Here is a 142,693-nt window from a genome sequence, read left to right on the forward strand (position 1 = left end):
CTGGGTGGCTTCTCACTGAAAGTCAAGCTTGGCTGTGAGGGATACTTTTGTAGAAAGGTGATGTAATCCTGCATGTGACAGAGTTGTTCCAACTCAGATTTCTTCTGTTGTAGATCAACAGTCTCCTGCTTCAACTTTTCTTGAATCTCTGTAAGTCGACTCACCTCCTTTTTTTGCTTAGATCTGATCTGCTGCTTTACAGTTTTTTCTGATTGCTTAAGCACATTTTTTGTAACTATTGGCTAATTTTGCAAAACTCTTCACACAAATAAGAAAACCTGTCACCCAATTATCAAAACATTGTAGTTCTCTTGCAAAAGCAAACACAGCTAGATTAACTCTTCACACCTTCGTAAAAATGGTGTTTCCGTATCAAACAGTACACACAAGCCATCATCTACTAAGCACACAATGCGCCAACTGCACACTGATGGTATGAATACAAACACATCTGGCCTTTTGCTTTCTTCTGTGCACAAGGTAGGCTTATGTCAGTTTGAGCTCATACTTCTGTCATAGATCCATAAGCATAGAGGGATCCAACTTCAAGTACTGGTGTTTATTCAAACACATCAAACAAACACAAGTGTTTATTTTCCAAGTATAGGATTATTTGCAATCGCCATAATGACTATATGGGTTACTTGGTCTGCAGTGAACATGCTTCCTCTGCCCCAGCATCTGGTCATCTAGCAATTCTGTAAAGTAACAATTTCAGTATTTTTACATCAATGGTATTGGTGTGTTTCTCATTGGCATATGGCAGTGCTACAAATCTTTGTGCAAAGTGACTGTACTAACCGATTCTCATTTCAAGATGTCCTTATGGTGCTTGCTACAGTGTAGCGGCTCAGTTTAGGCTGGACCCGTTGGCCAGCTACCCTCAGGGTCATTCCACGGTTGATTACATGGTCCACTATTGTAGCTCTGATGTCATCAGTAATTCTATTTCTTACTCTTCCTACCCTTCCTCTCCCCCCTCCTCATTTTCCTCTCCCCCCTCCTCATTTTCCTCTCCCCCTCCTCATCTTCCTCTTGCTCCTCCTTGTCCTTGTCGTCCTCTTCATCCTACTTCTTCACCTCCACGTCCTCTTCCTCGGCCTCCTCTTCTTCTCACTCTTTCTGCTCCCTCCATTGTACTCCGCACACACAGCTTACCTGTAGTATAGTGCTTAGGCAGATTGCAAAAGTGAACGAATTATCTAAAAAAGTTTTCACATGTGAAAGTGTGCCAGACAGTTGGCAAGTTAGTGTTAATGATAGCCATACATGTGTATACTTTTGCTAGGAGTGTGTTGGAAATTTGGTAATTGAGTGTTGTGCAGTGAATTGTGCCTACAGTTTTGCAAACTCAGTGAGTGGTTTTGCTATAAGTCTGAATAGTTTTTAGAGATTGTGCTACAGGAATCACAGTTAGTGTTCAAGCATTCAGAAAAAACTGTAAATCAGACCTTATTTTTTTCTAGGAGGCAGATAAGCTCTGTGAAGATTATCTCACTGTCCCTTACAGCTTTATCTGCAGATTGACTGATGGCCTTCATTTTCTGCTGAAGAACCCACATGTGTTTATCTTGGTCCTTAATTCTCTGCTGGATTTTCTCCTGACACACCTCGAGCTCTCTCTGCTTCTCACTCATTTCTTTTGCAGCTGAAACTGTGTCGTGGCCTTTATGTTCATCCATGGAGCACAGATAAAAGATACACTGCTGATCAGTGCGACAGAAAATCTTCATAGCTTCATTGTGATGAGAGCAGATATTGTCCTGAAGCTTCTGGGAGGGGTCCACCAGCTTGTGTTTCCTAAAGGCGGGGGATTCATAGTGAGGCTGGAGGTGCTGCTCACAGTAAGAGACCAGACACTGCAGACAGGACTTGACAGCTTTCAGCTTTCTCTCAGTGCAGACATCACAGCTCACATCTTCAGGTCCAGCATAGCGGTGAGTAGCAGGAGCAGTTTGTCCAGTCTTCTTCAGGTCCTCCACTAATTCTGCCAACATGGTGTTTTTCCCCAGAGCAGGCCTCGGTGCAAATGTCTGTCTGCACTGAGGACAGCTGTGGATGTTCTTCCGATCCTCTTCATCCCAGTGGATTTGAATACAGTTCATACAGTAGTTGTGTCCACAGGGAATAGTTACCGGATCCTTCAGGAGATCCAAACAGATCGAAAAGCAGAGTTTGTCCTGGTTTATCTGGGCTCCTCGCTGCGTCATTTCACCTCTGAGAATGCGATTGTGAAATAGTTTCACTTTCATCTTACCAGAAAAACAGGGCTGAGCTGCAGTTATTTCATTTCAGCTTCTAACACGCACTGACTGGCATGTCAGAGCACAGCATGCCGGTTACAACTCATCTTTAAACTTGCAGATCTGTGATCAGGGCAGGAACAGAAAACACCTGAAATGAATGGGACTGACTTTTCTATATAACAGGAATGAGGGGGGAGGGGCTAATTCCTTCCTCATCAAACAAAGGTCAAAGTTTGTCAAGAGTGTGTGTTTGAGAGTAAGAGCACAATAAGCTTAGCAACTTAGCTTATCTGTGACTGAACTGCACCAATTTCATTGTATCATGAGTTAAAGAGGATTAAAGATTAGTCTTATGACTGAACAGATGCCACTTCCAAACTTATAGAACTAGCAGTTATTGTGTGGGTGAGGTACACTTGTACCTCACAATTCATTATTTTCACTTAAAATTTGCTATCCGCGATTTTGTTCACCAACACAATTCATTCATTCATTTATGCATCCATTCATTTTCAAAATATTAACATTTTACTTCATCTTTTAAATGTTATATCTTTCTTCAAAGTGGCCTTTAAAAGTATAAGTTATATTATTATATTATCTGAAAGCAAACACTGAGCTAGAACTAGATGGCTCTGCAGTCCCATTGTCAATCACGTCCTTTATTTCAGCATTAAGATACTTTCCTTCTCTCTGGACGAACCTGATAAAACATCTAATTGTCGAGGAATCCTCCACGTCTGTGTCATGTTGGATGTTTATTCATTTAATGTACATATTTAATGCCTTTAACTACTTAAATCACCTTCAAAGTTAATCAGGCCTTACCGATGCACATTTGCTCTCCTGCTGTTTTAATTCACAGCTTTTACCTCTCGAAACACTTTAATGAACATCAACAGGAACACAAACAGAAAAAAAAGATTATATGCATTCAAATAGTACAAATTTTATTTATGTTAAAGAAAACCAAATCCCTAGTCAGGTTTCCCACAGCAACAATAACTGTGCACTGTATATTATTTACATCAGCAGTATTTTCACAAACAAATAACTTTAAAACCTAAAGTTACATTAAATTGAGCAAACCTAATTTACTCAGTCTTAATGTTTTAGTACAGGTGTACCCCATGTTTTTGCAAAATGAGAACCCAATGTGGAAGAAAAGGCTGAAAAGAACAAAAAGAATAAGTATTTCCAGCACTCAGATGATGTGAATTACTAAAAAGATAAAAAGGCCCAAAAGTTATAAGCTAACTAGGAAAAACACCAGTGCAAATCAATCAATAAGAGCCAGGCAGACAATAATAATAGAGGGAAATTGTCCCGAGTATACAAATCAGAAATCCACAGGCAAGGTTTATGAAATATGAAATAATTAGAACGGAGAAAAGAAACACAAATCAGCAAAGCAAAAGCAGAAAAAGAAACACTGGAGAGAAGGGTAAGCATGAACACAAACAAATATTAGTTTACAAATGAGGAAACAAAACCCTGATTCACAGATATTAAGTAAACCCCAACACCCTAACAGATACAGTACCAATCATTGGTTGGGCAAGTTTAATTATAATAATAATACATAAAACAAGCTTCTGCAAATTTGTTCTAAACAAGTAAATTTCCTAACAGAACATCAATGGTGGTAGAGAGATAGTTTAAAGGGAAATTTCTAATCATCTTGATCACTCATAAAGGTTCATTTGTGGTTTAATTTTCCTCTTAGTGGACTTTTGATTTATCCCAAACGTAGCATATTTGGTAGTAGGGATACTTTTCTGCACAGTATGGCATAAAAAGCTCCACATGTTGTTCTTTAGTAATGGGGTCATTTTTATACTCCTGGTATAAAACATGGAAAATAACTGAAAAAGAAAATTAAATAGTGTTCCCCACTATGACTGTATTTAACCTTTGACTGGTTCTGCAGCTATATATGTGGACAATAGCTGTGATAAATTATGTCAACACTAAGACATGTTCAAATAACATTTGAATGGCAACCAGCTGCTGACAGTATTATGGTGTAAAGCTTTTATTCTATCCTAGTAAAATCTACAATAAGAAACGACTGATTACAGTAGGTGCATCGTAAAATAACACTACACAGAGTGACACAGTTACTCTTTCTCCTGCCCATCTATTTGAGTTCACACAATTTCAGAGAATTACCACAACCATAAACACTGAGTCCAGCATAGAGCGGCTGACTGAATGTGGTCTGGACTCTGTGGAGGAGAGTCATGGTGTTAGAGATCCAGTAGAAAGACAGAACACCTGCACTGTGATCCAGGTACACTCCAATTCTAGCAGACCGAGGACCCGAGATGGTGTTGCTCATGCTGTTGTGAATAAATTCAACAGAATTTTCTAAAGCCCAAGATCTGTCATTGCATCCAAATTCACTTTCATCTCCTGTTCTGCTAATGTCCTTGTATGTGACTGCAACTGTAGCACTAGCTGGTCCCATCTCCACCTCCCAGTAGCAACGTCCAGTCAGGCTCTCTCTGCTCAGAACCTGCTGTCTTTGAGTGAATCTGTCTGGATGATCAGGATACAGCTGTTTTTTTATCGTCAATCTAGCTACTCTGTTGCCTTCAGATAATATCAGCTGTGGGTGTGCAGTGTTTAGATCCAGTGTGATTTGACGTGAATACTGCAAGAAGTCAGCTCTGGTCTTGGGTTCTGGCTCCGGTAGGAGTAAAAAATCCGCACTGGTCACTTTAAGTGAGATCTTGGTCCACTCAAGTTTAATAGTATTCTCGAGTTTCTTTCTGACCTCTGATACAGCTGCTGTTACTTCATCAAAGTAACACGGTGAGTGAATATTGATACTGGGCGAGTTTGTGGATTCACTTAGAGACGACAGAAGAGGGTAACTGTGTAGGAAGTGGATGTGATCTTGTGTGCATGACAGCTGTTCCAGCTCTGTCCCTTTCCTCTTCAGTTCAGCGAGCTCCTGCTGCAGCTTCTCCTGTAGCTCCCCGACTCTGTTCAACTCATTTTTCTGCTTAGATCTGATCTGCTGCTTCAGATTGGAGCTTCTTTTTTTGATGAGTGAAACAAGATCCTCGAAGACCTTCTCATTGTCTCTCACAGCTTTATCAGCAGACTGATTGATCGCCTCCACCTCCTGCTGAAGCACCTTCACGTCTTTCTCCTTTCTTTAATTCTCTGCTGGATGTTTGCTGACTCACCTCGAGCTCTCTCTGTTTCTCTTTCCTTTCTGTTGAAGCTGGGACTGTGTCGTGGCCTTTATGTTCAACCTTGGAGCACAGACAACAGATACACTGCTGATCAGTGCGGCAGAAAATCTTCATAGCTTCACTGTGATGAGAGCAGACATGGTCATCAAGCTTCTGGGAGGGGTCCACCAGCTTGTGTTTTTCAAAGGCAGGGGATTCATAGTGAGGCTGGAGGTGCTGCTCACAGTAAGAGACCCGACACTGCACACAGGACTTGACAGCTTTCAGCTTTGTGTCAGTGCAGAAATCACAGCTCACATCTTCAAGTTCAGAAGAAGCGCTGACTGAAGTCTTCTTCAGGTCCTCCACTGACTCTCCCAACATGGTGTTTTTCCCTAGAGCAGATCTCGGTGCAAAGGTCTGTCTCCACTGAGGACAGCTGTGGGTTTCCTTCTGATCCTCTTTATCCCAGTGGATTTGAATACAGTTCATACAGTAGCTGTGTCCACAGGGAATATTCACCGGATCCTTCGGGAGATCCAAACAGATCGAACAGCTGAGTTTGTCCTGGTTTCAGTGGGTTCCTCCCTGCGCCATTTCACCGGTCAGAGACTATGATTGTGAAATAGTTTCACTTTTGTCATACAAAGAAACAAAACTGACTCTCATTCCTTCTGTTCACATGCACTGAATGGGGTTTACGTGCACACCATGCTGGTCACACCCATCTGTAAACTTGTAGATCTAAGTATAGGAACAGGAAACATGTGGACCGAGTGGGAGTGTTTGTTTGGAAAGCAGGAAGCTTATTTCTCTGTGTTACAAAGATCAGTGTCCGTCTGAACTGAAACATCTGATCTGAGTGAAAGTGTGTGAAAGAAACAGATTAAAGACTCATGGACCATAACTTATTGCTTATTCAAGATTAACCTTCAATCTTGTTATTATTCGCACTTAAAAGCGATCATGTATGAATCTCTTCTTATTTCTCAAATCGGTTCATATATTTTATCCAAAAATCTTTGTACAATATTCCAAAATAACAAAGCTAAAGGATTTTTAATTAAGCTCTACGTTAAAATGTTTTAAAGCAGGAATAAAAAGTGACTTTCCCGTTTTACTTGTGTAAAATTTTAAAGACAAATATATGAATACAAATGTAAATAACCACCAAAAGATTTCATGAAGGTGAAACTGAGGACATTTCCCTCCTTAAATAATATCCTTTTCAAAAAATGATTGCATTGAATAAATGCATGTAACTATAGAGGTAATGAGTAATGGTAAGTATGTATGTGTATGTATGAAATGCCCAGCATGGGTGCTTGTAAAGGTTTGTGCAATATGTTGTAAAAAGAGGCATGTAACAAAAACATGTTGGCAACAGCCTCCCAGAGAGAGTGTGTGTGACAGATGATATACTCCCGTCACTCCCACCTTACAGGTGCAGCTGGATACTTTAACAATCTAACCCAAAACACAAAGGTGACAATAGCAGTGCTACAAGGCCATCACACTCCCACCAATAAAAATATGGCTTAGCTAGCCATCTACAAAAGCTGGTTTAAACTTTTGAACTTCCTTCATCTCAGCCCCATTTCTTCCTATAGAGGCATATGGAAGCAGAAAGAAGTTAACATTTTACCAAAAATTGAAAAGAATAGTACCGAGACACAGCCCTCGATAGTGCATCAGCCAAAACATTGTGTGCACCTTTATATGTTGAACATCGAGATCATATGACTGAAGAAGGAGGCACCATCTCATAAAACGTTGGTTGGGATTCTGAAGAGAATGAGGGAATGTGAGGGGAGTGTGACCTGTGTAAACTACAACCTGCACCTACAGCTTGATGCATGCTCAATCACCCCAGTAAGAAAATCCCAAAAAGTTGATTCTGTTCATCTGGACATAGCTTTGTCAGTGGCAGAAGTGCACCTACATACACTTCAAAATGTTGTAGAGTCCATATTAAACGCGATGCTCAGACTGGACAGACCTGCCCTTGCAAAAGAGAGAGAATACAATAACCTCAGTTTTATCTGAATTTAGCAGCAAGAATATACAGGTCATCAAGATCTTTATGACATTCCTGCAGTTTGACTAAGCTGGGGATCCTTGTTTAGCAGTGAAAATGTATATTATCCCTTCAAATGATACTGCCTAAGGAAAGCATATGATGTAAACAGAACCTGTTCTGGCACTAAATCCTGTGGAACTGCATATTTAACAGTGTGTGAAGAAGACGCTGTTAAGCACACACGCAGGCTATATCCCAATTCAGGGTCTGCAGCCTTAACGGTCCACAAGGGCAGCGTACTCAAAGACCGCTAAGGCCGGAAGTGCGAGGCTTGTGAAATGGGACGGTCTAGCCTCCGTCGCGCTGCCCAGGTTGCCTAGCAACCATGATACTAACAGCTGGAAACGTTTCATACAGCTTTGTTTGACAGAAATGAAGGAGAACATAATTTGTTCATTTGTTTGTTTGTTTCTACATGCGCTTTGATCATTCTCTGTAAGATTAAGCTCAGCTAATGAACGGCGTATATTTTAAAGTAAAGGCTTTAAAACCAAGTTAGTACAAACGTCACTAATGTCACATAACTTTGCCGACATGTGGCCAACAGTAATGTTTAATGTTCTTCGTTATTAAACATTTGCACATAAATAAGTGACATAATATTCAGTACATACTTAAAGTTTTCTCGGGCGCCCCTCATCCGCCGTTTTTTTTTCGGAAAAATTGTCCACACCCACCGCCGCGCTATGCATTCTGGGATATGTTGGGCCACGACGAAGTCTACACCGCCACGTCCTTAAAATTCAGGGAAAAGGAGGACGCATTTGAGGGCCGCATTTCGAGCAGCCTTCGAATTGGGACAGCCTTCGTTGTGTTGCTGTGATGTAATCGGCCTTAAAATGCGGCCTTTAAGGCTGCAGACCCTGAATTGGGATACAGCTACACACCATCCATTTCCAGGAACAAATAAGAGTCTATTAGATAGGAGTCAAACCATCTTATACTGACAGCATGGTCTAATCGCTGAGGTCTAGCAGGACGAGCACAGAGAGCACTATGATGAGCTCTGAAACTTTTCAAATAAGCCATTCATCTGAAGATGATCTGTTAGCTGTTTGACAACTACTCTTTCAAGAATCTTTGAGATGAGACGAAGGTTGGAGATGTATCGATAATTAGGTAAGAGCTGTGTCAACTGCTGGCTTCTCAAGTCATGGTTTAATTACGGCCTTTTAAAGGCCTGTGGCCTTTAAAAGAGATTATTGCTTCTCAAACATGGTGGTAGGATTTCTTTGAGCACTTTAGAAGGGATGGGTTCTAACAGACGTGTTGACTGTCTGCGGGAAGTAATGGTTGAAGTTCACTCAGAAAGCTCAGTCAGAGAGACACTAAATAAATATCAGTGGTATTGAAGGTTGCTGTATGTAATGATAGATTTGTGAGATGATTATTATTTGATTTGTGAATAAATTCATTAAGTCATTACTAGTTAAGGTTAAAGGAAGACTCAGCTCAACAGAGCTTGGACTAAGAAGATTGCTTATACATTATCTCTCTTGTAAGAAAGCACTTCTGCCAGGAAGACACCTTCATTAGAACAAAGTTGAAGTACTGGCAGGAATCTGTTTTTGACCAGTTTGGGAGGGTGAGAGACTGCAGAAAAGAGGAGCATAGAGAAAACAAGAGGTAGGCAATACTCAAATTAAAATTTAAATAAAGACACATTTCAGATTGCTAAATGTGCCCTTGGCTTTTATTAACAACCACATGATAAAACACCATCATACATCAAAGACCATACTGCTGCTTTTACTTAACAGCAGTCCTGATCGACTATTCCATTCATTCAGGAATAAAAAGACATCATCTGTGGACAGTAACACTAGCATGAAAAAGATACAGTAACAGTCAGAACAGGAACTATCATCAGTCTTGGCTCCTCAATATTCTAAACCTGATTAGAGGACTGGAAAAAAAAAACCTTTTCTTTGGGTTGATTGTAAACAAAATGAAACAAACATACACATACACACACATACCCACTCACACTAAGATAATTCTCCTGTTTGAACCTAAAGAACATGTAAGTTAACTTGGAATAATTTGTAAAAACAGAAAGGAACGTACAAACTAGTAAAAGTTAATCAAATGAAGATAAACCGACAAACCCTTGCTCTATTTCTGAAGTAAGCTCTGAAGATTGTTGGAGGAGGAAAGTGTGGGTTTTTTTTTTTTAATGTAAGGCACCGAACAAAACAAGGATCCAACTTGGAAAGAGGTATTTAAAAGATTTCAAGCATGAAGTACCTTAATTTAGTGATTACTCTAAGTACACCTGGTTTGATGCTGCAGAGGAGAAAAGATCACCATTCACATCTCACTGTTAAATTAAGACACACTTTATAACATCTGACCACCCTGCATTGCCTAGCATAGTAACGTCCCACTATTATGTAGAATAAAATATTAAAAAGATGATGTCTTGACTTGTTTAACTTTAGCCCACTAGCTTAATGTGAAGGTAAATCTTTGGAGGTCAACGAATGGAAATCAAACTAACCGATGCTTTAGTCTGACTTAATGCAGTACAGATTAAATATTATTCTTATACTTTTAACGAAAACACTAATATGTCAAGTGTGCTGTAGACACAAGGCTAAAACTCAAAATCAAAATTATTATATTAGTGTTACAGTACAGAAAGACTTAGCAGGGATAAACTGACTAAAAATAAAACTCTTTTAAAATCCTGAGTTAAATAACATTGTCAGTCACACAGATGCTGCGTGACCTCAGACCTCATAATGACGGTCGTTTTCGGTGAGCTTCTTGCGCTTTAGTATTTCAACAAAGTTTGTGCATAGAGGTGCATCTGGAGGCGGGGAGTCTAGGTCACAGACAGGAGCGAAAAACAATTTAGAAGAGTTTCATTTAAGAAACTTCAGGAGAGCTATTTTCTTTTATTCCCTTCTGGCATGCTCAGAATACCTTATAAGGAAAATGTTCTTAAACTGCAATAGAATAACTAAGTGCTCTTTGCACTCCCAAATATTTACAGCTCCCCCTACTGCAGTTTTGCTCCGTCTCAGACTCAGACCCGCCCCTTCAGATGTTTTCGGCCTCTCTCCGGGGAATCTCCCTGATGCTCTCTTGAGGTCCACCATGTGCCCGTGGGCGCCGTCGAAAGCTCTGCCCAGATGCAATAAGGTCAGCGTAGCCTTGGGCGTGAGAGAAGGCGTATGCAGATCGCCGGGAACGCCGGCCTCGCTGGAAGGGCGCTGGCTTTTTCTTATCGTCATCTTCCTTCAGCTCCATCTCGTATTTCTTTCTGTTTCTCTGGACCTAAAGGACGATTGGAAATAAGCCGGTAATATATGAAGCAGAAGGGTCCATGGAAATAAAGTAGAAAGTCATAATGGAAAGAAGAAATCAATTTTACTTCAAAAGATGGTCAGAATACAGCCTTAAAAGCAACTTGTAATTACAAAAGAGCGCTTGCATATTCTGCAATACAGCCGGCACCCTAATGATGCTGTGTAATTGTAATGTAAGAATGGTGGGTTAGGATAATCTATGCTACAGCCCTGCCATCAATGTTAGGAAATAAAGTTGTGGCCAGAATTAGTAAGTGATAATCATACATTTAAAGCAATGCATGAAAGAAACAAAAAAACAAAAAACAAAGCTATGTTGTTTTATGTTTATTAATATATTTATGTATGTCAAGCATCTTATTGCCCATCACCCAGGACTCCCCCACCTTCCCTGAGAGGGTTCAGGCTGATGGGTCAGAAAATGACCAGCAGGCTTGTTGCTGCACTGGCAGAGGTCTCACCTTGTCTCCTACAGAGGGCCAGATGGTTTTAGAGAGAAACTGGATGCAGATGACAGGCAGAAGGCTGATGCCCACAGTTAGGATGATGGTTAACCACAGGTACGGCTGGCGTAAAGCATTTGATGCTACCCCTATAAACACAACATATAAATACACACACACATGTTAACAGAGAAATGAAGAATGAGGGGTTTATGTGGGGACCTTCAATACTTGGACATGATTCTCATTGGGTAAAATTATTAGTAGAAGGCTATTGCATTCATGCTAATGAAAATAAAAAGCCTTTTGTCAAAGCCTGACTTACTGACAACTTGTAGAGGATTTAGCAGTTAAAGAGACTTAACTTTTCTTGACAAACAGCTGTAAGGAGTGTCTACACTGAAAGCTACAAATGAATGATGAAGTTGCCTTAATGCAATTATTGTTTAATATATCAACAAGTAATTTGTCAGTGATATTGCAGCTTCAGCTGGCCAGAGATCCCCTAGGAGCGATTTAATCTGAAGCAGGCTTTAAATTGGAGGCCAACCAACACAGGAATTTTAGAATACGTCATCAACCCTTATTGGCTTTTTGAATAACAGTCAGACAAACCGCTTAAATTAGTGAAGCTGTGGTCAACTAACCTGTGAAGGTGAAAACTGAGGGGAAGATGACATGGATCCCAGCACTGTGGATGTCAAACATGACCCCAAAGTAGATGGCTATGCTGCCCAGAACTGCAAAGCAGTTGACAAAAGTCCAGTAGGAGGTATCTAAGGAGATCTGACAAGACAGGAAGGAGAAAAGACAGACAGGATATTTTACATAAAAGCCATTACAAATATCAATATTCTTGAGTAGCTCCATATTTTGACAACATCAATACTTCAAATAAGTCACAAAATCCGAATTATAATTCCTAAAAGCAAAAACTGAAAATTTATGCACTGCACATGCTCAGAAATTTGTAACCAACCTGCAGATTCACGATAAAAATCAAGGACGAGGCAGCAACGACAGCAAAGGACTGATAGTCTGAGGGGGCTTCTCCGTCTTGCCCCATGGTTTGCAGGAAGGCTCCATAAGGTATGAAGAAGATGATGAGTGAGACGAAGATGCCGTGGAACAAGCTGATGAAAAAGTTTTTGTAGTTAAACAACGTCCCCTGCTGACCGGGAATGTAGAGTTTGGGGAATTTTAAACTCAGTCTGTCGTTGACATCCTACAACAGAGAAAGAAAGAGAAGGTTTCAAGAAATTTTAAGATTAAGAAAAAAATATCTACTGAAGAATGACTCAACTAAACTCTGTCTTTGTGCCATGAAATTATGAGAAAATTATGAAGAAAAAAAAAAAGCTACCGGTATTCATAATTAGTTTTTACATTCATGCAGGATACAATAGCCCTCTTTTCTTTGGTCTACAACAAATTCAGCTTTTACCTGGTCAAGAAGTCCAACAAGTAGAACAGGCAAGCTGCTGTAAGCCAGATTGTAGAGTGTGATAAACCAGTCTTCAAAGGTGATCTGCGGGAAGGAAAAAACAATCATTTATCGTCTCTGTTGCTGTTCAGTATTATCTGTCACTGAGTGTGTACTTTAGAAGTAAAGCACCACAAATCTGCACTTCTCACTGCACAACCTAATCCAAAGCAATCATGCTACTTAGTGGGATGAGGAATTGAAGATGTAGGAGAGACGTCTGCAGTATCATAATCTTGTTCTTGCCTCTTGTGCGACTGGAGCATTCAGATGTATGCACCGTTAAAAGTATTCTTTTAGGTGTTGCTCAGTAAAAACCTTTGAAGGTTAACATTACGACCCCTTAGGCAAAAGGACCAAGGTACAAATTTAGACATTAAACCGAGAAGTTGATGTTGACTAATGGAAATTAGGTTGTGTGTGTGAAAGGCGTTTTCTGTGGATGTCTTCCAGCAGGAGAACATTTACTCTCTGCCATGTTTGAACATGGATTAAAAATTCTACAGAAATGAGCTTCAGTGTTTTGTGTGGGAGCTACTCACTACGTTTGCAATTTTCACAGGGTTAAAGTACATGTTATAATGGGCAAACTCCATGAAAAGTTAGTCTAATGATGGCTATGATACTACAAACATTCCCTTCTTTTCAGAATAAAATCAAAAGGGATGACTTTCACAGTGCTGCTGACCTGTGAGGAGTATCCGTTGAAAAAGGAGTACCAGAAGTGGACCAGAGTGAAGGCAAAGTTCTTGAAGAAGAAGAAACGCAGGAACTTGCACATTCGGATGTAAGACCAACGCCCGTGCACCAGCAGGAGGCGCTGCAGGTAACGGAACTGAGCAAAGGCGTAGTCGCTGGACATGACGGCCTGCATCCCCTCCTGACCGCTGATACCGACACCGATGTCTGCAGCTGGAGGGAGAGCGGACGGGGAGAAATCTTAGAGCAGATTCGTAGAATCTTACACACTTGGCGTGAGCACAGTTAGCTTGTGTCCTTACTTTTGATCATATTGACGTCGTTGGCTCCGTCTCCGATGGACAGTGTCACAGCCTTCTTGTACTTCTTCACCAAACTCACCACATTAGCCTTTTGTTTCGGTGTTACACGGCAGCAGATGACCGCCTCGCATTCACAAGCCATATCCACAAAGTCAATCTACCGGTAGAGAGAAACATTTCACTGGATTTAATATCATGAAGACAAAAATTCTTCGTACTCACAATAATCAAAGTTTTTTGTTAAACCTGTCTCATCTCTTTCTCCCAATCATCCATCGGCTGTCCGTCCTGAGGGTTGCTTGGAGGTTGACGCCTCTTTAGACGCAGACGACGCAGACGACGGCGTTTCTTCTTCTTTTCATACAGAATTTCATTCTGAAAAGAATAAAGAGAGTAGATTAGTATGTAAACCATGCAGGGAAACCGTATTAAAGGCAATATATTACATTTATCTTTAGACTATAACATTGGCTAGGCTTTTTAGTACTACCAATTCATCTTTTATAGTAGCTTTAATTTAGTTTTGGTTTTTGAAGAAAGCTCACCAGCCATCCTCCAGTGATGATGAGAGCATTTTTGTTTGATCCGGGAAAGAAAGGCTCGGCCGTTTTCTTTTTGCCTCGACGGTAAGCTTGAGGGTCATCCCTTCTGCTGGCCTGACGTCTGGTTAGCTTCTCACTGTAGACACACAATACAGGTGATAACAGTGCTCAATTGCAACACAGTTGGGCCATAAATAGTATAAAAGATGGTTGGAACACTTTAAATATGAATGGAAACAGAATGCAATGGTTTCATTTCACTGTTTTCTGATGTTTTGATGGCGATGTGTCCAATCATCAAGTTATTTTCTTTTTAACATGTAACTTGATGATGGAACACATCATCATCATCAAGTTACATGTTAAAAAGAAAATTTTACATCTGTGATGGGGACCAGGTGGTGGTCCCCATCTTTAAGAAGGGGGACCGGAGGGTGTGTTCCAACTACAGGGGGATCACACTCCTCAGCCTCCCTGGGAAAGTCTATGCCAGGGTGCTGGAAAGGAGAGTTCGTCCGCTAGTCGAACCTCACCTCACCTATGGCCACGAGCTGTGGGTAGTGACCGAAAGAACGAGATCGCGGATACAAGCGGCAGAAATGAGCTTCCTCCGAAGGGTGGCTGGCCTCTCCCTTAGAGATAGGGTGAGAAGTTCGGCCATCCGGGAGGGGCTCAGAGTAGAGCAGCTGCTGCTCCACATCGAAAGGAGCCAGCTGAGGTGGTTCGGGCATCTGACAAGGATGCCCCCTGGGCGCCTCCTGGGTGAGGTGTTCCAGGCATGTCCCACCGGGAGGAGGCCCCGGGGCAGACCCAGGACACGCTGGAGAGATTATATCTCTTGGCTGGCCTGGGAACGCCTTGGTGTTCCCCCGGATAAGCTGGAGGAGGTGGCTGGGGAGAGGGAGGTCTGGGCATCTTTGCTTAGGCTGCTGCCTCCGCGACCCAGCCTCGGATAAAGCGGATGAAGATGGATGGATGGATGGATGGAAATTAATCTAACCTAAAATAAAATTAAAAAAAAAAAAAAAAAAAAGAAGAGGCCCCTCTTCTGTGGAACCAGCTCCCAGTTTGGATTCGGGAGACAGACACTATCTCTACTTTTAAGATTAGACTTAAAACTTTACTTTTGCTAAAGCATACAGTTAGGGCTGGACCAGGTGACCCTGAATCCTCCCTTAGTTATGCTGCAATAGGTGTAGGCCGAGGATTCCCATGATGCATTGAGTCTTTCCTTTTCAATCACCTTTCTCACTCACTGTGTTAATAGACCTCTCTGCTGAATCACATTTGTTATTAATATCTGTCTCTCTTCCACAGCATGTCTTTATCCTGTCTTCCTTCTCTCACCCCAACCGCTTGCAGCAGATGGCTCCGCCCCTCCCTGAGCCTGGTTCTGCCAGAGGTTTCTTCCTGTTAAAAGGGAGTTTTTCCTCCCCACTGTCGCCAAAGTGCTTGCTCATAGGGGGTCATGTGATTGTCGGGTTTTTCTCTCCATGTATTATTGTGGGGTCTACCTTACAATATAAAGCACCTTCAGGCTACGATGTTGTGATTTGGCGCTATATAAATAAAACTGAATTTAATTGAGTCTGCAGGGACAGTCCGCCTTGGGATGTCGTTTGCAATGTTCTTGTCAACCTACTTGACATCATCTCCGTAGTGGATCTCCATGTCGTCTGTCAGAAGTGAACAGGAATATCCGATGTTCTCTGCCGTTTCTGGGGATAAATTATGAAGATTAAAACACGAGTTCAGATTCAATTCATCCAAATTGTTACTTTAACCAGCTCAGGCATGTCGCTGTTATTCATGTGATACAGGTGTTTTATTTCTTGTGCACTTTGGGGTGATGGTACCTTTCTTATCTCCAGTCAGGACCCAGATCTTGATGTCTGCTTTAGCCAGCTTGGCAATGGTTTCTGGAACTCCATCCTGTAGTTTATCCTCAATAGCCGTTGCTCCAATTAGCTAAATGCAAGAGAACTCGTTACTAGCTGTAACGGGAGCTTCTTGCTTTAAAATCCGATAGATTTTTAGCAGAAGAGATTTTTTAATTAAAACATTCAAATGAAGTCTACATGTATATAGAAACTAAAGCGTAGTCATTTCCCACTCACCATCAGGTTGTTCTCGATCTGCTCATACACAGCATCCAGGGCAGCTTCGCGGTCATTCATGGTCACCTGGGCCTCTTTGTGTCTCCTGGACCAGGCTTCGAACTCTTCAGCGCTGATGTCTTTGTAACACAAGCACAGTGTCCGCAAGGTCTCGTTGGCAAAGACCTGATAACATGAAAATGTTGACTTTGTTTACTCCTGAGAGAAAAAGACAGCATCTGGCATGCTGCAAATGAGATTAAACAATAGCTCACATCAAGAGCAGTCTGGGTGGTTTCCTTATGTTTGGAGCTGGGGGAGAGACGCTCGTAAATGACAGTGTCTGCTCCTTTACAGTAGAGACGAATACGGCCATCGGGAAACTTCACTAAAAAGACAGTACATAGAAAGATCAGCGGTAATTAGACAGAAGTCTCAGTGAGGTAAAAAGTCAAAAGTAGCAGGTCCAATCTGTCCAGTCTAAATAGCTTTGATAATATTGCTCTTATTTGTTTTAGTTATTTCTATAAAAAGACCGTAGTCATAGTGACGTTTGGAAACCTTTTTTGAAATTTGTAATTTTTGCCAGTTTGCAAAAAACAAAAACAAACAAACCCTGTTTTATTTTCTATTTCACTTTAAATTAAAAATAAGAATTTAGAGAAATAAAACTATGAATGAAACTATTGACTGAGACCATAAAGTCATCGGGAACCTGTTTGTTGAAATCAAAGATATAAGTAGGGTCATTTCCTTTAGATTTCTAAATGACCGCACTTCTTTTTGCATCCAGAGGTGCTGCCGCCTGCTGACAACTAGAAAGAAGGTGAGTCACAGGTTTCACTTTTTAGGCCCTGAAGCAATATGCCCATTTATATACAATCTATATTCCTTACACTATAAAAGGATGGCATGTGGTGCAGTAGCGACGGTTTTAGCAAGATCTGGATCCACGTCCAGGTAATGCAGCATCCACACATATTGAAATTACAGAATATGTTTAGGATTAACTACGTATGCATTTATATTAAAGATTGTCCAAAACAAGTAAAACTGTTCAAATACTTTTGAGTTCTGTGCCAGTTGTGCATTTTGAGTAGAAACATAATAAAATCCTTCCATGATTTAGTGAAGACTTGATTTATTCAGTTTTTAGGTGGCATTTCATCAGTTTTTCATTCATTGCGCATCCTTCAGTAACTTGGTACTTTGTTTTGTTTCTGTTTCAAAGTTTGATGGGTTTTTTTCCCTTGCAGCTTCATGTGTATGCAGATAACTGTACATCTAAAGAAGTATTTAAGGACATTATGTCAGGCTGTGTGCTCGTACAGATGATAGACATGCGCTTGCGGTCAGAGTTGAAGTCGAGAAGCGCCAACATTTCGTAGGTCATCTCCTGATCCATCTCCCTGATGGTCATGGTGTCCTGCGTACGAGACAGAAACACGTAACCAAAGTTCCTGGCAGCCGTGACCAGGGCGCCCTCATCAGGAGACGCTGCCTGGTATACGAGATCATCTGAGAGGACAGTACAAAAGCAGATGTCAGTACCTGCAGTCTTCTTTTTAAATAGGACCTATATTATGTGACTGTAGGATTACCGTCTTTGTGCTCCACCATGACGGTGTGGCAGAGGGAGAGCAGTTTGAAGAACTCCATGGCATCTTTATCCTTCTTGGATCGGACATGGGCAACCAGGGAATGATCTATGAACTGGAACTTCTTATCAGCATAGCGGTTCCAGCTCCAGTCCACCAGCTGACATAAAATAGAAAAAGGTTTTATGACTTTCCATTTTCCTGGGTTTATAGGGTTTTTTGGGGACCATTTTTACAGATTGCTGAAGATCGAACTGACATTTAATTTGTTTCTACTCATGAAAGTTCTTTCAACTCATTATTTAGATTTTACCTTTCCTCGTTCCAGTGACACACCCTCAGCAGTAGTTGGATCACCTGTGGGGAAAAAAACCAAAGACAACCCCCCACAAAACAAACTTTTAATGCCAAAATTACAAATCCACAGTACAGCAACTGTCAAAAAACAAAAAACACACTGAAAGACAGGAATGAGAGGTTTTAAATAGAGTTGATACAGGACCCAACAATTTACTTAACATATTTTCCTAGATTCATGTATTTGTTTCATTTTCTGCTTTAATTTGCATTTGATTCGATCTTTTAACTCCCTCAAAGCTGTGCCACAGGCCACTGATCAGGAAACTGCTGCTTTTCTTTTGTTACCATTAATCAAAAACATGTATTTGGCACAAACTTCATTGCCGGTAGTTATGTGCCATTATTACCTGTGTAGCTTAAAGTTTGGGTAACTTTAAGCTAAAAACCAACACCGGAACATCACAGGTGGCTTTTCTTTGGGGGGGGGGGGGGGTATGTAAAACTCCCATTCCTGAATCTTATTTTTTCCTTGTGTGAAACAAAAACTCCTCAGTACCATAATTGCGTCCAGCGATGGTGCACTTCTTGAACTGCATGATATTCTGCGTCAGAGTTCCTGTCTTGTCGGAGAAGATGTACTGGATCTGACCCAGCTCCTCATTCAGGGTGGTGGTCCGAGCCTGCAGACAGTTAAAGGAGTTTATGCAGCAGAGCTGTAGTGATCAACTGAGGGTGGAAAATCTGCCATTTTCACAAAATAATCTCCAATTAAAAAGGTCTGGTTTACCACAAAACAGCATATATTCTTCATTTATGTCATATGATTTTGGTTTGGTACAAAAAAAACGAAACACTCCCACAAATACTCTTCGCCTGTTTAAACGTCATTATATTCTTGAATACCGGAAATGGCCATTTAATTGAGGGGCAACACTCACAGGCCTTCAACAACATACAGCATAAAAGTGCGGTGAAAAAAATCAGTTAAAAAAGATAATTGAAAAACAAACATGCAAGTGTTAATGTACCTTAGCTGGGGTGTCTTTTTCTGCAAAATACATCTGCAGGTCCCAGTTGATGAACTTACTCTGGCCCAAGCGAATCACCTCCACGCTGTAGACAAAGCACAAAAACTTTTATTTGGTGTACTGTTGAACACACACAAATCTGAAAGTGAGCACAAAACGCATTAATATAATTGTTTTCACTTAATTTTGTCTGGCTTTATGTACCTGACATAGAGCGAAATGGGCACCATGGTGTTGAGAACGATGATGTATCCCCAGAAGCTAAGGAAGCCTCTGTAGCCGGGGGTCTGATCTTTGCCATCGAACAGATACCAGGCCTTGGTGCCGATAGCCTCATACCAGTATGTGTGACCAATAGCCAAACCCGCGGACACCAGGATGAGCAGTGCAAAGATCTATGGTGAGGAGTAACAGAGAGACACCAAATAGCTGTTGAGAAGACTTCATATACTACTTGTATGGCTTGACTTACTTATTGCAAATGTATTGTTTAAGTGTCAGTGCAAGAAATTTGGGGGGGGGGGAGACCTCAAAACATATTCAGAAAAAGCAAACATCATCAATAGCATATTTGCATCACTTAAACAGAAGCCTTCAGGAAGATTGGGCTTACACATTCAGTCATACAGGCCAACATTTACCTCAGTCTGTGGCGAGGAGGTGCATCAGATAATAGATATGAAAATAAATATACACTGTGTGTTAAAATGGTGATTGAAGCTTACTGTGTAAACCATGTAGTTCATCAGTTCATCAATTTTGGTCCTCTTGAACCTCGTCTTGCCACCATTTTTCATGATTTTGGTATCACCTCCTACAACAAGAAGTCAGTAAAATACGTTCATTATTTTAACCTTTACAATCAAATTAACCAAACTTTTGAAATACCAATGTTTTAAGAAGAGGAACTGCCAAACTACAACACAAGAAAGTACAATCTGGTATTGAGTTAGAAACAAAAACCAATAACACACACATTTATATTTAATTATTTATATACTTTTTAAACAAACAACAACAACAACAACAACAAACACACACCTGCAAAGATGACCAGCCCATGACACCAGTCAGTGTTTCTTATCTTGCAACCTCGGAGCAGCATGTTGTCCAGTTCCAAAGGGTAGCGCTCCCTGTCCCACAGCATCATCCCCGTAAACTTGTCAAGACGGTTGTTTGGCTCCTCGCACTCGATCAGGGCTACGGGACAGAAAAAAAGGCGTTGGTTCAGAGAAATAAAATAAGAAATAGCTTGTTTCTGTAAGCATGATTCAAACTGAATGAGTGTGTTGTGGTGATCCAGTTCTTACCATTGAAGTCAGCGAGCTGATGATCCTCCTGAAGTCTTTCATCAGTCACTCGAAGTCCCATCCTAAACTTGAGGTTGGTTTCGCTGCAACGGGAAAACAATATATACACAAAGACCTGAGAACTGATTCCAACCCCGTCTGGGAGAATGATTAAAAACAAAGAAAAATCCCCAGATCATTTCTTTGTTTTTGCAAAAAATAAATAAATGATTATGATCTTGTTTGTATCACTTTCTATTTCATTTCATTTCTATTCCCATTCACTGTAAACACGTTCTATTGGAGGATCTAACTGCACCACATATACAAGTATCTGTTTGATTTAAAGGTGTTCCCTCTTAAAAGCAGAACGCGTTCACACACCAGAGCAAAGACTGTTTGGTTCTTAGAAAAGGCTTTTCAAATTTGCTCTTCTCTTCTCAGTTAGTAATTTGTTGACTGAACACTTGGGAAAAAGACTGATTAAATAGAAATTCCTCAAACACAGTACTCTACTCCAACAGTCCATTGCATCGTTTGTACAGTTTAACCTAATATATGGTGATAGCACAGTACATGGCGTTTTCCCCCTCTTTCTTACCCGTCGAGTTCAGCTGTTTCAACATAACACAGGCTGTTTGGGTTGGAGCTGGACAACAGCAGGAGGTCAGCCTACAGAGTGAAAAATATATATATAAAATATCTGAAAATATAAACATTTGAGTTTTCAAATTTATAAAGCACTCAAAGGATTCAAGGCACACATCTGCGATTTCTTAAGACTTTCGCTTTTGCTCAAAACTAAATGATCAATCAGCTAATATTTTAAGTTCTGGATTATGCAATGCTGTATCATTTTATTCAGCTCATTTCTTTATACCTAGCAGATGTGGATACATTTTAATCCAAATACATTTGATGAGTGGAGTGCCTCCAGGATCGATCAGGAGTCCCTTTTAAGTAAAGTATAAAGAAAATGACTATACACTGAAGATTATATTTTTGTAAACGTATGTAGATGACACATTAGTTTATGTAACAGTGAACCTCATAATGGCCTCAGCATGTCCCTCTAAAGTCCATTTCCCATGTTTGAGTTTTCTTCTGTACCTTTTCTCTACAGTTAAATATATATAAAAATGGATGCAGCTGTTTGATGTTACCCATTAGTTTGTGAAATCTCAAGTTAAAACTGAGCACTGAATTTACTACATCATGAAAGTCACTGAAACCACACACACATCCTGGATAATGCTTTCTGATTCTAACGAAGACTATTATTTTAAAGATTACATCAATTTAGTGAGGTTATTGGTCTTCACGTAATAATATTTCATCTTAAAGTCCCATAGCGCTAAAAAAGTTGAAATTCAGTTCACATCGTAATAGGGATTTTTGAAGGAAATAAATTAAGTGTGTGCTCATTATGTGAGCTTGTTATGGCTGATTTAAATTAAAACTAATGCAACCTTGTAGGAAAAACCCCCACTTTGGGTGAATTATCATACCGGAATAAAGTCATTTTTCTTGAGACGAACCACATCTCCAACCTGGATTTCCCTCCACTTGGCCTCTTGAAACCTGAAGCAAAGAGAAAAGCAAAAAAAAAAAAAAAAGAAAGGGAAATGGGTTTTGTTTTGTTTTTTTAAATTGATTAAAAAAAAAAAAATTTTGATAAGCAGCTTTCTTCCAACCTGCCATTTAGTAGAACCTCAGACTTCCTGTTGTTGATCTCGTTGTCCATCCTGTGGCGTGCCTGAAGGAAAAAGACATAAGAACATGAAGAATAAAACAATCAAAAACTATGCAGAGTAGCTGTAGGAGCATCCAGTCAACTTGAACCTTTTCCTCGTTCTTCTACAAAGGAAACTGAAAATATATCGCTAGGTTTTTTTTGAACTGATTAAAACAATGCTGCATGTTGTTTTGCCAAGATGAACAATGAGAGTAAGCAAGTTTGCACCTGAGGGCCAAGTCGAGAAGACAATGACAGAAGAATTAACCTCGCATGTCTTCCAAAGACCAAATCTTACCAGATCGTCCACCAGATCTTTGATAGCGGTGATTCCAAGCACGATGACCAGGGGAATCAGAGTAGTATACCAGGGCAGAGTAGAAATCTCTGGAATAATCTAAACAAACAAGACATTTGGTGGCACTCACTGATCCCCATTCTTTGCAAAACTGTCAGTCATAAAACAGATAATGCATAGAAGTAATATTTATACCTGTAGGATGAGCAGAGCCAGGAAGTAGACATTGGCTACTCTCCTAAACTGCTCATACAGATTCAGGGGCAGAAAGGTCAAGAAATTGTACTTGTACGTCTTAATGGCATTTCCCTGCAGAGAAAAGAAACAAACAATTTGCTTACTTCTCTATTCCAAAAAAACGAGTCATTTTAAACGCAAGAGCTTATTTTGGCAGCTTATTTAAAAACAACTTGATTTCAATTCTACTACAAAAGTAAATTCAGACTAGGCTTGAAGACTACATGTTTATGATAAAGCAAGAGTTATAAAATTCTCGATTCTGGTTAGAAAGACAAAGATGCTCTGCAGAAAGTAGGGTTGAGAAATTGTAAACTTATCATGCTGTCAGTACTGAGCTGATGCTGTGTTTCATTTACAGATAACCATCTAAACTCTGCTTATTACACCTGGTTTCCACTGAGCAAGACACTGAAGCTCTGCCACTGTGGGAGAGCTCAGAGTTTGATTTCACAGAGGGCAGACTCTCTTCTTACTGGTGCTGAATGATAAGAGCTGGCTCAGGGCAGATTCCCCCAGCTGGTGTCCAATGGGGTGATGGACATTGTTCTATCTGAGGCTATGCTTCCATTCTGTATCTGTGTTATGTTGAACCTTCACATAAATATCAAAGCAAACAGAAGCAGTTAGCCAAAGATTCTAGTCTGGAACAGCGGATTGCTTTTTAGACTAAGACCTGCAGGTGAAGCAGGTTTTTTTTGTTTTTGTTTTAATAAAAATTCATTTTCTGTTGCAAAATGTCATGGGAGAAAATGGGAAAGGTTTCCAAACTTGTCTTATTCAAGCTAGTGATCTCAGTCATCATCAATATGAGAAAAAAGAAGTATTTCCTCAGGAATATGTCCAGTTCTTTGAGAAACTACATACTATTAACCACTTTTATAGCAATTAACAGTAAGAAACGCACTGACGTTTTGGCATCTTGCTAGTCTGAAGCATTCAGGTTTTTATTCACGCCATAACACAATCTTGTCTCGCAGCCACAGGACTTGGGCATTATAAGTCAACCATAAACTCCTCTTCATGCCGAAGTATTATAGAGCTACATAAGAACCAATCCATTTAAGATTTTACCATGCCCACACACATCAATGAACTCTAGAAGCTACTAAATCATGGTGCATACTTGTGTTTTGCTTTTTTTTGTTTTTGTTTTTTAATTTACAGGACTGCACCTGTTTTTATTAAGACGTCAAGCTTTTGGCATCTGTTTACTACATGCATTAAATGTGAACTTTTTCAGAATATACTTGTACTTCTTTAGATTAACACACAAAAAAATATGGCGTCATCAACAGGTTATTATGCAGTGGTATTGATGTAATTTATTTATAATGTAATTTATGACACTTTAGCACCACCGGGCAACGCTATGTGGCTTCAATTATATAGTAGAGAAGGCAGCATATCCATTTTGGGCAGCTAATACCAAAACAATCTAGAGATCCACAGAACTACAGAAGAGCTACGAGTATTTTTAAACATCTCCTGGCATCAGGATCTACCGTATCTGACTGTGTTTGCTGGTGAAAGAAAGGCCGCCCCAGCAGGGTGATCAGGTTTCAACCTTGACAAAGGCCAGTGACACGAAGCATAAAAATCTCTTCCGTGTTAACCGGCTGTCAGAAGGATAAACCACACAGCCAGCAACAACTACTTTAAATGGTTTTCCACATGAAGGGAGACAAATTTAACAAATGAACTGTGTGATGAACAAAAGCTGTACATAAATCAAAGAACAAGATTTTCTCATTTGACTCCAGTGTAGCACGCCCAACCCTCATCGAGTTACATCCACCTCATCCCATTATTCATCTACAGTTCCATTCATAACTGAACAGCGTACAAAATAAAAACGTCATATTTTATAAAACACCCTCTCAGTGGGATGCCTGATGGAAAATACACACCTGCCCTGGTATTTGTTTAGGGTGTGCCATGTTCAGCTCTATATGCTGAAGGTTTGGTTTACACCACAACCAACAGTCAATCTGCAGATAAGTACATTAAATGGCCTGCTGACGTAATGTCTAAACTTACAGAGTATTTGCTCTTCTTTATACACAGAAAGACTTTTTTCTTAAACTCTGGCAGCTGGTGATAGGGTCGGTCATTGGCTTTCACTTTCCAGGTGACGTCTGCGAAACAAGAAGAAAAAAAGAAAAAAAAGACAGTGTTTTAAAAATATACCTAATGTTGATGAAGTAAACTATAGAATAAATAACATGTCTGTTACTTATATACTCTAGAAAGTTAGGCTAAAACACAGACTGTATGTGAAAGATGGATGTAATCAACATAACTTCACCCACCAGTTAAATTAAAAACAAGAAGAAAAAACCCCCCAAAAAACAGAACAACTCAATTTTCCAAAGTAAAAATCAAACAAACAAGAAACTAGAAATGTCTTGATGCATGCTCAATCATCCAGGTAAGTAAATCCAAAAAGATTGATTCTGTTCATCTGGACGTAGCGTTTTGTGGGAGAAACGTTTCGTCACTCATCAAAGAGACTTCTTCAGTCTCAGCTGACTGCAGGTTTCCCCTTATAAAGAGTACATGTGCACAATATCTGAAACCAGCCAACTGAATGAACAATGGGCTGGGAGGTCAGTTCCTTGATCATAAATATGCAAACTGTCATAACCATTGATCAACAACCACTGATCAATGGCCACTAGTACCATTCACAGAGAGTTCGGGGATGGCTGCAATCACAGCATTATAAGATGGTGACAGATGTACCCTTAGGCCCCCTCCTCGATTCAGAGATGGTCTTTCCCTTTTCACGTAAATGGCCTCCTTGACTCTGCGCTCAAACCAGCGTTCCTCCCTGTCCAGGATGTGCACATCCTCATCATTGAAAGAGTGTCCACTGGCCTGTAGGTGTGAATAGACTGCAGAGTCCTGGCCTGACGAGGTGGCTTTTCTGTGTTGTGTCATCCGCTTCACCAGAGGTTGTTTGGTTTCCCCGATGTATAAATCCTGGCAATCCTCCTGGCACTTCACAGCGTACACTACGTTACTCTGTTTGTGTTGGGGACCCGATCCTTGGGGTGGACCAATTTTTGGCGCAGTGTGTTTTGGGGTTTAAAAGCTACAGAGACCCGGTGTTTAGAAAAAATGCGTCTCAACTGCTCCAATGCTCCTGACACATATGGGATCATTACAGGTTTTCACTTAGGCAGCGGTTGTCCTTCTCTCCTGGATTGGTTGGAGCTTTCTTTAGGCACCTTCCCAGCTTTGACAAAAGTCCAGCTGGGATAACCACATTTAGGGCCTTCTTGATGTGATGTTCTTCTGCTTCCCTGGCCGCTGTCTCTCTGTCAGTGGGGATGGTGTTCGCTCTGTGTTGTAGCGTCCTGATGACACTCAGTTTATGCTCCAGTGGATGATGAGAGTCAACCCCTTAAATACTGATCTGTGTGTGTAGGCTTACAGTAAACATCAGCTTATCAATGGTCATAACAATTTGCATATTAATAATCAAGGAACTGACCTTACAGCCCACTATTCATTCAGTGGTGCTAGTTTCCGTCATTGTGCAAATGTACTGTTTATAAGGTTGGGGAAAACTGCAGTCAGCTGAGGCTGAAGAAGTCACTTGGATGAATAACGAAAGGTTTCTCCCACTAAAAACGCTACGTCCAGATGAACAGAATCAACCTTCTCAGAAGAAACTAGAAAGTCCCCAAAAGTGGGTCACAGTATGATGTGATGCTAGGACATTTAACCACACATCAACCAGTATTATTTGCCTTATAGTGACATTAGTTATGCACATGTTAATAACACTTAAAAATCCACTGAGAATTTAAGGAGGCTCAAACATATTTGTCATTCACCTCAAATTAATCTCATGTCCATTAAAATCTGATCAATACTTTGGGAGAAATAGAAATTGTTATGAAACAGGAAAACTGCTGTAAAATGACACATTCATCCCCTGAAGGAAAAAAAAAAAAAGATCATTGCACGTCTTGAATAACTCACCAGTGGGTCTTGTCTCCACTTGGGGTTGCGGTGCTCTTTCTGGTGCCTCTTCTTCCCCTTCAGAGCTTTCCTCTTCCAATTCGTCATCCGTCTCATCGTCACTGTATGGCATGACCTCATCATCAGGCCCCAGGGAGCTCCGGGTGTCGACACGTCGTCGACTCATCTTGGCGGGTCAGTTATCTCTGAGAAAGGAAAAAATATGAAGAGATCAGTAGGTTCAATAATAATTTTACAGATTGTTTCACAGTGGAGTCTTCAGACCGTTTCTGAGAAGTTCTGCAACTTTTTAAAAACAATCAATCCAACAGCTACGTTGTGCAACGACTGCAATGATGCACCAGGTGCCTTTTTTTCCAGACCTGCTTACAAAAAAAAAAAAAAAAAAAATTAATGAATACATAAATGAATAGATGGAGTCAGCAGATCAGTTTAATCCAGACAAAACTAATATATGAATGATCTGTAGTGTGATTTCCTGAATAAAGGTTTATACTAAGGATGCATCAGACACTAGATATGACTTAGATCATAATACCAATGCTAAAAGCTAACCTGCTCAGGATGTGGGGCCTCTTACATATGTTAGTATCAAGATTGTCTTAAAGAAAATGTAAACTCACAATCTCCAGAAACTTAAACTGACAGTTTTCCTTAGGGCTCGTTCCACATAAGCCCTCAGATTCAGCATATTTTATTTGTACAATAATTATACAATTTGTTCTGGCCTCAGTTTTCAGACCCACACGTTGCATCCATCATTTATATACAGCTCATGAAGTCGTGATTTGCATTTTTCTTTTTAATTCCAAGTCTGTTTCATAAATGAGGAAGATGATGCAAACACTATAATGCATCATACAAAGTAGTACAGTTGAAATCAATGGGGCCTTCAGATTTCCATAATGTACACAGTAAACTGTAAATAAATGCATTGACTATAATGAAAACAATCTAAATAAATATAAAACATTAATATTTCAATAAATAAAAGGAAAAAAAATTGGTCAGGTTGACAAGGATTAATGGTTCCACAGGCCTCAGTTTCTCAGACGAAGAAGTGAAAGTAAGAACACTGCAGGGGGAAAAAGAAGGGGGAAAAAGCTGTGACAGCAGTCACAAGTCTAACAGGTTTACAGATGCCACACACTGACTTAAGAATATGAAAAGAGCAGGAATGCAGCTGAAGCAGGAAATGCAGATCTGCCTCCAGCTGACTGATCAACTCTAAAAGTTTTCACGGCCGGAAAACTGACCACCCACGTGTAGTATCATTATAGCCATTAATACTCAGTAATCAGTCACAAGAAGGGAGCTGTACTTCTGTTTTTCTCCCTACTTTGACTGACAAATGCCATGAGCAAAACGATGCAGTGTGATGACGTGGGATCCGTGTCGAAGTGATCGTGTCCATGTGAGGAATGCAATCACTCCCTCCTTGTCATCACCACCTCTCATTAAGGATGAGCTTTTTATAGCCTATTTGCGACGACTGGAATAGCAGGACAAACCTCCAACAGCAGTTTTCAGAGTTTAAAGCAAAGTCTTGTGTTTGAAAAGTTTATCTGAAGGGGAGGTGTGGTTCTGTGACATTTAATAAAACAAACCTTGTTGGTCTTACCGCTGCACTGAATGGCATGACACAGATAATAACCTATGTGCTTCTGTGCGGTTCAGTTACTCAGTGGAACACAGATTATTTATCGACTGCTAATAATAGTTCCTCACAAAAGAAACGTTTCTGTCTTCTTGTTTCCGTCGTGTTCCCTAAAAACTACCGTGTCCACCTGTTTTTGGAAATTACAGAGGTCTTAAAGCACATCTTCAGAAATGAACCAAGCCGAGTGCAATTTACAGGATGGAAATATACAGGATTTGGTTTTCTCTGTTGATATTGTATTTTAACTGTTGTACAGTGCTTTGAGACTTATGTCTGAAAAGAGTTGTATAAATAAACTTTACTTTCTAACAAAACATTTTTCCAGTTTACTTAAACCTGGCATAGTTTTCATTTTTTCCCTAATGTGACTATTTCTTTTGCCAACTTTGCACTCTCCACGACAAAGAAGAGAATCGGGGAAACATCCAGTCTCACAAAACAGCACGAGGCACAAGATCCACTTCAAAATATAGTTTGCCCTGATGAGGTAGCAACCTGAAATCCTCGCCAATAGTTAAAATGTGCAATTTTAGACCAGAAACATATTTACAGCCTGGTACAAAATGTTGTTGATCTCTGTAGCGACTTAGTGACAACTGTACACTGGTGACAAAACAAAAAAAACAAAAAAACAAAAAACCCACTCATCCATTTATTATTAAAGTTTAAAGTTATGTATTTTAAGGGGAATAGCTGCCACCTGTCTTCATGCTACACCAGTCTCTGACCTCAACTGTGTTTTGTGTCTTTTGGAACATTTGTAATAGAGTTATATGATAATAATAACTTTATTTGTGTAATTAATCCCATTTACCTTTGGGTGACTGAAATTCTAATATTGGATGGTATGTTAATTAGCACTTATTAGCAAGTAACTAATCAACCAAGAAATTAACCAAGCTTTATAGCTTATTTTCTTTGTCAGCTAATACTAGAAAGCACAAATTCAGGGTTTAAATATCCAAAAGATGAAAATTTATTTTCATAATATCAATGTGTGTCCATCTTTTGTAGACAGATTAAAGGTGGATGTAGCTACAATGATGTCATCCACTGGTTTCTGAAGCCTCGAGATGAGCGTTTCCATTGTTACAATCTTGTGTGGGGGGAAAAACTGGATGTGACAAAGAAAGGCGGGTCTCAATGTGGAACTGTACGCTCATGGGCTCACAACTTGTAATTGATAAGTTGTTACCCAATAAGCTTGTGCTTTCATGCCACAAATAAATTTTTAAACACTGGGGTTTCTTTGTTAGGTTTTTTTTTTTTTTTTAAATTGAGTGGACATATGTCTAACACCTTGTTTCAGTATATATGCGGCAATAGAGGCAATATGCATGACGCCATAGTTCATTTTAAATAAACTAGAGGGTTATAACTATAACATACATGACTGTTTTTTAAAAAAAATAAAATAAAATTGTTTGGTCTTACCTCAGCTTTGATAGATAATGTAATGAATTGGCCATTTTATGGGAAATCTCCCTCTGACATCTGACTGACTAACAGTTCCTGATTAAAAGGCGCCAAGCTCAGATTGGCACGCTCAATCAGCTTAATGTTTAATGTTGTTAAAGAGTCTTTTAGCACAGCTGATAAGGTTGATTAATTTGGTTTCCAAAAACCAAACATAAGCACTGAACAATGTCAGGAGACACAGAAATGTACCAAACAGAGCTTAGCAGGCCACTCGAGGCAATTATAGTGCAGTCAGCATCCTGTTCTTCGTCTTCATATTAATGAACACTTTTTCCACTTTGAATTTAAACATCGGTCTATCTGTATGCAAGCGCTCTTCCCAAAAAGAGGTTTACGTCAAATTAAAACTGCACAATGAATAAATCAGTGGCAGCTAAATTTCAAGCAACTCATTCAGATTCAAAGCTTTGGTCACACTTGGAGCTTTTGCTAATATTGTTTTTTTACAAAACAGGTGTACTTAATGACACGTCAACACGTCTGCCATGTAACAGGCCCATCTGACAGCTGACATTGCCGGCTTGGACCAGCTTTTCTTGTGTTCCTATTATGAATGTGAGCCACACAAAGAAATTCCTTTCCACTTGTTGGGCAAGAAAATCGAGTTTTAAAGCCTTCTTAAGTCATAAAGGAAAAATATTTTAGTCATTGAGTCTTCAGTCTACACAACCATGGTTTCAAAGGTTTCTAAACCAGACGACATGTTACGTCTCAGTGCATTTATCACCTTTATCGCCACAATCAGTGTTCATGTAACAGCGTTTTTGCAGGAAATGTTCCATAGCTTGTAACTGATTGCCCAATTCTATGTTCTGCCAGCTTACATTTACTATTTATTACCAGCTCGGTGTCAACATTTAATTAAATATTAATCATGCTTTCCTTGCCAGAGCCTCTGTAAAGGCTATTTATTTATTAATTGGTAAGCACAGAAGTCTTCTCACAGACCAGGAACACAGCTCGGCACGCTTTGTGCATACATGTTTAAGCCCCGCCCTCCTCACAGCCTGTAGTGTGTTCCCATGCGTCGTGTTCGTCAACAGTATTTCACAACTTTAATTAACAGTTGCAGCAAAATTTCCACCAATGACTTGTTGGCACACATGAATTTCATGTCTGACCCACAAAAAACAGGGATGAACATATTTAACACACAACGAACACACAATATACTGTACATGCAAGATGGTTAATAGCTATGTATTCACTGCCGCTGAATAAAGCCGTTTTGCTTAAAAGGTTTTATGTCCCATCAAAGATAAAGCAGAGCCATAGAAAGGGAAAGAAAAAAAAATGGGGCAGTAAGAGTATGTCTTCAGACTCTTGCTGTGATTATACTGATAATAATACACTCAACAAAAACAGCAGGAAACTGCTCAAACAGACTGAACAAACAAGGTAATATTCAGATCGCTCCTAAAAGTTTTCATTCAGCTAGAGATTTATATAAGAAGTTCATTTCTATTCAAGCTCTCCATTTACAGTGGGTGTTTTGGCTGAATGGGCCTTGTTTGAACATACAAGTCCAAACACGAAAACATGGGAACACAGAGATTTGATGACGGGAGGGGCGGGAGAGGAAGAGGGGGATCGAGTGTGTAGAGTAAAAACTTGCTGCTCTGACCTCACTTGGCATTTCCACCATCTCTCAGCAAAAACGCCACCTTTAAAAAAGTCAAATTATTCTAAACAACAGTCCGTCTAACCAGAAAAACTTTCATCACCCAGTCAAACAACACCACGCCAAAGGAACACACAATGCCAAATAATGCTCTGCGTCACTCCTGCATTCACGGATATATCCTTTAAGACACCTGTCATCACTGCAGGTATGCATGCCATCAAAACAACTTCTTCCAAGCGAGTTGGCTTCATAAATGCACAAGTCTAAAAGTTCTGTTAAGTTACAGTTTTGCAGCTGCTTTAATAAAAAGGCAATTACTGGGAAATTTGTCAGGATATCCAGACCAAGACTTCCTGATGTGTCCATGCGAAGTACAAAGACAGCTGATGGTTACAAGAATGCACTCCAGTAAATGCAGCCGTCTCCAACAACTCCGTGTATGTTTGTAAGAAATAAACAGGGTCTTTATTTCAGTGTGACCAGCTGTAAAGACACGCTAAAGAGCAACACACCATGTCCACCTAAGCAATCCACTTAACATAAAAACAGCTCTGGACCAACGGAGTGGAGCTTTAGCCTTGCTTAAAGTCAGATGCATCAGTGTCAACATGCCCACAATATTAACTCACTCTTCATGTTTAAAGTGAAAAATCCACAGTGTTGTTTCAGAAAAAGCAAAAAAATACAACCAAAGAAGGCTCAATGATCCGTGGACTAATATTCAGTCAATTAACAAGGGGAGAACATGATATAGAACTCATTCAAACAAATGCAAAATAGATGTGTCTAAGAAAATATATATCTGGTACGGGAACTATACTTTTGCTGAAAAGAAGTGTCTGCAGCGCATAGTGAGGACAGCAGAAAGGATCACTGGAGGCCTCTCCCACCCGTCTCCCAACTCTACAACAAACACATCATCCGACGTGCGAACAGTGTAGTGAAGGACACTTTCCACCCCTCAGATGCACCTTTCTCCCTCCTTCCATCTGGCAGACGGTTTTGCAACATCAAAACCATAATGACCAGACACTGCAAGAGCTTCCCCCCCCCCCCCCCAAGCAGTCAGAGCCCTCAACTCACTACCACCAAACAACTGATATACACAAACACCTTACAATACTCACCAAAAGACTCAAAAACAATAAAAACTTGCACAAATTCACTACAAACTGGACCTGAGAACAACATGCTTATTTGCACACTCAGTGTGAAGTAGTCAGACTCGAACGTCAAAGAAGGTGGTAGGGAAGCAGACTATGCAGACATTTTAGGTTTCCAAGGTGAGCAATTTATTTACAGTGAACTTAATTTAATGTAACTTAACAAAACTTCCCCCAAATCAATTCAATTAACAAAACTCAACATAACATGGATCTGGTGACACAGCTCACCTCCCCCTCTCTCCTGCATCTGGTAGAGACTGGCTTTAAATAGGGCCATCAATTTCCCTCCAATTGCCCAGCCAGTACCACTCACTCAACTGAGGGATCTAAAACTCTACACAGATTATCTAAAAACACAAAACCTCTACACACTTCTAATATGCACATTTACACAACAAAATGGCAGTATTAACGAAAGGAAAAACATTCAACAAATCACTTTAAACCTTAACACAAACAAAATGAAGTATCTCTATGGACAAAGAAACCCCTCCACTTGGTTTGACCTGCTGGTGTCATATGTGACATCATCAGGACTTTAAAATGAGGAAATGCCAGGCGGGCGTTTCCCACACCTGACCCTTATGACGACTGAAAAGACAAACAAAGTAAGTATGAACAAATGACTTAATCTGTAACATAATAAAGTATGAAGAAACATAACTTAGTATTTGTCTTAATTTGCAGAATGTTTGATTTGCCGGCAACAAAACGCTTACACAAACAAACCCGGGATAGTGAATGAAGCAATGTTACTTGACAAATAGCAAATCATAGCAAATACATAGAAACAGAATAACGTGTACAATGTGCAAAAAAAAAAAAAAAAAAAAAAAAAAAAGGTAAACACATGTGGGACAAATGGAGAGAATTACAACTGCTCCTCCACTTTGTCACACTCAGTCACACGGTTACTGAACACATCTACATAATATTATATTTGCACATTTTGGACCTTACACATGCCTTCGTCCTGTCTTGTCTACAATATCCTGACCATAACTTGAACCTGCTATTCAATACCTACTGCACAATCCACTTTGTATTGTCTCTGTCCCATCTTTGTTTATTGTACAGTTAGTATTGTATAGTTATTATTATAGTATTGTATACTTAGTAATAGTACTTTTTAATCTTTATTATAAAGACAATAACGATAACAAATAATCATTATTATTTATTTGTAATTCCTAGTTTTCTATCTCTTGGAGATAGATCTTTTATATTCTTATAAATACACCATGTAGGGCTTGGGGTGAAACAGCATTTCAGTACAGTGGAACCCCGACTTACGAATACCCCATTTAACGAAAAATTCAAGTTACAAAGGCACTTAACGGCAATCTTTCTGCCCGTGTTACGGCAAAATGCCCGTGTAACAAAATCTGCTGGCTCTGATTGGCTGAGTCCAGAAGGCCCACAATGCCTTCCGAATCATGTGACAACCCCCTTGGCTTTCGTACTTGTGCTTCGCTGTTCCATTTGAACAACGTATTGTTGTTGCAGTTAGCAATTAGCCTATAGCCTATTGTTCACTCAAAAGGAGCGATGGGTGCTTCTACTTATGAAAATTTTTCACTTACGAAAGACCCTCGGGAACGAATTACTTTCGTAAGTCAGGGTTCCACTGTACGTTGTATACTGTGTATATTGTTGTACTGACAAAGTTCTTGAATGTTGAATCTTGAAAGAAGCATTGAATCATATGAAAATTATGTGGTTTTACAAAGCTGCAAATGAGCCGTTTATCAGGAAGTTTCCACTCCTTTTTAGTTTCCCCTCCTTATTAGCCAGTCATGATTTTTGCATCAAAATTACTATAAATATGCCATTACTGCACTGAACTGGATGATGCTGAGAAATTTCCCAAGCATATGAGAAAAATGCTTGTGTTTGGCCACGATGAGTCTGATGTTTAGCATTGCATCATGAGCTCCAGCTTCACACGGCTCTAAATGAGTCATTTGAGACCCTTCCTTTTCAACTTTTAAATGTTTATGGTGGTAATGAGACACACTCTTACCGTAGTTCAGGAAATAGTTTCCCTTATCATTATTTTTTATTTTACCAACATGTCTCATATCTGTTGATTTTAAAGGCTGGCAGGGCTTTTGTCTCACACCACAGACTGCACTTTATAATCCAGTTAACATGACACAGTTGAAATGTAGAAACCTGCCCTGTCAGAAACAGTATCAATGAATACTACTCTTTGGGTTTGAAAAAAATGAAAGAAAAAAAGGTTTGAGTTGAAATATAATGGTAACAACTTTTTTTTTAATGCTTAATTTTCTTGTCTCAACAACCACCATGCTGCAGAGGGGATTGTGCTTTTTGATGACCCTTTCCTTGTGTCATGACTCTGAGATGGCTGTTCAAATCTTATGTTTACAATGAACAGCCAGTAACAGGGGAAGAAAAAAAACAAAACAAAAGGGCACTTTGGGCTGTGCCAAAGACATGAAATAAAGATTATTTTGAACTGTGAATCATACAAAACTATTCTAGAACAGTGCAGTCGTTAAAATAAAGAGCTAGGTCCCCTTTAACTTCTGGAACTAGACCAGTGAAGTTAAATGTCTTTTCCTGCGGCTGATATCTTCAATCTGTTGTCAATATTAAATGTTAATATATTTTCAAGTTCTTTAGGAGGTATAAATAAATATATCAGACACTACTGTGAAATAACGAAGAAGCGGAACCTCATCAACTTGACCTAAAAAGCTGGTTTTATCACCTGGGAAGTCAACTGAGGATGAAAGCAGCCTCATTAACAAACAAATTCATCAGTTTTCTTTCCCGAGAGCTCAGCGGTTCCTGCACAGGTCTCCCTGATAACAGATAACGACCAAAGTGAGGCTTAGAGGCAGCCACGCTCTTCAGGATCGCTCTTCAGAAAACAGGTTTTGCTATCTGGTACAGGATATCCCTATGGCAACCAGGGGGAGCAGGAAGGGGGGGGGGGGGATTCACAGAGTGGGACAGAATAGAGCATACCTAACTGACGACACTGAAACCTGAGGAGGGAGGAGGTACAGCGCTCCGTGAGACTGCTCAGGTGAGCCTTCAGACAAGTCAAACAAGAAGCACAAGACTGCGGATCTGTAGATAATGACCCTTAAATATCAAATTTGCATTTGGCCTAATATTTAGTCTATGTCTTCTCTAAGATCTGCGCAGAAAGCCATCCAAAAAAAGTCAATTAAAAGATACAGAAATAAAAATGTAATCATAAAATAAATGACTTTGGGTGCCAGTTTGCAAGTAAACTCAAAGTTAGTCCCTTATTGATATAATGCCGTACCAGCTGTAAATATAATATTTACAGTTTGCAGCATTGCGGGAAGACCTCACTGGAAATAGTTATGCAGTGTGTGAAGTTTGAAGGCTGAAAGGCAGCTTTTGTTTTTAGTAAACAGTGTCTTCACATCAGGGTACATGAACAGGATCGAAGTGCACTTTTGTATGTGTGAAAAATGTGTTAAAGTCATGTGACTGCATGTTTGTTTAGGTGAAAAACAAGTTTGAAGAGCAAAACAAAAACAAAAAAAACAAACCACACACAGGCATGTATGAAAATATGAGCTCACCAGATGGTTGCCTGAGTTAAACTCTGCTAGCGTAGCACACCACATCCACTGTATTGTGGGTAATGTAGGCCTCAGGTTTCAGAAATGAAAAATACAAACCAGAGACGACTACTTCTCTAAATGTCCATCATTAATCTGAGAATATTGTGAAATATAAACACAACAGCAGGAACTCAAACAGCAGTCATCCACTACCAGCTCCAGTATTTGTGTTTCAGTTATTAGAAAAGAAAATAATCTGATAAGAAATTTCACTTGGCCCATTTCTACTTGGTTCATATCCAGAAGAACACAATTACAATAAGACTGAGGTTTATTCATGTTTTCTCAGTTATTTCCAAAGCCTAAAAGAGAACAGCATCGTTTTGGACTTTACAGCAGGAAAGATGGCTTCCATTATGAAGATTAGTGCTGTTAAAGGTGTCTGACATTTAAAAGTATGAAAAAAATCGTAAATAGCATTAAGTCACTGATCATTCCAGTTTTCAAGAAAAACGCATTTTTCTTACTGCTGTGCTTAAAACTCAAAACCATCTCTACATTTAGAGAAGTTTTTTAAAATCATGAAATATTTAAAATACTGCTGCTGACCTACAGAAAGCTCACACGAAATATACTGTACTGGTCTTAACAAGGTTGCAAATAGAGCTTCAACATGCAACAAGAAGAAATGGGAGTGAGACAAAACATTTCTTTGAGCATGCAATTTATTGAAAACAACGCTTAAACTGAAACAGGTTGTTTTATAGCTGATCAAAAGTTTAGGACCACACCTCCAAAAAACCTGTAACCACCCCCAAAACAGAAATCAAAGTAGCTCCACCATTATTGATGATCACTTCATTGCAGGATGCTTCATGCAAGCACTTCCATGAGGTGAGTGGGAACATTTCTCAAATTGGTGAAGAGCATCTCCTGTCTGGAACTGTTGTCCATTTTTGTAAACTTCCCTTGCCATCCATCCCCAAAGCTTCTCAATTGGATTTAGATCAGGAAAACACACAGGATGATCCAAAAGATTGATGTTATTCTCCTGGATATATTCCCTTGTTCTGTGTACTGTCTCGTTGTCCTGTTGAAAACCCCAGTCGTTACCACACAGATGAGGGCCATCAGTCATGAGGAATGCTCTCTGCAACATCTGGACATAGCCAGCAGCCGTTTGACGCCCCTGCATTGTTCCACTGAAGGAAAAAGCATCCCAGACCATTATAGTACCCACGCACTGTACATGTCAGTTGGGATCTGCTTGTCATGGTAGTGATGTTAGAAACCATCAGGACCATCAGGGTTACATTTTTTCCTCTCTGAGAATAAAACTTTCTTCCATCTTTCATTGTCCCATGTTTGGTGCACTCTTGCAAAGTCTAAATGATCGGTTCTGTGGCGTTCAAGGAGACGAGGCCTTTGTAGACGTTTTTTGTTTTTGAAGCCCTTCAGTCTCCGATGCCGTCTGATGGTTATGGGGCTGCAGTCTGCACCAGTAACTGCCTTAATTTGGGTCGAGGATCATCCAGTGTCTTGATGGACAGCCAGTTGGGTCCTCCGGCTCAGTGCTGGTAAAATTTTGGAGTCTTCCACTTAACTTTTTTTGTTCCATAACCCTCAGGATCATTTAAGAAGTCCCAAATGACTTTCTTATTGCGTCCCACCTCAGCAGGGATTGTGCGCTGCGTGAGACCCTGCTTATGCAGTTCAACAATAACACCACATTCAAAAAGGGAAAGTTTTTTTGCATTTGCCATCAGTACGTCATGACAGTGTGACTACCTGACAGAAAATGACAATGAATCCACATTTTTGCACAGATTTGGCCTTTTAAAGGGATGTGGTCCTAAACTATTGATGAGCTGTAAAACAGACTGTTTCATGTTAAGCGTTGTTTTCAATAAATTGCATGCTCAAAAAATGTTTTGTCTCACTACCATTTCTTCTTGTTGCATGTTGAAGCTCTGCTTGGAACCTTGTTAAGATCCAACCAAGCAAAATATGATTTTTTTTGCCATTTTTCAAGTGTTCTAAAACTTTTGATCAGGACTATACATAAGGAGAATACACTCAAATGCTGAAAAACTGCTCATTAAATGAAAAACATATTTAAGAAGAGAAGCATTTTTTGTTCTAAACAATTAGCAATAACTGTCAAACTAACAGGTTTGACTTTCAAATTTAGATGTTGAGAAGAAACATTTTGTATGTGAATTTGGGCATTTTGAAAAGGTTTGTTCTTAGTTTTTGTTTGTTTATATTTTTAAATAAACATAATTGGTTGTAAGAAAATGAGATTTTACAAGTCTGTGGTACTGCTGAGCCCTAATCCACAAAACCAAATCCCTTGTTCCTTGAATTAAAACCTAAACCTGAAGTTAACGCTTATGGAAGTCATTTCTGATTTTCCTGCTAACAGAGTCAAAAAGGGGGAAGAAAACAAAACCGATTTGGTTGACCTCATTTAAAAAACTGAAAGATATTTGTGTCTGTGGAACTTTGAGGACAGAATAGATGCGATTGGTCGCATTAACACAGAGTCGGGTTTCTGCAGCACCTGAGGGGAATCCGTGTGAGCTGATGTCTGTAATACCCAAAAAAAAAAAAAAAAAAAAAAAAAAAAAAAACCCCAACCTGAACAATGACTGCCTGTTCTCTGCAGAGTCGGTGTTAAATTCCAGTACAAAGCTAAACTATTCACCATATTCCTGCTTCCTTAACATCTTCTTTAATACTCAGTTCTTTTCAGTCAGCAGAGTCCATCTCTGTATTTTAATGTAAAACAACTGAGACTGGGAAAAAAAAAAAATCATAAAAAGGTTGTTTTTCAAAAATCAGTTTGATTCATTTGAGGAACATTTGTAAACTGTAATGTGTGGTCGCCTCAGCTCAACGGGAGAATATTATTCCTGCTTTTGTGTCATGACGTTTAGATGACTGTAGATTGTATTGTGATGACACAGACGAGTGTTTAAACAGGCTGTTGAGAATTTTTAGTGAATTGTTACTCACTCATTTTTAAAACAGTTGTTTATCCGTTTGTCTTATTGTATCTCTGTATTCAGAATCAGAATCAGAATCAGAATCAGAAAGGGGTTTATTGCCAAATGTTGAGCAGGTTTACAACATTAGGAAATTGCTGCGGTGCTTCAGTGCAAACATAGTGTCATAAATAGCACTTAAATAGACATGAAAAAATAAAAGTAGGGATAAGAATTCAAAGTGCTACGTAGAAAGATATGTGCATGAGCTATACATGAGATATATACATGAGAATAAGAATTAAGAGTGCTACGTTGAAAGATATATACATGAGTGCAGGTGGTGATCAGTGCCAATCATGGAATGATGCAGTGAACACAGCGTAGGGTCATGTGTTAGTGGCGGGTACAGTCATATGGTTATTGTTCATGTGTCCAACAGCAGAGGGGAAGAAACTGTTCTTATGGCGAGAGGTTCTGGTGCGAATGGACCGGAGCCTCCTGCCTGAGGGGAGCAGGTCAAACAGACTGTGTCCAGGGTGAGAAGGGTCAGCTGAAATCCGAGCTGCACGCCGCAATGTCCTGGAGGTGTACAGGTCCTGCAGAGATGGGAGTCTGCAGCCAATCACCTTCTCAGCAGAGCGCACAACACGCTGCAGTCTCTGTTTGTCCCTGATAGTAGCTCCAGCGTACCACACGGTGATGGAGGAGGTGAGGATGGACTCGATGATTGCAGTGTAGAACTGCATCATCGTCCGTGTTGGCAGGTTGAATTTCTTCAGCTGCCTCAGGAAGTACATCCTCTGCTGGGCTTTCTTGATGACGGAGGTGATGGTGGGCTCCCACTTCAGGTCCTGGGTGATGGTGGTACCCAGGAAGCGGAATGAGTCCACAGAGGTGATGGGGGTGTCAGTCAGGATGATGGGGGGGAGTGGGGCTGTGTGCTTCCTGAAGTCCACAATAATCTCCACTGTCTTCTGGGCATTCAGCACCAGGTTGTTGTGGCTGCACCAGGACACCAGACGTTCAACCTCCCTCCTGTAGGCAGACTCGTCCCCGTCCGAGATGAGTCCAATAACGGTGGTGTCATCTGCAAACTTGATTAGCTTGACAGACTGGTGGGTGGAGGTGCAGCAGTTGGTGTACAGGGAGAAGAGCAGAGGAGAAAGAACACAGCCCTGAGGGGAGCCGGTGCTGATGGTCCGGGAGTCCGAGACATTCTTTCCCAGCCTCACATGCTGCTTCCTGTCCGTCAGGAAGTCAGTGATCCACCGGCAGATGGGATCAGGCACATTCATCTGGGAAAGCTTGCCTCGGAGATGGTCTGGAAGGATGGTGTTGAAGGCAGAGCTGAAGTCCACAAACAGGATCCTGGCGTAGGTTCCTGGGGAGTCCAGATGCTGCAGGATGAAGTGTAGGGCCATGTTGATGGCGTCGTCTACAGACCTGTTGGCTCAGCAGTATTGGCTATAATGACACTTATTATCTAATTAAGTAAAAAGCATTTAATAAATAAACGTATGTTTACATTATGAAATATATATTTTAACTCATTTACAGATACGTGCTTCCATATGTGTGTATGCTATAGCCAAATTTAACAGGTAAATGATTAAAGAAAGACTAATCTATAAAAGTTTGTTTGGTTTTTAAACAGTTGTTTAAAACAAGCGGCTGATTCAGCCGACGTGACGGGCTGAGGAAGGTGGTTCCAAAGTTTAGGCGCTATGACCTCAAAGCATCATCATCATCACGTTTGGATTTAAATTAAGAACACTTTAAAGACCTTAATCCTTTAATTAGAATAAGATCTGAGGAGTTCTCATATTTAAGCCACACAGGTTTATGCCATCACTGTTTCATATAGGAATTTGGTTGCTCAACAGTTTGTCCTCCATCACACTTTCTTTTTCACAATGCTCTTAATGTTTACATGAGTGGCTGAGTAAATATGCACATTAAATAAATAAAATAGATTAAAAAAAAAATAGAGGTTTAAAAAAGGGTAAAAAGGTAGCAAAGATTATGAAAATTCTGTACTTTGAGAAATGTTTCATGTTTTGCCAACATGCTGGCAAAGTCCTCACCATCTGTACTCTTGAAAGTTGTCGTCTCTCTACACTTTTTTTTTTTGTTCCCACTCACATTAATGACCCGAGTATATTTTTTCGCCTCCAAGAAACTGATACGTTTTCTATGTTGCCCCATGTCTACTTCTTTTCAATAAAACAACCAGCGTCTTAGTGTCCCCATTTGAGATGTCGTTTTCGTACAACTTCTCTATTAAAGATAAAAGATGTAAGATGATTTGAAAAACATGTTTCTGTTTGCATTTAGATAGCTTGCAAAAGTCTTTTGGGGAAAGTGAATTCTCTGTCTATATAAAATAGAAGAACTGCGTGGCCCTGGGGCAAACCACTGTACCGCTAGGACTTTAACGTTTCTGTGGATTAAGATGAAGCTCTAAGACCGTGGCAGGAATCACAATAACTGGCTTTCCCCCCCTTTTTAAAATAACAAACACGCATAGACTTCATATCCTATGCAGTCAAATTCTATTTGACTCCTAGTTTGCATCTGTTTGCCTTTCCTCACATGTGAGCAGTGACTGAAACCTCAAGATGGCTCAAGGTTTGATTAAGAAAGATTCTGAACAGAAGTGGTTTTTGTTGGAGTGACCTATAGGGAGGCCTCAAGGCCAACAAAGACACCCACACTCAGTTTACATTCTTAAATCGGGGGCTCTTGGTAAGTAATTTTAAGGATTTTAAAGAGTCTGGGGCAGAGGGCCACAAAGGAAAAATAAAACCATCAAACCAATAATTTATTAAAAAGCTTCCACAAAGCTGCTTTAGCAAAACAGGTGAACTGGCAGAGACGTTGCCACATTCCCCTCTGGGCACAGTGAGTATGTCAGGGCAAGTGGTCACAAAAGTCTGCAAGAGAACTAAACGGAGCCTGTAATGACCTTGTTAAGAGTTTTACACTTTCCAATTCATTTACTCATTTATTTAAATTCAGTTTAGTCTCTGATGATTTCCAGAGTTTTGCTGGTTTGGTTTTAGTTTTTAAGTGTCTGAAAGTGAATGAAAATGAAAAACTGTGTACATTCATTTTTGTGTGTCTTCTAAAAACGGGTGGTATTGATTAGGGGCAAACCTTAAGAAGTTCAGAACAGGTACAAATAATACACTGAACTCACATCCCAAGTCTCAATAAACATCTGTATTAAAGGATGGCCATCTCTGGGCTACAGGCCATACTTTTAAAACCCTGGTGCTCACTTTAAATTACCCCCATATAGCAAAACTATTGCAGCTGGGCCATTGCATCTCTCGGGGGAAATACAGTTTAAGGACCAGGTGTCTTTGGATATGCAAATAACTCAGAGCTTAATGAAGGAATTAAGCGAGATTAATGAAGCGTACTCCTTACTTTATATGCCAATTTAAAAACATTATTTCCCTAATTATCAGTTCAAGGAGTAAATAAGCGATTAGTAATTACCCTAAATATTAATTAAAATACCTAAAGATGGACTCAGTGTTCAAATAGGTGTTGGAGGGGAGAGAAAAAGTTGATAGATTCACTTTCATGGTGACAAGAAGACAGATGTGAGCCTTCCTGTTATCCTATGTGTTCCTATTATTCCTGTTTCATTGTCATAATGTTTGTGAAAGTTCTTTAGCAGATATTTGCGGATAACTCAGTAGCAAACATCGGATTTATTAAGTACGCTGGCACAAAACACTTCCCGGTGTCGTCACGTTGTTAAATCTGACACTTATCTCAAACATTAGCCATGGAAGCATTTCTTAAGCTTAGACATGGATGGTACTGGGGGGGAGAAAGTATGATAACCTAATAAAAGAAGAAGGGCAAAAAATGAAATGATATGAATGAAAATCTGTGATATTATTGAATAAAGCACTAATTTAAGAACAGACTCCTAAACCATGGATAAAAGCAGATAGACAGTCGTGACAGCACGAACAGAAAGCTTCAGATGGAGTAAGTGAAACCTGTCCGATCGTCCATATGGAAAATTTGAAGAAAATTTTAAAACAGCCTTCGTGAAGCCTTGACCTCACATCACTCTTCTGTCCATTTGCCTCTCAAGTCACGATTCAAATTCTCTGTCTGTGCTTTCAAGGTCAGGCATTTCCATAAGAAGTACGAATATTTCCCTAATCAAAGAGACTCCAACTTGCTGCGTCTGCTGAGGAAAAACTTCCTTGCATGTTTATGGAAAAAAACATCCAGGCTGGCTGGGATGGGTGTACCCACCAGCCGCCATTGTGTTCACAAATACAACAGTAGCCACAATTGAGGGTGTCCAGGCTTGAATCACAGTGTTTTAACTGCAGACAAGACGTGTTTATATAGTAGCCATATGTAAAGGGCTCCACTTTTTTACTATCAAATGTTAGACCGTGAGAAGTTTGCAGCATGGAGAGGTTACGCAAGTTATAAAGAAGGAAATGGGGTGGCGTCAACACAACTAAAATTTATATGGAGGCCTAGAAGGGACACAGGGATAATAATAATAAATAAGTATTATTATTAATTCATTGTTTGAATAAATAACCTTCAAGTCATTCAAAAGTCACATTCCAAAATTAAACAATATGTCCTCCGCACACTAAAAACGCTGGGTTGTTACATCTAACCACACGTGGGACTGAGCCTGTTGAGCCACTGTCAGTTATATGTATATGTAGCTCAGATGCCAGTTTAGTGAGCGTAGTGCCAGCCCTCGTCACAGCTGATGTGCATCTATCCAAAGCCTTGGGTTTTATAATCACACAATGCATCTGTATAGCTGGGCTTTAGTTTTGTGCTTGTCTAGATTAACCTTGCATGGGCTCGGTCCAGTTAAGTGACGTCATTGATTGTTGACCATGTAGATACAAATACAATAAAAATAAGAACAATAGTGTAAACAGGTAAACAAAGAAAAGAGATACAGAGTTGCCCACAACACCAGGATGAAGTATAAATGTACTCAGTCCACTTGGTAATCCCCCTTTCATTTTATAATCTACATTCTTCAGAGTAAACACGTGCTGAAAACCCAGATTTTGAAATCAGTTTTTAATACAGCCGTAAAATGAGGATGTGATGTTTAAGTTAAGTGCTTAATTTTTCTGTCTTCTGTGACAGCCAAATTCTGGAATTCACCTCAGTCAAGTTTCATTATTCTTATGGATTTTAATCAGAATTCCCAAACTTGAGCAAAAGCAAAAGATTTCATTGGAAGCACATAAAAAGATATTTTTGTAAAATGCAATACACTGGGGTTTTTTTTTTTTGGACACATCTGTTCAATACACATGTCCATTTACCTCAGACACTGAACGAACACAGAAACACGAGGAATGGAAAACGTATGATAATTTTCGCAGCTGTGATTTGCCTTAGTCATTCTGGTATTTATTGTGGAACACAGCCACTTTTACCAGCCCTCCAAGTTTGTCTGGGTATCACAAATGTAACATGAATACAATTTGATACCACATTGAAATACCATAATAAAGACATGTCGCCCATCCAAACACAATCCAGACTGTATTTGGTCCTAATTGCAGCTACTTTTGGCGACCCACAGCTCAGGTAAGGCGCTGGTATGTGTTGTATGGCAGAGGTGTGGCCCAAATGTCAGGACCTTTGTCCCATACAATGTGGGCTTGTGGCAAAGCTGAGACTGCACCACTCAAACCTCATTAAAAGTGTTAGTGAAGACCAAATGTGGGCCAGAGAAAAGCACGGACGTGAGCCACAGCAGACAGAATAATCCACAGCATACTTCAAATTTATCTGATTTCAACCAGGAAGAAGAATGTGATTGTGACGAGACAGGTGATGCCCATGTTTTCATGCCCATGGGGCTTAATTTTATTTATTTGCTTATTTTAAATCTAGGGAACACATTAAGGTATATAAAAATATAGAAGTACTGAATATATCCCAACCCCACTCAGATTCCAGAGAGATTCCACTTGAGAGCAACTGGATCCTGTTAGGGAAATTCCTCCTAATGGATCATCATGTTATGATCATTTTTGAAGTTGTAAATTGCTGAATGATACTGACTTGAGAGCTTCTAACGTGTAGCCTTCCTTCACAGGAAACAAAAGAAACGTAAAAGTAATTGTTACTACCCAGAAATTTGGAAACAATTCAGACATCATTCAAACAGAACCAGCAGCTTTTTAAAATCATTTTTGTAAGTAGCCTAAAGCAGTGTTTCCGCTAAAATATGCAGTAGAGATTTTAAAGTTAACCTCTTCTTGGACATGACAAAAAGACCCTTATTTCAAAACATTCGCGATCATTGAGGAGTTTCCAGTGGGAAACTTTAACCGACAACAGAGGAAAGGTGAGCCGCCCAGGGGAAACTCTGGTTTATGCCCAATCTTTAACACTTACAAACCTCACAAACAGCAAAGTACTCAAAGCAACGCTTATACGTCTATATTTTAGCTCGACTTACTCGTTTCCTCGTCAGAATAGTATTAAAAAGGTGAATCCTGCTCTCAGTCGGTGTCCGGAGCGCTCTGTCACCGCACCATGTTGTCAGCTTCTTCCTGATTGTGCAGTCTCAGGCAGCGGCTCCCCGCCCTTCTTCTCCCGCTGCCTCACCTGGTTTAGTCCACACAAACCTGCCGGACCGGTCTCTCCTCCTGTCCCGAAAATAACAACGGAAAACGACGCGTTTAGGGGGCAGGCTGCAGCTGCGGAAGTGGGCGCGGAGGTGTTCTGGTCACGTGACGGACAGGTAAAGGCGTCTAATTGAATTTCTAATTAGACCATGTGGTGGCTCAAAGGGCGATGCTACGTGCCTGGATATATGATGAAACGTGTCGGGGGGTTTTATCGCCTTTACGGGGTCTTATCGGGGTCTTTGTAGTGGGGAAAAGTGGGGCAGACCACTGGTGCTGTGCACAGTGGTGGTAAATCCAATACCGATGCCAATGTTTTTTTACCTTTATCATTTGTGTGATGAATGTTTGTCAAGTTGCAAATTCTGAACACATTTTAATAACCACTAAATCACAGGGAGTTTTACTTCCCACAATAACTACACAACAAAACACAACTTTCAACTTTTAATGCAAGGTGTTTTTTTTTTGAAAACCTGTAATGTAAACGTACCTGCCACATTTACATTTACAAAGAGGACTAATGTTGTGTTATTTAAATGTGCTGCACGCTATAAATTAAACAGACACGACAGTCAAGACAAAAATAGGTAAAAAACGACGTATCAGTCCTATCACACTGGTATCAATCTTATACCAATACCAGCATTGGCATCGATGTTCTGATCCGCTTACTTCTAAAGACTATCCAGAACCCTAATGAGAGGTGGGGCCTTAGCAAGCCTGCAATGGCCCATATCAAAATGAGTCAGCACTACGGCATGACACACATGGCCCTTCATTTTAGAAACAGCAGCAGGTCCCTCTTCAAATGATCTGATGACAGGGAAGCTCATATAGTAGCAGCTTAAAGTCAGTCCAAGCAGTCATGTATCAAAGCAGGTCCAACATTATACTTTAATGTTAGACAAATGAGGTAAGCCGGCATTGTGAGCAAGCAGGTGTGCTTCAGGCCGATGAAACCTAGCTTGCCACAATCATTGCTTCTCAATCAAATATTTGTTGGCAGTTTATATTTACATGACGATACCCAAACGTATTATAGTTCATTACAATTACAATTAAAATTTGATGTGAAACAAACAACCAAAATAAAATGTCCTTTTAAAAGAAATGTCCTTAGTTTTAGTATTTTCAGTATTTTTTAGTTGTCAAAGACTGATGAGGTTCTTCAGTGAAAACTGATGTCTGTGGTTTTATTGTGAGTTTAGACAATAAATTGAGTCTGAGTTTCCTAAATCTTGAGCCTTTTACATGTTCTCTATACCATAATACAGGGAGTGCAGAATTATTAGGCAAGTTGTATTTTTGAGGAATAATTTTATTATTGAACAACAACCATGTTCTCAATGAACCCAAAAAACTCATTAATATCAAAGCTGAGTGTTTTTGGAAGTAGTTTTTAGTTTGTTTTTAGTTTTAGCTATTTTAGGGGGATATCTGTGTGTGCAGGTGACTATTACTGTGCATAATTATTAGGCAACTTAACAAAAAACAAATATATACCCATTTCAATTATTTATTTTTACCAGTGAAACCAATATAACATCTCCACATTCACAAATATACATTTCTGACATTCAAAAACAAAACAAAAACAAATCAGCGACCAATATAGCCACCTTTCTTTGCAAGGACACTCAAAAGCCTGCCATCCATGGATTCTGTCAGTGTTTTGATCTGTTCACCATCAACATTGCGTGCAGCAGCAACCACAGCCTCCCAGACACTGTTCAGAGAGGTGTACTGTTTTCCCTCCTTGTAAATCTCACATTTGATGATGGACCACAGGTTCTCAATGGGGTTCAGATCAGGTGAACAAGGTGGCCATGTCATTAGTTTTTCTTCTTTTATACCCTTTCTTGCCAGCCACGCTGTGGAGTACTTGGACACATGTGATGGAGCATTGTCCTGCATGAAAATCATGTTTTTCTTGAAGGATGCAGACTTCTTCCTGTACCATTGCTTGAAGAAGGTGTCTTCCAGAAACTGGCAGTAGGACTGGGAGTTGAGCTTGACTCCATCCTCAACCCGAAAAGGCCCCACAAGCTCATCTTTGATGATACCAGCCCAAACCAGTACTCCACCTCCACCTTGCTGGCGTCTGAGTCGGACTGGAGCTCTCTGCCCTTTACCAATCCAGCCACGGGCCCATCCATCTGGCCCATCAAGACTCACTCTCATTTCATCAGTCCATAAAACCTTAGAAAAATCAGTCTTGAGATATTTCTTGGCCCAGTCTTGACGTTTCAGCTTGTGTGTCTTGTTCAGTGGTGGTCGTCTTTCAGCCTTTCTTACCTTGGCCATGTCTCTGAGTATTGCACACCTTGTGCTTTTGGGCACTCCAGTGATGTTGCAGCTCTGAAATATGGCCAAACTGGTGGCAAGTGGCATCTTGGCAGCTGCACGCTTGACTTTTCTTAGTTCATGGGCAGTTATTTGGCGCCTTGGTTTTTCCACACGCTTCTTGCGACCCTGTTGACTATTTTGAATGAAACGCTTGATTGTTCGATGATCCTGCTTCAGAAGCTTTGCAATTTTGAGACTGCTGCATCCCTCTGCAAGATATCTCACTACTTTTGACTTTTCTGAGCCTGTCAAGTCCTTCTTTTGACCCGTTTTGCCAAAGGAAAGGAAGTTGCCTAATAATTATGCACACCTGATGTAGGGTGTTGATGTCATTAGACCACACCCCTTCTCATTACAGAGATGCACATCACCTAATGCTTAACTGGTAGTAGGCTTTCGAGCCTATACAGCTTGGAGTAAGACAACATGCATGAAGAGGATGATGTGGACAAAATACTCATTTGCCTAATAATTCTGCACTCCCTGTACTTAAAAAGACTAAAACTAACAGTGAAACTAATGAAAAATACTTTTAAAATAAACATTTTCAAACAACAATCCACAAATTCAAATCAAAATTACAATAAAAACTGATTAGAAAATACAAACCTATAAAAACTCAGTGAATGCCTTTATTGAACTTTTTCTAATTTTGTGAAACATTATGAGGCAGCACACTGACACACCCATATACATATTTCTGTATTGCTTAATCATCCAGTATCTACAAAACAATTAGACTGCTTTATCATTTTTGAGTTTGATAAGATCCAAAGATTCAAACAGGAAGTGGCATTATGGGGCGATCGTAGCTCAAGAGTTGGGCGTTTGTCTTGTGATCGGAAGGTTGCCAGTTCGAGCCCCAGCTCCAACAGTCATTGTGTCCTTCGGCAAGACACTTCACCCGTTGCCTACTGATGGTGGTCAGAGGGCCCAGTGGCGCCAGTGTCCGGCAGCCTCGCCTCTGTCAGTGCGCCCCAGGGCAGCTGTGGCTACACTGTAGCTTGCCATCACCTGTGTATGAATGTATGTGTGTGTGAATGGGTGGATGATTGTGTATAGTGTAAAGCGCTTTGGGGTCCTTAGGACCAAGTAAAGCGCTATACAAATACAGACCATTTACCATTACTGTGCAAGAGTCTTGAGCCCCGGTGAAAGACTTTTTGGCAGGTTAGAAAACTACAAATACCATTCACTGTACAGTCATCCTTTAAATTAATAATAACAGAGACATTAAAAGAGAGAGGCGTGGAAGAAGTGTAATTTCTGAATCAAACTGCAAATGTTGGGCGATTTTATCAGATTTGGCTGGTGATTCTGTACATGATTTTTTTTAACTTCCTATTTACCACAAAAATTAAAGAGAAGGCTCTGATTGATCTGTAAAAATAGTTTCTCTGTCAGCACATCGTAATAATTGTGTTATACTTCATTTATTTCACTCTAAAGGCATCTATTGAACATTAACTGTTACATTTGTAATGTGATTTTGGAGTTTCAGTGAGATGCACTGTATGTTTAGCTTTGATTTAAAGCCTAAGTCACTGTGTCACTCTAACTCTCAATTCTTAAAACCCAGTGCAATTCCATGGGAAAGTGTAATGGGGCAGCATTACACCAAAAGCTGTGTTTAACAATATCTTAATATGTATTTTTTCTTAATCTGAGAGTTTACATGCTGCCGATGCTTCTGGTGCCTTTTTATGTTATCAAAATACTTTGCCAGCGCTGATTTTCTCCTCCGTTGTTGTTACACCTAAAGAGATTCTACAGATTAGCAAGTATAAAAAATATTTAAAGATCAAATGTATGTGCTTTATTTCCCTGTCAATCATAAATCTTTTTTGATCGGTTTAATATGAGGCTAAGCTTTTCTACAAATACTCATTATAATGATGTTTATTTATTTATTTTTTGTATATATATATAACACCCGACCTACTATTTACTATGAAGGCCTAAAAGTGCCTAAAAAAATAGTAAAAACTGCAACATATCTAAGATGATGATAATAATAATAATAATAATAATAATAATAATAATAATAATAATGATATTAATAGGCCTACTACTAATAATAATGTTAGCATTTATGAGTCTGTAAAGTGTGTTGTGATGAATTTTCTTTTTTCTAATTGTCTTTTCTTAATTATTTCATTTTTCATGTTCTTCATTTGTCCATTGTTTCTTTATTGTTCATGTACTTTGCCTTTTAATTTCATTAATTTTTCTTTTTCTTTTATTTTCAATTTAATTAATGTATTGTATGCATGTATGTGGATTTAATTTTATTTATTTATTGCATTAATGGCCATGTTATTTTTCATTTTGCACTGCATATATAGTTAGCTAAATTTATGGAGCAGTCCATTGTTTTCTCTACAAAACTCAGTGGTGAGAAGTAAATGAAATTTGCAACATGTGAGGTTTGGATCAAAAAGCACATTTTCCTTTTTTGTCCTTTATTCATTCATTCATGCTTTACGGAATTTGTAAGATTTATGAGACCAGCGTTTGATTTGATTTGGTTTGCACTCCTTTCCCCCCTAAAAATTAAGATTTTTGTTGTTCGTTCCTGTTCGTAACCTGTTGAGGCCAATATAACGTGCGGACACAGACTCGGCGAGGACGAAGAAGAAAGCCCTACATTTCCGGTTGTGTAGTAGCCAATCAGGAGTCACATCCTGGAGCAACGCACTGTAACTGTAGTGTGTGGCTCGGAACCGGACGGCTAGTCGGCTAACCCACCGACAGAAGGCTAAAAACAAAACACCGTATATTTGTTAGGTTTCCCTGTTTGTTCGCTCTGAACATCACCCGGGTAACCGCCTCACATCGCAGCAGCACACTGCACCATGGTAGGCGTTAAAGTGATCGGGAGCGACCCGGACTTCCAGCCGGAGCTAGCCGCCGCCGGCTCCAGGCTCGCCGTGGTGAAGTTCACAATGGCCGGGTAAGCTCAGGCCCCTCGAGACTTAATCCTTAGTTTCGGGATATGACTGAGAAACATTCAGGGATAGTCGCTTAGCCGCTTTGAGGAGGTGACATGAGCTGAATATTTCTCTCACCGGCAGCGTTTATTGTATTGTAATTACGGCCGGCATGCTAGCGTTATGCTAGCAGTGAGCGAGGCGTTAGCTCACTAGCGCTGCTGCTTACAATGACACGGCAGTATTACAGCAACTTGGCTGCTGAGGTGTGCGAGTGAGCTGGCTGATTAAATAGAATGAGCTCTACTGTAGCATTGTCCTCATGAAAAGCAGAACTACTACCACTAGCATAACAAATGATCTGTTACGTGCGGGTTTTCAGGTCTTTGTGTGATTTTATGTACACTCTGATTGTAAGAGGCTTTGATTGATCTATAGGCCTGTTAAGCTGATGAAAAGACAGCAGATCAATAGTGATGATAATCAGTTTAAAGTATCTAAAGTTAAAGGTTATGTCTTTCGTTTGGGACACATTAAATGATGATAATGCTGGGTTCTTGTCCTGAGGGTAAACTCACGTACCCACAACAGCAGCAAAAAGGTCTAAATGAAAAGTTTAGACCAACATTAAAACTTGTAATTCATTTATTAGTTTACATTCTACTAAAGGTTTTTATGATATTATAATAAATAAAGGAGTAAGTTAAGCTTGTATTAGCTTCACTGAGCAGTGTTATTGTGTGTGGCAGATTTTCATCACATCTTGCAGGACAAGTACTGCAACAATTGATGCACTGATCCATCGTGAGACTAGAATTGACCGCTAACCTGCTCTGTCCTTCCTCCTCAGGTGCCGGCCATGCATCAGAATAGCTCCAGCTTTCAACACGTTGAGTAACAAATACCCACAGGTCGTCTTCCTCGAAGTAGATGTTCACGTCTGTCAGGTGAGTCTGATTCACCACGTTGTTGACATCCTGTGCAGTCCTGAAACAAGAAAAATACAGTGCTGTGAAAAAGCACTGTATTTTTTCTCTACAAAATGAGTAAAAATATGAGTAAATACAGCCACCCAAACTTACATAGCCTTGTGTGAAAAAGTAATTGCCCCCTTTATTAAGTGAGATTAGCCACATTTTTTGGAAAGCTGAGTGCATTTTCATTGGCCAGACCCAGGCTGAATTACTGTCAGACCTGATGAGTCAAGACATGTAAATAGAACCTGTCTGGCAAAGTGAAGTAAGATAAAAGATCTCAAAAAGCAAGACATCATGCCACAAGCTAAAGAAACTCAAGAACTGCTGAGAAACAGAGTCAATGACGTCTGTCAGTCTGAAAAGGATAAAAAGCCACTTCGAAAGCTTTGTGACCCCAGTGAGAGCTGTTATCCACAAATGGAGAAAGCCTGGAACAGTGCTGAACTTTCTCAGGAGTGGCCAGCACAGCAAAATTACTCCAGAACACCATCCAAAGAACTTCAGGTTGGCCTTAACTTGCCTTAGTTAAGGTCAGAGTTCTTGATTGAACAATAAGAAAGACTGGGCAAAAATGGCATCTATGGGAGATTTATAAGGACTCATTCTTTTTAACACTCTTTGCTATTCTCCATGGCCAGCTGACGGATCTACAACAACACAAGCAAGAGTAGCCCACAGAGCAGTTGTACCACATACTTTGTGTCATGTTTTTCAACCCTGAAAGTTTAATTGGGATGTCTCCTGCACTTATGAAGTCACGAGGGCTCAAAAAGGCTACAAAAAAATTTAAAAGGTTCCAAATTTCAGCCCAGATGAGATACATTGGTGGCCTATAAGTCAAACAATTGTCATACTGATGGTTGATTTCTATGGTTTCATGAAATTAATACAAAAAAAACAAAAGGGGGAGGGTGTGGGAAGCAGACCAAATTTACTATGAATATTGATTTTCGTCTATTAATGGGAAACAAGCTCAAACTTAACTGTGACCTAACTGACAATATTACTGATCGTCCACAATCCCTGAAGTCGTCATCATCATCCTCTGCAGACTGAGTCAGAGCAGCAGAAATGTATGCTTCTGTCGGGGGTTATGAAATAATAGACATGTGTGGTGCCGGTCAATAGTGAGACCCAAACAGGCAAGTTTAGTTGCACTAAAGTCTGATTATATTCTGAATTTTAAATATATATTTTTTCTAATTTCCTTAGGCAACGGCCGCAGCCAACAACATCTCAGCGACACCAACGTTCCTGTTCTTCAGGAACCGGGTGCGGGTCGATCAGTACCAAGGGGCAGACGCTGCAGGTCTGGAGGAGAAGATCAAACAGCACACAGAGAACGACCCTGGAAATAGCGAGGACTCTGACATTCCTAAGGGATATGTGAGTGGATAATGTTCCTGATGGCTTTCGATTGCTGATGAGGACAGCTGGATTGTCCGCTGGCCATCAGCAGTGTTCAAATAAAGAAATAATCTGTGCATTTATTGCTAGTTGAAGACAGCAGTCACGAAGTTAGGGAAAAGGTCATTAGTCATTGTCTCCTTTAGGGATGTGCTTTTGCTTATGAATGCCAGCTCAGTACGTTCCCCTATATTTACATTTCTCCTGAGTTATTTTACAAAGTTAGAAAAGCTGTTTAAGCTGAGCCTGGTGTAAAGAATGGTTCACAGTCTCTTCCTCACAGTGAGAAATAAAGCTATTTCTCACTGTGATTATTGATCAGTACTCTACATCAGCATTTGAAAAAGTTGGACCAGTGCATCATGAGCCAACTTGACTACCAATAAAGGTGTGAGTCAATCCAGTTGTCCCATATTTCTGTATTTTTTTCAGTGTAAGATATATATTCATTGTGGTATTATTTAGAAAAAGCAGCATGTCGGATAGCATTGTTTTTTAAAAATGAACTTTAATTAAAATAAAATGCCATTAAAGTTCATATTTAATAGTTCTTATGTCAATTTTCATCAAACCCAATAAGACATTCTTACATTTTTTAGTACTCTTAAGGCTTTACTGAAGGTTCTCATCAGTGTTGGTGTGTTATTTGTGGTAGATGGCAGTGGGTCACGCCCCCAAGCAGACAGCATAACATTTTCACTATTTTCAGTGCTGGCAGCTCTTTCCAACAAGGAACTGAAGTCACTGCTAAACCACAAGACTATTGACAAAAATGTGTGTTTTACCTCACCTGACACAGGAGCTGTTTCGTCCACTGCTTCCTAAACAAGTTAATTATTTTGTCTTAATGTGTAACTTCTGTGTTTTAATAGTTAAGTTTGAATAAAAGATAAAGTTATAAAATACGAAGTCCACACAAAAACAGACCAACAAACTGTTATCTGTGATAAAAAGCATTGTTTTGTCAGCTTTATTTCTTCACAGCGGCTGAACTTTGTCACCTGTTGCCACTTATGACATTATAAGTTAAAATGTACCTTTAAAGTTTGAGTTAGTGTTCAGATGAATCACCACCACATCATGTCACCATTAATCATACTGTCTAATCTTATCTCGATAATCCACTCATATGTTTCAAAAACTAAACATCATCCAGCCATACTCTGTACTAAACCAATGTAAGCACTGATTTGACAGTAATGCTCTCTGATTCAGTAAAAAATGATAGAAAAATACCATAAATAGCCCAACTCTGTGTGAAAACACATGCAAGCTTTGCCACAGATGAATGAAAAGGTTAAACAAATGTGTATGTAAACCTGCTGCAGTACACACATGAATCCAGCTTCATAAATATCGAGCCGTACACGAAGTTTGAACTGAATAAATGAGTTTGCCTCCTCTGCTGTGTTTCAGATGGACCTCATGCCTTTTGTGAACAAAGCCGGTTGCGAGTGCCTCAACGAGAGCGACGACTGCGGCTTCGACAACTGTTTGATCAAAGACTCGTCCTACCTGGAGTCTGACTGCGATGAACAGGTTCGATTTTTCGCTTCATGCGGGAAGTTTAAACATTACAAGTTTAAAGTTCTCACGAAATCAGTACCTCGCTCAGCCTGGATGTTATTTCCTCAAAGAAGCTGGTTTCACATTGAGAATGTCTAATAGATGAGTTGTCTCTTAAAAACATGTTTAATTTGTTTGGACCTCTTAAAATGTGACGATACATTTTCAGGGGTTTATCCTCATATGAAATATCTGGGTAATCATGATACTTTTAAAGTGGTGTTCCTGATAATTGTTTTTTCTTATTCTTTCTAATATTTGTCTCCTGAATACTCAAGAGAGAAATTTTTAGCATATGGTTTTAATGACCCTGAATTTAGATTTTTTTCTCTTTATGTTCATGACACTTTTAAACAGGAATGTAAACTAGCTAAAACATATTGTGCGTTTAAAAAATGAAACAAAAATATACAACAAATATCTTCATTTCAGACAACATAACCAGCACGAGAGGCTTTGCTGATTATATTTATTGATTTAACAAATCCCACCCATATCATAATGTCTAAAGCTAACAGACTTGACATTTAGACATTTTCAAACAATACAAAATAAACTGAAACTCTCAGGTTTGTTCAGGAAACTGAAACAAAGCTAAAACTAACTGAAACCCTTAGTCTGCTCTCATTCTGTTTACCACCTTAATAAACTTTGTTATATGTGGAGCATCAACCTGATGGATGTTTTCCTTTTTAAATTTTGTCCAGTTCTTGATAACGATCGCCTTCAATCAGCCTGTGAAGCTCTTCTCTATGAAACTACTGTCCTCAGACTTTGGTGAGTGTTTCTCCTGCTGACATTAATCACAGCCTCTGGAGCATCTGGAGGCGCTGATATGAACTTTGTCAGTTTCTGAGTGGTAAAAAAAAATCATCATCTTCTTTCTGTGTCTCATTTTTTCTTTATTTTTCACTCTCTGTCAGCCCAAGCCCCTAAGGTGGTGAAGGTGTTTATCAATCTCCCTCGGTCGATGGGGTTCGACGACGCAGAGCGGAGCGAAGCCACTCAGACTCTGGAGCTGTCTGAGGAAGATTACAAAGAAGACGGTTTGATTCCTCTGCGCTATGTCAAGTTTCAGAACGTACAGAGTGTTACAGTAAGGACCCGACTACCAACAGTACCTCTGAAACATTACTGCGGTTAGATCTTAATGCATTAGAAATGTATTTTAAGAAGGTTGTTAATGAGCAGCAGAAGAGGCCGTGATGCAAACGGCAAAAATGCTCAAGTATATACAATAGAAGTAAATCCTGTAGGTGGGGGGAAAAGCTTTTAGAGGTTTATTTGTGGGATGGTCACCAAAATTGTGAGTTATAGGAAAAAGACTTCCCTCTTGGAGGAATTTGGAGAAGTAGCTTGGGAAGGGTCGCCCTATGGACACATTGCACGCTGGCAGAATCAACGAACAGTTAAAGAAAAACATTTTTTGTGTGTTTTTGTTGAATTGTTAAATCATTTTCTTGTTTTTTTTCCCCTTCAGTTGTTCATTAAGTCAAACCAAGGAGGCGAGGAGACGACAAAAATCAACTACCTGACATTCATAGGCACTCCGGTGCAGGCCACTAACATGAACGATTTCAAAAGGGTGAGGAGCAGCTGCAGCAGCCTGTGCTCATTTGTGTAGAGCAGTGTTTGACACTCACCCATGTTTTGTCCCCACGCAGGTCGTAGGGAAGAAAGGCGAGAGTCACTGAGCAGGAGAACGAAGGGGAGGATGAGGAGGAGGCTGAAGATGCATCCAAGGACTTTCCCCCTCTCTGCCAAAGCTGTCACACACATGATGCTCACATACAAACACACACAAACACACAGGGCCTCCAACTGTCCTCCTCGAGCTCTGAATGAATGCTCCACCTGTGGAGTCTATAAATCATTTGTATTTTAATTCTGATGGAACCTCTGTAAATAAAACACGATCCTTTTTCAAAGGCACGTGCGTCAGTCTTGATTTCTTTTAGTAGTAACACCACGAAGACATGGCTGCTGGAAGGTTATACTATTATTCACTATTATTGAGTCAGAACAAATGGTATTGGTTTACTGATGCATGACAAGCTGCAACCTGAAAAATGGAAAACAAAATGTGCTTTCAGTTTTATCACCACTCAAACTATTCCTCTCACAGGTATCAGCCATGACCTGAAAATCCACTTGCTCTTTCCTCTCGGTGGTAAAGTTTCTTGCACTCCGTGTTTCTGAGAGGTGAAATGTCAGCGCTAACTATTTGTTTGGATCAGAACAAATTCTGATGTTCAATGTGTTTGAGTGTTTCTCCTGAAGGACCCGGTGATTATTCCCTGTGGACACAACTACTGTATGAACTGTATTAAAAGCTACTGGGATGAAAAGGGTCATACTGAAACCTACAGGTGTCCTCAGTGCAGACAGACAGATCGTATTAAGTATGAAGAGTTGGACAGCACCAGAGCCAGACATGATTCACACCTACTGGCTGAAGAAGCTAACTGCACATGGCAGCACAAATGAACCAGTTGCTGATCATCTGCTAGAAACTGATTTCTGATGTTTCCTTGTGTTTTTATATGTAATTATTTTTACTTATTTTGGTTTGTTGCTTCAAGGCAACACTGTGTGATAAGGGGTAGTCAAACAAGTTATTCTATAATATGTTTTATTAGTACAACAAGGATGAACAAATAAACAATAAATAAACAATGTAAACATTTCACAGAACAATAAAACACCAAAGTACATCCAACATTTGACCCTAAGCCCATGCACACACACACACACACACATGATGTGTTTCCATCACTTTTGGGGACATTACATTAACTTACATTCATTTCCTGGAGACTTATTCTACCCATCACAAGTCCCTGCCTGAACCTAACCCTAACCCTGACTCAAGCCTTCACCCTAAAATGTAATGATTTACCTTGCAATTTGTCCCCATAAAGTAAGCGAGACCTCACAATGTGAGTGTGTAAACAGATTTGTGTCCCCACAACGATAAGTAATACACGTCACACACACACAATTACTTTACCAACTGACCCCTGACTGCCTAAGTGTCCCTCAAAAAAAAGTAAAGTAAAAGTAAAAAACATTGACTATGATCATATAAATGCACACAAACACATCTCTACACACATATGCTAATGCATTATATTGCCTGAAAAAAAATTAGGCTAACTACACAGTGTTGCCTTGAGGCAACAAGTGAAAATTAACAGTTTTACTGTATAAATAAATTTCAAAAAGTAGAACAAACAATCAAATATACTTCCTAACATATTAATGCACAAAGTATTTTTATATACATTTATTTCACTATAAACATGTAAAATAGTGATCTTTATCTTACCTCCTAATGGAAATGTCTCATCTTGCAGAAATTGGTCACCCCCCCCCCCCCCCCCCCCCATCCCAAACTTAAAGTCACCACCTTCAACTCATCATTTTATTGGAAAGAGATGTGCCTCGTAGCATTATTTGAAGAAAAAAAAAGTTTGTTTATTTTGAAGGGCCAGCGTGAGACATGGAAATGTGGTTTGTTGCCTCAGGGCGACGCTAGCAGTAGTGGGATAGTTCATGACAACACGACTCGGTGCCCACACACATGGATACTGGAATGACTGGACACTAGGGGCTCGAGCCCTTAACAGGAACTCAGTGGGAATGTGGCGAACATCACTAAAAGATGCATTTTCACAAAAACTGTATTTTCATAGCTTTTATAACCGCGTACTGCAGCTGTTATGTCACCTAGCTATGTTACACAAAGCAATGAGCTGTCATTTCCAGGACTACGCATTTGTTACGTAGCTGCTTCTGGTAACTGGCGTGAGACACTAACTTCCCCGTGGTGCTCGGTTATAAAAGGGGACTCAAAAGGACCGATTATAAACCTGCAGCTTTTTCTAGAACTGCTCCCTGCCAAACATTTAGTGTGGTGAGTAAGAGCGGCTCTGTTCAGCAGAGCTACAGTGGGCTAGAGACAGACAGAGGGGTAGACTCAAACATCACATCGATTTACCATCTATTCATTCTTAAAAAAGCTCTTAAGTTCATTTATATCTTTTAATTTATATTCAAATCCTATTACAAATCTGTTCTCAACTAATGCTAATGCCAGGAATTGTTCTTTTAAACAGATTTATATTTAGAAGTTTGCAGTTGTTTACTTATTGTTTTCGCTGTTTAATGTAATTACTAATATGTGCAGATCCCACTGTTTTGTTACTGTTTCCTCCGACGTGCTGATAGAAATACTGTTCAGGTTAGGCAGATTGTGAATGATGTGAGCAGATACACAACCTTGCATCATGCCTCTGAAGCGTATCAGAACAAATCAATAAACGTTATTTGTTGTACTTTTCTCTGTATCTATGAAGCGCCTTGAGACGACTTTTGTTGTGATTTGGCGCTATATAAATAAAATTGAATTGAATTGAATTGAATGTTCACGGTCTGCCTGAAGAGGACGCCATTACACTGCAAGTTCTTATATATGTAATTATATATTATACTACGATGCAGTTACTTTAGTTTAACTTATCGATAACATTTACATGAATATATAACTCAAGGTTTACCTGTGTTGAAACGTGAGCACAACACATTTGCATTTCTTCTTCTCCTTTTCCCCTCTAAGGCTGTGGGCGTTTACGTGGAGCACGTGAAGGCGTCACGTTCGGGTCCGTTTAGCTCCGTCCGCTGCTCCCTGACAGTTGAAGAGGACACACCGAGGCACGAAGCAGCGAGAAAGACAAAATGAAGGACGTCAATATTCTGCGGATTCTCGTCATAATCCTGTGTGCGGTGGTTTTTGTTGCCGTTTTAGTCTTTAACGCTTTGGCCGGAGCGGGCAAAGGTAGGTGAAATATCGCTGTTCAAGAAGTGAGTTTCACAGAGCTCGAAAAAGATTAAAAACATAACTGCAAGACTGTTAAAACTGCACACGGTGGTACATTCTCGGTGTTTTATTTCTGGTTTTAGTTTTCTTCCTTCACAAAAGCTGTATTTTCAGAAGTTTTGTTAACTGTTTACTGCAGCTGTTATGTCACCAAAGCATGTTACACCAACCAGTGAGCCGTCATTTCCAGGACTGCGTATTTACATAGCTGGTACTGCTAACTGGCAGGAGTAACAATAACAGCTCACAAACTTCCCAGAGTTTGTTATAGTTATGAGAGGGGGCTCAAATTAACCAGTTATTAGTACGAAGTTTATATTATTTTTATCCTAATAAATAGTCTAAGTAAAGTGTAGGAATAGTGACTGTGGTATCCCTCCGCCCACTGGTTCTGCTGGACGGGAAAGATCCAACAGTGATTTATTTATTTTTATATATATATTCAGGGTGTGGCCGAGAAAATGCTCCGCTCCCACATGGATAAGACTCATTTCCTTCCTCAGTGAGCTGGCAAATAGTAACAGTGTATCCACTTTTTTTCTATTTTAATCACAGTTTTTACTGTGATCAATTTGTTTTATGTAATGATAGATATTAAGTCATTATTTTAGAGATCTTTTAGGAGCAGCAGGCACTGTGATTCATGTAAAAAGTGTAAGAGCTACTCTGCAGCAGAGAAATGGTGAGCTTGAGACAAAGAGGTAGTCTAAAACGCACACGTTAAATTTAAGCCTGCCTTCTAAAATAGAAGTGCATTACATTAATGGAAACGAAAAGAAGTCCTTATAATTAGGACACATTGATGTTTATACCTACGAGAGGTGATCCTGCATAGGTCACCAGTCCGTCACAGAGAAACGATCGTCCACATTCATGTTGACACCCACAGCCTTGCCTCTTACAGTCACGTCTTTGGACCGTGGGAGGAAAGTGGAGCACCCAGAAGTCACAGTGTTTAGGATAGATTTAGATTTTTTTATGGCAGGAGGTTGTTATGTGTGCACGCATCAAAAGGAGGAACACACGCTTTGTTATATGAATTGAATGCATATGTGTTTGCCAAGCCTTTTTGTGACTGACGCATAACTGAACATAATAATCAGCTGCTCCTGAAGTGAATCTCCTCCATCTTGGACTGCAGCAGGCCTCTTGTACTCCTTGTTCTGCTCTCGAGCCTCACTGTGGCAGCAGCTCTGCATCTGCTTTAAGTTAAGACTAAGACTTAGGAAGTTGTATAAACCTGAACATTGTCTCCCTGTTAACCTAAGATCTTTTCCTGTGAGGTGCTTTTTAAAGAGTAGGAGAGCCGTTCTCAGAATTCTGTAATGCTTTCAAAATGACAAAGTAAGGGTCAGTTTTTTTCTGTTGTAGCTTATTGTTTATCAGTGATTTTACTACTTAATAAAGGTCTTTATGTTTGAGTAGTTATAAAGGCTCAAAGGGAACATCTACAAACAAAATGAGGACTTTCTTTAGTTTACTTCGCATTTAAGATGTTGCTAATTTAACAAACAGTCCCAAAAAGTTGGAACAGGTAAATAAAAGTTTGGAAAAGTAAGTGGTACCAAAAAATACTGGAGGAACATTTTGCAACTAAGCATTTGATTGGAAACAAGTCTGTAACATGACTGGGTTTCTCAGATGTAAAGATGGGTAGAAGACGTTCATCAGTCAGTAAGCAGTAACCCTGCTGATCTGAGACATTTCTCTTTAATCCAGCTGAAGTAGTTCTGTTTTTCTGCATTTCCCCCTGTAACATCTAGTCACATCACATCAGTTTTCTTCCATCTTTGTGTTTGCTGCTTTGTTGCCCCTGTAAACAAACCAGCTGGAACTGGAATGCAAACTCCACCAGTGCACATTTGTTTATTCTCTCTGTCTGTTTTCCAGGTCCCTTTCATACTTCTACAGGAAATGTATCAGCCCGCTATGAGACAGGCATCACTCCAGCTGGCTGGACCTTCTCCATCTGGGGTGTTATCTATACCTGGCTCACCCTGATGGTGATTTATATCACTTCATACACATGCAGAGGGTAAGCTAGCATCAAAACACCTGGACTAAATCTAAACACACAGGATGAAACTGATATTTCTCTCTCTGTTAATAGATCCTGGGCTCAGTGTCTGCTGCCCTACGGCTTCCATATTTGCTGGCTCTCCAACATGGTGCTGAACATTATATGGCTCCTGCTGTGGGACGCAGAGTATGTCTTCATTTTATTTACTACTACCTGTTCTTATGCTTCTTTTGGCTGCTCCCTTTACGGGTCACCACATCCACCTCTTATCTCACCCTGTCGCCAGAGTCCCTAGATCCATATTCAATATCCTTTATCCAACATATCTATAACCCTTCTTCTATAAATGTCCTTGTCTCTCTATATTTGTCTCCAAAGTGCCTGACTGCCTATTCACTCTTCACCCTCTACATAGCTGCCTTCACTTCCTCCCTACTAAATATGCATTCATGAATCACTAACTTTCCATCTGTTCTCTTCTCTCTCTCTTATTTTCTTCATTTATGCACTCCTCAGAGTACTTTTCCATCTTCTCACAACATTCACTGCACTCATTAGTACATTTCCATCTCTATTCTTAATCACCCTAGTCAGAGATTGAGCTGGAAAGGATGTGCAGCAGGTTACCGCTCAGAGTCTCCTGTGCTCTTGTCTTTGCTTCTCTTTCAATTTGTCTCTTGCACACACCGTATATCTGCTATAACCAGATTGATCTAGGATTTTTTTTGTTAGGCAAATATCAATATTTTGTGATTTTTAAAAACCCAATGAGTCCTTACCTTAATATGATGACAATACAGGTGTGATCTTGTGTTGTCGCTGCACTCATAGATTACTCATTTCCACACTGCCTGAGTCTGCTTGGAGCAGCTAGCTGTTGTGTTTGTGGCATTCCTAACAGGGAAGTTGCAGAGTGTGGTGAACAAACTCATAACACTCATAATGTAGTTGAACTTTTGTGTCTCTTGTCTCGCCTTTACTTTTAAGATGCTCATATATGCCATTACTGATTTATTGTTGGATGGCTAATATCAGCTGATACATTATCTGCTGTTTACAAGAGCTCCAGCCCATCCAGTATGAATATCTTATTCTACATATTTGATTTAGCACTGCATGTCTTTCCTAATGTACCTCAGCAGTTATCCATTTGTGGCTTTTGGCTCCACCCTGGCTGGGTTCTGCTTACTAGGAGTTTAATTTGTTTTTACTATTTTTCTGCAGCACAGTACAAAATTGAAAACTTCAAGACTGTTAAATTATACATGTGGTCGTATCAGAGACATAATAAGAAGGAATGGACCCTGGAGTTAAAGTTTAGTTAAAGAGAAAAAGGTTTAGCAAGAGCAGCACATGGTTTAAATTGTTCCACGAGCTTCATGAGGTCGTAAACTGGAGCTTTTTCAACATTCCTGAAGTAGTTCTCACATATGCTGAACACTTGTTTTTTCTCACTTGTGCGTCTCTCTGCACTCAAGTTCATCTGATACACTCTCATCACCCTGCTGGTGGGTTAGACCTCGCAGGTGTGTTTTGGCTCGTTGTGCTCTTGGAAAAACAAATGATGGTTCCAGACCAGGTGTGTCTGTGAAGACTGGAATAAATTCCACATGTGTTACTAGCAGAGCACGAGCACTTGTAGGACGAGCTGTTCATCCAGACTGAGTCATGCAAATAACTGGAACTCGTTTGAGCCAGAACTGAAGTTATATCTTTGATGATGGCTCCAAAACAGTGGTTCCTCTGTATCGGACTTTGTAACACTTGGCGACCAAACAAAAATTCAGACAGGACAATTTAGGATGATCATCCTATACTGTGAATACTAAAAAAACAATAGTCAGTGCAGTGCAGCATGAAATGATGTGCCGTTCCAGCCACCATGGAAAAGAAAACATAATAAATAGTTCTCACGTTTCGTAGTTCTCATGTGGCACAGCGGTACTTGCAGTAAACATACAGTACTGACAAAAGCCTTTTGCACAGTACACATGCATCTACCCCTTCAGTTGACTCATCCACTGTTTGCTGAAGCCTCATCAGAAATGGTCTCAGTGGAAAAGTGGCTGCCAAGAAGCCATTCTTATGAAAGGAAGAGAAGGATGACATATGCCAGATTTCACAAGAACTAGACTGAACTGGTCTGATGGAGTGGTGAATCCAAATCCAAACTTGTATCCAAGTTTTTGGTTCAGCTCATTATCAATATGTATGGAGGAGGACAGGAGAGAGGTATAACAATGAGTGTGTACAGCCACCTGTAATCTCTATTATGGTTTGGGGCTCCATTTAAGCCGGTGTTGCTGGGAATCTTTTCCAAATTGATGGAATTGTGAACGTAGAAATGTGTTCACAATGTGCAGATTTTGATCCATCAAGTAATACCATCCAAAAAAATCATGTCATTGGCAACGACTTGATTTTTCATCATGGAAAGAATCTGAAACAAAGAATCATACTGATAGCTGTGCCAAAGTATGCTACAGTGGGGCAAAAAAGTATTTAGTCAGCCACCGATTGTGCAAGTTCCCCCACCTAAAATGATGACAGAGGTCAGTAATTTGCACCAGAGGTACACTTCAACTGTGAGAGACAGAATGTGAAAAAAAAAAATCCATGAATCCACATGGTAGGATTTGTAAAGAATTTATTCGTAAATCAGGGTGGAAAATAAGTATTTGGTCAATAACAAAAATACAACTCAATACTTTGCCAACAAAGGTTATGTTACAATAACAGAGGTCAAACGTTTACTATAGGTCTTTACCAGGTTTGCACACACAGTAGCTGGTATTTTGGCCCATTCCTCCATGCAGATCTTCTCGAGAGCAGTGATGTTTTGGGGCTGTCGCCGAGCAACACGGACTTTCAACTCCCGCCACAGATTTTCTATGGGGTTGAGGTCTGGAGACTGGCTAGGCCACTCCAGGACTTTCAAATGCTTCTTACGGAGCCACTCCTTTGTTGCCCGGGCGGTGTGTTTTGGATCATTGTCATGTTGGAAGACCAGCCTCGTTTCATCTTCAAAGTTCTCACTGATGGAAGGAGGTTTTGGCTCACAATCTCACGATACATGGCCCCATTCATTCTGTCCTTAACACGGATCAGTCGTCCTGTCCCCTTGGCAGAAAAACAGCCCCATAGCATGATGTTTCCACCCCCATGCTTCACAGTAGGTATGGTGTTCTTGGGATGCAACTCAGTATTCTTCTTCCTCCAAACACGACGAGTTGAGTTTATACCAAAAAGTTCTACTTTGGTTTCATCTGACCACATGACATTCTCCAATCCTCTGCTGTATCATCCATGTGCTCTCTGGCAAACTTCAGACGGGCCTGGACATGCACTGGCTTCAGCAGCGGAACACGTCTGGCACTGCGGGATTTGATTCCCTGCCGTTGTAGTGTGTTACTGATGGTGACCTTTGTTACTTTGGTCCCAGCTCTCTGCAGGTCATTCACCAGGTCCCCCCGTGTGGTTCTGGGATCTTTGCTCACCGTTCTCATGATCATTTTGACCCCACGGGATGAGATCTTGCGTGGAGCCCCAGATCGAGGGAGATTATCAGTGGTCTTGTATGTCTTCCATTTTCTGATGATTGCTCCCACAGTTGATTTTTTTCACACCAAGCTGCTTGCCTATTGTAGATTCACTCTTCCCAGTCTGGTGCAGGTCTACAATACTTTTCCTGGTGTCCTTCAAAAGCTCTTTGGTCTTGGCCATGGCGGAGTTTGGAGTCTGACTGTTTGAGGCTGTGGACAGGTGTCTTTTATACAGATGATGAGTTCAAACAGGTGCCATTCATACAGGTAACGAGTGGGGGACAGAAAAGCGTCTTACAGAAGACGTTACAGGTCTGTGAGAGCCAGAGATTTTCCTTGTTTGAGGTGACCAAATACTTATTTTCCACCCTAATTTACGAATAAATTCTTTACAAATCCTACCATGTGAATTCATGGATTTTTTTTTGCACATTCTGTCTCTCACAGTTGAAGTGTACCTCTGGTGCAAATTACTGACCTCTGTCATCATTTTAAGTGGGGGAACTTGCACAATCGGTGGCTGACTAAATACTTTTTTGCCCCACTGTAAATATCAAGGTGACTATGTAGGGCTGCTCAATTAATCGAATTTTAATCACGATTACGATCTGGGCTTTCAACGATCATTAAAAATGGCATAAACCGGTCCGTAGCGCAAAAAAGGTTGGAGACCGCTGATTAAGAGGACCCGAGGGAAGCTCGGAAAGCTAAGCAGAAGTTATTTGGAGAGGAGAGTGACTGCCGTTGGTTGAAAAGAGAGGTAAAAAACAACTTCAGTGGTGTTGCACACTATTTTATATTATTTTTTTAAAGTCATTGTTAACCCTTTAAAGCCGGTCAGAGCAGCACGCTCCGTTTTGTGCAACTATTTTTAAATCCCTGTAGAACCGGAACCGTGTAAGCTAGCGCAATAATTTGTTTTGCATATGAAACCGGAGGAGTTGTACTTACATCTGATGCCATCAGCTTGTCCTCGGTCACGGTTTCCTTCCACATAAAGCTTTGCAAAAATTGCATAAAAAGCTCTTGCAGCAACAAAAACATAATATTCCAGAAACACGCTTTGCCGATCCGATCAGCTGTTCGTAACACTTCCCACATTGAAACAGATGTCAGCGCGAACTGTCGCATGTCCGCCATTTCCTGCTCGAAACTGGAAGTGACGTCATTTTCGCGGAAATTGTAGTTTTTTACTCGTAGGCCTTAAAAACCTATACTGGTCATGTTTGACTTTTCTGAATAGTTTCTGGGATGCTTAGAACTCGAATTGCACTGCTGGAAATAGTTTATTTTGATGCACCTGCTGTTTTCTTTGCAAATTTGCATCATAGGATTGTTTTTTCGTTTTTCCTGCAGTATATAAAAACTGGTGTATCTCCAAAATAAAACTATGAAGACACTCAAAATAAATTTCCTGTTGTTGTAAACTATTTTTTGCAACTTTTTTGTATTTAAAGTTTTGAGGGATAAACCTCTTAAATTTCTCCAAGTAGATATTTTACAAATATGTAAAAAAAAAAAAAAAAAACGATTTTCAATTTTTTTGTAGTTTATTGCACTTTTTTGCAATTAATGTATTTACTATGGACTTAATGCATACATATTATTAAAATATGGGCTATAACAGTTGCATAGCAAATTGAAATGCTCCCACAAATGGCACTACAACATGTAAAAAAATAATATGAGCTCTGGCGGATTTGGTTCTATAGTAGGTCTTAAAGGGTTAAATAAATATCGTCAAATAATCGAGATCTCAATTTCAGTGAAAATAATCGTGATTATCATTTTTGCCATAATCGAGCAGCCCTATGACTATGCATATCTGCAGAAAGGCAAATAAATATCCTTTGAGATCTTTGTGAATGGAAGCATTTATGTTAGTTTGTGAATAATGAGTAGTGCATGAAATAAGAATGACCAAAATGTAGTATAAATAATATGAATATGCAAATAATGAACATGCAATTATGTACTGAAAGCTCAGTTTGCCTGAAAGTCACTGTGGTAAATTATGTTCAGTTACTACAATGCGGACACACCATTCAGTTAATAACAAAAGGAATTGTTGCCCCTTTGTCAGCTCTGTCTCTCTGATGTCTGACCTTGTAACTTAATAATCTGTACTTTATTAATCACATTCACTCAGTTAAGCAGTGGGCAGCCACCAATCCAGTGCCTGGGGAGCAGTGTGTAGGGACAGCACCTTGCTCAGGGTAGCCGTTCAGTGGACTTGAACTCCCAACCTTCTGATCATGGGGTCACCGCTCTACCTACAGAGCTGTTTCTGCCCCCTATTTATTGCATTCATTGTTTCTTTCTGTTTCTCTGTCTTCCAGGATGATGCTGGCGTCTTTGGTGGTTTTAATCCTGATAGCGGTTTCCGGCTACAGCGCTCTGTTCTTCTGTTGCTTTGCCACAGATTACTATGGACTCTGGTTACAGACATACCATCGCAAAGACCTGACCTTTCTCAGAGTACTGGTAGGACACAGTCAGTGTGAAAATTTCTTTGATTTTTGCATATTCGTCACACTTTAGTGTTTCAGATCATCAGACAAATGTTTATATTAAAATACCCATGGCAAATATGTTTTTAAAAAAAAGAAATTAGGAAGGGGGCAAATACTTGTTAGATGAGTGTCAGCTCTGTCCCCAAAAGGCAATAGTAAGAAACTGTTTGTCTCATTTTCTTTTTTTCAGGTCCAAAATGGTTTGGCTGTCTATGCTACATGGACTTCTATCGCCTCTCTGATCAATTTCTCTGTAGTTCTCCACCTGTGGGGTGTGGATAAGAGCACGGCAGCAACTGCGTCACTGTGCATCCTGTTTGCAGAGGTGGTGGCATGGTAAGCTCTGATTGGATGAGGTTCAGGCACAGGGATGTGGGAGCTAACAAGAAATTACCTTGAAGATAATTTCTATGATCAGGGAGACAGAAGAAAGTCAAATATAGATTCACCAGTTAAATCTGATTTTTTTTTTTTTTTATATAAACGAAAGCAAAGGTTTGCTTTGCCCTAAAATTCACCCTTAAGAAGCCACTTAAATTATGTGATCTCCCTCCATCTTTTGTGACTCTAAAAACCCCAAAACACTGATGGTGTAAGAACGACACGCATAACTGAATAAAAGTCTGTGAGAGAATCTCCAAACAGTTTGTTTCAACAGTAAACAGAAACACTGTTTGATGATGGCAGGTTCATTCTGGAGAACTGGGTGCTGGACCGCTGGGTGCGCAACATCCTCACAATCTACCCGGTGGTGATCGTGGCTCTGGTCGGAAACGTCTACAAGCACTTCAACCCAGCTGATCCCACTCCAAACGCCATCTTTATGGGTGAGTTCAGCAATACTTATTTATCAATAATGATTATTAATGAGCCAGTATTTTTTGTTTGGTTTGGTTTGGGGTTTCTGTTCCATTTGAATATTATACGGGTGTTTCATGCATGGAAAAGCTGCTTTCTCCACTGAAATGCTGCTTATGAACTACTAGAAATGTGTAAACTTTATAAAATAGTGAATCTGTTTTTGTCACCCCTGAAACACAAATATAATAAACTTGTGTCACAAGAATCATCAGTTTATTCAGTGAACAGAGGCAGAGAGGAGTTCAGTTAATTTAATGTCCAGCCTTGGCCGACCTAACCACTAGCTGCCCTGCTTGTTTTCTCTCTGCAGTTGTGCTGTTGGTCGTGGCGTGCATCCTTTTCGTGTCCAGATTCTTCACGGTGCTCTGGAGGAACAAGTGGCGCCCCCTCCACTCCCCGGGCTCAGCACGGCTAATGGTGTCACCCCTCGACGGCAGGACGTTCAGAGTCCTTTCTTAAACGAAACTCGTGCCTCCCCAGACCCACTGAGTTACATGTTCACACCACCTCCACAGTCATGTTTGAAGGTAGATCTAAATGTTAAACAGAGTTTATCTGTCAGCATGGGGAACAAATGTATTTCTTCAGTAGAAGAAAGAGTCTGCACGGGAAGGCAGGAAACCCACAAATCTTTTCTATCTGTTCTTCAGCTGTACTGAAGAAAATAGAAAATAGAAATACCGTCTTTAAAATACTTTAAATTCTTTTCAAAACTACTACAACTATTTAATACACTGCTTAATTTTATCTTAATGTACTTTATTCATGTATTTCAGTGTTCCCCACTCACACACTTTAGTTTGCAGGTTTATTAGTGGTTCCCACAGTATATTTGGCAGCTCATTTTTGATTTCTCTTTTGTTTTAGTTTTTTATCCATCTGAGACAAGTTCACACTCCATGACTTCATGATCTCTGTGCTCTTATTTTGAAAGTTCGATCACTGCTAAATAGGGATGGGTATGGTATTGCACCGGTTCTGACATAAACGGTAGTAACCAGACCGAAAAGCAGCGCACATTTTGGTGCTTTTTTTTTTTTCCTGAAATGTCATACATCTGTTTGTCCTGACAGATTCTGGTCCTGAAATCAGGACGAGAAACTCCAACTCCAGCTTCTTGGACTGCAGATAGTTGATGTTAGCTGGGTATCATGAACCTTTTTTTTTTTTTTTTTTAAATTTAAAATAAATAAATAAGATTGTAGTCATACCAGAATGCCAAAACACCCGGCCATACTAAATGTGTGTGGGGAAAAACTTCATTGCATTAGATTCATGTTTTATATTCTAAGACTGTTTGTTATTGCACTTGTATTTGCTTTTGTACATGTATATCAATGCTGTGGCACTAAACCTCACTGTACAGTATGATGACGTTTGACAGTGGAACTTGACTAACTCTTCCTGAAGCACTTACAGTTTTGTTGGCCTTGAACGTTGAAATAAATAAATGAATGCAGCCTCTCTTGTCTCCTGACTCTTTCAGTGCATGTAGAATCAGGCTCAGCAGGGCTTTATGTTCTTTGTGTTCGGCTGCTCCTGTCTGATCCACTCAGCTTGATCCACATGCGTTTTCCTTGGTGCTTAGAATGTTTTTCACTATTAACACATCCACATTTGATTCATACACTCGGGTCTGTGAGTACAGTCTGTTTCTGATTGGCTGCGCTGTGATCCCAATGAGGCCCTGATTTAGTGGGCGGAGGTTAAGATTTAAGATACTAAGTGAATCTTTCCAACAACGCTCCGTCTCCTGGTAACTCCTGTGTTATTATGTTGTCTGGCTGATATTGTATGGTAAGTCTTACCATACAATATCAGCCAGACAACACTTACCAGGTAAGTGTATTGCTGGTTTAGTTGGTGTAACCTTCTGTTTCTCATGAGGAAAGAAAACCATGTTGTTTTTAATTCCAGCGTAAAGTTTTTACAAATACTTGAACCAGCTCGACTGACTCTGCATGTGTGCAACATGTCTGGTTCAGTCCCTGTGGGTGGCATCTCTGCCAATCTCTCATAAGGGATTTCCTGTGTTATGTACTTTGGCAGTAGCCACAGCCATTGTCACATCCTCCAATTATTAAAAAGGTTGGAGATAAAATGCCTCTCCACCAGCCTTTCCTGAAGTTGTCTTCCAAAACCTGATTTTGAAGTCCCCCCCTTCTTCAGAACAAAGCCCCTTTCACAGCACACACTTCTGCCCCACACAGGCTGAGCAGCTGTGGAGTTCTTTGAATGCAGCTCCTATATTCGTTAGTCTGCGTTCAAATATCAAGCAGAATATTGTGATTGCCTCAACCTAAACCCATGTGTATGAAGGGAATACAGAGCTGAGGAATAATTCATTCAAACCAGTTAACAACAACTGCCATCTCAATGGCAAAGACCCCAAAACTATTAGAAAGAGACCTCCAATGCTCAGACTATAATGTTAACAGGAAAAGGAAGAATTCCTTTTTAACAGGAAGAGGCCTCCTTGGCATCAGGATCAGGGAGGTGCTGCCACCTGCTGGAAGTGGTTCAGGTTTGAAGGGAAAAGAAAAGAGAAAACAGGAGCCTTAACCACACCAACCCTGACTGTAAGCTTTCACACACATGAAAAAACAAAAAACAAAACGTTGATGTTGACATTATACATTTAAATGTTGATCGTGTAAACTCAGTTTTTAAACCGTGTCACCTCTCTGTTGTATGTTCGATGCTCACCTCTTCTTCAGCTTTCCTGCTCTTTTGGTATCTCGTCAATCTGCTGCAGTCTGGAGATGTGAACCCAGTGTGGGAACTAAAACTGTCACCATTATACAACATACCAGCTTGCATATGACTGCTTCATTGACATCATGGCTTTATACAGCTGCTTCAAATAAAGACAAAATAAGAGGTTTGACAAAGTTGAAGAAGTCAAACTTCACTGATTGCTTATTTTACATCATTCTGTGAAATACAGACTAACACACCTGACTTCAACCTTTAGGTCGTGGACAGTGTCTGACATTTATATTATTTTACTATAAATTATTGTAAATCATTTTAAAAAGGTCTGTTTATCGAGTGACAGGAGCAGGGCACGAAAAGTGGGTTCACTGTGAGACAAGGAGTTGTAGGACATGAGTGTGCTTGTTTGATACAGTGACTCATCAGTCTGTGAGGACCTGTGATTCATGCTTACAGACAATACAGTTGTTTCGTCGTTACTTTAATGAGGCTAAATCTGTTTGGGCTTGTGGCAGCCAAGCTGAAGAAGATGAGAGTTTATAGCGTGAAGTTACATAAATATGTTCATCCCACGACCTCTGACTGCAGGAGCTCGCTGTTGTTCCTGATGCTGATCTAAAGCTGGAATGATGTGTGTTTGCTCTGGTACAACATGGCAGTAAGAAACAAGGAAATAACAGTTAACTAAAAGATTTTAAAGATTAGTATTATACAAGGTTATAGAAATTTGGTTTGTTAAAATTTTTTTGTGTTGATTTAATTTCTTGATTTATCATTGATTTCTTTTCAAACTGTTATACAACTTATTTATCAATGCTATTTATTTTCTTGGTTAAGGATTTGATTATTTCTATGGGGGTAAGGGATAGGATAAGTATAAGCCATAAGGCTTCAGCCTATTCCTTTTTCGGTTACTGTTTGAGTACTTTTATGTAAAATTATAATCTGTTGTTGTTGTTGTTGACTGAAATAAAAATTTCAATTCAATTCAAAAGTGGATGTGAAAAAATAAAATAAAATAAAAATAGAGAAAAGATCCTTAGTTCTGGTATTTGTTAATTTGGTGAGACGTTAATGTCTAACGGACTGCGAGTCAATTGCTTTCTAAAAGTTCTGTTTGTTTTGTAATATCTATACTTGCTTGCCCCTGTGTGACACCCAAACTCAGGCCAGTCACCCTCCAGTGTCAGCTCTTGGTTAAGTGTGGGACAGTTTTAGTGATAAATAAATCCAGATCACACAGACAAACACTGATTTGGATTTTTAACTCCAAAGGAAAAGCTCAGAATCAGACATTACAGATTACAATATTACTGCCCAATGAGACTGGATAGAAACACACTGACTGACTGACTGACTTTCCATGTTTTGATACATGAAAGGTTTTGGTTGCTTAACATTATTATTTATTTTTAGTGTGTTGTGTATATCATTTAATCTGGCAGACTTCAGCATTATCCAGTTTATTTTTAAAGCCCTGCTAATAATGCAACTTAATCTGTAAATAAGTTAATGATTTCCTAGTGTATGTACACTCACCTACAACTTTTTTAGGCACACCTGATCAGCTGCTCATTAATGCAAATATCTACCACATGGCAGCAACTCAATGTATTTAGGCATCTAGACATAGTCAAGGAAGCCTCCTGAAACTCAAACCGAGCATCAGAATGGGGATGAAAGGTGTTTGAAGTGACTTTGAACATGTCTGTTGGTTCCAGACGAGCTGATTTGATCTCATAGGGTTTTCCAGGATTTGCAGAGAATGATGCTGTCAGCTAAGAACAGGAAACTACCGTTCACACAGGCTCACTGAAACTGAACAGCTGAATGTTGCCTGGTCTGACAAGTCCAGATTTCTGGGGGTAGCAATATGATATAAACAAGATGAAGGCATGGATCCCTCTGGACAACACAGTGTTTGTCTGTGTGATCTACGGGGCAACCGTGGCTCACGGGGCGACCGTGGCTCAGGGGGTTGGGAAGCGCATCTGTCGCCGGTTAGATCCCCGGGCTCTTTGTCCTGGTCGTTGTTACCTTGGGCAAGGCACTTTACCCTACCCTTTACCCTATCGGCCCCTCTGGATGGCGCGATATGGCAGCCTGGCTTCTGTCAGTCTGCCCCAGGGCAGCTGTGGCTACAACTGTAGCTGCCTCCACCAGTGTGTGAATGTGAGAGTGAATGAATAGTGGTATTGTAAAGCGCTTTGGGTGCCTTGAAAAGCGCTATATAAATCCAATCCATTATTATTATTATTATCCATCCTGCCTTGTATCCACAGCTCTGGCTGCAGGTGATGGTGTGGGAAATATTTTCTTGGCACATTTTTTTATGAACTGAGCATCATTTAAATATCACAGCCTACCTGAGTATTGTTGCTGCCCATCTCCATCCCAGTATGGCCACACTGCACCCACCGTTTGATGATTGCTTCCACCAAGATAACGCGCCATGTCAAAAAAACTCAAACTAGTTTCTCAAACATGGCAATGAACTGACTGCACTCACATGGACTCCACAAGCACCAGATCTCTGACCTTTATGATGTGGTAAAAGGGAGATTCACATCAGAGTTGTGCAGCTGACAAATCTGAAACAACTCTGTGACACCATCATGCCAATCTCGACCAAAATCTCTGAAGCATGTTTCCAGCACAGCGCTGGACAAATGGAGAAAACTTGATTGAAACTGGAAACTAAATAATTTTGAGTAAAATCAGCAAACACTGTATCAGGTAGGAAAGAAAAACACGCTCCAAAGGTCCTGGTCATTTTCTCTCATTTACTGGATTTTATGATAAATACGTCTCATAAATTTCTAGATGTTTTAGAAACACTGCCTTTGTTAACGATTTGCTAGACAATAAAACACTGGCCATACGAGACAATCAAATAAAAGTTATTTAAACTAAAACACTGTTTTGAAGCACTTTACCTTACTCTCCATGGATGAAATATTCCCAATAAAAACATCAGCAGATAAGAAGCTGTTATGGCGTCACATGACATTAAGTTTTAATTTTGAGATGTTTTACAATCAAATCTGTTACACATACAATATAGAAATGAATTGAATATTTCCATGAAATATCATTGTTTTGTTTAATAAACATTCTGATAAATAAATTGTGAAAATAAACCCAAAAACTTGACACAATCAGAAAGATAAATTTTCAGTTTCTATTTAGTCAGTTATTGCAAACAATATCAGAAGTCTGTCACAAATCAAGAAAAGATTTAAAAATAATATTTATTATCTTTAGAGAAATGAAGATTTCAATAAAAACTGAGTTTTTATTGTATAAAATGTCTGTGCTATCTTCTAACAATGAACTGATGAACAATCACTTGTCTGTTTTTCCTAGGCCACTTCTTATAATAAAAAGTATAAAACAAAGACATTTTACCTTCAAGTGAGTATCTTGGTTTATGGAGCTTCTTTACTTTTTGTTGCATAAGATAATGATTTTATGAATTTTATCATTTTTAACTTGAAATCTCACAGATTTCAGCGCTACCACCGTATACACCGAGCCCAACCAGGAGTGGGCACCTAGTCTTGACTCTGTGGAGAAGAGTCATGGTTTGAGTGCTTTCAGAGACGCTGTAGAAGGACAGATAAGTGTAACTATTAAAATGATTCAGGAACACTCCAATTCTCGAGGACTGTGGACCTTTAATGAAAGTGTTGCTGCCTGAATTTCTGAATGTATAACCGCCACTGAAACACTCCAATGCCCATGAACTGTTATTGTTTCCAAAAGCACTCTCTCTTCCTGATCTGTTTACACTGCTGTCAGCTAATGCTATAAAGACATCGTCCCCGCTCCACTCCACCTCCCAGTAACAAGGTCCTGTGAAAATCTCTCTGCTCAACACCTGAGGCCAGTCAGTGAATCTGTCGGCGTGATCATAGCGCCTGATTGTCTGAGTATGACTATATTTTGCTTTTAAGCCAGGCCCAAGCACAACATGCTGGTGTGCTGTGTTTGGGTTAAATGTGATTTCACATTTATATTTTAGGAATTCAGCTCTGGTCTTGGGCTCTGACTCAAAGTTTGAAACATTACCCTGAGTTTCTTTCACAGCAGTTATGGTCCATTCAACATTGTCCTGCAGTTTCTCTCTGGTCTCTGACACAGCTGCTGCCACATCCTCGGTGTAGCTCTCAGGATGAATATTGATGCTGGCTGAGTCTGGAGCTTCACTGAGACGTGACAGCAAGGTGTAGTTGTGTAGAAACTGGGTGGGGTCCTCTGTGTGAGAGAGCTGCTCCAGCTCAGCTTTTCTCCTCCTCAGCTCAGAGATCTCCTGCTGCAGGACCTTCAAGCTTTTCTCTTTCTCTTTAATTTTCTTCTCGATGTCCATCTCTCTCTCTTTGAGCTCTCTCTGCTTGTTCATCCATTGTGCAAAGAATGCAGATACACTGCTGATCAGTGCGGCAGAAGATCTTCATCACCTCATTGTGGCGAGGGCACATGATCTCCTGGAGCTTCTGGGAGGGGTCCACCAGCTTGTGTTTCTTAAAGGCGGAGGATTCATAGTGAGGCTGGAGGTGCTGCTCACAGTAAGAGACCAGACACTGCAGACAGGACTTGACAGCTTTCAGCTTTGTCTCAGTGCAGAAATCACAGCTCACATCTTCATGTTCAGCATGACAGAGATCAGCTTTAGCAGCTTGGAGTCCAGTCTTCTTTGTTTCCTCCACTAAATCTGCTATCACGGTGTTTCTCACCGGTGTGAAGGTCTGTCTGCACTGAGGACAGCTGTGGGTTTCCTTCTGATCCTCTTCATCCCAGTAGATTTTAACACAGTTCATACAGTAGCTGTGTCCACAGGGAATAGTCACCGGATCCTTCAGGAGATCCAAACAGATCGAGCAGCAGAGTTTGTCTCGGTTCACCTGGTTTTCTCGCTGCGCCATTTTCGGGATGATAAATGTAACTCAGCTCGTTGTCCCCTCACCTGTCCAACTCGTTTCAAACACTCAACGTTGGTTGGAAGAACACAGGAAAGCTTTATTCCTTTATTCTGCGAGGATAATAAGCAGGTCAAACTGGAAAAGTTTGTCTCTCTGGAAATCTGAAAAGTTAGCTTAAGTAATCCAGACCAGTCTGTCTCTTAAAGCAACAGCACACAATTAACACAAAGGTACCGAGGAGGCGCAAAAAGGTTAGAAAGTTCCTCCTCCTCTTTTTGTGAGCGTAAAGAAGGAGATCAAAATATGTTAAAAGGTACCCCGGCTGTTAAGACATGTTTGCGCTAAAATATGCACTGTACTTTTAATAATATATATGTGGTATTAAAATACGGCAAAATGTTTTCCTTTCAAGCACATTTTATATAAAACCAATTACCAGTAGGTCACCATTGTTATTTACTTCTCAATGCACTCTGGGTAGTGACGTCATACGGTTGCACCGCATCGAGTTCACAGTTAGCAGCGCCCTGGAAATGGCTTCCGTTCAACCTTTCCAGTTTGAACCAGAGCAAACCGAGAGCGAGGATGAAAATAATCAACCAGTACTTATTTTAGATGAAGATGAAAACAGTCCGTCACACGAGGACGCGAGAGTGAGGGAAAACTACCGGTGTCTATGCGGCTACTGAGAGCGTTTGTTGTAAAGAGCTCAATTTTATGGCAGCATCTATCCATGGTATCGCATAACCGCACAATAAGTACATTAATAGAATTCGAATTTTTATTATACAGTGAAATTACGATATTGTTATTTTTACAGATTCTCCATGCAACACAGTGCACCAAAACCTTGAAGTCGTATGTCTTAATCCAGATGTTCTCTGGTATAGTGCTGGTCTACCAAGTCATAACCAGGTCACTAGGCAAGTTAATTAATACCGTTGCTACACTATAAAAAACAGGCTAGCTGAATGAAAGCCCCTATGACAACCAATACATGTCATTGTCCCAGAATTCATTGTGTGGGAAAAACATGGCCGCTCCCACGGCTCCAAAATAGTTTTAAACAACAAAGATTTAATGAATAACAAAAAATTGTAGATATTCTCAAGTATGTTTTTATGTAGTGGAGATAATTCGTAACATATTTAGAGTAACTTGGTAATTACTTCCTTTTAAAGGAACTAATTACGAAATGTCGGTATCTTGATTGATCTTCATTTTGATTAAACAGAGATGAATTTCTGCATCAGCCTGAATCCATGAGCCACACTGCTTTAATCTGTAAACACAGTGAACAAGTTTCGGCCTTAATATCCATAAAAAAAAATCCAGTAATTTAATTAAAGTGAATTCTTTTCATCATGTCAAGAAAATCTGGTATGGTGACAGACCTGAACAACACATAAAGCCAGTCCAGGTGTCCTGGGATGGAGTTAAATTCCTGTATTATCTGAATTATTGTGTCCCCTGGTTGTGTTACTGTGGATAAAACTACACAGCACAACTTACTTCAGTCATCTCTGGCTGCAACATTAAACTGACATACACATCAATGCTCTCATTTCCTGTCCTAAACGTCTGTGGATCATGTTGAAGATATCAACAGAAATATTGTAGTATTGCTGAGCAGTGCTTTTTTCTAATAGCACTTTGTACTACAAGATGGTGCAACCTCATTTTAAACCAGACATCACAACATGCTCACTGGTGAAATTCTGCCCTCTTGTGGTGAAAGATAAGTTAATTTCTACCAAAAAATGATCATAAAAGTAACTTTAAATGAACAGGAAAAAGAAAACATTCAGAACAAATATCAAATTGTTATTATAAGTACATCTCTGCAAAACATTGTAGCTTTATGAACATTAAAGAAAAGAAAAAAAGGGGCAGCACGGTGGCACGGTGGTTAGCACTGTTGCCTCACAGCAAGAAGCTCCTGAGTTCAATTCCACCATCAGGCCGGGGTCTTTCTGTGTGGAGTTTGCATGTTCTCCCCGTGTTTGCGTGGGTTCTCTCCGGGAACTCCGGCTTCCTCCCACCGTCCAAAGACATGCAGCTTGTGGGGATAGGTTAATTGGATAATCCAAATTGCCACTAGATGTGAATGTGAGTGTGAATGGTTGTCTGTCCCTATGTGTTAGCCCTGCGACAGACTGGCGACCTGTCCAGGGTGTACCCCGCCTTTCGCCCTATGACAGCTGGGATAGGCTCCAGGATAAGCGGAAGCGAATGGATGGAAAGAAAAGAAAAAAGAAATGTAGATTACACAAAAAAAGAATAACTTTATTGATATTGTATTTTTAGTCTGTAACTGAAAAGATTTAAAGTGCATGTAGTCACAGTGAAGCCAAGCGCTACATACACTGGTCATATTTCCCCTTTTTAGCTTTCGGGAGACTTTTGTTTGTCTCATTAACTCCGTCTCTCTCCTCCTTTCTCTTTGGCACTGTTAAATATTTTTCATTTTTTCTTCAAGCTTTGTTTTCTGCACTTCATTTCTCCTGCTCTGGGGCCCGTTCTTCGTACCTCGCTAAGTAAGTTAGCTGGATTTGATTGTTGACGATTTCGCGTGATCCTGGATCGTTCGGTTCTCCGAAGCTCATCCGGGACTTGCTGTCATAGCAACAGAGCCGTAAGCGTAAACCTGCTCCCGAGCAGGTTTACTTTATGTAAACAGGATTAGATCGCGGCCACGCAGGTATGTCCGCTTCATGTATACGAAAGCAACAGCGATATTCCACCACTGTTTTACCATAAATAAATAACATCAATGTAACTAAAGATAATGCAGTACTTGATCCCTTTATTGATTCCATACAGATACATACAGGTCATTTCCTAAAAAAAGGGAAATGTACTATTAATCATTCTATTCCATGTGATTATTACAGATGTAATTCATATTTTAGAGTAGTAATTGTAAATTACTTCGTGTAATCAAGATGAGAGACCACGGCTATAAAAGCGAAGGTGGATTTGGGAAGTCTGTCGCAGCCATGTCCTGTCCGTATACGCGAGCCACCCATTGCGGAAGGTGCAAGATTGATAAGGAGAGTTTTCAGAATTCAGCGTATATTGCGGGATAGACAGGATCCTTTAGCTCAGCGCGACAGTGTGCTCATAGAGAGATATCGATTTTCCCAAGAGGGTATTATTTACTTAACCAACTTGTTGACGAGGGGGTGCAGGACCACCACCTGGGTTTTTTTTGCTCTGCCCTTTTCTTGGTTGCTGTTATAAACAAACAAACAAACAAACAAACAAACAAACAGATTATTTCAGGGTCTCTTTTCAAGAGACTAAAAGCAATATAAGTGATAAATATTACCATTCTGTAGAATATTCTTATATTTCACACTAAGATGGCGCCGGTGAGGTCGGCTGCCGTCACGACTGCTCCGACCACTTTTTCTTTGTCTTTGTTTTTTAAGTTAGTTTTCAGCGTTTCTAAATCGGCAAAATCATCACCATCGGGTACATTAGGTATGACAGTGACACTCTTGTTTCGATTGGTATACAATGTACTCACAATTCGAAGTTTTTAACTCCGGATCCGAGCTGGCCGAGTGAGATCTTGAGGGAGAACAAAGGGAAGCGGCGGTGGCCTAGAGGGAAGCGAGCCGGTGTTGTGCCAAAAAGTGATTGTCTGCCAAAAACTGATTTCCAATGTTTCCGGCGTCAGGAACAGGCTGAGAGCTCGTGCACACCGCACACCTCTGCCTAGCATCCTGCTCGCCAACGTCCAGTCACTGGAGAACAAGCTTGACGACCTCAGGGCCAGGATAAAGTTCCAGAGAGACATTCGGGACTGCAATCTCCTCTGCTTCACCGAGACATGGCTGAACCCAGCGGTGCCGGACCACGCCATCCAGCCGGCCGAGTTCTTCTCGGTCCACCGCATGGACAGGACACGGGACTCGGGGGAAGTCAAGGGGAGGCGGCGTGTGTTTAATGGTGAACAACAACTGGTGCAACAGTGCGAACGTTGTTCCTCTCACACGCTCCTGCACACCAAATCTGGAACTACTGTCCATCATGTGTCGTCCTTTTTATCTACCCCGGGAATTTACATCGGTCATTGTAAGTGCCGTTTATATTCCACCACAAGCGGACACGGTCACCGCCTTATGCGAGCTGCATGAGGCACTCACACAGCACCAGACACAACACCGGGACGCTGCGCTTATTGTGACGGGGGACTTTAATAGCGCCAACCTCAAACGCGCAGCGCCGAACTTTTATCAACACATCACCTGCCCCACCAGAGGTGAAAGGACACTGGACCACTGCTACACTACGGTCAAGGACGGCTACAAGGCACAATCCCGCCCTCCGCTTGGCAAATCTGATCACGCCGCCATCTTCCTCATGCCAAAATACAAACAAAGGCTGAAATAGGAAGTTCCGGTTCAGAGGAAGGTTGCGCGCTGGACGGATCAATTGGTGGCCGCGTTACAGGACGCACTCGATGACGCAGACTGGGGCATGTTCAGAAACAGCTCTGATGATGATGTCAACGTGTTTACGGAAGCGGTTGTGGGATTCATCGGGAAACTAGCGGATGATACCGTGGAGACAAAGACTATCACAACGTTTCCCAACCAGAAGCCGTGGGTGGATAAAACCATCCGCGACGCTCTGAGATCCCGCACCGCTGCCTACAACATGGGACTCACGACGGGGGACATGGACCCGTACAAAGCCGCGTCATATAACGTGCGGAGGGCGGTGAAAGAGGCGAAGCAGCGCTACGGGAGGAAACTAGAGTCACAACTCCAACAGAGTGACTCTAGGAGCCTGTGGTGGGGACTAAGGACAATAACGGACTATAAAGCACCAACAACCGGTATGACGAAACGTTGAAACGTGCTCGCTCCCACAGAGGAGAAACTGTTGTGTTAAGGTTGTAACCATGAAGAAAGTGGTGGCCTGTCGGTGCAGTGGATCACATCTGGACTGTGTAAAAGGTGTATTTCCCTGACCTTGACTGGATTTCATTTGGCATTTAACTTTCATTGCAGCTCTGGGCGCTTTGCAAAAACACAAAAAGACATTTTCTTTTTTGCACCCCTCTTCTTCAGGGACTTCACTGGCTCCCTGTGAAATTCCAAACAGTATACAAGCTTCTTCTGTTCAGCTGTACTGAGTGTGAGTGTGAATGAGGTGATGCTGCCCATTCTAACCACCTGAGGTCTGTCTGTTCACCTCTTCAAGGCCCTTTATAAGCTTGCTCCTCCTGACCTGTTAAGCACTGACTCTTCTGCCGGCTCACTTCGAGCCTCTTCTTCTATCCAACTTGTTGTGCCTTGTTTTGGCCTCAGCACCACGAGAAGCAGAGCTTTCAGTTGCTCTGCTCCCAGGCTGGGGAACTCTCTACCGCCAGATATAAGAAACACTGGTTCTCTCCCCCAGTTTAAATCTCAACTCAAAACCCATCTGTTCAATGCTGCATATTCACTGTGAACCGATTGTTTATTTTATCTCGTGTTTTTTAAATTATAGTTCTCTGTACTCCATTATTAAGTGTCCTTGGGTGTCTTGAAAGGCATTTTTAAATAAAATCTTTTTTATATGAAGCAGTAATTGAGAAACCAAGGAGCTTTAATGTGAGAAAAAAAATCCACTATTGTTAAATAGTAACCAGCATCATAATTCTGTGTTTCTTAGTGATGTCATGAGAATCCAAACTAGGAACACTGCCAATGCAGTAAAGTTTTATTGTCATGTACAGATAAACAGTGTAGCCACATTTACCCGTAATGAAACTCGTGCTCCTCAGCTTTACATGAACATGTAGAAGTATGCAGTTATATTAAAGAAGATAACAATAATAATAATAAAATCATAAAGTATTAAATATTAAGAGAATTTAAGACAATTGTTTAATATTTACAGTTTCGTTTTTTTCGGGGGGTTTTACAGTTGTGCAAAAACTTATGCAGTAAGGATTTAAATTGGTTTATAGTGACAGTTTGTAGAGTCCAGTAGTTGTAGTGAGTGTGTAATGGTGTGTTGTTACGTCCCTCTGCAGCTTTTAATCGTCTCAGTGTTTTCAGCTGGTGCTAATTGGCCACACCTAGTCAGGTGTGGATAAAAGCATACCTGAGGCAAGCATTCCGGCAGTGCACTAGTCTTTGCCTTGGTGGCACCAGCCATTTTAGCCAACCTGGTTTTCCATTTTAGGATGAAACCTCTTCTCACCCACACTCTGTTGTTCGTCTCCTTTTTTTATGTTGCGGCTTTTGAGCCGGGTCGTAACATAAGTGGGGGCTCGTCCGGGATATTTGGACATTTTAGTGCAGACTGAATGTCAGTTTGTTTTGCTTTTAAGTGGGTGAGTGATGGTGTTCACTGTAATTGAGCAAACTCCCTTTAGTTAGTGTGTTTCAGCTGGGTGGCTGTGCTGCCCTTCCATCGAAGCACTTGTTTGTTGTTTTGCTTTATTGTTTTAGTTTATTGTGTTTGGTGGCTATCCTGGGTGGGGGTACGCTTCAGAGTTTGGTAGGAGACTATATCTCTGGTCTGCTGCCTGCTCTCGAGTTCGCGTTTAAAGTTGCCTCGAGCCTGGTACACCACTGAAGACTAGGGTAGGAAAAGTAAGGGTTTTGTTGTTTTTAGTGTTTTAGGCTGGGAGTTGCACATAGTAAATCAGTGGCACCAAACTTGGTAGGAGGTTTGAGACCATTCTTGATTATGGTCTGTAGCTGAGGCAGGTAGGCTGTTTTTAAGTTGGCATTGTGTGCACACCCTGTGTGTGCGTATGTCAGTGTGGATGGATGCTAATGAGATCCTTGTGAGGTGAGTGTTTTGTGCTGTGACCTTTAGTGTTGTGGGGAATATGGCTATTTTGTTGGATCACTTGTGAGTGTTGTTGGCCAGGTGATGGCAATAACACTGTGGGGTGCTGAGCCACCCTTGATGTGATCATTGTGTGGCCATAGCTCTCCAGTTTGTGGTTGGTCACTAGTACGCTTGATTTACTGAACTTTTTGGATTAAAGTAACTTGTTGTGGTATAGGGCCACTTGTATGTGACTGTTTGTGTGGTGGAGACAACAGATCACTTAGTTGTGATTATTTGTTGCTACTTTTGGTTTTGTGTTGTAGCAGATCAGGTAATCATTTTGGGTTTGTGACTGTTGTGCTCCTTTGTGTTGGTCACATGTTACTTTTTGTCTGTTCAGTGTGGCAACTTCAAATCCTCATGCCCATCCATGCTTAGAGATGCCAACTATAACGTGAACACTGTGCTTCTGTTAGCTTTAACTTTTATTCCAGGTTTGTGGGTCAAGGAACTGAAGGCTTCAGAGGGGCTTTTAATAAATTTAAGGGTCCTAGAGGAACCCTTTTAAGGGAGGAGGTGTTACGTCCCTCTGCAGCTTTTAATCGTCTCAGTGTTTTCAGCTGGTGCTAATTGGCCACACCTAGTCAGGTGTGGATAAAAGCATACCTGAGGCAAGCTTTCCGGCAGTGCACTAGTCTTTGCCTTGGTGGCACCAGCCATTTTAGCCAACCTGGTTTTCCATTTTAGGATGAAACCTCTTCTCACCCACACTCTGTTGTTCGTCTCCTTTTTTTATGTTGCGGCTTTTGAGCCGGGTCGTAACAGTGTATAGAATGTAAACAGTTCCAAAGCCTGATGGCTTGTGAGTAGAAACTGTCTCTGTGTCTGCTAGTGCTGTCCATATTGATCCTGCACGGCTGGCAGTTCAGTCCTGGTGATGCCCTAGGATCTCACAGGGGGTGTGATCTCACCACCCTGTGCAAAGCTTTGTGGTCCAGAGCGTTACATCTGCCATACCTGGTTGTGATGCAGCCAGTAAGAATACTTTTAATCACCATTAAACGGTGGAAGTTTGTAAGTATTCTGGAGTTCATGCTGAATCTTCTCAGGCGCCGCAAGACGAAGAGCTGCTGTCTTGCTGCTTTTGTGTGACCAACGCAGATGGTCGCTGATGTTGATGCCCAGGAATCTGAAGCAGCTGACTCTCTCCACCTCTGCTCCATCGATGTGGATGGGGGTGCGGCCTCCTATCTGCAGTCTCTTGTAATCCACGATGAGCTCCTTGTTTTTGCTGACGTTAAGCAGCAGGTTGTTATCGCAGCAGGTTGTTATCGCAGCACCATGATGTCAGGGTTCTCACCTCTGCCCTGTATGCCATCACATCTCCATCACAATGCAGCTGATGGTGGTGGTGTCATCTGCAAATGTAATGATGGTGTTGGAGCTGTGTGTTGCTTTACAGTCATGGGTGAACAGGGCTGAGCACACATCCCTGGGGGCCGCCTGTGCTGAGTGTGAGTGTGGATGAGGTGATGCTGCTGATCCTAACCACCTGAGGTCTGTCTGTCAGGAAGTCCAGGATCCAGCTGCACAGGGAGGAGCTGATGTTCAGATCACGGAGTTTCATTCTGGATGATATGATGGTGCTGAAGGCGGAGCTATAGTCTATGAACAGCATCCGCACATATGTGTTTTTCTGGTCCAGGTGGCAGAGGGGAGTGTGAAGTGCAATTTCTATTGCATCGTCTGTACATCTGTTTGGCATGTAGGCAAACTGGAGCGGATCAAGTGAGGCAGGGAGTAAGGATGTGATGTGAAGAAGGTGTTCAGCTCCATCAGGTAGAGAAGCAGTTACCTCCCTCAATCTGACGCTGTTTCCCCTTGTAATCTGTGATGGTCTTCAAACCACTCACATGTTCCTGGTGTATAACACAAAATGCAACACCATCATTCATGAATAGCCCTGTTTAAATGCTAACACAGATCACTTTGAGTTTAATGAGTGTGTGCATCTGCTGTATTTTTATTCTGCTAGGAACATAATTACCAAGATGGATAAATACATTCTTTAGAATTCATTTCAAAATGTTAGTTTGCTTTTAAAGTTTTAAATGGCCTGGCTCCTTCTTACCTGTCACACCTTCTACACCGATACACTCCACAAAGGTCTCTCAGGTCAACTGAGCAGTCACTCCTTGCTGTCCCCATGTCGAGACTGAAACACTGGGGGGGGACTGAGCTTTTGCTGTTGTTCTGTTCCTTTCTTGAAGAAAGATTAAAAGAAATTGGTTCAAGAGACTTTTAAATGATCTGTTTTGTGCCCATTTTAATGAATCAGTTCTTTTGGCCACTTAGGATCCCATGGGAACATGTGTGACCAACACTTACACATGTGCTTAACAATCATTATTAATCTTCGACTGCTTTTTCATTGCACAAAGATCCTTCACTCAACATAATGTTAAATGTTTAGTGCTTCTGTTTCACAGTAGAATATTTAGATTATTTCAACATGAAGGAAATAAAGACATAAAAAGAGCTTTGTCAGTTCATAGCTGATGAACAATCTTACAACATCTTATTTTCAATTTCACATTTTTTAAAACTCTGATGTAATGCATAATCTCAGTCTTTCAGGTTTTTTCTTCTTTACATCAGACTTTTCATGCTGACAGTTTCTGTTTAATAGTTTCTACATTTTTCTGTTTCAGGTCTCTTTATTGTTTCTTTGTGTTGTACACTAAGGTTAGAGCAGTAAAGCTAACAATAAAGCATACAGGCACAGTGATGTGATTAGCAGTTACTTATTTGTGTCTGCGTGCCTCAAACAGCCAGCCAGGTTGTAGATTATATTCATTCCTGAACAGGAATGACCTTTAGACATCTATGGATGTAAGTATCATCATCTCATTAAATTATCCTTTTGAAAATTTGTTGAGTATGAATATAATATGAAAAATATGATAAAATATTATACTATGTGAAAATAAAGGAAATAGGCACCCATTTAGAAATGGATTATTTAATACAGCCCTGCCAGAACAAAGCCAAGTTTTTATGAACTCAGCTGTGCGATGTTGGTGAAACTCGATGTCAGACTCAGACATGTAATTTTAGTTTTAGTTTCTCGTTTGTGTGCACAAATAGTGTTCGGGTTAATGATGAAAATTTCTTGTTATGTTTCTAAAATGTAATCGGTTTTAACTTAAAGATAAAAACATTACAATTGACAACTGAATTTCATTTCATTTATTGGGATTCATCTTAACACATTTCAGTGGCAAGTATTTGATTTTTGTTCAGCCAAATGAGAAAAAGACGTCCTCCTTACATTTATTTTTAAAGAGACTAATTTCAGGCATCTTTACACTTTGTTTCAAGTTGTTCTCAGGTTTTCAGGGACATCTTCCTGACAGCATAGCCATCATTGGTATTTTTTTTCCATGATTCCGTCTGTACTGCAGCACTTGTGATTAGCTGTGGCACTGAACGTTGGGCAGCAGTAAGCAGTCCAAAAGTACTCAGGAACAGTCACCCTGTTATTGATCTTGGGTTCATCTTTCTCATAAGGCATGACTCCAGTGATAACATACATTTTTGGCATGCAGACATTAAACCTTTCTAACATCTTCTCTTCCTGTAGACTCCAGGGGCCATTATTGAACTTTTCCATTTGAGGAACAATATTTGTCAGGGTGAAGGTAGCCTCTTTGTCTTCTTCTGTCTGTTGGTGACCACTGGGGGCGAGGTGGCCTCTGGTATAACCAGAGTGTTTATAGTCTTCATTGACTGCCTGGCTGTTCTTCACATTTTGGTCAGGATGTTTTTGGCAGAGGTGGGACCAAGTCATTGTTTTGCAAGTCTCAAGTAAGTCTCAAGTCTTTATCCTCAAGTCTCAAGTCAAGTCTCAAGTAATGTCAGGCAAGTCAGAGTCGAGTCTCAAGTCACTGGTGTAAAAGTCCGAGTCAAGTCACAAGTCTGAAACTTTGAATTTCAAGTCCTTTCGAGTCTTTAAAAAAAAAAAAGAAAAGAAAAAAGCATGTTGCAGTTATGCTAAATGTAAATATTAGACCATGTAATTTTTAAATCTGTGTTTTTCTCAACACATGACAAAATAGTGAACTTAGAAAATATACACAAATTGTGAAATTGCACCTCTTTAAAATGCAGCTCAATTAAACCTAGCTCCAAGAATAATTTTCACCGACAGTTCTGAGATAAGCTGCATGTTATTCTTGGATGCGGTTGTAGGACCGGTGTTGTGCCAAAAAGTGATTGTCTGCCAAAAACTGATTTCCGGTATTTGCCAAAAAGCGATTGCTCATATTTAAAGTGCTATAAGTAACTTGTTGGGCTATAATATGTTAAACATATGTCAAATGCATCCCTTATGGATGACATAAAGTCATCTTGAGCCACAAACAACATTCGTGTAGCAAGATACAAGCCGCAATCAGTTTTTGGCAGCGACTTTTATATAACCTTTATTTATGCAGTAAAAAAAAATCTCATTAACATTAAAAATGTATTTTGTAAGAGTAAGTTGGCCAAGAGCACAGCAGAAATGGCAGCAAATATTACAATAGTTCTGTAAAAATATTTTAAGTGGGGATAAAGGACCGGATTGGTTATAATGTAAGTACAAGTTGTAAAGATACCTAAAAAACAGATAATTTTTTAATTCTTTATGTAACCCCTTTGTATCCCCTGTTCACCGAAGTCTATTTACGAACATACGTAAAGATATTACACATAAAAAATACACAGAAACACTGGAAATCAGTTTTTGGCACAACACCGGCTTTAAAATAAGGACCTTGAAATGCACCGTGTAGAAAGTAAAGACCATCGTACGTATCATAAGTTTACCAGTCTCACAAATCGTCGTCATAAATACACATTCATTAACCGTTTATTAATAGGACCTTTGAGCTCAACGGTAATTAATTAGTAGTGGAAATAATTTCTGGTTCATTACAGAAATGTAGCAGTGACAATAATATTGTATGCTGTAATCGCACTGGACAATTAGTGATACAAAACAACTGTTTTATCCTGTGAATAAAAGTATATGTTTTTGTCAATGTACCATAATAACAGAGGCGAAACGCAATATTGTGTCAGGACAATTCACTATTTATGCACAATAAACAAGGGAGCATAGCGCGACAATTTCTGTTCAGCACCAGACTTGCTTGTAACCTATATCACCAATTATGTTATGAAAATGACGCATTAACTACAACAGCAGACTGACCTTTGTGTAAATGCTTGGAGCAGACTAACCTGTGAGCTGGAGTGTTCTAGGACGTTATATTTGATCTTTGAATGGCTGCAATCCAGTCGCCTCTTTGTTACTTCGGAAACATGGCTCGAACAATTTCTCTTCAACGACGTAATCCGATAACAACCGATCTCTTTACCCGTCGGCTTCCCGTGGCTGTCATGCGACCGGCTATTGCAGTTAATAATACAACGGCTTCTTGACATTTTTGTGTTTCTTTTTATCGCTGTGTAACTGATTTTAATTGAAAGCCTGCGTGCGCTAGTACCGCTTGCCACGAGTTCCCAGAATCTTTTGCGGTTCTACCCGTGAATGACGTCACATTTTCAATCTCTATATAATATGCATGTTAAATTTTATATTTGGGGTAAAATATCAAGTCTTTTCAAGTAAACCGGTTCAAGTCCAATTCAAGTCCCAAGTCATTGGTGTAAAAGTCCAAGTCAAGTCACAAGTCTTAGAACATTTTTTCAAGTCAAGTCTAAAGTCATAAAATTAATGACTCGAATGTGACTCGAGTCCAAGTCATGTGACTCGAGTCCACACCTCTGGTTTTTGGTACTCCATTCCTGTGTTGACTTTGTCTTTGTCACTCAGCTGGTATCAGACAGACTTTTTATGTCTTTAGAAGCTACAAAGATTATTTATCATTCATGTTGTGTGAGCAAATTGTCCTTTACTGCAGGTTTGTGGGGATGTGTAACATTGAGAGCATACTGTTGGGCTTAGTTGTGTAATATTTAAATGTGAGCAAGCCAGTCAAATCCTACATGCCTTTTTTAATCATCATTTTATTAAAGATCATCTTATTTTGTGTATTTTTTCTTCTTTATCATGTCCTGTTATTTATTCATTTATATTTGGGTTGTTTCAGTTATAGTTATATAGTTCATTATATTCTATTGTAGAGGCTAAGCCTACGCTTGAAGCCACTGAGGTGGTCGTTAACGGGGGTGACGCGATGTCACTGGTATGCATGAATTAAGTTCAGTCCAATAAATCCAGCAGTATGTATCTTGTCCTTTTTGGTCTTTATTCCGTATCGACTTAGCATAACAGCGCAACGGTCACAAACTGTTTGCCTTCTCAATGACACACCTGACGCCGATTACGTGCGTCTACCTTAAATACCTTTACATTACATAATCAAAACAGAAAAAGGTGACCTCTAGTGACCACATAAGGTATTAACCCAAGAATGGCTCCTACACCCCGGCCCCTAATTGAAATGGCTATCAGACATGGCAATTCTAATCACAAAGAAAATAAGGAGCCACTAATACAGTCTACTTTAGACCTATACATTCACATAAATAAACATAACACACTTTTAACCTTGAAATGGGAAAGCATTTGCAAATCACTGAGCCAACTTTTCCACTTTTGCAACATGGTTTGGGGTATTGGTTCATCCCATCCCAGTTTCCTTTTGCAAAGCTCCTGCTGCACTCCTTTGGCAGGCAGCAGGACTGGTGCAAGAAACCCCAATCGATCGTAAATGGAACTTGATATTGATAACATTCCACGCCTAGTACAGGATTTTTGAGGGATATCCATTTTGAAGTTGAATGTATCAGTTTCCACACACCACTGCAAGCCCAGAGCTCTTTCTACCGGAAGTTTGTCTCTGTCAAGATTTAATTCTTTCGAGTCTTTAGCCCTTTGCTCCTCAGAGATACTTTGCAACAGGGTGCGATTGTTACTGACCCACTTGGTCAGTGTAAATCCTCCCCTTTGACAGAGTGCTGAAAGATCTTTGACCAAATCGACAGCATCTGAGGTGGAGGCCACACTCTTTAAACAGTCGTCCACATAGAAGTTCTCTTTCAGCATTTCACATACCTTGACTAGGAATTCAGTTTTATTGTCCTCAGCCGTTTTTCTCAAAGCGAAACTGGTGCAGCTCGGGGAAGATACTGCACCGAACAGATGAACAGTCATGCGAAACTCAATTATGTCCTTGCTCAGATCTCCATCTGGCCACCATAAAAAACGCAGAAAGTCTCTGTCCTCTTTGGCAACTTTAACTTGATAAAACATTGCCTTTATGTCACCCATAAATGCGACTGGATCCTGTCGAAATCCAAGCAAAACCCCAAGCAATGCGCTTGTGAGATTAGGACCTTGTAAGAGCTGCTTGTTTAATGATGTCCCCTGGAATGATGCCCCACAGTCAAATACAATTCTTATAGATCGTTTTCTGGGATGGTAAACTGCGTGATGAGGAATGTACCACTTCTTTCCATTTTCGCAAGACAGCTGCTGTGAAGGTATTTGCTCTGCATATCCATTACTTATTATCTCATCCATAAAGTTTTTATATTCTTTATGCAACTGTTCATTGTTGAGAAGTTTTCGTTGTAGACTTTGCAATCTTTGTTTAACTATGGAGAAATTGTTTGGCATCTTTATGTTATCCTTTTTAAAAGGTAACTTCAAACAGTAGTGTCCATCTTCCATTGTTGCAGATTTTTCCATGATCTTCATGAACTTAAGGTCCTCCCTTGACAAACCCTTTTCCTCTGTAACCCTTTCATTAAAGCCATAGTTATATTGACTTTTCAACATCTCCTCCAGCTTACAAACAGATATCCTATTTACAACTGTTGGTGGGTGCTCGCTGTCCAAGTTGCTTTTACCATCTTCCATGGGCCCATTTATGACCCAGCCCAATGCTGTTCTTATAGCATATGGGCCATTCCCCTGGCTATGAATGACCTCCCATGGTTCCAATAACTTGGGAGTGTTGCATCCAATCAACAGGTCAACATTAGCCATTATGTGGGGAATTTGAACCTTTGACAGATATGGCCACCTGATCAGATCGTCTTCCTTTACAAAGTTATCCGTGGTGACAGGCATCCTTTCCTGTGTTAGAATTTCTGGAAGTTCATAGAAGGCATTGCTGCCTAAACCAGAAACTTCAAGACCAGTAAGTGAGTGGGCAGAGACTACCTTTTCTTGACCCATCGTTTGTAACAGGAAGTGAGTTCTTTTGCCCACAAGATTTAGCTTTTGCATGAGGTGCTCTGAACAGAAGCTAGCTGAACTGCCAGGATCTAAAAAAAAAAAAAAAAGCATATGTCTGTATGACATGACTACCTTTAACAGACTTTATTTGAATTGGCAGAATGGAAAGCAAACCGCTTTCTCTTCCGGCCCCTGTATGACCACAAGTTTTTACATTCTTTGAAGAGGAGGGCTCTCCATAGCATTCAGGGCTTACACCATCGTTATCAATATGGAGGACAGTGGGATGACCTTTACCACACGTTCTACATATCAAACGCTTAGCACAGTCCTTGCTTATGTGCCCAGCACCTAAGCAACCAAAACACAGCCCTTTCTCCTTTAGAAAAAGCATTTTGTCTCTGTGCTTCTTCCGCTGAAACTGTTGACACTCCTCCAGTGTGTGTCGTTGAGTAGAGCAGACACAAGATGGCTTTACTGTAAAGTCATGGCTTGTTGTAGTAATCAGCCTTTCCGTGCTGTAGGTTTTATTCATGTTCATGGGTGTGGCTGTAGCAGCAAAGCTGTTCCCTTTAATTTGTTTGCTTGGTTGTGACTTCAGTCTGTTGTCAACCTTTGAGACAGGGATTGTTGACGTTACATTCTGAATGTCCCCAAACAAAGGATCTGAAAGAATTTTCACCTGCTTTTCAATAAATGCAACCAAATCTTCAAACCGAGCTCTGTGTTTAGAGGTTTCCAATATATCATATGCAAACGCTCTCCATTTCTCTCTCATTTTATATGGCAACTTGCACAAAATGATTTTCATGTTCACTGGCATGTCCAGTTCCTGCATATGTTGCAATGTTTCCATGACATTACAACTCCCACATAAGAAAAGGGAATATGCTTGCAATGATTTCACATCTTCATTTTTAATTGCAGGCCAATATAATGCCTTGTCAATGTAAGCAGTTGCAATTTTATATTCATTTCCGAAGCTGGTTATCTAGATCATACTCACAAACTCTTTCTTCAGGCAAAGTTAATTAAATTCCAGGATCTGGTTAATTACAATACATCCATAATTTTGTATAAAGCTTTTACTAAACTTTTACCGGCAAATTTACAAACTAGATATGAAATTCGAGAAAAGGTTTATAATGTGAGAGGCTTTGGAGAATTCAAATTACCCAGAACTCGAACAACCCGTAAAGGTTTTTGTGTGTGTCTGTATGTGGTGTGAAAATCTGGAACAGTCTGAGTTTACAACTGAAACAATGCAAAAATATTCATAGATTTAAATTTCTCTACAAACAGTTGGTCTGGTCACAGTATACTCAATGATGGGTTTTAGTGTGCTCTGTAATGTCTGTTCTCTTACCATTGCTGGTATGGATTCCAAAAAAAATAAAATAAAAAAATGTGTGCGTATGTATGTATATGTATGTGTGTTTGTTACTTGTAGTTATTACTGCCTGTTACCTGTGGTAATGCAATTTATAATTTATATATTCTGTATTCAGTTATGAAGGCTTTAATTGTTGTTTGCGAGCTGCCGTTTAGATGCTTGTATGTGCCCGGGGCTGTTGATGGGTCTGTATGCAATGATGGGCGTAGCTGCGGGAAGTTTATTGTTTGTTTTTTTTTGTTGTTGATGAGTGAGTATAGGGGTGGGATTTAATAAGTTTTCTTCGTCTCACTCCTTTTTCAGGCAATTTTTGTTTTTTTGTTTTGTGTATTTTATGTTCAATATAGGTATTTGTTGTGCCTGAAAATGAACAAATAAATGAATGAATGAAGTGTTCTTTGAGCAGTTGCTTTGCTTGTATATAGCCTTGTCCTGCAGCCATATGTTGACAACTGCGTACCAGCTCTCTCGGCTGTCCTGTTGTAAACTGCTCCAAATAATACAAGCAGTCCCTCTTATTGGCCTTTTCTTCCACTCCTTGTTCAAACGCATTAATGAAAGAGATGTACTGAAGAGGATCACCATCGAATACAGGTATTTTCCTGGATGGTAATGACAATGCACGCTGATGCTGAACAAGGGTTGCAGTTATTTCATTTTGTCTTTGTAAAATGGTACAAATGTCCTCCGACCGTCCTTCTGCCGCTGTAGGAATTGACCTGGGCGATGGAGGATCCACATTGTGAAATTGCATTGTGATGACCGTTTGAGCTTGTGGCTCACTTTCAATTTCCATTCCTGGCAGGATCATTGCAGATATGTTGCTTTCTGTCTGTACTATTTGCACTGCAGGTTTATCTTCATTGACTGGTGTACTAGGCTTGACTGTGGCTGAAGCAGCTGTTTTCTTGATTTCCCTTTCATAATATGAATTCATAGCATTGGACGATATGTTAGATATACTTTGAACTTCAGCAGCTTGGAGAACAGCTAACTTTGCAGAAGAGGCAGAAAGCAACGCTTCAAGCTCAAGTTGTTCACGTTTCCTCCTTAGCTTTAGCTCTTCCTCCTCCAAAGCATGCTTCTCTTTTAGGACTGCCATACAAGCGAGTAATGCTGCCTTTTCTGCTTTTGCTTTGATTTTGGCAGAAGAAGTTGTGCTCACCTTACCACTAGATGAGCCTTTAGTGACTGAAGATTTACCAACAACATTTGAAACACTGTCCTCTGGCTTAACACCATCATCAACACCATGATCACCCTTTAAATGTAAATGTTCGCAACCTGATAACCATTCTTTCACTTCATAAGTAAACTCATCATAATGCATTATTTTTGCTTTAAACCATGTTTCATGCTTTTCTTTTTCATCATCTGGTAACAAACACATCAATGAACCATGAATTGTTTTTGCTTCATTACACAAACCAACAAAATCATTGAATGATGCTTGAATCATAGAAGTTTCATTTTTTTCCATTGAGACCCTTATACTCTCTTTTAAATTATTAGCTTTATTTAATTTAGCCTTTCTATCACGTTGCAGTCTGTCTAGTCTCTCTGCAAGTGCCTTAGCAGTCAATTTCACCACTCGTTTTTCCTTTTCTGGATGCGTCTCAGCCTTGCTGGCGTTGCTACCTTGCACAGCTGATTCTGCAGCAGGCTCCGGGGGCCTGTCAGCAGCTTTATTTGTGTCCATAGTTCAAATGTTCCAAAACTCAAATATTTATCAAGGGTTTATGCGCACATGCGAAAGTTTGTTTATAAATCAGTTTTATTTGGGTTGACCACCAATGCATTGGAATTACGTCTTCTTAAATAAGTGTGCACACTTTTATCAATGGCCATTTATTAGTAGCGCTACTCATACCTTGCGTTGGGCGCCGTACTGATTCCGATGAAGAATTCTAAGTCCTCTCCAACATCCACGGAACAATCGCCAAGCATTCCACGTCGTCAGCTGACAGACCGCTAGTCCGGCTGTCCGCTCCTCGTGAAACCTCCACGGTAACTTTTCCAAACGGCATTCAGCTCTCCGCGGCAATCGATCACTCAGACTTTAATTGTCCTGTTTGCGCCGAGTCTCCAAAACACCGCGGCGAAGTTGGCACAAACTTTTCCCCAAAGAAAAGCAGTTTGTGACTCTAGTGTAGAGGCTAAGCCTACGCTTGAAGCCACTGAGGTGGTCGTTAACGGGGGTGACGCGATGTCACTGGTATGTATGAATTAAGTTCAGTCCAATAAATCCAGCAGTATGTATCTTGTCCTTTTTGGTCTTTATTCCGTATCGACTTAGCATAACAGCGCAACGGTCACAAACTGTTTGCCTTCTCAATGACACACCTGACGCCGATTACGTGCGTCTACCTTAAATACCTTTACATTACATAATCAAAACAGAAAAAGGTGACCTCTAGTGACCACATAAGGTATTAACCCAAGAATGGCTCCTACAGTTATTACATTATATTACATTACACATCATTGTAAGATGTGGTCTAAGGCAGGACAGAGAGGTCAGGATTTGTAGAAGGTTCTTAGTCCCTCAAATCGATCGTGTCATCCTTCTGCTGACCTGTCAGTAAAATCAACCAAACACAAGGTTAGCGTGAACACACTGTTAGCTTTAATATTTCCTGCTGTAGACTAACCTATGAAGAAATGTAATGGGAAGCCTCCACACTGCAATATTTAGTAGAAGACTGGTCCAAATGTCAGTTTATCACAGCAAAATCCACCACCAGTGCCAGATAAACTGATGGGATCTCGTGGGACTTTAAACACAACCATCTCCAGGATTTACAGAGAATGATGCTGTCAGCTAAGAACAGGAAACTATTCACGCTCACTGAAAATAGAGCATGAATAGTTTCACGAGACAATCAAATAAAAGTTATTTAAACTAAAATACTGCTTTGAAACAATTTACCTCACGCTCCATGGATGAAATATTCCCCCCAAAACATAATCCACACTAAACAACATCAGCAGACAGGAAGCTGTTTTGGCATCACATGACATTAAGTTTTATTTTTGAGATGTTTTACAATCAAATCTGTTACACATACAATATAGAAATGAATTGAATATTGAAATGAAATGCAAACAAAAATATCCAGGAATTTTGTGATCATCTTCAATTATCAGAAGTCTGTCACAAATCAGAAAAGATTTAAAAATATGCTTTAGTATGTTTAGAGAAATGAAGCTTTATTGTACAAAATGTGCTATTTTCTAAGATTGAACTTGCCAGTTTTTACTACTTACAACTTAGAACATGAAAATGTATAAAACAAAGACATTTTACCTTCAAATAAGTGAGTATCTTGTTTATGAAGCTTCTTTACTTTTTGTTGCATAAGATAATGATTTTATGAATTTTATCGTTTTAACATAAAAGCTCACAGATTTCAGCGCTACCACCGTATACACCGAGCCCAACAAGGAATGAGCAAGTGTTACCGGCAAAGACTCTGTGGAGGAGAGTCATGGTTTGAGTGCTTTCAGAGACGCTGTAGAAGGACAGATAAGTGTAACTATTAAAATGATTCAGGAACACTCCAATTCTCGAGGACTGTGGACCTTTAATGAAAGTGCTCCAGTTGTTATTTCTGAATGTATAACCGCCACTGAAACACTCCAATGCCCATGAACTGTTATTGTTTCCAAAAAGACTCTCTCTTCCTGATCTGCTTACACTGCTGTCAGCTAATGCTATAAAGACATCGTCCCCGCTCCACTCCACCTCCCAGTAAAAAGGTCCTGTGAAAATCTCTCTGCTCAACACCTGAGGCCAGTCAGTGAATCTGTCGGCGTGATCATAGCGCCTGATTGTCTGAGTATGACTATATTTTGCTTTTAAGCCAGGCCCAAGCACAACACGCTGGTGTGCTGTGTTTGGGTTAAATGTGATTTCACATTTATATTTTAGGAATTCAGCTCTGGTCTTGGGCTCTGTCTCTGACAGTGAAACATTACCCTGAGCAGTTATGGTCCATTCAACATTGTCCTGCAGTTTCTCTCTGGTCTCTGACACAGCTGCTGCCACATCCTCGGTGTAGCTCTCAGGATGAATATTGATGCTGGCTGAGTCTGGAGCTTCACTGAGACATGACAGCAAGGTGTAGTTGTGTAGAAACTGGGTGGGGTCCTCTGTGTGAGAGAGCTGCTCCAGCTCAGCTTTTCTCCTCCTCAGCTCAGAGATCTCCTGCTGCAGGACCTTCAAGCTTTTCTCTTTCTCTTTAATTTTCCTCTCGATGTCCATCTCTCTCTCTTTGAGCTCTCTCTGCTTCTCGCTCATTTCTGCTGCAGTTGAAACTGTGTCGTGGCCTTTATGTTCATCCATGGAGCACAGATAACAGATACACTGCTGATCAGTGCGGCAGAAGATCTTCATCACCTCATTGTGGCGAGGGCACATGATCTCCTGGAGCTTCTGGGAGGGGTCCACCAGCTTGTGTTTCTTAAAGGCGGAGGATTCATAGTGAGGCTGGAGGTGCTGCTCACAGTAAGAGACCAGACACTGCAGACAGGACTTGACAGCTTTCAGCTTTGTCTCAGTGCAGAAATCACAGCTCACATCTTCATGTTCAGCATGACAGAGATCAGCTTTAGCAGCTTGGAGTCCAGTCTTCTTTGTTTCCTCCACTAAATCTGCTATCACGGTGTTTCTCACCAGAGCAGGCCTCGGTGTGAAGGTCTGTCTGCACTGAGGACAGCTGTGGGTTTCCTTCTGATCCTCTTCATCCCAGTAGCTTTTAACACACTTCATACAGTAGCTGTGTCCACAGGGAATAGTCACCGGATCCTTCAGGAGATCCAAACAGATCGAACAGCAGAGTTTGTCTCGGTTTACCTGGTTTTCTTGCTGCGCCATTTCCGGAATTTAGCTCGTTGTCGCCTCAATAATCCAACTCATTTCAAACACTCGATGTCGGTTGGAAGAACACAGGAAAGCTTTATTCCTTTATTCTGCGAGGATAATAAGCAGGTCAAACTCACAAGTCTTCTTGCTGGATGATATAAAACTGGAGAAGTTTGACTGTCTGGAAATCTGAAAGTTAGCTTAAGTAATCCAGCGAGGGTTGGTCTCTTAAAGCAACAGTACGTGGTTAACACAAAGGTACAAAGGCCTTTTTACGCCGAGGAAGCGCTAAGTTCCTCCTCTTTATGTGAGCATGAAGAAGGTACAGAAGTACAGAAGCGTAGAGCTGCCACCCAGGCAAAAGAAAAATACAAGTGTATCACGTTGTAACGTGAAAAGTTTATTGTTCTAACAAGATACTTTTCACGTTTGAATAACATAATATCACGTTATTACAATATACATAATTATCACGTTCATACAATATAAATATTATATTGTGCGAACGTGATAATTACATTGTTTGAACAAAAAAGTTTTCACGTTATAACATATCTTTTATTGTTCGAGCATGATATATTGCCGTAAAACATCGTGAAGTGGGTGACAGTGCAGATCAGAGTGTGAGAAAATGGCTCGTTTATTGGAATTAATTAAGTTCTATTTTATGCTTGGATTGAGGCATGGGGAGATTTGGCTGTTATTGGGCAGTTTGGACAGTATTGTGATAAGCATGCGGACACTTAGAAGAAACCTAAAACGCATGGGACTGTACAGGAGAAAGAATGAGTCCGATTGAGGTGGCAGGATTTCTTATTGATCAACTGGAGGAACACGGGAGGCTCCATGGATACAAACTACACCACATTCAGGCAGGTTATGTTGTCACGCAGAGTACTGTGAGACATTTACTGAAATATCTTGGCCCTTACGGTGTTGAGCAACGACGCAGAAATCGCCTAATGCGATGTATGTAACACGTATGTAAATCCTGGACCAAATTTTATGTGGCATATTGACTCCTATGACAAACTGAAGCCTTTTGGAATCTGTATAAATGGAGCTATTGATGGCCTAATCAAGAGTTATGATTTGGCTTCATGCCTATTCAACAAACAATGATCCCAAGGTCATTGCTGGCTATTTCATAGCAGAAGTTGAAAAGAGGATGGGAACACCTGCTAGGATTCGCTCTGATTTGGGAACAGAAAATGTCATAATGGCGGAGATGCAACGATTCTTGCGATGGACTATGGATCAGAACGTCAGAAACTGTTTTATTACTGGGTCCAGCCAGGGCCCCGGCCCGTGCCATAGGCCGTATAGGCAAATGCTATGGGCGCCGTCCATCAGGGGGCGCCACGCCAGTGCCACAAATGTTGAAAAAAAAAATTGGTACTATTATTTCTAAATACAAAAAATAATCCCACGTTAATTAAAATGCAAAGTAAAGCTTATTTAATAGAAATATTATTTGTTACAACATTACGCCCCCCCCCCCCCCCCCCCCCCCCACCACCACTTTCCCTGCCAGTGGCGGACTCCCTCAGACATCGGTGCGTTGGTGGTTCTTTGTGTCTGGGGGTGGGCGTCCAGGTACACACCGGCTCACTCCTTGGCGGCCGCTTATCGGGGCCTGGAGCCTGGGGTTCGCTCGGGCCACTTCGGAGGTGGGGTCACTCAGGCACAGCTGGCTGCCGGCGGAGCTCACGGGCGCGTCACTGCAACTCCCCCTGGCTTCTGCTCCGCGGCTGCTGAATGAGCCCTCATCTGGGACTCTCCTTAGCTCTTACTGGGACAGTGGCGCAGCTGCCCCTCTGTGGGTCTTCCTTGGTCTCTTGTGTTCTGGGGGCCTCTGGATGTCTGGAGTTTTGATCTCCTCCATACCTGCTTGATACCATAAAGGACAGGGCTGTGGCTCCCCACACTCCCTAGCAGATCATTACATGGAGAAACCTTTGGAATGCAAGCATGCTGATCCACACAGGTATGCACACAGGTGTACACATGGGTATTCACAGACGCGGACTACAGCTTTCTTGGCCTCTGCCTCAAACTGTGCGCTGTCTATCTTGCGTGCTGCACAATATCGTTTATTACTTAGTAACTATTGATATCTACTGCTAGCTAGTTTATTGTGATGGTGCTGTTTTTTTTATTATGTTGCTCTTTGTTGTTTGCTTTCTCTTCTGTTTTTTTTTCTCCATACAGGTGACCCAGGTGTTTTTTTGTTTGTTTGTTTGTTTGTTTTTCTCTCTTCCCCCCCTTATCCACCGTCTCTTCTCCCCTTTGGTTTTCTTTCTCTCCCTCTCTTTCTTTCATTCTTTCCCCCTGTCCTATCCCACAGTCATGTCTGTCCCGTTTGTAGCAACTGAAAATAAAATAAATTCATAATTATAATAAAGGTCAATCAAATGGACCAATATGGCAAGGCCATGATGATCCACTTGGTAAAATAAATCCGCTTGGCATCTGTCTTGGCCTTAAGACAACAATTCTGATGGCTATAGATCCAAACGGGACAAAAACAAACAAACAAACAAAAAAAAAAAAAAAACAATAACGAGCGACTGTAAAATGATACCCACTGCAACAGCATAGTAACTTTTTGTATGTGTGTGTGGTTCTGGCTTTGCTGAGGATAGTTACAAGCACAACAGCACTGGATGCTCAGAAATGGCTGTGCACTTCATCCTCTTCTCTCCGACAGAATCGTCTGTTGTATTATTAGGATTTATTCACGTCTTGTTGCTATGCATTGTGTGTTTTTTGTACTGATGTTCACGCTGTGCTTATCTCCTCCTGGTGATAAATACCGGGGTGATGGAGAAATGAGAACACAATGTACCTATCCTTCTCTATTGCCTGTGGTGCTGGAAAAATACAGCTTGGTTAAGTGACCCTTTAATCCAGAAGGGGGCAGCACTACATCGTGTCAAACTGGTTTAATATGAACTTTAGCCAGCCTAAATTCTGTTTGTCTGTGTGAGCATGTGGAAATAACTGGTGTTAAGTTTAAAAGGAGAGAAGTGAAAATAAGATTTAATAATCAATGAAAAGTGGACTTACATGGTAATGTTAATGAAGTTGTCAGCCCACTGATATGGATGGAAATATTTTGCTTTTAATATAAGGTTTTAAAAGAGAAAGAAAGAAAGAAAGTGGATTCATTTTGTTGTTTTATTGTGTATCAGTATAAGCGTGTGCCAGAAACACACCACAGAATTTATAGTCTTAGCTTATTTGCAAAGGCCCGTGGCCTTTAAAATACATGAAACTCAACCACAAACACAGAGGTAGTACAACACACAGTCTGCACAATACAGCTCACAACTGAACAACAGCAAAGTTGGCAAGTCACAAGAAAACCATTGAATAGAGAGCAGCAGATCATCCATAATTGCATTGCTCAGAGTTTCAGGTGTAAATGATCTCAGTCAAAATCCAGACAAACAGCGGTTTGCCGAAATGGGGATTTACATAGAGCCCTTTATACTCCTCACTGGTTGCTCATCATGTTTCTGAGTACAGTCATCTTAAGGGTAACTAAGCACCTGAGGAGCCTGATCATGTGATAATTTGCATACCCTGCATCCTATTTAAAGCATTAAATTTTGGCTCCTGAGCTTAGCTGTGCAGTATGATTCTCAATGGCATAGATGAAGTTGCTTGAAACATTCCTTAGAGATTTTGCTCCATATTAACATCATAGCAACCACTAATGCAAATCTCCCATTTCACACCATCCCGAGGGTGCTCAGTGGACTGCGATGGTTACTGTGGAGACCACTTGAGTACAATGAGTAAATGGTCTGGTTCTTATATAGCGCTTTTCTACTCTTCTGAGCACTCAAAGCACTTTACACAACTTGTGCATTCACCCATTCGCACAAGCACATTTTTCCTAGGTGCTTTCTAACTGACATTCACACACATTCATACTCCGATGAATGCATCGGAGAGCAATGTCGGGTTAGTATCTTGCCCAAGGATATTTGGCATGCAGACTAGGGGAAGCCAGGAATCGAACCACCAACCTTCCAATCAGTAGATGACCTGCTCTACCACCTGAGCTACAGCCACCCTGTCAGTTTGCTGTCATGTTCAAAAAAAAATAGTTACAAATGATCTGACCTTTATGACATAGTGTAATCCTGGTTGAAGCAGCCATCAGACAGTACACAGTACTTTATGACCACAGTGCACTGTGGTCTGTAACAATACTCAGGCGGGCTGTGGTGCTTAAATGATGCTCAGTTGGTATGAAGAGGCCCAAAGTGTTCCCCACCACCATTACAGGGTGACCGTGGCTCAGGGGGTTGGGAATCGCATCTGTAACTGGAAGGTCGCCGGTTCGATCCCTGGGCTCTCTGTCCTGGTCATTGTGTCCTTGGGCAAGACACTTTACCCTACTTGCCTACTGGTGTTGGCCAGAGGGGCCGATGGCGCGATATGGCAGCCTCGCTTCTGTCAGTCTGCCCCAGGGCAGCTGTGGCTACAACTGTAGCTGCCTCCACCAGTGTGTGAATGTGAGAGTGAATGAATAGTGGCATTGTAAAGCGCTTTGGGTGCCTAGAAAAGCGCTATATAAATCCAATCCATTATTATTATTATTATCAACAAGCTGAACTGTTGATACAAGTTGTTTACACCAAATTGTGACTCTCTTCTGCTGCTGTAGCCACCTGCTTCAAGGTTCAGTGTGATGTGCATTTAGAGATGCTCTTCTGCATACCTTGGTTATAACAAGTGGTTATTTGAGCTACTGTTGTATTCCTATGAGGTCAAAGCCGTCCGTAAAACCTATTCTGAGATTGATATGTGAGGAAAATCCCAGTAGATCAGCAGTTTCTGTAATATTCAGACCAGCTGGTCTGGCAGCAACAACTATTCCATGTTCAGAGTCACTTAAATCACCTTTTTTGCCTATTCTGATGCTCAATTTGAACTGCAACATGCCTAAATGCAGCTCTGTGGCTGATGTTAGAGTCCTAATCTATGCTTTTTTTACACATGACCTTTGAATTTCTTTATTTCCAGATAAAGAGTGGGGTAATGACAGATTAAAAATCAAGATAAAGGCTAATCGATCAGGAAATAAGTGACTAATCATCCAAGATTTAATTTGAAGAAGTTTAACATAAGTTTTAATATAAGAATGAGCGTTATCAAAAAATAAACGAAAAAGAGGCTATGGTTAGAACTGGAGGATCAATTGCTGGAGTAAAATAAAAAGTATATGTAAAAGGACATGGGTACAGTGTCCATTTATCCAACATCAAATGCAATAAATCACAATAAGAAGGCACACCGCGTTGTAAGCACGTGGATGATTTTATTTACAATATTTTCTTGTGCAGCTGCCTTGTCCCATTACAGCACACTGCTCTCCTGTTAGACCCCAGCATCCTACTGAAGCAGGGAAGGCGTGACCAGGTAATGGAGAACAGCTGTGTGGGTCAGCCTGCTCTAACACCACACCCTGAACTAGCTGCTCCACCCCTTCCCCCAGAGCTGAGCTACAAACCACACCCCACCACAGTGGGTCCATATAGTAGAATAAACAACCATGACAAATATACCAGTTAAGGTTAATTTACCCATAAGTTCCATTCCAAACAGTTCAACAGGCTCAGTTGCCTATCTGGGGGAAGAGGACAGTGTTGCATTACTATTAATGTATTTGAAAACTGTTCCAAGTGTTTAAGTGTTTGATTTCCTTCTATTGGAATAGATCTTTTCTCCTCAATTCACCTCAATCCACTAATGTTGACACTGAGCTCTCAGCTTATCTCTTGATTGCAAACCTTTCCCTGCTGACTGTCTGGTCAGAATAGCAGATTTGTTTAAACTCAAGAAGATCCCACAAAGTTTCTGGAGAACCCCTAGCCACTTATCTAAGAGTTAGTGCAACGTGACTGTATCACCAAATGTCTGGAAATCTAATTGTACTTTACAAAGCTTCACTTGTCCTTACTTTTACATTTTAGAGATGCCTTTTTGAATGAGAGTGGTTGCTGATCAATGGGCATGAGAATTTGCATAATTATGATGAATAAACTGACTTCTCAGCCCATTGTTCCTTCAGTGGGCTGGTTTCAGTCATTATGCAAATCTCCAAAAGTTGATTCTGTTCATCTGGACGTAGCGTTTTGTGGGAGAAACGTTTCGTCACTCATCCAAGTGACTTCTTCGGTCTCAGCTGACTGCAGGTTTCCCCAATCTTATAAACAGTACATTTGCATAATGACTGAAACCAGCCCACTGAAGGAACAAAGGGCTGGGAGGTCGACCGTTTAAATATTTTGTTACTCTGAAAATATGGCAGTATGAAGCTAAACCTTTAGCCTGACGGCTAAAGCAATGCTAAGATTTCCACGGAAACGATCAGCGGACATCGTTAAAGTACTATTGGTCTACATTCTTCTTCTATGGTAGCAGCCTGGGCAGAGTAACAGCCAACTTTAAACTGCGCCATCTGTTGGCACAAATTACAATAGAAAACATTATTGCGACAACACGTTTTTGGGGAAAATAACAGAGATTGAAACTTTATTGATAATTTGTCCAAGTTGAAAAATGCCCTCCTCCAAAAATATCGTGTGACAACCTCATTGCCTTACAGAATTATGACGTCACACACATGTAGAATCTTACCACCATTCTGATCCTTTGATCCTTTGATCCAAAAACCTATAAATAGCGGTGAAGAGCAACGACTTTTAGTCCGTTTCTCGCAGCATTCATGTGTGCAGCATTGAACCGTTCGCCAAAAAAGCCTTTTGAAATATTTGGATCCTTTGCAATTCTAACTGTATCCAGACCCAAGATGTCTCAAACAAATCCAAAGGGACAAGAAGTTGACCCCTACACTCTTCCCTGGGATGAGCCACTAGACTCTTCCCTTTCCTCTCTTCCTTGGTGTGACCAAGTGGAACTAGAGGAAAAGCGTTTGGAAGAAATGGAGGATGAAGCGCTCAGAAACACAGAGAAGATGAAGTTCTTGATGGAGGAAAATGAGCAAAAGAGCGCTCAACTAAAAAAGTTGTCATGCCAGCTTCAAGAAAAGGAAGCTATTATTGAGGAGAAACAACAAGATCTCCATGACATGGACAAAAAGAACCAGGAGCTCCAAGGAAAGCTTGATGAAGCCCTGCAACAAAATAAAAAACTTGTCCAAGAGAAGAAACAAGACGCCACGAAGAAGAGAGGGCTGCACAGCAATCTCCAAGAAATGGAGCTAATGTACAGTGTATACAAAAAAAAGCTTGATCACACACTGCAAGAAAATGAAAAGCTTCTGCAAGAGAAAAGGCAACAGGAGTTAAAAGAGAGAGAAATGCATTCCAAGCTTCAGAGTATCAAGCAACACAATGAAAGCTTGCAAGGAAAGCTTCATGAAGCTCTGCAACAAAATAGAAAACTCCTCCAAGAGAAGAAAGAAGATGGCATGAAGAAGAGAGGGCTGCACTCCAATCTCCGAGACATGGAGCTAATGTACAGTGTTGACAAAAAAAGGCTTGATCGCACAGAGCAAGCAAATGAGAAGCTCCTCGAAGAGAAAAGGGAACAAGAAATCAAACAAAAAGAAATGGATTCCAATCTGCAGAGCATCAAGCAACAAAATGAAAGCTTGCAAGGAAAGCTCGATGAAGCTCTGCGACAAAATAAAGCAATCCTTCAAGAGAAAGAGCAGCTGGACAGAAAGCAGGGAGACATGGAGTGCCAACTCCAGCTCATGGAGGGAAACGACAGGATGCTGCAGGTAAAGTTGGATGAGACACTGCACAAATATCAAGACCTGCTTCAAGAAAGAGAACAGCTGGTCAGTAAGCAGAGAGAAGAAAAACTTCTTCTCCAGGAGTTTGAGAAGAACAACCTAAACCTGCAAGAACTTTACAACAAAATGAAGTTCAAAGCATCTGAGCTGGAAGGAGAAAATGAAAAACTACAAAAACAGGAGGCAACATCTAAAGTGCTGAAAGAAAGGTTGGAAGAAAAACAAGCCGAAAAAGAAGAAGTGGTGAAAAAATGCAACAAGCTGCAGAAGCAAAACACTGAAAAAATCGAGGAGCTGATCCTCATCCTCGAGAAAAAGCAGAAAAAGAAAAAACGCTTCTTCTGGAGGAAGAACACTCCTTCTTTCACTACTGCCAATGTCACCTCTTCTTCCCCCACCTCTATTCCAGCTTAATTCCCCCCCCTTAACTACTAACACCTCTCCCATCTCCCCCATCTCCCTCCCCTCTCTTCACAGTCACCCCCCAACCAGTCCCGACAGTTGACTGCCCCCTCTAGAGCCTGGTTCTGTCATAGGTTTCTTCCTTTAAAGGGAGTTTTTCCTATCCACTGTCGCCTCGTGCTTGCTCAGAGGGGATTGTTGGGGTTTTCTCTCCTCTCTCCCTTTACATCCCACCCACCCCCACCTTTTCTTTTTTCTTAATAATTGAACAATAAAAACAATTGGCCGCTAATTAAATGTGTCAAATCAATGTCTTTATTCAAGAATACAAGAAATGGGTAATAGCTGCATGTGTGTTTGTGTGTGTGCATAATATGCATACTTTACGTGTTGGATCCAAATCCCACAAGGAATTAAATAAAACAAGAAGACAAACAAAAACAAATATTTCTCTCCCTTCCCAGGTCAGGAATCAGGATGAGGAAGAAATGAGGTCAGATCAGTGCAGGTTTTTGCACTACTGACATAAAGTTTCTGCTGATTAAAAAAAGTATGTCGATATTTCTGAAATACATTTGCAAACAAATAACTTTGACAACTTGTGTTTTTTCATAAAAGAAAAATCAGAGAGCAGAGCTGGTAAAACAGCTTAGCTCCGCAGGTTACAGGAGATCAGATGCCAAATACTTTTCATGACAGTCTTCGTTATTGCATAAATCTCCCCTTTTATCATTGATCAGTAAATCACTGCATATACATTCATCTAACCGTTATAATTTCATGAGGAAAGATTCTCAGATGACTGAATGGCGGTTTTAGTAAATGTTGAACTTTATTGTGATTTCTATTTTTAGAATCAATAGCACACATTTTGATTTAGTTTTGCAAGCTGCTGATTTCACACAGATCCACTGCCCAAACGTGCCTTTGAGTTTTTCATCATTTAACAAGAATAGGCTCAGGCAATCATTGTGTAATTAGGCTTTGGGAAGGTCTGGGGACAGGTATGATGGTGGTGGTTTTAAAGCACTGTGGCACAACCGCTTGACTCAGGGAGATGTTAAAGATGCCTGCTAGGACATCAGTCAGCTGGTCAGCACGGGCTCTGAGCACGCGTCCAGGTATATTGTCTGGTCCAGCAGCTTTGTGTGGGTTGACTTTAGTGAGAGTCCTTCTCACACTGGCCGTGGACAGGGACAGCACTTGGTTGTCTGGCAAGGGGGTGGCCCTCTATAGTCCGTCTTGCGTCCCATTTAAACAAGTGCGTGTTCACACTGCCCCTGGATGTCCTGGCCTCTGAGGTTAAGGTGTACGGCTCCTGGTTGTCAACTGACCAATTTATCATGGCAAAGCCTGTGGTGGACAAAAGATAAGAGGCTGATGATAAAAATGATCCATGCACGCCTTATGACCTACAGCATGTGCAGTTAACACAGCTAAATGGCTGTGAAATTGTAAAATTACTTTTGAAATAAAGCTATTCAAAGTCAATTAACTGTGACTATAATAATAGCAATGTTAGCCAGCAAACACAACGTTAGCACTAATTAAAATAAGCTGCTAGGTGATGTTACTGTTTCAAGTTCTCTCATTGTTTGACATGTAGGGCAGATATTTTGGTGACACTGAGATTAGCCAGACACTAAACAGCAGTGTAATATCAACGCTAGATTAGATGTTTTCTAATCCGATAAAATGACATTATTCCTGTTTATAGAAGATGTTTGTCGTCTGTTTGTTTGACTGACAGGAACAGGAAATAGTGGTTGGAAATTACTGTTGGTGTTACATGAGGGTAAAGAAGGGCTTTAAGCACCTGGGTAAAAACTGGACCCATGATGAAACACTACAACAAGTACAACATATTCTCCAGTTTTAATATGTGACCATACTGTGCAGACTGCTGATGAGTTACACGGTTACATTTCATTAATCATTGTTAAACTAAAGTGGTAAGCAGTTACTTTATCCTTTCACTTAAAATTTCCAGGAAAAACACGACCTTGGCTACTTTTGTGCTTACATTTGATCTATGCTGGGTCACTACTTTTGCACTATAATGCTGCTGCTGACACCTTGGTTCACACTGACAATTAGAAAAAAGCTGATAGGAAAAGAAGGATGGAAAATGCCTGGAATTTAGTTACACTTGCAAATACCGCTTCCTCCAAACTGCAAGCATCAATAAAATGTTACAGTATTGTTTTCTATATCTGTGCATATATCCTTATTGGTAGTTTTCTCGAAATAGAAGATCTTCATTTAAAAAAAAAAAATCTCTGATAACATTGCTGAAGCTAGCGCCCACCCCTACTGCACGTACTGCAAATATAAAACTGATATATACTTACATCATGAAGCAGTTGATGTCTGGTTTCTGACAAATACAGTAAAGAGGTGCGTTCTCCCCCTCCATACCAGTGTTCTCAGGCACTGGTACATGGTCAGTGTCAGACACTTCACTGTCCTACAACATACCACATAGGACCACATTAGAAATGACATGTATGTAGACATGCTAATTATACCTGGCTAAATGGATGAAGTAACAAAATGTTACTTAACTACTCTAGTTATTAGTTTCCAGATGTGTGCAGTTGCTCCCGTCTTACTGACAGTATACTGTTTCAAACACCAGTGCCAACATTTTATTTTTTAAATCTTAGTATGATTCTGCACCAAGACTTGTGGCCTGTTGCTCAGTAACTTATTGTCTGACTACATTAACTACAGTTCATAAACATCATTCATTTTCTCCTACTTATTTTATTCAGGTTGTATTCCAGCCGTCATAGGGCAAAAGTACACCCTGGACAGGTCGCCAGTCTGTTGGAGGGTTATTAGAGAGACTCAGACAACCACTCACACCAACAGCCAACTAACCTAACCCCGCGCATGTCTTTGGAGTTCAACACCAGACTGGCCGAATCACAGATAAGCAGGGTGTCTGTGCTGCAGAGCACAGCTGTGTCAGAGACTCTCGACATCAATGTAGCGTTAAGGATGCGGAGCGATGGGTGCACTAACGTAATGAAATTATGAGAGTGATCGTCATTGTCTCTATGCTGTTGCGCTCTTATTCGTATTACTGAAACCATATATCTATTCTAGCTCACCCTAAAACTGTGGAGAAAATTGATCTGTTAATAAACGTGGTCAATTATTTGGGAATGTTCTGGCAAGAACGTCGCATTCTTCCGGTGGGGAAACTAATCATAATACATAATAATAATAATAATAATAATAATAACAATAATAAATATAATCACCGGTAAAGTCAGTTAGCGAACACTACTGGCATGTAATGCCAATGACGACCATTTCACAAACTGTCGAAAATGCTCAAAATGTTGTCGGCACCAAAAGTGAAGGGCTGACAGTTGTGTTTATATACGAACCGTAAGCGCTAATGTTGGTTAGCATCAGCTAAAGCGAGGAAGTTTGACACTTGCAGAGGCAGTGAACACAGAGAGAGCTTAAAAACGCATTGTGGGGTTTTTTAGTCTTTGCTTCGTTGCTTTGGGATTTTTTATTTTTTTTTTTTGCATTAAGACGTTGCCCACAAAATTACAGATATAACGGTGATTTAGCTGCTCGTTGGATAAACCCATGGACCTTAGAAAAGATCAACACTACTCGGATGTAAGCACCCGTGTATAACACAATAGGCAAAATTACGCTTGCTAACCTTTCCACATCACAGGCTTCACATTAAATAAACATTTTTTCAAATACTCACCATGATCTGAGACCGTTTAAATATTTTGTTACTCTGAAAATATGGCAGTATGAAGCTAAACCTTTAGCTTGACGGCTAAAGCAATGCTAAGATTTCCACGGAAACGATCAGCGGACATCGTTAAAGTACTATTGGTCTACATTCTTCTTCTATGGTAGCAGCCTGGGCAGAGTAACAGCCAACTTTAAACTGCGCCATCTGTTGGCACAAATTACAATAGAAAACATTATTGCGACAACACGTTTTTGGGGAAAATAACAGAGATTGAAACTTTATTGATAATTTGTCCAAGTTGAAAAATGCCCTCCTCCAAAAATATCACGTGACAACCTCATTGCCTTACAGAATTATGACGTCACACACATGTAGAATTTTACCACCATTCTGATCCTTTGATCCTTTGATCCAAAAACCTATAAATAGCGGTGAAGAGCAACGACTTTTAGTCCGTTTCTCGCAGCATTGATGTGTGCAGCATTGAACCGTTCGCCAGAAAAGCCTTTTGAAATATTTGGATCCTTTGCAATTCTAACTGTATCCAGACCCAACATGTCTCAAACAAATCCAAAGGGACAAGAAGTTGACCCCTACACTCTTCCCTGGGATGAGCCACTAGACTCTTCCCTTTCCTCTCTTCCTTGGTGTGACCAAGTGGAACTAGAGGAAAAGCGTTTGGAAGAAATGGAGGATGAAGCGCTCAGAAACACAGAGAAGATGAAGTTCTTGATGGAGGAAAATGAGCAAAAGAGCGCTCAACTAAAAAAGTTGTCATGCCAGCTTCAAGAAAAGGAAGCTATTATTGAGGAGAAACAACAAGATCTCCATGACATGGACAAAAAGAACCAGGAGCTCCAAGGAAAGCTTGATGAAGCCCTGCAACAAAATAAAAAACTTGTCCAAGAGAAGAAACAAGACGCCACAAAGAAGAGAGGGCTGCACAGCAATCTCCAAGAAATGGAGCTAATGTACAGTGTATACAAAAAAAAGCTTGATCACACACTGCAAGAAAATGAAAAGCTTCTGCAAGAGAAAAGGCAACAGGAGTTAAAAGAGAGAGAAATGCATTCCAAGCTTCAGAGTATCAAGCAACACAATGAAAGCTTGCAAGGAAAGCTTCATGAAGCTCTGCAACAAAATAGAAAACTCCTCCAAGAGAAGAAAGAAGATGGCATGAAGAAGAGAGGGCTGCACTCCAATCTCCGAGACATGGAGCTAATGTACAGTGTTGACAAAAAAAGGCTTGATCGCACAGAGCAAGCAAATGAGAAGCTCCTCGAAGAGAAAAGGGAACAAGAAATCAAACAAAAAGAAATGGATTCCAATCTGCAGAGCATCAAGCAACAAAATGAAAGCTTGCAAGGAAAGCTTGATGAAGCTCTGCGACAAAATAAAGAAATCCTTCAAGAGAAAGAGCAGCTGGACAGAAAGCAGGGAGACATGGAGTGCCAACTCCAGCTCATGGAGGGAAACGACAGGATGCTGCAGGTAAAGTTGGATGAGACACTGCACAAATATCAAGACCTGCTTCAAGAGAGAGAACAGCTGGTCAGTAAGCAGCGAGAAGAAAAACTTCTTCTCCAGGAGTTTGAGAAGAAAAACCTAAACCTGCAAGAACTTTACAACAAAATGAAGTTCAAAGCATCTGAGCTGGAAGGAGAAAATGAAAAACTACAAAAACAGGAGGCAACATCTAAAGTGCTGAAAGAAAGGTTGGAAGAAAAACAATCCGAAAAAGAAGAAGTGGTGAAAAAATGCAACAAGCTGCAGAAGCAAAACACTGAAAAAATCGAGGAGCTGATCCTCATCCTCGAGAAAAAGCAGAAAAAGAAAAAACGCTTCTTCTGGAGGAAGAACACTCCTTCTTTCACTACTGCCAATGTCACCTCTTCTTCCCCCACCTCTATTCCAGCTTAATTCCCCCCCCCCCCCCTTAACTACTAACACCTCTCCCATCTCCCCCATCTCCCTCCCCTCTCTTCACAGTCACCCCCCAACCAGTCCCGACAGTTGACTGCCCCCTCTAGAGCCTGGTTCTGTCATAGGTTTCTTCCTTTAAAGGGAGTTTTTCCTATCCACTGTCGCCTCGTGCTTGCTCAGAGGGGATTGTTGGGGTTTTCTCTCCTCTCTCCCTTTACATCCCACCCACCCCCACCTTTTCTTTTTTCTTAATAATTGAACAATAAAAACAATTGGCCGCTAATTAAATGTGTCAAATCAATGTCTTTATTCAAGAATACAAGAAATGGGTAATAGCTGCATGTGTGTTTGTGTGTGTGCATAATATGCATACTTTACGTGTTGGATCCAAATCCCACAAGGAATTAAATAAAACAAGAAGACAAACAAAAACAAATATTTCTCTCCCTTCCCAGGTCAGGAATCAGGATGAGGAAGAAATGAGGTCAGATCAGTGCAGGTTTTTGCACTACTGACATAAAGTTTCTGCTGATTAAAAAAAGTATGTCGATATTTCTGAAATACATTTGCAAACAAATAACTTTGACAACTTGTGTTTTTTCATAAAAGAAAAATCAGAGAGCAGAGCTGGTAAAACAGCTTAGCTCCGCAGGTTACAGGAGATCAGATGCCAAATACTTTTCATGACAGTCTTCGTTATTGCATAAATCTCCCCTTTTATCATTGATCAGTAAATCACTGCATATACATTCATCTAACCGTTATAATTTCATGAGGAAAGATTCTCAGATGACTGAATGGCGGTTTTAGTAAATGTTGAACTTTATTGTGATTTCTATTTTTAGAATCAATAGCACACATTTTGATTTAGTTTTGCAAGCTGCTGATTTCACACAGATCCACTGCCCAAACGTGCCTTTGAGTTTTTCATCATTTAACAAGAATAGGCTCAGGCAATCATTGTGTAATTAGGCTTTGGGAAGGTCTGGGGACAGGTATGATGGTGGTGGTTTTAAAGCACTGTGGCACAACCGCTTGACTCAGGGAGATGTTAAAGATGCCTGCTAGGACATCAGTCAGCTGGTCAGCACGGGCTCTGAGCACGCGTCCAGGTATATTGTCTGGTCCAGCAGCTTTGTGTGGGTTGACTTTAGTGAGAGTCCTTCTCACACTGGCCGTGGACAGGGACAGCACTTGGTTGTCTGGCAAGGGGGTGGCCCTCTATAGTCCGTCTTGCGTCCCATTTAAACAAGTGCGTGTTCACACTGCCCCTGGATGTCCTGGCCTCTGAGGTTAAGGTGTACGGCTCCTGGTTGTCAACTGACCAATTTATCATGGCAAAGCCTGTGGTGGACAAAAGATAAGAGGCTGATGATAAAAATGATCCATGCACGTCTTATGACCTACAGCATGTGCAGTTAACACAGCTAAATGGCTGTGAAATTGTAAAATTACTTTTGAAATAAAGCTATTCAAAGTCAATTAACTGTGACTATAATAATAGCAATGTTAGCCAGCAAACACAACGTTAGCACTAATTAAAATAAGCTGCTAGGTGATGTTACTGTTTCAAGTTCTCTCATTGTTTGACATGTAGGGCAGATATTTTGGTGACACTGAGATTAGCCAGACACTAAACAGCAGTGTAATATCAACGCTAGATTAGATGTTTTCTAATCCGATAAAATGACATTATTCCTGTTTATAGAAGATGTTTGTCGTCTGTTTGTTTGACTGACAGGAACAGGAAATAGTGGTTGGAAATTACTGTTGGTGTTACATGAGGGTAAAGAAGGGCTTTAAGCACCTGGGTAAAAACTGGACCCATGATGAAACACTACAACAAGTACAACATATTCTCCAGTTTTAATATGTGACTCCTTCTTTCACTACTTCCAATGTCACCTCTTCTTCCCCCACCTCTATTCCAGCTTAATTCCCCCGCCCCCCCCTTAACTACTAACACCTCTCCCATCTCCCCCATCTCCCTCCCCTCTCTTCACAGTCACCCCCCAACCAGTCCCGACAGTTGACTGCCCCCTCTAGAGCCTGGTTCTGTCATAGGTTTCTTCCTTTAAGGGTAACTTGCATTAGGAAATCTCTGAGCTGAGGAGGAGAAACACTGAGCTGGAGCAGCTCTCTCACACAGAGGACCCCACCCAGTTTCTACACAACTACACCTTGCTGTCAAGTCTCAGTGAAGCTCCCGACTCAGCCAGCATCAATATTCATCCTGAGAGGTACACCAAGGATGTGACGGCAGCTGTGTCAGAGACCAGAGACAAACTACAGGACATCCCCAGTGAGGAATGGACAAAAACCTCTCTGAGAGGAACTGAATGGGATGTCTTACTGTCACAGACAGAGCCCATGACCAGAGATGAATTCTTAAATTATAAATGTCAGAACACATTCAATCTAAACACAACACACCAGCGTATTGAATGTGTCCAGAGCTTAAAAGTAGAAAATAGTTCTACTTAAGGTGAAAGGTATCAAGATCACCCAGACAGATTCACTGACTGAAAATCTGGCTTTCTGTTCATAAAATTACATTTATGAATGTGGAACCATGGGCACATGGTAGCATTAAATAATTAAAAAAAATTATAGCATCAAATGCGGAAGCATCTTTGCCCCCAATGATTATAGCAAACAATTAAAATATTCATAGACTAAGAAGCAAAATAAGAAAAACTATTATCAACCACAAGAGTCTTCTTTGATTTCAGTCCCCGTTGCTGATTGGTCGCATTGTTATGGCACATGAGTTGACTGACGCGGTATTCCACCAATTGGATTTGCTTGACGTCTCCACTCTCGCCAATCAGCGCCTGGGAAATGAAAACACACTTGAGTCTCCTCCCTCTTCCCTTCAGTGTGTGTGAGAGCAGGCTGTAGCAGGGCTGATGCAAAGTTGCATGTAACCGGTTAGCAGTGAATACCGGTCGTCGGCTTTGGAGGTTAAATTCCGTATTCTTTAAATATAAAACTAGCGCGTTTTAGCGGGCTGCTGCTGCAGTAACAGAGCCGAAATGGCGACGGAGATAACGAAAGATGTGGAACAGATCTCAGTAGGTAAGGAAGGAGAGTGAGCTAGCTGGTTAGCTAGCTCCCACAGACATGTGTGGCTTTAATATTGCATCAGTTGCAGAGATGTTAGCAGTTAGCCTGCTGTGTAACGCCGATTTCTGATTCTGTCAGGTCTCTGGAATGATATGAGCTAATATGTGGCATGATCACGCATCGATCGGCCCTTCTTACCGCTGCAGAACCAATGAAAGTCATTATACAAACGAAAACATTAGCAAGGATATGCTAACATTTAGCCACGGCAGCTGTCAGTTTGCAGTGGAGAAGCAAAAGGAGGCTGCGGCAGACCTGGATTTGAATATCTCACCGTCTTTTATTTAATTGATCAAACCAACATCTAACCCGTGACTGTATTTCAGTCTGTTTTAATCAAGCAGAAAACTGAAGGTACTTTCGGTTTCATTTTAGGGTGTCACTATGATAGAATTAACACATATGTGGTGTAAATATACAGCAGATTTTTACACATTACATGTAAAGTTCGTGTAACGATAAAAAGCGTGACAGTCTTAGTCTTTACCATTGCCTGTTGTTACCCGGAGGCTGACTATTTTACATGTCAGATATTTGAACACATGATGCAATCTTGCGGATCACATTGCTCAGTGGTATGTAGTAAGTGTGAAAAGTACTGCACCAGTCACCTCATTAGCTTTATATTACAATATTAAAGAGGGAACCCCAAGGGTCACACGGTCACTTATGAGGATGTACTCACTTTTAAAAGGAACCAGAATAAATGAGAGATGGTGCAAGATGACCTGATCCCATAAGCTTGAACAAGTAAAGTTTGAAGCCTGAACTTAAAAGTACAGAGGGTGTCTGCCTCTTTGTCTGACATTCTTTAGCTATCAGGAAGATCTCCTGTGTAGGAGCCGGTTGCTGAAGGCTCTGTCTCTGATTCCTCTTTTGGAAACTCTGAGTCTGAGAACAATGTTCTCTACTAGGATAATTTGGTACTTTGAGGTCTGAGATATGGTGGGGCCTGATTTTGCAAGACTTTATATATGAGGGGCAGAAGTTTAAATTCAATTCTCATATAAGAGGGCGCTAACGTGGGAGAAATGTGACGTCTCCTTCTTGTCCTTGTTAGTACCGATGTGTGGAAGTATTTTAAATGTGTTTTTCTCACAGCATTTTAATTCTCTTGAGTGACGAGTAAGCCCTGCCTTGAACGCAGGTAAAATCTGAGCGCCAGAAACTTAAGAGATTGCACATACTGAGAAAATACTGAGCCGACTGTGCTGGTGTTTCTCAGGTGAGCTGTATGTGTCAGATAAATGTGGCAGCGACCAAGACGGAGATGGCACGGAGCAGAAACCCTTCAAAACTCCTCTCAAGGTAACTTGTTTGTTTACTTCAGATGTGCACGGGTAAAAATGCTTCAGGCTGCATGGATTGTGGGATGTCTGTCAGCACCTCACTGTGTCTTTGGATCTTCACAGGCTCTGTTGTTTGCTGGAAAGGAGCCGTTCCCCACCATCTTTGTAGAGTCCCAGAAGGAGGGAGAGGTTGGTTATATTTATAGATGATCACTTTAACAAGGATAGAAATCCAATCTTTACCATTTTGAACCAAACTTTGCAAGTTTTATTCCAGTACCAGCTGCAGCACCTGTTTTTACTAACTGTTATTAATGACTGATTCAGTTCATTTTCCTCCTCGTCTCCCTCAGCGCTGGGCGGTGATCTCTAAGACACAGATGAAGAACGCAAAGAAGGCTTTTAACCGCGAGCAGATAAAGAACGATGCCAAAGAAAAGAAGGAGGTTTGTGTCTAACCTCGAGATGTTTCCTACAATCAGTGGGTCACAAAACATTCTACAGATTCAATCGTTTTGTGCTTTTCTCTTCATTATGGCTCCGCTGTGTTTGTCGTAAAGGCCGAGGACAACGAGAGGAGAGAGAAGAACCTGGAGGAAGCCAAGAAGATCGTCATTAAGAACGATCCCAGTCTGCCTGAGGCTGAAGCAGTCAGTCTTTCTTATTTTACCTGTATTTTGGCTCCTGCTCCTGTTATAAAGTTTGGTTTTAAGTCTGATTGAACTTGAACACAGAAGTTAGCAAAAAACAGTCCAAAGAACAGCAGCTCTGAATGCAGCCTCATTTCCAGCTCCATCTTTTTAGTGTTAGACTCAGAGTAGCTTTGCATGATTCACAGTTCAAAGTAAACAGCTTGTTTCGTTTCTATCTGAAATCACTGAATGACTGCATTATGCTTGATTTATGTTTACATTTAATTTGAAATATAAGGCCTGAGCTTTTGGTTGCTTGCAGATTTATAAACCTCCTTATTGGGAACCGTTTTATGAGAATTAATTGTTGTAAAAGAATATATATGAGAAAAAATAAGAACAGCCCTCTTAACCTGTTCCTTAAAGTTTCACTTTTTGGTTCTTTACATTCATTTTTAATATTTTGCAGCGGATGCAGCGTTTCTGAATAAAAGTCACATACAGTTTAAAAACAAAGAAAGTAGATTAAGCTGATAGTAACTGGCTTTGTGTAGATAGAAAACAGTTCACAGACGACATTCCTGAACCAGAATGGTTTGTGTGGAGCGATAAGCTTTGGCTGGTTTGCTGCTGTTTGAATTGAGCAGCTGAAACACAGAAGTTTGTTTTAAACCCCAAACTAGCTGAACAATCAATAGAAATATAAATATGACTCCAAAGTCTGAATCATTTCACTGATTCTTCTTCTTCCTGGTGATGATTTAAAGATGATTGTTGTCTTTATTTCAGGTTAAAATCCATCGTCTCCAAGAAAAGAGAGGCCAGAGGGTCAAAGTGTTTGGATGGGTTCACCGCCTCAGGAGGCAGGGTGAGGAAACAGTCGATCCATTCAGTATTTACTCATTCTCATTTCAATTTAAGATTCCAAAGTCAGAGAATTCAAAACTGATTTGTTGCTTGTTATTCATTTATAATACGGACAGCTGCATTAAAGGCTTAAACGAGGATATTTCTGAATTATTTTGCATTTAAGAATAATGTCAAAATGACAAACTTGAAATGAAAAGATTAATTTGTAAGTTTAAGATTCTTTACTGACTGTGAAAAGAGAGAAATGAGTAAGATTCAGTTTTTAAGATTGAGCCAAATTAAGTTTTTTAAGAGGATAGAAATAATTAAAATGTTACTTTGAGTCAACATATGTGTATTATTATGTTTTTTTGCTTTTTATTTTGTCTCCTCCAGGGAAGAACCTGATGTTCCTTGTGCTGAGAGATGGCACCGGTTTCCTCCAGTGTGTCCTCTCCGATCAGCTGGTAAACCTTCATAAACCCCCATTTTTAACCTTTCTACACTGTGAGCTACATGTTATGGTTAAAAATTAAATGTTCATGTCCTGTCACGGCCAAAAGTTTGGCACCGGTGTGGTTTTTCACAATCTTTGCTGCTTCTGTCTTTATTCACAGTGTTTCTGTGTTGTTGTGCAGAGTGATCAGAAACATATTCACAAGCTGCAAAGAGCTCCCTGGGATTAAAAAGTTGTTTGTTTGTTTTTTTGGGGGGGATAAACGTTTAACTGCCGCTCCTAAAACATTTGGCCGTGAATGTAGTTCAAGACATTTCTTTTTATCCTCTACCACCAGGCCTAAGCAGAGAATCAAAGATTTAACAAAATCGGTGGGAGTGATTCATTTGAAGTTGGTGCTTTAAAAAGAAGCTGTTTAATTTCTGAAGTTGATTCTGAGTGCGACTCTCTGTTGTTCTTGTCTTTAGTGCCAGTGCTACAACGGCTTGGTTTTGTCCACAGAGAGCACGGTGGCTATTTATGGGACCGTCACTGCAGTTCCTGAAGGAAAGCAGGTAAACTCACCTGCTGCAGAAACCTGCTCTGCCTGTGCATGCTCACAGGAAACTAGGTCACCCAGAGCAACATGTTTACATGCCCCACAGTTCTTCCTGGAATCATCCTAACAAGAAATCACCGCATGACTGAAAGTGTATTTCAGTAATGAGATTTGAGTTTCTGTTATTTTTATCAGTGTACAGTAAATATGTTGTGTTAAACTAATAGTTGAACAGAACAGAAAACTTTGTCTTCTGCTAAAGTCTGAACCATGACTGAGGAACAACCTGAACAATCTAGTAAACCGTCTGTTTCCACTGATGAGCCTCCTCAGCCGTTACAGATGCTCTGCAGATGCAGGACGAGATGTTCAGTGAGTTCTCCACGTCTTCTTTTCTCAGGCGCCTGGAGGCCACGAGCTGCACGGCGACTACTGGGAGCTGGTTGGCTTAGCTCCAGCGGGCGGGGCCGACAACCTACTGAACGAGGAGTCGGACGTGGACGTCCAGCTGAACAACCGACACATGCTGATCAGAGGAGAGAACGTCTCCAAGATCCTCCGAGTCCGATCCACAGTCACACAGTGCTTCAGGGACCACTTCTTCAGCTGTGGGTACTACGAGGTGAAGCACAGATTTATTGTGGATGCCAAAATGTGGTGGGGTTGGGTTTGTTTTGTTTTTGCTTCTTCACCTCTAACAAGGAAAGAAACCCCCAAACCTGATGACCTCACTTTTAGTCAGTGACACTCTGTGCCTCTGTCACAGGTTGAGAGTAGTTTTGCAGATTAGGAATCAGATCCACCTGAACTGAAAAGCTCCTTAGTCACGTCAAGTTGATGCTGCTGGCCAGATGCAAGCTAAATAGCTTTTTTCCAGTCTTCTTAAAGCAGCTGCTTGAGTGTAGCTGGTCACATATTCCACCTGCAAATATCTGTCTGTGGCCTAAGTTTGTAGTTTTTAGCTGATTGTCTTATCTGGGACCTATTGAAGGATTTAGCCTCTATCAGATAAGAGCCTGGTACTACATCTTCTTATCAAATCCAAATGCATTCAAATCACTTCTTCAGTTTGTTTATTTCATTACAGATATTTTAGTCATAAAAGTGCAGTTTAATAGTACAGAGAAGTCTCACTCGACAGCTGCTCGCTCAGAAATAAAGTTGGTAATAACTACAAACCGTTATGGTTGTTTTATTTTATCCTGCTTTGTGATTGGCCCGTTTCTCCTTTATTCTGAAAAATATGCAGCAGCAGTAAGTTTGAGGGTTGAGTGTGAAAAGGAGCAGACAGCTCGGCATCAGACTGAGGATCGCTTTGCTCTACAATAATCGTTAATTTATTTTTCCGGTGTAGATCACTCCTCCGACTCTGGTGCAGACTCAGGTGGAGGGCGGCTCCACGCTCTTTAACCTCAATTACTTTGGCGAGCAGGCGTACCTGACGCAGTCCTCTCAGCTCTACCTGGAGACCTGCATACCTGCCCTGGGCGACACCTTCTGTATCGCCCAGTCGTATCGGGCCGAGCAGTCTCGCACTCGCAGACATCTTTCTGAGTGAGTCGCCACGTTACAGCTTAAAAGCCTTTCTGCAAAGATCCATCATTTACTTACAGTGTTTTTATTATTGTCCTCCATGGTCAGATACACTCACATCGAGGCGGAGTGTCCCTTCATTACATTTGAGGACCTGCTGAACAGACTTGAGGACCTGGTGTGTGACGTGGTGGACCGAGTGCTCAAATCTCCCGCCGCAGAGCTGCTCTACGACATCAACCCTGTACGTGACGAGCGACAGTTTTGTGCTCCTGCGTCATTTTTCTAACTATTCTGGAGTATTTGACCTCATAACATTCACGTGTGGTAGTAAAGTTGATATTTTGTTTGGTGACTATGGCTTTTCCAGAACTTCAAACCCCCGAAGAGGCCGTTCAAGAGGATGAACTACAGCGAAGCCATCGAGTGGCTCAGAGAGCATGACGTCAAGAAGGACGACGGCACCTACTACGAGTTCGGAGAGGTGACGGTTGAACACAGCACATCATTCAGCTGCTCAGCTCATCTTATAAAGTCCCCAAAACGTCTGATATCAAAAAAAAAATTAATCAAACATATTCCAAACAATTCAAATTCATGAGTGCATACAATCCATTAAACATTCATCAATGTTTTATTAAGTTTTAAAACAGTCCCCTCGATTAAAATGTTAAAAATTTTCCAAAAACACCCACATCTTCATTCCTTAAAGTATTATTCACACCAGCTCCTCTGAACGTCTAAGCCGGCCTACACTTGTGACAGACAAACAGGAAAGTGATCTTCAAAGATCCTGTCAGTAGCAGAGAGCTGCGGTTTTCAGAGACGCCTGTAGAGGGCACTATTGTACAACTTGTTAAAAAGCTCAGCTGTCAAACTTTGGTCTTTTCAGATGTTCTGCAATCATTTACAATTTATAAATACGGTTTTCTCCTACCTGAAGAGTTTTTTATTTTGAATATTCATGAAGTCTTTCTTTGATTCTCTCTCTTTCTTTGACTTGCCTGTTGTGTCGATATTTCTCCCTCTGTCAGGACATCCCCGAGGCTCCAGAGAGGCTGATGACCGACACCATCAACGAGACCATCCTGCTCTGTCGTTTCCCGGCCGAGATCAAGTCTTTCTACATGCAGCGCTGCACCGAGGACAAACGCCTCACCGAGTCGGTACGAACCTCACAGATCCAGCTGCGGTGTGGCTGAAGCCTGGTTAGAGAGCGGGGAGGTCATGTCCTTCACTAAAAGTACAGTTTCTGTGTGAAGAGGAGCATGAGCTCTTCACTTCAACCTGAGCATTAAGTAGGTAAAAAGGTAAAGACTTAAAGTATAAGTAAGTTGGTGATGAGTGAGTTAAAGGCTCGGCAGGAGAGTGTGAGTGACCTGTGGTGTGAGAGACGAGGTGTAGAGCTTCACTAAAGCAGGTCATCTGTGACTAAAAACAATGTTTTATCTTAAAAATAAAGGCAGGACAGCAGAACGGCAGTTGTGATACAGTGGCATGTCAGGAAACAACCAGCGGCCTTATTAAGATATGATCTGATATATTCATTAAACACAGTAAAGGTTCAAAGTTCTTTATTTGTCACATGCATAGTTATACAAGTATAACACACAGTGGTCTGTCTCTGTTTTACCAAAAACAAAAAACGTGAGTTACCTGGATCCCTCGAGTATCGTATGTTTGTCTGTGCTGCAGGTCGACGTGTTGATGCCAAATGTTGGTGAGATCGTGGGAGGGTCGATGCGTATCTGGGACGCTGAAGAGCTGCTGGAGGGATACAAGAGGGAGGGAATCGACCCGACTCCATACTACTGGTACACAGACCAGGTAAATGAACACTGGTTTGACCTCAGATGTTTTGTGCACCTCACTACATCTTTACTTTGTGCAGTTAAACGACTCACGTGGCAGTTAGTTTGTAACGTTAGCTTGAATAAGGTTATCAAACATGTGCTAGTCGACGTTAGCCAGAAGAAAGACAGTTCAGGACTTGGGGACCAAATCCTTGTTCAGCTTTATCATTAGATAACAGTGGTTCTCTTATGGCTGATGCAGTGGCTTCCAAACTTTTTGTCTCCGAGGACCACCAAACAGGAAGTCAAGATTTTAAGGCCCACCTGGAATGAGCCCTAACGTTTGGCTTTATTGCATCACTGCATGTGTGTAGTTGTTGGTAGCTGTGTGTTTCAACAGGCTTCTGTGTGTGTTTCAGAGGAAGTATGGCACGTGTCCTCACGGCGGTTATGGTCTGGGTCTGGAGCGTTTCCTCACCTGGCTGCTGAACAGACACCACATCAGAGACGTCTGCCTGTACCCGCGATTCATCCAGCGCTGCCGACCCTGAGCACTCACACGCCCACACACACACACACACATGCAGTCAGTACACCCGCATGTGGCAGCGCACATTAAATGAAACCGAATCCATAGTTTGCCCGTGTAGCTTTCATTTCTGAAATCTGAAGAGTTTAAAACTTCACCATGCAACTCCTCAGAAACAAAGTCGGACGCCAGCTGTGCTTCGCCTCTAACCTTCACAGCTTCCTCCTGTGACTTCAAAAGTGCATCTGATCATGTTCAGTGTCTGATTATTAAACCAGAAATAAACAGTTGTTTCCTGTAAGTATCTGCTTCTGAATGTTGCAAAATATTAGCTCAGTCCACCTTAAATTCTTTGTTTTTCTTCGGGAAATTTGGCTTTAAACATTGAACCTGCAGCCACGACATTTACTAAAATAAGTCAGCCTTAAGAATATTTCAGGTGCTCCTGAACAGAAAGCTGAAAAATATGAATCGAAGAATAAAACAAATCCACTTTATTCCTGAGACTCATCGGTGCGTCCGTCCTCCTGAAGTCTGGACTCAGGAGAAATTCACAGCCTCAGCATTGCTTCTCCTGGGAACATTTTCTCAAAACTGTTTGTCATTGGTGGTTTAGAAGTGTGACATACTGTACGTGTTGGCCTCAGGGGGTCTTATTGTGTTTCTGTTCTGCCTCTTCATCTGAAATAAATAAACTCTTACTCGATCAACTGAAGTTAAATAAAAATGTGATTCAGACGTGGCTGCTTTGGGCTTGTGTCCTTTTTTTTTTTTCTCCTTTTAACCGTAACAAAACCTTAATTATTTAACCTAACAAACACTACAGGACATTTTAATGAAAGATATTTTATATTAACTATTTTTACTAAGTTCACACAACGTCTGGCCCCATGTCATGCTCATCATCTTGCGAAAATCTGTGCCTTTTGTTGCTGCTCCACATGCTACAACACCGCCCCTACAAAGTTCCAACAAAGCAACACTTTAAGATGCCGTTTTTGCTCCTTCCAGGCCGGATACTTTGACAAAATCCTCGTAGACATTTCATCAGATCAGCTTGGTTTTTGGTCGGATCAGTCTAAAGATCACAGTGATGCTATATTGCAAAGCGTTTGAGTTCATGTTGGAGGGCATGTCCATGGCCCTATTTATCTTATGTCAACCTTAGGACTGATGTTTTTGCACCATATTTCTTTTGATTGGCTGCTCCTCATAAAACAGAAGGAAATTGCAGCGCTGCAGTTCCACTTATGACCACTAGAGGCTGAGATAATCCAACACTTGCTTATAAAGACTTTGAAGCGAAAGAACCCAAATGGCGACAGGTTGCGTCTGTGAGAACTTCCCCATCTGGCAGCTTTTGTTTCTTTCTTTGTGTTTCTGCTTAATTTAACTTCCTCTTCTTGTAAAAATGTTTTTAAGGAAGAAGGAAACATTATGCAAACTGGAGAAACTGGTATTATTTAATAGGAATGTGGGCCATTCAAACGAGATTCTGATTCAAGGAAATAGTTTTTTGAGCTCTTTAGTAAGGCCTGATGCTGTTTAAAACACACTTCTATAGCATTTTAATCCCTTATTTAATTAGTTTGATTACCGGGAGGTTGTTAGGCAAATGTTTGTAGACGCTTTAAAAAAACCCATCAAAACACATGTTCTGACAGAGCAAAGCAGTCGTAACAGGCTGTTTATGATCAGCATGGTAAGCCTTTGGCCACTTTTGCACCAGAAAGTGCAGCATAAAATACACAGCAGGTCAATGAACATGTGAAATGTTAATTATGAATAACTCATAATTAAATGCAGAGGGGCGTAATAGTGGGGATCAGGTTGGATCAGCTGCAGTGTCAGGTGATCAGGTGTGTCACAATTATAGAGCACATTGTGTGTTTCGCTTTTTCTGTTTAAATTAACGTTTCTCTTCTTGTTTCCAGCTCTGATTAAACTCTGATACTTTATCTCCTAACACATGTCTCTTAACACGCCGCCTGTGGGCGTGACCAGCACGGCCGTGGGCGGGGTCCTTTAACGTTAAGATGACGCCACACTGAGATAACGATTCTACGTTAAGCACGCCACGGTAACAAAGCAACAGACCGGAAATTGACTCAAGCTATTTCTATAATAAAAGCACGTGTTCTTTTTCTTTTCTTTTTCTCAGTTTAAAGCAAAAACAAAATAGATATCGAGCAAAGGGCTTGTACAATGCAGCTTAAAATCCGTTTCTATATATAATTTTACTGTCATAAATACAATGAGAAATGTGAAATATATGTTCAGTTTAATTTATTCAATTATTTTTTGTATACTTACCTTCTTAAATCCCAAATAGTTGTAATTAGAGTAAAATAATTCACTAATCTCTGGAACTGACATGGTTTTCTATAATTTGTGTAATCTTTTGTATGACCTTGTATTTTTTCTTTTTTTCTTCCTTTTATAAATTTTGTTGTTATTTATTTATGTATTTACTTACAATAAAAAAAGCTTCAGTTTTACTGTTTTTGTTGTTTTGTTTTAGTTTTGATTGATTTTATTTTATGTTGTGTTTCATTGTCTTTATTCTAGATTGTCTTTTATTATTTATTTTGGCTTTTTTTTTCGTTGAACGTTGAGGGAAAAAATATTGCTGAGAAGATTTAATTACAAATAATAAAATGCATTGACCAAAGACTAATACTACATGCTTGAATAGGAATGTAAAAAATAAAAATCCGACTTTAGGGGACAAAAAAACCTAAATGTCCTATGTTGTAATACCACTTCCAGTTCGGAAGTGCCTGATAAATATCCTTCATAGTGTAATCATTAAAAAATATAATAGTGACATCCTCTTATGAGGAAATTATCCAGGACACATATTTTAGTTTTTAAAGCGTTTAAATATATTTTAAGAAGATATACAAGTGAAATCTAATGAAAAAGATGACATTAAATCAATGCAGTTTTTGTAACGTTTAGCTCGTGTTAGATTTTGTTTCGAAACTCTAAACCGGAAGTTGTTTTTCATTAGCTGTTATAACTCTTAACGGAAGTCCTTGCAGGCAGCCGGCGGTAGCTGAAGGAATCTGGCTGTGGTGTCGGATAGTACCGTGAGTTACTGTGGATCCAGCAGCAGAGAGTCTCAGCATCCAGCCTTAATCTTAGCAGGCGCGGAGACGTTTTTTGTGTCAGTGAAAGCGAACATGATGGCAGCCCTGGGCAGCGCCGGTCGTTCGATCCAATGTGAGTGTGATTGCGCCGCCAAGTTAGCCTGAAGAGAAAACTTCCAAGTTTTACTGGTTTTCTGAGGATTTAATGTCAGGGCATAAACAGCATCACAGCGCTTATTTTACACAGTTTACAGTCACTGAATTATTTTATTTTTATTTGCCAGAAACTCAACAGCACGCTTCTGACATTGACATCAATATTTTGTAAATGTAAAGTTAGCTCAGGGGATAGCATAACAACTTCCTGGCCGGATGTGCCCCTCGCTTTTAACAACCTCCTTTATTTTGCCATATTACTGACTTTTTTTTTTTTTTTTACCGTCACCGTCGTCTTTTTTGGAATACATCGAACCCAGGTTTTGTGTATAATACCCATGCGGTTAGGCGGAAAGGCTAAAATTATCTCAATGTGTTACCATGATTGCTCTCTTATTTTGTAAACGTTGGTGTTTCTGCGGCTCATTTCCACAAGCTTGACGCGGCAGAGCTGCGTCCCTTTAGGTTGCCGTGCGAACGTGAGCGTTACATAAGGGATTTATCCCATGCCTAGGCTGCATTTGGTGAGCGTCAGGTGGCCTGAAACTATCGCCAGTGTGCACATACACTTCGCGTTTTAGCGCCGGGAGGAAGAAAGAAAGACTCGAAGTTACACAATTGCAGCTCTGTGAACTTGCGTAACCTCAGCGAGCCCCCTGGCGGTGCGGCGCGGTACTGCTGGGAGCGGTTATGAAAGTGAAGCCGGCTGAACGCATCGGTTAGACTGTATAGTTATTATCATTATTATTAGAATAATAAAGTTTATTTCCACGACAGCTTTCAAGAAGTACTTTCAAAGTGTTTCCCAGGATATTTGAAAAAAAAGGGCAACGATCTAAAGAAGAGAATGCACGCAGTTAAAACGGCAATAACAGTTTAAAAGCTCATTCATGACTTCAGCTTCATAATCCATAAATAAATCTGTAACAGATCCACTAATCTGAGACCACTTTAGGATTTATGGGTACTTTTAAAAAGTTTAAAGTAAACTCTGTATCTGCCAGGAAGCTGGTGTTAAGTTCACTCTTGCCCAGCAGCTGGGGTTTGAGGCCTGAGTGGGTTAGGAAATTATAACAGTCCAAACATGATGAGATGAAGCAAACAAATCTTTATTTATATAGACTGTTTCATCCCAGGTGGGGGCAAAATTGCCTCATTCATACTCTATGAACAGATTTATAACTGATTCAGACCATGCATGTGCACAGATGATAATGAATGAAGGCCATAACTTAAACGCACACATCTATCATTATTTTTTTTGTGTGTTTAATATTTTGTTTTTCAATAAACCCCCAAAATGCCCAGAATGACAATGAAATTTTAAAAAAGGCAATTAAATTACACGTTAAGACCAGAAAGACCAAAAAATCGTCAGCTTGAATCCAGCTGTGATTTTGTGTGAGCGCTTACATTTTATCTGCATTTCTATGCTCATATCAGTGCCCATTTATCTGCACAAAGCCTGAACCAGTGCAGCCATGACAGATTTAAAAAGGAGCCAAAATGCAACGGTAAAATGTTGTTGTTGTTATTATTGTTATTATTATTATTATTATGTACTATTTTAATCCATAAGCAAAATAGAAATTAAGATTGTTATTACAGCTATAACTGTAGTTTCACAGTACTTCTTTGGAGAGTAGCATTGGCTGTGTTACCTCTGTGATTTTTATGGAAGAGAGACTTTTGAGTTTAATGTAACAACAGATTTGCCTTCTCTTCACCTTAAAACTGATCCATGGTTGAACTCTACACTCATTACAAACTGATCGTTACGCTCACTCACTGATTCTTGAGCTAATAAAATCATCTAATTGTTGTTCCGATGAATCGCACTGTTTCTTGTTCTTCAGTTGCCAGGAGCAGCTTGAGTCTGAGTTTGAGACGACGCTCCACTGCTGCAGCCGCCGCCTACGCCCAGACTCCAGAGACGCAGGAAAACAGGTCACACACGCCACACTCGATTTCATGTCTTAGCGAGGACATCTAATTGAAATAATGCTTTCCCTAGCTGCTTATCCTTACCCTAAATATCAAAAATGAATACCTACCCTTAAGCCTTTGCCTAAACCTAACCATAACCTAATTGTATCCCTGACACTAAAACCACATTTTGAGTCTCAAAAATGCCTTCAAACTTGTGGGGACCGGGACCACAAGGGCTGTTGGTCCCCACTAGTGATGTGCGATACCACTGATTTCCTTTCTGATCCGATACCAAGTAAAAGTCAGGGTGGTATCGACGATACTGATCCGATACCGATACTCTGTACAAAAACGTAATGTTTCATTGTATTTCATAATACAATATATAATTGTATTATGAAATTGTAATAATATAGCTTCATAATGATTACAGGACATCAGACTACTTGTTCTTTTTGCTTAATAATGTAGAATTATCATGTAGAAATAAAAAACCTGAAGTTGTGCCCTATTTGAACATGTTGAGAGACAGACGTCTCTCAGGGAGTCCTGAGAGACGTCTGTCTCGCCCTAGCAGCACCTGTCCCTCTCCTCCTCTTCAGTTCGCCTCAACATAAGCTCGTCATATTCTGTGATGTGATTTACTCTCAGGTGTTTGACGAGGTTAGTGGTGTTGCCACAACACGTCACTGTCTTGCCACATGTATCGCAAACCGCGCCTCGGCCGTTTGTGGAGGTAAAATACGTGCACACATGACTCCATTTATGCTCAGCCATTGTTGTGAGTGCGCACGCCAGGGGCTGGACACATTTATACAGCTGTGTTTTGCACATGACTATGAAAGGCGTAAGAGGAAATAGTTCCTTCCAATTTAGACAATCCGAATGATATAGTTTCTTTCCACTTTGTTCCTGTTAATGAAAAACTACAAATTTACCCCAAAGTACTAAAATATCGATATTTTAATATGAGAATTGATTCTAGAACATAAATGACTGGTATCAGAAGAATCGATATTTCAATATCGATCCGCACACCACTAGTACCCACAAGTATAGTAAACTTCCAATTTTTGGTCCCCACAAAGATGTTTATACCCGGCGTCCACAAACACACACACACACACACACACACACAAAATATGAAATAGGTGTAAATGGCTAAAGGGGTCTCTAAACACAGAGTCAGTGCCAGAGGTGGGTGGATCAATCCAAGTATTGGTATTAGATCGATACTAGCCCGATAGATTCGTACTTTCTATCATCTATGTTAAGTTTGCTTTAGCTGCTCTCCTATTGATTGATTTATTCCTTTTATTTCAGAAGCAAAGTCTAATAAAACCGCTCCACACCAGTGTGCAGGGCTGTATACACAAAGATTCCTGACCTTGTCTAAAAAAACAAAAAACACGTTTCACAAAGCATCTTGAGTCTAAAAGAAGGTGAAAGCCTGTCAGGAGTGAGGAGGGGAGAAGACGTCCTGTAATGATTAAAGAACAAATAATGGTGGATTTCCTTTCATCTTCTGTGAAATCGTTTCTCCTGGTCTGACCTGCTGGGGTTCATTAGAAATGACAGGGACTGTTTTCACCAGTTTGTCGACATCTTCTCACACAGGACCCGCCTCACGCCTCTTTATAAAATTCTGTCCTCCTCGAGCTGACAGTTAAGCTATATTTATGAATGCGACAGCAGATTATTGGAGTTCAAAGCTCACTGAAGGGTTTAAAACCTTAGCAGTGAAACATGTTTCTCGGAGCTGCTACGGCTGTAAGGCCTGCAGTGATGTAGCGTCAGAGGATGGAAAAGCAGCAGGCAGATAATTCCTGCTGAGCTTTGCCCACATTGGTCTACAGCATAAATGCTTTTATGCAGTTTTTTGTGCATAAATACATTGGCGTCTCCTCCAAGCAGGTTTTCTTCTGTTAGGGGAAATGTTTACCCTTCACTACCAATTTTCATAACTGGACTTTCATTTATTAAAGCATAAAATGCATTTTTGTTAATGAGAAGTGGGCATAAACATCAGAACTTGTTGTATGTGAGGAAAGAAAGATAAATGACCTTTATTAACTCTAGTAGAGCAGGGCGATATGACCAAAAACATTTATCATGATATACATTTGAAAATTTGCAATAACGATATAACTGACGACATAATTGACACTAGACAAAATACTTTACAACTCCACAACTTTTATCAGTGCAAAAACCCATCAATGTATTTTCACTTAAACAAGCAGCTGTTTTTTTTTGTGCATTAAAGTTATATAAAAATGTAACAGTGCAAAATCCTTGCTGACAGTTTAACCAAAAGACATTTCCAGTGGAAACTGGCCGACAGATCCTCAGCATAACCATGTATAATATCCACAAAACTTGAAGAGGTTATACACACACAATATGGTAATATTATGTTGAAGCACAGTACGTATCCCTCCGCGAGGCTCCTGCCTACGATAGCCGTACTGCTCCAACAATCCATCAAGCGGTGCGGGTTCGTAGCTTAGCAAAGTCGTACTGAAACATTTGACAGATTTTCGAGCGCCGTGTACGACATAAAATCGTTTCAAGGTCAGTAAACAAAACCAGAATTCATACATAAGGCACACAGGATTATAAGGGGACCTGTTGATTTTCAGAAAAATCAAAGGATTGATTTTAAGTGTGCCATATTTTCCAAACAACACGGTAATAACGACGGCCCGCTAGCATGCTCTACCAAAAATAGTGCTTTGTTGTGTATCTGACGGACGAAAGCTAAACCAGTTCCACACCACTGAAGTTGCAGCATTTTTACAAACTAATTCTGATTCATCCGTTTCATTCAACGATCTGTTTTCGCTCTTCTCATTCTGCGTCGCCGCCATGTGCTTATGTAAACATAGGCACTGCTCATGCGCGTTTTACCCATATTCTATCGCGATATTTCATTTTCCTATCGTTGCCCAAAATTACACCGGTATTACCATGAACGGTATGATATAGTACAGCCCTAAACTCTAGATCAGATTTGTTAATTTGCAATTGATTAACATTAAAATACAGACTGCTGAATGACCTGACTTTGTACTTTGTGGGGTGTAAACGCATTGAAGCACTGAGTCTGGTTTAGATCCTGTTTGGCTCAACTTTTCATTATTTATTCCAATAATTTATGCCTTTTGTTCTTAAACGATTAAATTTACCTAACAGAAGCTCCCCCTTGAAATATCTTCCCAGTCCCCCTGGCTTCCATCCATAATTTTTCTGACCTAGATTTGGCCTAGTGCACAGTTTCTACACAGTGTCACATCTTTTAGGGGTGTTAGATGTGAATTATTGATCGTGACTCTCTCCTGTCTGCAGGAAGCCGAAGACGGGGATCCTGATGCTGAACATGGGAGGACCCGAGAAGCTAGAAGATGTTCACGACTTCTTGTTACGCCTCTTCATGGACACAGACCTGATGAAACTCCCAGTACAGAAGTACGCACACAGAGATCACGCTGCCTTAAATGCAAGGAATTATTTGCAAATGTGAACACAAAATATAGTGACGCAAACAGCTGACCTTAGAGTTGAGGTGGTCGGTGTTTAACAGCTGGGATCTCGGTTTCCCAGCGCTCGCTCCATGCATTTAGCTCGTAATGTGAACTCTCCGGTGGACAGGATGTAAACAGGATATAAAGCTCTGATAAGAGGTCCTTCCTTCAAACAGTCCTCTGTCATCATTATTTCAGCAGGGCTTTGTGGGGATCTAGTGGATTATGTTATGCTCTCGTGCTTTTCTGAAACTCCCCAGATGTTTTCTGTTTAGATTATGTGATGAATTAAAAGCAACTGCTTTATTTTTGGGTTTACACATATGTAAGCACACACAGTGGGGGCGGGCGGTTTGAGGAAGTTTGTTGGGTGACGGCTCTGTGCTGTGTCCGTATTTCATAACGTCCCACTGAGAAGAAAAATCTTTGTGGTTTTTAGCAGCACTGATCCTTTTTAAAGCAGGCGTGACTGACCCAAGATCACACACTTTGACTTCAAAGATTGCTCCACCTCAATATGAATGTTTTATGAGCCACTTATTGACTTTATTTAGACCTCGGGCGGTCCCGACCCCGAGGGAATGAAGCGCTATAGCGAAAGTCTGGATATTTGGGTGCAAATGTGTCCTGTGACTTAACCAAGGACGTCATTCCAAACCAGCAGTTTGATCTGAACTGAGTTCACTCTGTGAAGAGCTTTCCAGAAATTAAGACCCGCTTAATGCATCCAGTTCAGGGTCTTGGGGTGGGGCTGTCACAGGATAAGATGCGGGGTACACCCTGGACAGCTCACCAGTCTGCTGAAGGGCCTCGTGCATGGTTTTGGGCTGTGGGAGGAAGCTGGGGTACCCATACAGAAGGACCCATGCTGTGAGGTGATGGGGTTGGCCACTGCACCACCGTGCTGCCCTGCACATAAATGCACATAATGCAACTTTCTGTACAGTTTTGGAACATTTTTAAAACATTGAAGAAATGTCAAAGTCGAACTGTAACTGAAACACAAATGACTAAACGCGTTTGTCTGTCAGTCGGCTGACCTCGGTTGGACCTCGGGGGTTAAGCCTTTCTTACACTTGAAGCTGTTTGACTGTAAAGTAGAGAGATTCCCATCAGCCACTGCTCCTCTTTGTTTGCTGCTAACATGCCGGGTTAGGATGGTGAGCATTTCAGCATGCTAACATTAGCAGGGGGTCAAATGACAGCTGTGTCTAAGTATAACCTCACAGAGCAGAGCTCCCTCCCTTTAACTTCTATTTCACCCAGAAGTGAAGCTCTTTGTGTGAAGAATCTCCTTTTATTTATTTATTTATTTATTTATTTTTAAGTGTCATGATTGTAATCTCTGCTCTGTGTAAGAAAACAACACGAGTGTCCGTCTCCATGTTGTCCAGCACTGAGACAAACCTTCCTCAGAAGCTGGACAGAATAATACTGACCTGCTAGGGGGTCGTGTTGTGCATGTTTTGTATAATTTTAGACCGTTTTGTGTTTCTGTTTTATTGTTTGGCCTTTTAAAATGCTCAAATATGACGGCACAAATTCCTTGTAACCCTGCACCAGTGCTCAGTAAGGTCTGTTTGTTCATCCATGCAGCATCTGCTCGTTGGACTACAACAGCATTTCATGATGTAACAGGATGAATCCAACTAGACCTGACAATAGAAATGTTAAAATAATAAATTCCTGCCATCATTGTGTACTTGGTGGTCACTTTACCTTTCCTGCTTCTGGCCATTTTGAGCAGAGTTGTCTGACAGGTTTCCCTGGGGTGGGAAACACAAAAACGGTGCAAACGTTAGTGCTTCTTGCTTCTCGCTGCAGAAAGTCCATGCTGGAAACTCTAAACTAGATTTATTGTCTGGTGTTTGGTGACGCTTGTGGACATGAATCTCACCTCCGTGTCCATGGAAACTGCACATCTTACTGAAAATGTTACTAATGAACCTTGACCCTTTAAAGCTCCAGAAATCACACGTTATAGTGCTGTTACAGGTCATTTGCTTTTCGTCTTCTTCGTTGCTGCGCAATAATTCACTGTATTAAATCTGTGATGCATTAAGTGTGAGTTGTGTAACTGCAGCTGTGCGATCTGCCTCCCGCTCTGCAGTAAACTCGGCCCATTCATCGCCAAGCGGCGCACACCGAAGATCCAGGAGCAGTACAGCAAGATCGGAGGAGGCTCGCCCATCAAACACTGGACGTCCATGCAGGGGGAGGGCATGGTGAAGCTGCTGGACGAGATGAGCCCTGAGACGGGTGAGGATGCCTCACAGAGGCCTCCGCTCCTCCTCAAATCTGACAGCTTACATGGAGTTAAAGTCATGTTTGGAGGCAGTTTGTGTGCTTTTATTGAGATTATGGTTTGCTTGGCTGTTGTTGGCAAAGTGTGTGTGAAATGGAGATAGTAAGACAGCGAAGGAGTGTCTCCTCACACGCCTGCAGCACACCTCACTGATAACACAGCAGCAATCTGAAAGCTGACCAGATCTGTTAGAATTTGGTCTAAAAGCACGATAATCTTCATAAAAACCTCCCTTTAAGCTCCTGAAATGTTATTTTTATTTGAAGATTTCAATTAAACTGCATATCCTGCATATTCAAACTGTAATGTTGCCAGTGAGTTTCTCCCGTGCTGTCTGGTCATTGGCTGTTTCTTCTCTCTGCGCAGCTCCTCACAAGTTCTACATCGGCTTCCGGTACGTTCACCCGCTGACGGAGGAAGCCATTGAGGAGATGGAGAAAGAGGGAGTGGAGAGAGCTGTGGCCTTCACGCAGTATCCTCAGTACAGCTGCTCCACCACAGGTGACACAAGCAGGAAATGATGTCTGTTAAATGTAGAGAACATGTAAAAGGAACAATCAGAAGATTACTCAGACGTTTGTGTCCGTTAATGCCGCCACACCCAGGGTGCTGTCTGCTCTGCGAGCTCCTGATAAATACACTCTGTTCTCTCCAGACTAAATCACACTCAGCATGTTCTCAGACTGTTCCAAGAACGCCCAGCTCACACGTGAGGCAGGCACACTCTTCAAACCCACAATCCATCCATGAATCGGTGCCCACAGACTGTTTTTGGGTTACAAAATATGCATCTGAGGAAGAAACTTTGAGGAAATTTATTGATTAGTGATTGGCAGCAGCAGAGAGATTTTATTCCTGTGTAATGAAGTATTTCTCAATGTGTTTTCTTTTGCTCACAGGCAGCAGTCTGAACGCCATCTACCGTTACTACAGCAACAGAGCTGACAGGCCGAAAATGCGCTGGAGTGTCATCGACCGTTGGCCCACACACCCTCTGTTGGTGGAGGTTAGAGACACACGCACTCATTTTCATATCTTAGTGAGGACATCTAATTGCTTCCTAATGCTTTCTAATGCTTTCTAATGCTTTCCTTAGCCGCTTACCCTAACCCTTATGATTAGGCTAATTCTAACCCTGACACTACAACCACATTTTATGCTGCAAAACTGCCTTCAAACTTGTTGGGACGGGCATTTGGTACAGTGGAGGCCAATTTCTGTCCTCACAAAGATGTCTAAACATGTGTGTACACACATGCAAAGTAAAACAAACTAGTACTGATGTACACGATTCTGCCAAAAGTATTCACTCATCTGCCTTCACATCCATATGAACTTGAGTAACATCCCATTCTTAATCCATAGGGCTTAATATGATTTTTGACCCACCGTTTGTAAAGGCTTCAGCTCTCCTAGGAAAGCTTTCCATAAGGTTTGGGAGTGTTCATGAGAGTTTTTGACCAGTCTTCCACATGTGCACATGTGAGGTCAGACACTGATGTTGGGTTGGGCGAGATGGCCGGCTTGGAGTCTTTGCTCTAATTCATCCTAGAGGGTTTGAGGTCAGGACTCTGTGCAGAAAGGAATTCAGTGAGCTCCTGAGAGCGACCCATTCTTTCACAGATGTTTGTAGAAGCAGTCTGCATGCCCAGGGGTGCCTTTTTTTTTTCTTTTTTTTTTTTTTAAATAAATAAATACACCTGTGGCAGTGGGAGAGATTGGTATATTTGATTGGGTGAGTGAATGCTTTTGGTAATATAGTGTGTAAGAAAACAGAGTCAGTCAGTAAGTCACCACGCAGCTAAATGACCAGAAAGCAGTTGTGGTGGGTGATCATGGCAGCTTTTTGTCCTGACTGTGTTTTATCAGCTGAGGTAAATTTCACTAGCTGTGTTTATAATACACCCTAAGTGTGTGTGTCTGTGTCCAGTGTTTTGCAGAACATATCAGAAATGAACTGCTGAAGTTTCCAGAAGATAAGAGAGATGATGTTGTCATTCTGTTCTCGGCACACTCACTCCCCATGGCTGTAAGTATGAAAAACTACTATCAGTACTGCTCTAGCCTCAAAGTAACATGCTAATAAAATACTCAAGTTTCACTCACCAGAACTGGACCACAGACTTCTCTAAGCTCTGTACTGCATAACACTCATTATATTTCTCAGATAATTCAAGTAAAAGGCTTAAAAGGGTCATAAAATCGAGTGAAGTGACTCCAGCTTGCAGCAGCTGTCGGTATCACACCCATCACCCCAACTTTTAAACTTTAATACATTTGAAGGGGTGGATTATAAAAATGAGAACAGGTTTTTGTCACCAGACTGTAAAGTTTGGCATTTGCTGTCACAGTTTCTGGGGACTGACTCTTGGAAAGGAACGAATGAAGCCAGAGTGGGGTCTGGTCCTTATTACTGATGACACTGATCAGATGGTACTGACACTGACACTCTTATAAAAACTGATGTGCTTTCCACAAATTACTACTAAAATTTACTGATATTTCTCAGTATAGGCATTTCCTTTCACAATGGAGTAGTAGTATTTATCTCTAGAAAACAAAACCCACTTCATCTTCATTTTCTTTTCGTGTAAAGAAGTACACTTTAAAAACTATTCCGATTTGTTACCTGACGGTTCATCAAAACAGATGGAAAAACCTGAAATATCTCAACAGAAATCAGTGCAAATTCAGTTTGTCTTTGCTGTTAGGAAGCCTATAAAACTGTTTTCTGCTGCTTAATTGGTTAGTTTGACAGCACATCTTTGGCATCTATATCCAACATGTCACCAGCAGTTCAGTGTAACTACTCACACTTTAAATCCAGGAAAGTCCCAAACTCTGTGATAGGCCAAGCTTCTCAGATGAGAGATCTGATTTCCTCATGCCTTGTTAGCTTTCTTTGAACCATGCCATTAGGCAACAGAAGGTTTTTGTCCAGCTGAAGTACTTTCTTCCAGCACATTATTCAGGAACTGCTTAATGTGTTAATGTTGCTTAGCGCCGTGCTGTTGTGTGCCTTGTGCTGCAGGTTGTAAACAGAGGTGACCCGTATCCTCAGGAGGTGGGAGCCACAGTTCAGAGGGTCATTGAAAGACTGGGTCACTGTAACCCCTACAGACTGGTGTGGCAGTCCAGGGTGAGTAAACATCACTCGCTACGTAATTGAATAAACCAGCAGCACCACCTAGTGGTGACAGTGTGCTGTAATAATCAGGTAACGCTGCATACTCAACACTGATCACACATCAGTTTGTAATGCTTATCAATATGGTTTAAATTCACTGAGCGTATGCTTTGCTGTTTTTCACACAACTTTCATTGTCAAAATGCTTTTTTTGTTTGTTTGTTTTGTTTATTTATTTACTTTTTGGCATTATTTCACCCTGAGCCTGACTTTAAAAAGACAAAAACGCACATAGCGACATGGTCACCACAGGCCAAAGAAAGTCTGTGACATTCAGCGACTGAGTAATGATGGATTAAGTGACCACTAGTGATGCAGAGTGGGCAGGTTCCAAGTAAGGGGGGCATCAACACAAGAAACAATTTGCTCATCACTTTTAACTTTGCAGCTGCCTGGTTGTTGCTAAGGGACGTTCCAGACTCCAGTTGCCTAGGTAACCCTCTATTTTATTTGCCACACCATCAAAATACAGATAAGAGCATCCTTTGCTCTCATAGGTAGTCGCTCCATTCGCCTAAAAGTTCAGTAAAGTTTAGCTTGGGATTTTCTATGGGAAATACTCAATGTCACCTAGGCAACCGGAGCCTAGACTGTCCCCTATGTCACCATCGGTGACAAAATGCTTTACTTCCTACATGAGCAGGAGCCCATCTGGTCACCGTAGGTAAGAATAGATTTGGGCAGTGCTCACATTCCTGGCAAATGTGTTCAGTTTTTCTTTAGTTCTGCAGACAGACTCTTCCAATCCAGCTTTACCTTCTTATTATACTTACATGCAGCTAAACTATTAATATTATTTAGACCTGGCCGGCCTGCTTTTGTGTTTTGTGTTGCCACAAGATGGAGCCACTTGTCTGACTAATATTTTTGCTATTTCAGAGTAGAAGCCCTCAAAGCTCCTCAGTGCTCAGGTCACAGGGCCTGGCAGCTTACATAATTCACAAATGATAAAAATTTCACAGTGGAAGAGGACTCTGAGCTGTCACTGGCTACCTGTAGGGCAGAATGAATAACCCAACAGGGTGAAAATGCACAGTATGTGGTACATACAGTAACACAGGGTACCAGAGATAGCCTTCCTGCAAGAAGATCATGGTATCAGTTTTATTTATTTTATATTTAATGGGATTTCAAGAAAGGTCACAGGGTCGTTTACGTCCTCACTGAACCAGGAACACCTTAAACCACCTTGGACACGTCATCCATCTATAGAACTTAAGTCAGCCATGTCCTGTGTGTGGTCTCTCAGGTGGGGCCCATGCCGTGGCTCGGTCCCCAGACAGACGAGGTGATCAAAGGTCTGTGTGAGCGAGGGAAGAAGAACCTGCTGCTGGTGCCCATTGCCTTCACTTCGGACCACATAGAGACCTTACACGAGCTGGACATCGAGTACAGACAAGTGCTGGGAGAAGAGGTGAGAGGGGGAAAAAAGCAGTGTTTATATAAATTTCCTCAGTTTTATGTAAAAATTAACCGGTACATAAATACTGATTTAAAAGAACAGAATAAATCTGCAGCAGCCTTTGGAGAAATAAACTGAAGCAGGCAGAAAGTCAATTACCCAGACCTGCTCTTTCTCTAAAGTCCTTAGAAAGATTCATTAAATAGGGGAAACGTATTTATGCATTTGTGATCTACAATTAGGGCTAAGGTCTTTGTACTGGTTGTTTTGGTTAGCTAAAGTGTGTGTATGTGTGTGAGGTTTGTTTCCAGCAGCCCAGTGCCCTCTGTCTGTCTGAAGGCACCAGTAAAATGGCCACCAATCAATGTGACTGGTGCCATAAAGATACACATTCTTATACCCATGAGGAACCATCGAAATCGTTTCTAAACTTGAACCTGAAGAAACACATCTGTCTTCCAGTCCCAAGTTTTGAGGTCTGAAATGCTAAAAAAAAAAAAACCATACTCCACCAAAAATGTGTAACACCTCTACACACCTGATGTATTAAATTCCTCGTGTTTGGATTAATTTACTCCAAAACAAGACTGTCGCATTAACTGAGCGTTTACTACCTTTTTTCTGTGTGAGTCTAAATTGTTGGTAGATATGTGCAGTTCCAGTTTTTCCCAGTGGGCTGGAGAATATCATGACGATCATTTTAACTGATGTGTTGTGGTCGTGAATCACATATGAGCTGTGGCAGTGACTGCATTTTCTCTTTGGGTCTATTGAGTTTCTAAAGCTCAAAAGCCAAACGAATGACTGCATAAAGCTATAAAATGGAGTAAAGCAGCAAATGCTGACCTTTTAAGTCCACAATCAAGAGACTCTTTGGTGTTCTGACTCCACGTTCAGAACAGAAACTCAGACAGGAGCAAAGGAATGAGGAAAAGGGGGGGGGGGGGGTTTGTCCCCTAATTTTGCAGTTTTCTAAGATGTTATGAACATTTGTGATGTGTTGTTATTTTTCTTTCCAGTGTGGGGTGGAGAACATCAGGAGGGCCGAGTCATTGAATGGGAACCCTCTCTTTATGAAGGTACCTGTCACACACTAACCTGACCCATGTTTGCAGAACAAAGATTTTCTTTAAAAGAAATGCAGATGCCTAACATGAAGTGCCACGCTGGTTTTTAAAGTCATGTTTTGATCCCTTGCGTTGAGCATTTTGGCTCTAATGTCATATGCAAGTGTTGCATATATCTCAGAAACGGAGTTGTTAACCACCGACTGCCCTTTATACAGTCCTTTTTACTTCAAATATGACCATAATTGACAAAATGAGCATCATCATCAATCAAATAACAGTTAAAATGAGCAACTTGGACAATAAACCCATCAAGAAACTCTTCACTGAGGTCACAGATCAAGTGAGAAGTAGAGTCGTTTTTCCCATAGACTTCTATGTAGTTGCGGCTCTATTTTATAACCAAAGGAGTTGCCCTCTGCTGGTCATTGGAAAGAATGCAGATCCAGCTTGCATATATATTCGTAAAACAATATGAAGACTGACAACGGGTAATTATTAAAAGGTGCAAATAAATGTGGAAAAATGTTCAACCCCTTAATACAAAAGAATAAGTGTGAGTTTTCAATTGGTAGATAAATTTTCACTCATGTTCCCAGACTGTAAAATATTCAGATTTCTTTTCAAACTTGCAAACTTACAGCTCTGTCATCAAACCTTTTCTCTATTAATGCCAGCAGAAAGGACGAGTAAAGTAAATGACAACAGTATATGTACAGTAGAAGAAGAAACGAGCAAAGATAAAGTTGAGGTATGCTGCAATGTTCCCGTGGGGCATGTTCATGTCATATGACATTTCTTTCCTGTCGTAGGTGAAACCTTTTCGTTGGCACCATAGAGCTTTTTACCACATAACATATATAAGAAGTTAGTTCTCACAGTAAAACTTCTGAATCTGAATGAGGTGGATGTGATTTAACCTTCTAGGCGAACTGCATAAAATGATGAAACCTGTCATTTCCATTCCCACTAGGTGGCGCTCTAAGCAAAGATTATCATGTACATGTGTTCCAAGGCAGGACTTCTATCTATGAACTTTGGGGCAGATTGGGCGATCCAGGTTTTGAGCTGCAGCAACTTTTTGTGTTTTACTGTTTCATGACGAATCATTGAAATTTGCCCTGGCACCATGGAAACGCTCTTTAGCAAAAACGCAAAGAAGAATTCATTAAAGTACACTGCCTGGAAATTGCTAAAACTGGACCAAAGTTGCATTGTAAATTAAAAATGGGGACCTTCCTGTTGTGTTCAGGGTATGGCTCTCATAGGTGTTTTTATACCTTTTGGGATGACACACATGTGAGCCAAATTTCATACATTTACATAAAACAAGCGGCTGTTTCGTTTGACTTTGCAGGCAAGACCCATAAAACCATATTTAAGTATGAAATCTGTAAGGGGGTCAAAAGAAGAGATGGTCCTGTGAAGTAGCTGCAGCCATGAGATGGTGAATGAATGAGTGAATGCCTCCTTGTGTCCTTCGTTCTATCCTTTATCTCTTTCCTTCTCCATTGTCACTATTTTTCCTTCCATCCCTCCTTCCTTTCCTCTCTCACCTCCCTCTCTCCCTTCATCCTCAACCCTGAAACCCTTCTCACAACAGGCAACTCCTCCAGCTGTATCGTGTGTGTTTGTGCGTGCGTGTGCACAGGGTTTATTAAAGGAAAGGGGCAGATCAATGGGAACCTTTAGAGCTGACTACAGTAGAACTGAACCGCCCGGCTGGCTGGCTGGTCAGGCCCGCCGTGCTCAGAGACCCCTTGCCGTGTGTGTGTGTGTGTGTGTGTGTGTGTGTGTGTGTGTGTGTGTGTGTGTGTGTGTGTGTGTGTGTGTGTGTGTGTGTGAATCAATATCCAGAGGATGATTAGTTGGTAGTTACTGAAGGATGGTTTCCTTGGTGTGGTTTTTAGTTTCTCAGTGAGCTGCTGCCGTCTGCAAGTAGCAGCAGCTAGAAAATACAGAAAAATGCATTCATCAGGATTTTTACTGCACACTCTGGCTGGTGTTGAAGCTTCATTTAAAAAAAAATAAATAAAAAAAAATAAGTTCCCCTCAAAATTACTACACCTAACAACTTTTTAAAGCAATTTCAGAGTTGCAAAAAATGTCACCTGTAAGACTAAAATTACAACAGTTCAGGTAAAGTTTTGGAGCGCTCCTGTCATCCTGTATGTTTGGTGTAAGGGGATCTTAAGACAAAATTTGCACTTCAGCAGTTGAATGAACTATCATGTGACTATTGTAACACCCACCAATAGGTGCACTCGCTCCAGTCTAGTGCATTAGCTGAAGTTGTAGTTCATGTTCACTGTGTTTGTAACCTTGTTGAGTAAATGATCATTTGCTCACAGATGTGGTCAGACACATCCACTCATCGTGGGCATGAATGTCGTGGTAATTCTGTGCTTTTAATGATATCTTTGAGCGGTTCTTTTTCCAGAGTGGAATAATTGTACAGCCTACATCTTTAATGACTATTTATTAAAAAAAACAAAACAAAACACTACAAGTTGGTACACAACTTCATTCATTTATTGTTTTTTCTCAGTTTCAAACACACATTAATTATGTATGCAGGTAGCAGCTCTGCCAGTTGCTTTTGGTCACATATCCTGCCAGAGGCTTGTTGATGGATACCATTTGTCTTGGCAGAATTGGTAGCTTATTTAACTTGGTCTCCTGGTGCAGATCTGGCTTTAAGCATAATCCACATATTTTTCAATACGGTTGAGGTCGGGGATTCGGAAAGGTTATTCCAAAGGCTTAATGTTTGCCTGCTATTTTAAAACTAGTTTTGATATGCGTTTTTGATCATTGTCTTATTGGACCAACCACTTGTGTCCAAAGTTCTACTGTCTTACTGATTTGACAATTTTGGAGGTAGTCCTCCTCCTTCTTTATTCCAGGCCTATTAACGGGAAGTTAATATGCCTTGACCTTATCAACTTGAAATACTGCAGAACCTATAGCACAACATTAAAAGATTTAAGTGTACATGTATATTTGAGCCTGTGTGGATTAAAGAAAAGGATTAAAAGTTCTTGTTTGTCTATTTATTTTCTATTTAATGTCTTTCTAAGACATTAAAGATGTATGCTGTACAATCCTGTTTAAAACAAACACAGTGAAAAGGATTCTTATTGGCTTTTTACCCACAAAGGTTTCAATTCTGATTATAGTAACCACCACCATTGCTTCAGTGCTGTGTTCTTTATGCCTTTTAAAGCTTAATATATATTTGCTTTGCCGGGTTACAGCATTAGTTACAGCGTAGGGTTTCAGAAAGGTTTGCAGATATGTGCCCAATGTAGAAGTTATACTTAAGATGGCCTACTTTCTTTTAGCCTTTAAAATTAAAATGCTGACTCCAGCCATCTGTTTACTGGTTATATGGAGCCCTAATCTGTGAGGCACAGTTTGAACATACTTGTCTGACTGCTGATATTCATTT

General features: G+C 40.6%; 8 protein-coding genes, 1 long non-coding RNA gene and 2 pseudogenes across 10 annotated transcripts in view; 5 read left to right on the forward strand and 6 right to left on the reverse strand.

The window, feature by feature from the left end:
- Positions 1-2,282, reverse strand: part of LOC113027375 (tripartite motif-containing protein 16-like) — a 3,264-nt pseudogene extending 982 nt beyond the window's left edge.
- A 1,402-nt stretch (positions 2,283-3,684) lies between these two features.
- On the reverse strand, positions 3,685-6,064 carry LOC113027377 (tripartite motif-containing protein 16-like; annotated as a pseudogene).
- A 3,122-nt stretch (positions 6,065-9,186) lies between these two features.
- Positions 9,187-46,170, reverse strand: atp8b1 (ATPase phospholipid transporting 8B1). Its single transcript, XM_026174493.1, has 30 exons — positions 45,850-46,170; positions 26,869-27,053; positions 24,916-25,013; positions 22,834-22,947; positions 22,639-22,737; positions 22,300-22,361; positions 22,114-22,186; positions 21,207-21,277; positions 20,627-20,709; positions 20,358-20,516; positions 20,042-20,130; positions 19,521-19,711; positions 19,317-19,401; positions 18,845-18,968; positions 18,302-18,345; positions 17,992-18,148; positions 17,720-17,908; positions 16,666-16,778; positions 16,412-16,576; positions 16,151-16,262; positions 15,937-16,012; positions 14,298-14,430; positions 13,999-14,127; positions 13,753-13,909; positions 13,440-13,663; positions 12,713-12,796; positions 12,248-12,493; positions 11,916-12,054; positions 11,287-11,417; positions 9,187-10,793 (listed from the first exon to the last, which is right to left on the reverse strand). The coding sequence occupies exons 2-30, from the start codon at positions 27,032-27,034 to the stop codon at positions 10,557-10,559; spliced, it is 3,750 nt and encodes a 1,249-aa protein (XP_026030278.1). The 5' UTR covers positions 27,035-27,053; positions 45,850-46,170; the 3' UTR covers positions 9,187-10,556.
- Positions 46,171-50,977: 4,807 nt separating this feature from the next.
- Positions 50,978-57,179, forward strand: txnl1 (thioredoxin-like 1). Its single transcript, XM_026174496.1, has 8 exons — positions 50,978-51,320; positions 52,148-52,244; positions 53,487-53,660; positions 55,098-55,220; positions 55,955-56,024; positions 56,171-56,343; positions 56,728-56,832; positions 56,912-57,179. Exons 1-8 carry the CDS (start codon positions 51,223-51,225, stop codon positions 56,939-56,941), a joined length of 870 nt encoding a protein of 289 aa, XP_026030281.1. The 5' UTR covers positions 50,978-51,222; the 3' UTR covers positions 56,942-57,179.
- A 1,886-nt stretch (positions 57,180-59,065) lies between these two features.
- On the forward strand, positions 59,066-70,029 carry LOC113026070 (uncharacterized). 2 transcript variants are annotated; one of them, XM_026174494.1, is made up of 8 exons: positions 59,066-59,163; positions 59,866-60,084; positions 62,017-62,161; positions 62,237-62,332; positions 68,028-68,172; positions 68,392-68,537; positions 68,889-69,028; positions 69,373-70,029. In XM_026174494.1, exons 2-8 carry the CDS (start codon positions 59,985-59,987, stop codon positions 69,519-69,521), a joined length of 921 nt encoding a protein of 306 aa, XP_026030279.1. In that variant the 5' UTR covers positions 59,066-59,163; positions 59,866-59,984; the 3' UTR covers positions 69,522-70,029. The 2 variants fall into 2 exon arrangements, with proteins under 2 accessions (XP_026030279.1, XP_026030280.1); XM_026174495.1 differs by lacking the exon at positions 59,066-59,163 and having other exon boundaries at positions 59,863-60,084.
- A 5,066-nt stretch (positions 70,030-75,095) lies between these two features.
- Positions 75,096-76,830, reverse strand: LOC113026074 (E3 ubiquitin/ISG15 ligase TRIM25-like). Its single transcript, XM_026174498.1, has one exon. It carries the CDS (start codon positions 76,700-76,702, stop codon positions 76,124-76,126), a length of 579 nt encoding a protein of 192 aa, XP_026030283.1. The 5' UTR covers positions 76,703-76,830; the 3' UTR covers positions 75,096-76,123.
- Positions 76,831-96,086: 19,256 nt separating this feature from the next.
- Positions 96,087-98,297, reverse strand: LOC113026073 (E3 ubiquitin/ISG15 ligase TRIM25-like). Its single transcript, XM_026174497.1, has one exon. It carries the CDS (start codon positions 98,006-98,008, stop codon positions 96,521-96,523), a length of 1,488 nt encoding a protein of 495 aa, XP_026030282.1. The 5' UTR covers positions 98,009-98,297; the 3' UTR covers positions 96,087-96,520.
- Positions 98,298-104,303: 6,006 nt separating this feature from the next.
- Positions 104,304-111,841, forward strand: LOC113024918 (myosin heavy chain, non-muscle-like). The gene is made up of 3 exons (XM_026172222.1): positions 104,304-106,184; positions 109,053-109,195; positions 110,364-111,841. The coding sequence occupies exons 1-3, from the start codon at positions 104,742-104,744 to the stop codon at positions 111,829-111,831; spliced, it is 3,054 nt and encodes a 1,017-aa protein (XP_026028007.1). The 5' UTR covers positions 104,304-104,741; the 3' UTR covers positions 111,832-111,841.
- LOC113026075 (uncharacterized) lies at positions 106,471-110,106 on the reverse strand. The gene is made up of 3 exons (XR_003272867.1): positions 109,918-110,106; positions 108,530-108,645; positions 106,471-107,531 (listed from the first exon to the last, which is right to left on the reverse strand). It is a non-coding gene; the product is annotated as an uncharacterized LOC113026075 (long non-coding RNA).
- A 2,858-nt stretch (positions 111,842-114,699) lies between the features above and the next one.
- Positions 114,700-122,881, forward strand: nars1 (asparaginyl-tRNA synthetase 1). The gene is made up of 15 exons (XM_026174500.1): positions 114,700-114,912; positions 116,186-116,268; positions 116,373-116,438; positions 116,603-116,695; positions 116,810-116,899; positions 117,671-117,749; positions 118,127-118,197; positions 118,655-118,741; positions 119,126-119,347; positions 120,080-120,279; positions 120,367-120,502; positions 120,629-120,742; positions 121,293-121,424; positions 121,954-122,085; positions 122,471-122,881. The coding sequence occupies exons 1-15, from the start codon at positions 114,870-114,872 to the stop codon at positions 122,600-122,602; spliced, it is 1,680 nt and encodes a 559-aa protein (XP_026030285.1). The 5' UTR covers positions 114,700-114,869; the 3' UTR covers positions 122,603-122,881.
- Positions 122,882-125,584: 2,703 nt separating this feature from the next.
- Positions 125,585-142,693, forward strand: part of fech (ferrochelatase) — an 18,501-nt gene continuing 1,392 nt past the window's right edge. Inside the window, exons 1-10 of the mRNA XM_026174501.1 lie at positions 125,585-125,805; positions 127,685-127,775; positions 131,106-131,225; positions 133,392-133,540; positions 133,953-134,087; positions 134,486-134,592; positions 135,517-135,615; positions 136,618-136,725; positions 138,023-138,187; positions 139,195-139,254. Of these exons, the coding sequence (XP_026030286.1) occupies positions 125,766-125,805; positions 127,685-127,775; positions 131,106-131,225; positions 133,392-133,540; positions 133,953-134,087; positions 134,486-134,592; positions 135,517-135,615; positions 136,618-136,725; positions 138,023-138,187; positions 139,195-139,254 (1,074 nt within the window). The 5' untranslated portion in view covers positions 125,585-125,765. The remainder of the gene's footprint in view (positions 125,806-127,684; positions 127,776-131,105; positions 131,226-133,391; positions 133,541-133,952; positions 134,088-134,485; positions 134,593-135,516; positions 135,616-136,617; positions 136,726-138,022; positions 138,188-139,194; positions 139,255-142,693) is intronic.

The sequence above is a fragment of the Astatotilapia calliptera genome, chromosome 7 (genome assembly GCF_900246225.1).
Source record: "Astatotilapia calliptera chromosome 7, fAstCal1.2, whole genome shotgun sequence".
NCBI lineage: Eukaryota > Metazoa > Chordata > Actinopteri > Cichliformes > Cichlidae > Astatotilapia > Astatotilapia calliptera.

What these genes read in the sequence shown, in the direction of transcription:
- LOC113026074 (XM_026174498.1), bottom strand. Translation starts at nt 76,702, where the DNA reads ATGGCGCAGCGAGAAAACCAGGTGAACCGAGACAAACTCTGCTGCTCG.
- LOC113026073 (XM_026174497.1), bottom strand. Translation starts at nt 98,008, where the DNA reads ATGGCGCAGCAAGAAAACCAGGTAAACCGAGACAAACTCTGCTGTTCG.
- nars1 (XM_026174500.1), top strand. Translation starts at nt 114,870, where the DNA reads ATGGCGACGGAGATAACGAAAGATGTGGAACAGATCTCAGTAG. An exon ending in TCACCGCCTCAGGAGGCAGG is followed by an intron (nt 117,750 to 118,126) that starts GTGAGGAAACAG and finishes TGTCTCCTCCAG; the next exon opens with GGAAGAACCTGATGTTCCTT. An exon ending in TCAGCTGTGGGTACTACGAG is followed by an intron (nt 119,348 to 120,079) that starts GTGAAGCACAGA and finishes TTTCCGGTGTAG; the next exon opens with ATCACTCCTCCGACTCTGGT.
- LOC113026070 (XM_026174494.1), top strand. Translation starts at nt 59,985, where the DNA reads ATGAAGGACGTCAATATTCTGCGGATTCTCGTCATAATCCTGTGTGCG. An exon ending in TGACCTTTCTCAGAGTACTG is followed by an intron (nt 68,173 to 68,391) that starts GTAGGACACAGT and finishes TCTTTTTTTCAG; the next exon opens with GTCCAAAATGGTTTGGCTGT. An exon ending in TCCAAACGCCATCTTTATGG is followed by an intron (nt 69,029 to 69,372) that starts GTGAGTTCAGCA and finishes TTCTCTCTGCAG; the next exon opens with TTGTGCTGTTGGTCGTGGCG.
- LOC113024918 (XM_026172222.1), top strand. Translation starts at nt 104,742, where the DNA reads ATGTGTGCAGCATTGAACCGTTCGCCAAAAAAGCCTTTTGAAATATTT. An exon ending in CTTCCCCCACCTCTATTCCA is followed by an intron (nt 106,185 to 109,052) that starts GCTTAATTCCCC and finishes TCACACCAACAG; the next exon opens with CCAACTAACCTAACCCCGCG. An exon ending in TTAAGGATGCGGAGCGATGG is followed by an intron (nt 109,196 to 110,363) that starts GTGCACTAACGT and finishes AACGACTTTTAG; the next exon opens with TCCGTTTCTCGCAGCATTGA.
- txnl1 (XM_026174496.1), top strand. Translation starts at nt 51,223, where the DNA reads ATGGTAGGCGTTAAAGTGATCGGGAGCGACCCGGACTTCCAGCCGGAG. An exon ending in GTGAAGTTCACAATGGCCGG is followed by an intron (nt 51,321 to 52,147) that starts GTAAGCTCAGGC and finishes CTTCCTCCTCAG; the next exon opens with GTGCCGGCCATGCATCAGAA. An exon ending in ACATGAACGATTTCAAAAGG is followed by an intron (nt 56,833 to 56,911) that starts GTGAGGAGCAGC and finishes GTCCCCACGCAG; the next exon opens with GTCGTAGGGAAGAAAGGCGA.
- atp8b1 (XM_026174493.1), bottom strand. Translation starts at nt 27,034, where the DNA reads ATGAGTCGACGACGTGTCGACACCCGGAGCTCCCTGGGGCCTGATGAT. An exon ending in TGAACTACATGGTTTACACA is followed by an intron (nt 19,712 to 20,041) that starts GTAAGCTTCAAT and finishes TCCTCACCATAG; the next exon opens with ATCTTTGCACTGCTCATCCT. An exon ending in CAAGCGCATGTCTATCATCT is followed by an intron (nt 16,779 to 17,719) that starts GTACGAGCACAC and finishes CTGTCTTTTTAG; the next exon opens with TGAAGTTTCCCGATGGCCGT.